The 144,179-nt window shown below is 41.5% G+C and overlaps 1 protein-coding gene across 1 annotated transcript; it reads right to left on the reverse strand.

The window, feature by feature from the left end:
* Positions 1 to 6,170: 6,170 nt before the first annotated feature.
* LOC126237315 (60S ribosomal export protein NMD3) lies at positions 6,171 to 89,014 on the reverse strand. Its single transcript, XM_049947280.1, has 11 exons — positions 88,857 to 89,014; positions 88,647 to 88,781; positions 70,417 to 70,567; positions 68,923 to 69,057; positions 53,912 to 54,020; positions 41,100 to 41,250; positions 38,577 to 38,719; positions 38,222 to 38,373; positions 14,337 to 14,452; positions 12,685 to 12,864; positions 6,171 to 6,524 (listed from the first exon to the last, which is right to left on the reverse strand). The coding sequence occupies exons 1-11, from the start codon at positions 88,904 to 88,906 to the stop codon at positions 6,329 to 6,331; spliced, it is 1,518 nt and encodes a 505-aa protein (XP_049803237.1). The 5' UTR covers positions 88,907 to 89,014; the 3' UTR covers positions 6,171 to 6,328.
* Positions 89,015 to 144,179: the final 55,165 nt, after the last annotated feature.

A 144,179-nucleotide genomic window follows, 5' to 3' on the forward strand; every position in this document is an offset into this window, starting at 1 on the left:
ACTGGTCAGGAGAGACTTGTTGAACAGGATGACAAGGGAAGACTGATTGTTGGTACCTGCAACAGACAGGATGATAAAGACATCCGCTCTCGTCTGGTGTGGGCACCACCAATCAGCCTTTCCTTCAGCAAGTTTCCTCCCACCGACCCAGGGGGCCTTTTCCATAATTCACTAATTCACATTTCCTTAACCTCACCAGTCGTCATCCTGCATCCCTCTTCCTTTCACTTTCACATACCTGGCTTCTCTTGTGGAAGAGCAATCAGTGAAAAAATATACAAGTTGCCATGGAACAACTGAAAGGTATCATGAAAACAATCAAAATAATAAAAATGAAATCCACTACTATAACGCGAGTGACTGTGGAAAAAATAGGTCAAAATCTCAAGTTCACCATTCATCCCACCAATGTCAATGTCAAAATTTTGTTCCTGAGAAACCTTGACTTTGATGTCCTGTTCCATTCTGTCAATGGCCTAAGTGATTGTGCCACTGGAAATGGGGGGGGGGGGGGGGGGGGCAATATGACTATCGTAGGTTTTCCCTCTTGGTGGAGTTGTGGAGAAGTGGTGGGGGGCAAAAATGTACCCGAAAAAGGGGTATTTTTCAGTTTTGTGATCATATCTTGTAAATGAATCACAATATCAAAAACATAGTGGGATTAAAAATTGTAGGGCATGAAATTCTGCATTGAATGAGACCATCCGCATATTTTTTGGACCACACGTTACCATACTAGTGCTCTTCAAAATTGGACCAATTTTACATGTTCATGAAAAAGCAAGAGCATCAAATATGCTGAGCGCCTCCGCCGAAGCAAAAGATGCACTTCTCCTGAGGTCATCTTTACTGAGTTAATGAAGGTGACTATGACTCAGGAGCAATTCCTTTCCAATGACAGAAATAAAGCACGTCTCATTAGCTTGCTTATTTCGAGGCTTGAAGATTAAGGCTTCTCAGTAAAGTAAGCTAATGAAGACGCAGACCACCTAATTGTTGCCACTGAGCTTGAGTTATCACGGGAACATGAGAAGGCTGTGGTTGTTGGTGAGGATACTGACCTTCTCATCATGCTCAATCCCCTAGCCACACCATCAGCAAATATATATTTCTTGAAACCTGGAAGACGATAGACGTCAAAAGTATTTGGTTCCAGCAGTTTCAAACTGGCAAACAACATTAGAAGGCCACTCATATTTCTCCACGCCATAATTGGATGCGACACAACTTCAGCACTTTTTGGTCAGGGCAAGGAGAAGGTGGTCAATCTACTGGTCAAAAATAAATGTCTTCTGGAAGATATCAAACCTTTCTTAGAGCATGACACTCAAGTTGAAGCTATTGTCGAAGATGGCCTCCGATTTTTAATAACCCTCTATGGAGGTACGGCAGGAGACACTTTAGACAAACTGAGATTCGACCTGTTTTCCAAAGTGATTGTGAAATCCAGATTCACCCTAGCATCCCTACCACCAACGTCTGAAGTAGCTCACCAGCATTGCTTGAGGACCTACTTATAAGTACAAATGTGGATAGGACACCAGATGGATCTCCTCCTCTGGGGATGGCAGGCTTCATAGTTTGGTCTTGGCCCCGTTCCTACCTCCAAAGAACCAGCTCCACAGTCTCTTCTCTCAACAATTTCCTGCAAATGGAACAAGGGCTGTGCAGGTAGTTGTGGGTGTCGGAAGGCTGGTATTAAGTGCTCATTAATTTGTGTCAACTCCAAGGGGAACTCAAGCACTAACTCCCTCCAAACAGATGAAACTGAAGAACCAGATGTTGCCGGAGACCTAGACTGTATATATGAGGTGGCGAAAATTACTGAGTTTTAGGAGCCGAGTGACGGGGCATCGGACTCTGAAATTACAGACTTTGAGGAGCCGAGTGGCGCAATGACAGTCAAAGGTCGACACGTGTGAAATTTGTGTACATACTTACTTTTACCCTTTTCATCTCATATATTTATGTAACATTTTGTAATTACAAAATATAATAACCACTACTTAATTTCAAGGAGTGTCTCTCTCTTCGTGCCTCCTTCATATTGGTTGAATGGGTATCACTATATTGTATCGAGGGTTAAGAACGGAGACCACATATCTGACAAAAGACAAATTTTACACGGGAGCTAAAAAACATAACTTTTTAATAACAATTGTGATTGCTTCGATTTTTTTTATTTAGAGCATAATCATTTATTACTCTCAGGTTGTGCATTGCCTTTTTTGTATCATTTTGTTATAACATATATTTTTTTCACTTATAAGTTCTTCTGAGCCAGGACTTTTTCTGACATTTGTCAGATACGAGGTCTCAGTTCCTAACCCTCGATATATGAAAAACATTTTTAATATTATTTTTCAAATGTTACAAAATTTTAATATTTTATTCTATTACTATATTAAATAAGTACAAGACAATGGGTTGCTATAGGTCTGTATTTAAAAGAGTGTACTGAAGAACCACATTTGAAACTGTCTTCATTGACGATGAGAAATGGCCAAACTTTAATGAGGAGCTCTACACATGTGTGGTCCAATAAATTCACTTTTGGTTTCATCGAATGCAGAATTTATCTCTCCATATCTTTTTTATGAACGACGTTATTGCTAGGTGGGTTAGTTTCAACAATATTACCAAAAAACAGAGGTTAAAATGAAAATTTTTCATGAACATGTAAAATTGGTCCACTTTTGAAGAGCACTAATATGGAAACAGGAGGTCCAAAAAATATGCGGATGGTCTCATTCAATGCAAATTTCATGCCCTATGCACTGTGTTTTCGATGTTGTGAGTCGTTTATGAGATATAATCACAAAACTGAAAACATACCCCTTTTCTTGGGTACATTTTTGCACCCCACCACTTTTCTACAACTCCGCTGAGGGGGGAAAACCTAGGATAGTGATACTGGGACACAAACGAAGCCATTAAAACAATAAAACCTTTTGTAGCAATTATTACCAATTTGAATGCTAGTTCTACTAGACTATCTGACAATGAGGACATTACAGAGGACATCAAACTCCGGGGGATGGGGAAGAAATTTACTCCTGTAGGAGGATGGGTAAGAAATTTATGTCATTTTTAAAGAAATGGAAACTAAGTCTGGATGCCCATACTGTGATTTGAACCATCATCCACCAAAATAAGAGTCCAGTACATTAACTTTGTTTGTTAATACTTCAGGAATAAAGGAGACCATTCACTGAATAGCAGAAGCATTAGAATCATCGACAGGTACACGAAATAGAAGGAAAACCTTGCTAACTTTTGGAAGAAATCCTTTAATGAGCTCATTTACCTAAAAAAGACAAGAAGAAAAACAAAGGGACAGATGATACAGGAGACAATGTGGATGTAAAGCAGCGTTCCACAGGCAGCAGAACGGTCTGGTATTCATGTTGGGAAAAAGCTGAGATAGTGTTTTTGTGTATGGTCAAACAGATGGAAATGGTCGAGAGCCAGCACGGCTATACAAAAACAAGTACCTTCACAGACACCAATCACATCACACAACATTTCAGTCCCTTTTTGGGTGTTTGTGAGATCAAGAGTCCTTTCAGGGAGATGGCGGACTGTGAGTACACCAGATTTGGAGGACTGGGTTCTACAGGATACCAAGACGAACCCTAGTTCAAGCTCCAGGCAAGTGGCCTGCCAACATGGTGTAAGCCAAAGTACAATTATGTGTATCCTGCATGACAATTGCTACTATCCCTATCACCTGAAACAAGAGAAAGGGTTATCAGAAGCAGATTTCCCTCTACAGGAAGGATTTTGTTGATGGTTTTTGCACCAGACCATCACAATTATGGGATTTATGTCATCAGTCCTCTTTAGACAAAGCAACCAGAACTGGCATCGTCAATCTGCATAATCATCATATGTGGGCTACAGACAAGCCTCAGGGAATGGTTGAGGAATCTCATCAGCATTGGTTCAGCATCAATGTGTGGACACGGATTCTTGGTGACCAAATGCTTGGACTGGTTATTATTACACATAGCCTCAATGGAGGAATATATCTGAGCTTCCTGCAGAATAATCTGCTTCAGCTGCTTGAGACTGTGCCTTTGGCAATAAGAGAGGTTACGTGGTTTCTACTTGACGGAGCACCATCCCACTTCTGCATTAAAGGTCACCGATATTTCAAGATAATCTTCCCCGGATTCTGGATAGGTTGCAGAGGCCTTGTAGCATGGCGTGCTAGATCAATGGACTTAAACCCCCTGGATGTTTACCTCTGCTGGCATCTGAAAAGCATTGAGTATGCTGAACTAGTTCCTGATGTGCAGACAACAGCGTGTTTATGATGCCCGTGATGCTATTCCGCGAGAGGCCGAATGTGCAAAAGAGTGCGGAAATCCATAATGCGAAGTGTGAAAGCCATGGAGGCCACTTTTAACATCTGTTGTGATGTGGATGCAATGCATCTCTGTAGTGTGTTCTGGGATGATATATTGTCATTGCACCCACACCGTCCTTTTCCGGACACATGTTTGTAGGACATTCTTTCTTCCACATCCAGTCAGGAATCCGTTTCTGCAGTTTGTTGGTTTTCTTAATGTTCACCCTGTGTAAGATAAGTCGCCTTGTTTGGTACACAAAAAAGTATCAATTAGTTTTAGTTGTCTTCTTAGGGAAAATCCACTTAATGTCATATTCACTGTTATAAAAGTGTTCCATTTTCCAAGTTGTTCTCCACGCTGTTGTCTAAGCAACATTCTGCTAGGATTTGCCGAGTAAAGGCTGAACAAAATACTGCTGGGGAATAATTAACAATTCTGTATCAAAATGATATGCTATAGTTTTGGCAGAAAAGGAGCATCTACTTACCAGTCATTGAAACATGAACAACTAAACCAGACTGACACAGGGACATAAAAATCCAACTGAACCATTAACTTCTATAATTTTCTGAAGTTCCTTCAGCAGAAGCAGAAGAAGTAACTTATTTTTATTTTCCTTGTATATTGCTAATGGAATTTTTAACTTTTCAAAACTTCATGATTCAAACGTATTTTAAAATTTGTCTGGCAGTTTCCCTTCAAATTACTGATACCATTCAAATAAGCTTTAATTTTGATTTGATATTCAAATATCACAACAGATTTCCAGATTGAAATTCCAAATTTCCCTGAATCAAGCTTTATTGTAAGTGAGACCAAGTTTTACTTTACCAATTTTCATGGCCATAAATGAAATTATTTGACTTGTCACATCACTTGTTAGTGAGTTCCGCTAGAAATTACAGTTTTAGCAACTATTCTGTGAGCCGTAAGCTTCTGCTGCCCCCAGGAAATTCATTTCTTACCAGTGTCCATCACCATTCTGCACCATGCTAATACTTTGTGTGACAATCTTAAGTAAATTATCACAGGTACACGCTTCAACCTGCTCTCACTTGTCTGTAATATCAAGATACTTTGTTAGGAATGATGCGTCACATTTCAAATTGGAAACACTTCACACTATGAGCATTGTAGACTTGAAGCTTGACACAGAGAGAAAATTGGCAAAGTATTACTTTGCATCAAAGATGGTTGTTGTTGTTGTTTCCCCATACCCCACAATGAAGTTTGAATATTCAATGCCAACATTTTTTTTAAATTAAAAACCTGCCTTTGCTTGTGTGTGAATAGTGAATTCTTAATTAGATGAGACATTTTAACATACATGTTACAATCCACTGCAATTGTAAATTGACATGGAGCCTGAGAACCAATAGACAATAACAAAGAAACTCAAAGTTGGCAAGCATTCTGGAGGTACCCGTGATCGAGCAACGAACTTTACAATAACTCACTGTTGTGAACTCTGAACATTTCTTTGCATAATTGAACAGCTGAACTCCCTCCTCAGTGTCCCCTCCTTTTGTCTTTCACAATTTTCCAGACAAGTCACCACCTTGGTCAAACACCCTGCTGTGTGAATTGTAACTAGAAATAACAGCCTTCGCGGCTCATCAACTGACAGCTGAGAATAAGTGAAGTTTCCTTTTATTCAAAAAAGAGAATAGCAGTTTGGAATCAATAAATACTAAATAATGTTGCATCAGCTACATCTACCTTGTTTAATGTTTTGAGACATTCTTATGTTGGGTACTGTGCAAAAAAAAATCCATAAAGTGAGTTCTGCACCATTATAAAGAGCAATGAGCAGTATTTAACTCAACAGTCTTTTATTGTCAAATTTCCATATGAAAATATGCACTTTTTTATGACAATATACAACAAAATAATGTTCAGGCGAATTAACAAGTATATTTTTTTTTTTTTTTTTTTGGCTCTTGGTGACAGCATACATATACAAACTAAGGAAATTAGGATGCATCAGCCATTTCTTCATCCATAATTTGTAAATCATCCAGCATTTCATCTAGTGTTATACGAGGCATAGTTAAGTCCTCAATATCATCAACATCAACTGGAATGTCTTTAGACGGATCACGGAAAATATTCACATTCTGTCTGTATGCTGGGTCTTCTTCCAAATCATCCAAGAATTCATGATAATCACTGAAAAATAATTGAATTGAATTTAGCATAATCATGTTTTATTTTGTGAGGACTGAATCTAGAATGTCACTTAACTCAATGAAAGACATAAAGAGCAACCTACAATGGAATACTGTCTCAATTCATTTGCCATAATACATGACGTGATAAAATATTTGTGGATTTTTGAATTTTATTCATAAGAATGACAAATTTAAATCAGGACAGGTAAGGCAAGGATTTAAAATATCTCCACTGCACTGTAATTCCTATGAAACTTTCCACTTATTTTCTAAATTTTGTCAGATGCTAGTGTAACTGATATTATATATTACAACTGCTTATAGTTGTAGTATGAGCACACTACTGAAGTTAGTCTAGGTAAACAGGAAGTCAGCTTTGAAATAATTTGTTACAAGTAAAGTGCTTTCAGAACAGATTACTTCAACGCACAATGGTAGAATAAGTCGAAATAGTATTTTCGGCTGTAGCTGAAACAAACATTGAAATGTTGTTGTTGGTTTGATTTATAATGACAATGTTCCAAGTTTTCAAACACTGATTCTGGAAACGTCCTCCAAAACTTTAAGCATCATCTAACCAACTCAAAGATTAGTACAATGTTTATAAATTTCTTATCTGTACAACCCACAGCCATTGCACAAGCTTTTTAAGATAATATATTCTAACAGAGATAATGAGCTTCGTTCAGAAGTAAATAAAAGTGTAATGTTTCACATTCAACAGCACAGTAGACAACATTGGTTACAATAGATCCGAACTCTGTTTCAGATCTATCCTACACTCTTTCAGAGAAACATTAATTACAATTCTTTATAATTCTTTATGTTTATCTTATTTATTTCTCCAGAAAATTTCTAAATTAATCCTTTTGTGTAATTATTTGTCACTTGTTTTTTATAAACTATGTGGTTTTTTAGGCTATGTACGTGTGATGTCTAATAATGACAAGCAAATGTTAGAAATTATGAACCATTTCTGTTACAGTCTGACATGCAAAACACGGTCTTATGTGCAACTTTCCGTATCACATGAAGTTACAAAAACCATTGAAAATATTGAACCCATGGCATCTGTACAAGTCACCAAGTCTGGATGGAATCCCAATCTCGCTTTACAGAGAGTACTCTACACCATTCACCCTTGACTTAGTTTCCATTTATCATCAATCTCTTGCCAAGAGCAAAGTCCCAAGTGACTGGAAACACTCTACTTTACAGGCCTTTATACAATGGAGAAGGGTGGAAGGTACTATACATGGGATCAAAACAGGAGTAAAAACACAGAGCTAAAAGAAAGGCACATGGAAATGTGACTGGCTGACCACTTCTGAAAGAAACACGGGTGAGTCAGTCACCCTATTACATATTCAGAACACATTCATAAAATTTTAGGAAACAAGTTGGCCATATCACAAAACTGTAAAACACTACCCACATTTGTTTTGACATCACCTAAAACAGAGGGTAGGTCTCCCAGCAAATCTGAAGCTGTCCTCTGGTCAGAAAATAAAACACAGTCGAATAAAATGTGGTGCACACTGATTTGTAAGTCACAAGACCACATATTGGAGGATCCTCTCGCCAGAGCAAGAAGGAATGCATCATAAGGCTGTGGTCTATGCGAAAACAAGTAAAGAAGACCTCATTCATACTTTGTGGCTGAAAGGAAGTACGCCACTGCTGCGTAATGGGTTTTACTAGATGCAACTCATTATCAGTCACTTCTGGATGCTCATCTCCGATCGACGCATGACTATGTCACTGTACCTCAACAGCGAGGTGACAGCATGCAGGAGGATAGCCCACTACACCGCTACACAACAGCTCCTCAGCTGCTACATCTGCCCTTTTGTTCCCTGCAATACCCATGTGCCCTGGTACCTAGCAGAAACACATTTCCTTCCTAGATGTTGCTGTTGGAGAAGGGTGCCCTAGATATTCTAGACTACTTTATCTGCTGGGTACAAATGTTGCTGGGAATGAAGGGCACTCAAGAGTCGAAATAGATAAGGAAGTTAGCACTATAAGAACATCTCATCTGCTCCAGTGCCTGCAAGATCACATACAGTTCTGCATCGAATACAGATAAGTTGTGAGGCAGTCGGACTTTGAGTACACGATCTGGGAAAACAACAGAGCAACCAATGGAGTCTCCCTGTTTTGACCCATCCACAGCTGTAGAATTGTGGTGTTCATTTAAAGTGGAAGATAAAAAGTATTAAAAACACATGCAGGAGTGTAATCTCTCCTGTACTGAACTAAATCTTAAATCACCCTGGGCCTCCGCTGCCACCACAGTAGCAGATGGTTAAAAACCTGGGTTCTGGGATGTACATGCTCCACACCAAGTGACTCCAGCCTATACATGCAGATCCAAAATGGCATTGTTGCCTGCGGATGATCGGAAAAAAAGCATTCCAGAGGTGGTTAACCAACAACATGGTATGCTGGTGAAGTTGGAGCTGCGAGGAACTAGAATGCCTGATGCACCATGAGGAGTTGCAGCTGGATGGTGAGTGGAGGTTCCCCAGCCTCAGCACAGAGACTGGGTTACCCGACCCTGCGGCATAGCTGTGTAATAGTGGCACGGAGAAATCGTCTTAGAAACGTACTGCACCAGAAGCCATTTCACGAACTCTCAAATGCGGCCTACCATAACAACAGTGGCAACTTGGCCTTTACAACCATAGCGACGAGACTATTATAAAACTGGCGATGAGGGTTTACAAACATCCCCACGTGGTGGGTAGTGTCAATAATATTCAGGTAAGATGGGCTTGCTGATCCATCGCTATGAAGCCACTGTCTAGCTGTGAATGCACAAAAGCCCAGTAAAACTGGAGCAGACACGCCATGTCTGTCCCCCGAGACCTGTGGCTAAGGCACTTGATAATATTCAGTGCCTTCAGAGATGTGGCTTTCAGGTCTCTCAGGTGTAGTAACCAAGACAGTTTAGAGTAAAAAATGAGACCCAGAAACCTCACTCAGTCTTTAAAATGTAGAATGATGTCCCTCATATGTAAGTCAGGTAAATTAAAAATATGACTAGAACAATTAAAATTAACACACACACACTTCTCTGCAGAAAGCCGAAAACCTGCCTTTGTAGCCCACTACTATAATCTCTGCATTGTAACTTACAGCTGATGGGTGCTATTTTAACACTGGAGGAGGAATGGAAAACAGCAAAATCAACACAAATAAGGAGCACTGAACCGGAGCCCTGACTGTAATCATGATACTGTTTATGGTTATGGCAAAGAGCGTAACACTTGAAGTGCTGCCCTGAGGAACACCATTTTCTTGCTCAAAATGATCTGACAGCACATCACCATCTTGGGACCTAAACTAGCGCGTAAACAGGAAGGATCATTTGAAGATGGGAAGGTGGCCATGAAAGCCCCATTGATTAAGTTGCTTGAGAATATTGTGTCTCCAGGTACTGCCATCAACTTGCTGATATCAAACAATATAGTGAGACAGTGATGTTTACACAGGAAAGTCTGCTGAATAGCCACCACTGATAGGGCCAGGTGGTCAACAGTGGACCGAAATCGCGAACCCACACTGAGAGCAGCTGAGTTGCCTGGTCTCTTAACAACCAGATGAGACAATGGTTAACAATTCACTCCTGAGCCTTCCCTACACAGTTCATTATGGCAATGTTCCGGAGCTACTGGGACATGTGCAGTCTTTTCCTGGTTTGAGGAGAGGTCTCAGAATTGCCACTCTCCACAAGTAGGGAAGTTACCTGTAGACTATGTAAGATTGAAACATTCGAGGAGGATTTTCTTTGACACTCCTGACAAATGTTCAAGCAAGCAGTACCGGATCTGAATGTGATCAGGTGCAGCATTGTACTTCTCAGACAGTGCTGATTCCAGCTTCCACATGGAGATACGGCAGTTGTAGGGCTCAGAATTCTGGGATCTGAAGTTAACTTGCCCCTCTCTGCAGTTGCATAGTACCAGCAAAATGCTGAATGCTGCCTGGCACTTGCAGTAGCATTTGCAAAATGCGCTGCCAGCATCTGTGCGATGTAGTCTCTGGGCAGTGTTTGGAGAAACACCCATTTTAGCACTGCTGCTATTGGCGAATGATTGTGTTTAACAGAAATTCTCCTGATGGCTTCCCATACTATTGCTGAACTACTGGAACAGTTTAAGGTGTTAAGGAACACTTGCCATAACCTTTTGTTGATCTCCTTAACTATATGTCGAGCCTTGTCTCTTGTGACCCGAAATGCTGTGAGCTTCTCTACCGTTGGGTCCACTGACAAACCATATGCTTTGAGCTGGGTTGCTGAATCGCTCTAATTGGTCCATCAAGGAACAGATGAACTGAGAACTTTGAGATGGGTAAGTCAGAAGCATGATGAATCATGGGTGTGATGTGGTATACCCATTCCTGGATGCTGTGTGCTGTGTTCAAACACAGCCAGCCGTCTGGAAAGTGTCCAGTTAGCCCTGCTGACCATCCTTTGTGGTGGCTTCTCTTCAGGTAATGCTCCATCTAGTAGGTGAATGTGGAGGGGGTAGTGGTCACTGGAATAAAAGTCCTCACTGACTTCCCACTGAACAGATGGGGAGTGGAAACGGAGAGGACCAGGGAAGAGGAAACCTCTTTGTGTGCCACTCTCTGCCAATGTACCCACCCATACTTTCCCCTTCCCTGCTCTCTCCTTTTCTGTTCTCACTCCCCCTCTCCCCCAACCCACCTCGCTACATTGCACCTACCCCCATCCCACTCCAGATTGCTATTCACATGACAGTCACATTCTGATCAGAGCTGTCAGTGGTAGCGGTTGTGTGTGTTTTGAGGTGTACTTGCTTTGTGTGTGTGTGTGTGTGTGTGTGTGTGTGTGTGTGCGCGCGCGCGCGCTTTCTTTTCCAAAGAAGATTTTTGCTGAAGGCTAACGTGTAACAGTTTTTTTGAAGTGCCTGTCTGCAACTCAACACATCATCTTTACTGTGTGTAGCAATCTATCCTTTTTCTAATACTGTTAAACCTACACATAGGAATGAATTACACTAGTTCTGGAAGTATAGTGCCATCTATGATACCATTTGTAAGATCCTCAGCATATTCAACAAGAAATTGCTTGTCGCTACAGATAAACTGATCAGCTGCTATTTCATTAGGAGGAGGACATGCACAATGTAGTAACCATAAAGTTATATTAATGAGGTTATGGTAAAATGCTGTATTAATTTTCCCATCTTTCTAAATAAACATATATATTGGTGAAAATATTCAATGCTTGACAATATAATATGGATAGATCAAAAATTTACTCATCAGGCGGTGGCAGAAAAAAATAAAAGGTGTGGAAATGCACAAGCTTGGAGCCATTGGCTCCTCCTCTTGGCTGAATTCCTTCTCAACCATCTGATAAGTATCTCATGAACAAGGATTCTAGGTGACTTTTCTGTTTCCAAAATCCCACCAGTCCTTTTCCTTCATCCTCCTTCCCTTCCATTTCACCCTTCTGTCAGAAGGAGCCACTGGCTCAGAAAGCTTGTGCATTTCCACACCTTTTATGTGTCATCCATGCCATTGCTTGGTAAGTACTACTACTTCTTCTTCTTTTTTAAATCTATGCATATTATAAAGAAACACACAGATGATTAGCTCACTTAGGAGGTGAATTAGACATACTATTTTGATGTGAACCATAACTGTACAAGAAACTACTACTGTTGTGTACTGACAGTTGTCTACTGATGCCTAATGTCTATGTATAATACTCATGTTACTTCGATAATTGACAGAGGCAAATTCAGACAAGTGCATTATCTAATAGCAAATAAGTAATGTGCTATACCATACCATACTGTAACATGAATTCATACTTTAATATACTGATCAGTGACACACAACCCTAACACTGATGTACTCTTGGCAAATGATTTACACAAATAGGATAAATCAGTGGTAAAATATAGGTTTTTAGTGTCCCACACAAGGTCTATTATGAATAATGTTTTTACCACCAAACATGGGAAATCCATTACAATATAGGACAGTTAGCAACCCTGCTGTAAATGGAACACACATATGGCGAGTGTGAAACTTGTTTTGAGTAACAGTATATATGCACAAAATGTAACATTGCTTCCAAAAATAGTCCAAAAAAATTCTAAATTTAGAATACTCACTTGGCTTCAGTGTTGATATGAGTGCTTTCTTCAGCAAGATGTTTAAGTTTCCAGTTACGCAAACGTTTGCGACTACTCCTATCACCGTAATGTTTTTTCACCAGAATGATATCTGGTATCTTTGTAGCATCCAATTTCTCTAAATTTGGATCATTTACATTACTGTCTGCAAGTGTGTACCTGGAAACGCAATGCAAAAAAATGCAAGGAATAAATTGATGAGAGTTTATGAACGAGGAAATGTCTAAACCCAGTTCATACACTTTGCAACATAAGAAATAAATTTTAGAAATTTTCTGAGACAGAATCACTGGCCATACTAACTCACTATTTTGCCTTGCAGAACGTTTTTAATTCCAGGAATGTCAGTACGAATACAAAAATCAAAATATACATGACCATATTGAGACCTATAGTAATATATGGATCAGAAGGCTGGGTATTGACATTAAAAGAAGGAGGAGAACTGGTTATTGAGATGGGAAAGAAAGATACTGAGAAGGATTTTTGGAGCAGTGAGAGAGGAAGATGGCTGGAGAGTAAGAACAAATGTATAACTACAAACACTTTTTGGGCAGATGGATATTGTTGTTAAAATTAGGCAGGGCAGGACATGCACAGAGAATGCCAGAAACTCGGAGTGTCAAGAACGTTTTTATGGGAAAACCTGACGGGAGAAGGAGATGAGGTAGACTCAGAGTGGCTGGACGATATGGAAGAACATCTAAAGGAGATGGGAATAAGAAATTGGAGAAGGAACGCGATGGACAGAGAAGAATGGAGGCAGGTGATACAGGAGGCCAAGGTTTTTAAAGGACTGTAGAGCCAACCAAGAAGAAGAAGAAGAAGAAGAAGATTAACTTTCTGGAGGAATGTGCATCATCTTTTCAAAACTTTCAATGACTCTTATACATTTAAAAAACTTTGGAAGCTATAACAATTGATCAGGTTACCTGCCATTATGAATGTGGGTCCATTCAACAACTGTTTTATGACTTTCAAATGATAGAGCACTGCAATCAGTCATCCTTTTCTTGGAAGTTTTATTCGGCAAATCTAGATTTCAGCTAATGCATAGCCATTATCAGCGCACCATTTCATAGTATCAATGCTTGTTCAAGTATGTCAGTCCCCTGTTGGTCAGACTTCTGTCACAGTTTTTTCACGACTACTGTATGATGAAGGTAGGCTCTGCGAAGAACACATCGATAACGAAACCTACCTTCATTATACAGTAGTCTCGAAGTTACTGTGACAGAAGCTCGAAAAACAGGGGACTGACATACTAGAACATACACTGATACTATGAAATGGTACACTGATAATGGCTAGGCACCAGCCAAAATCTAGATTTGCTGAATAAAACCTGTAAGAAAAGGACAACTGATTGCTGTACTATAATACTTCATTTCAAAAATATTAGTTGCAATTAACATTCTATATCTGGTTTCAGTTCTTGCCAAATTCATGAAGTATATTACACAAGGATGATTTATCATGGATGTGAAAGGCCTCACAAATTGGCTAGGAATTATTTTCAGAAATGAGGAGAAAATAAATGCAACTAAAACTAGGATTCAAAGTATTCCATTTAAATAGCTGAAATACAAAAAATTTTTTATATAAAATAATTTGTGTAAATTAATAAGTACCCAAGAACAGAATCTCCAGGCTTCAATATGTGGCCAAGATGAGTCCGAGTGTGGATTGTGTTTTCTGTCATTCCCAATTCTGATGCTCTTACCAACCACACATCAGCTACTGTATGCTGGGAAAAAAAAAAAAAAATAAAAATTAACTGATTTAAAACATTAAAGCATATACTATATTCACCAAAAGATTATGGTGACGCAACTCACAAAAAAGCTAACACAGCAGATTCAGCAAACACGAATAAGAAAAACAAGTGGAATGATAGTAAACAGTAATTACGTATATTTTATCAAAGATAATTATGAATTTTTTAGCAAAACAACAGGCTCTACAGACATGATAAAATTTTTTGGAATATTTCTGGCTGTCTAGTTTTTCTTTGAAATAAAAACTACTATCACACACTGCAATCTGAATTGTCTCTAATACTTCACGATACTAAATGATTGAGAATACTGATCAGTGGGCCAAAGATAGACAGTTTTCATTATCTAAACTGTAAACAAATCTTAAGAAGTCCCAGCCCTGTTAGTTCAGCAAGTCAGTAACATCATAACAAACTGTTTTATAAAAATATTTTTTTCTGTTGTGGTCCAAGAAAGAACGGTGTAAAGGAACAATGCAGACAAGGGGCTCTCACATCAGAGTGACATTTAAAGAAGCTCTTGGTAAATTATGAAATAGATAAATAGATGCAAATTGTACTTTAGGTATCTCAAATCCACCTTTCGAAGTTGCAGTATTACCACTGTAAGAAACAAACTATGGAAAATCCAGGAACGAATGTGAAATATTATGAAAAGGAAAGTTGTTACTCACCATATAGCAGAGATGGTGAGTCGCAGATAGGCACAACAAAAAGACTGTTACAAATAAAGCTTTCAGCCCGTAAGGATATCATCAAAAATAAACGACGGGCAGGCAGGCAGGCATGCATGCAAGCATGTGTGTGCGCACACACACACACACACACACACACACACACACACACACACACACACACACACTTGCCTGAGTCTGCAGTCATGTGTGTGTGTGTGTGTGTGTGTGTGTGTGTGTGTGTGTGTGTGTGTTTTTTTTGACAATGCCTTACGGGCCAAAAGCTTTGTTTGTAACAGTCTTTTTGTTGTGTCTATCTGTGACTATAACAAGCAGATGTTCCAAAAACCTGTGATCATGTGGAATCTTTGGAAATGTAGCACCACCCAAAAGCTGGTTTGACCACAATAGTATTTTATTAGCTGTGATCCTATTGAATGCAGAATGCTTTTCAGGTTCAGACTGACTATCCTAGCTAGTTATAGGGGGACCTATTGTTTAATGTTGACTTCTAACTGTGGTGCATGTTTTTTTTTTTTCACACAACAGAAAACAGTTAACAGTCACTTTCAAGCTCTTGCTCTTTTTCTAATAGGAATACACACATATCATTTGGGTGTCTGTGTGAATGTGTGTACTCCCAATAGAAAAAAAACAAGAGCTTGAAAGCTAGGGTTAACTGTTCTGTTCCTGTGTGCCATGCATCAATTTGCTGCATGCTAGTGGCTGCCCTTCCCTTATTTTATGTATTTTCTATCCAGGTATTTCCAATGTTGTTGTTTCAAGATTTTTAACATATAACTTATCAGAGGCAGCTCCTGCATAGGTTTGCAGGTTTGTGCTACCCCCACGAATAACTGTTAAGTTGTGTTTGCTTTTTCAATTTTATACGTAAGTGAAAAAGTTGCGTGCCATTAACCTCTTTGAAATGCTCGGTCTCCAAGTACCAAAAGTAGCTGAATAGGACAAAAATGTATCGACAGCAACTTAGGTTGCACTGGGCCTGTAAATGGCGACCTGGGTGTCTTGGTTGTGTGGGAGCAAGGTTTATCAAGACAGTTCTGAGATACAGGCCTTGTGCATATAAACACCCCAAGCAAGCCAACTAGGAATAGAGGAGGAAGGTGGGAGAGCACTGAGCAGCATTCGCCCCCGACACACGGACGAGACAACGCCTCCTGGCCGTGCAGCGAGGATGACGGGGCATGCGGACGCGAGATGCAAAGGCACATCCAGAGCTGGTACCTACTAGCATGGTGCGACTGATGGAGCAGTTTGCGACTGCAATGTGTGACACAGAGGCAGCAAGCAACGGCGGCGGCTCCAATAGAGGTCTTTCGAGGTTTCCCTTAGTCGTAAGGAGAATACCGAGGCTGTTCCCTTTAACCCCTCAAAATAAATTCTTAATTATAAGATATAAAATAAACCTCCCTCCTTTTAGCATAACAAATAAAGAAAGACCGCCAAAACTTTGTAACGTAGCCGGTATCTGAGGCCCAATAGAGCGGACGCTATTAGTGGCCCACCATCCACCTTCCTTCTGAAGAGAACTGAAGATTTCACATCTTTGAACAAAACAGGACTCTTGCACCTCGTTATGAGTTCACATGTAACTGCGAGCGAAATAACTCTCTCCTGTTCCGTGTGTTCATTATTTTAGTGTGGCTATGGGGAATTTTGAGACAAGAAGTGAATATATGAAACAGTGAAACACAATTTCCTTGCTCTCTGAACCCATCAATTTACACAATTTTAAAGAAAGATTAGAAATGAAGAGGCTAGCTACTTAAACAATTTCGCACACATTTGAAATGAAAAGTTGCAAATTGGGTAGAGAGTTTAACTCCAAAATGTGCAATAAGCAAGAATGCCTGTGTGGTTGTGATTTGGAAAATAACTTATTTTGTTTTTCTTGTTTATTACTAGGGGAACTTTTGACTAAACATGGAGTCTGTGACATTCAACACCTCTGTGACAAAATTAGGAAACATGAACTTTCTTCAATCCACATGAATAACATTTTGAATGTCTAGGAAATTTAAACAGGCTACTCAATTAGGCAATGGGTACAGAAAGTCCATTCCATTAAATAACCAAAAAGTCACCCATAACAGGTAAATACTAAATCTAATTATGAACTGTATTCGTTTCTTTGGTGTGTTGGAACTTGCCCTCAGATGACACAATGAGACGGAATCATGTTCCCATCCCAACACTTTTCATGCCTTGATTAATTCTACTGTAGAATTAGACTTTGTAATAAAATCACATTTAGAAAAAGCAACAGTTTCCAAAGCAACCTCTAAAGCAACCCAGAATGACCTCCTTCAATGGGTGTGAAGTCTACCCAGAAGAAATTAGAAAGTAAATACTGGTGCAGAGTTTTTGTTAATAATAGCTGACGAAACCAGTGATGTTGCCTGCATTTTATAGGTGGTTATAGTATATAGGTACATCATTAATGGAATACCTGTTAAAAGATTTTGGGGTATCACAGCATCAGAAAAGTTGGTTGGTTGGTTGGTTGGTTTGGGGGATCAAAGGGACCAGACTGCTACGGTCATCGGTCCCTTTTTCCAAATACAAAGAACACCCACAGAGAATAAAAACGAGGAACAGAATAGATCACAGACGATACAGAACAAGAGAAACTGAGACAAAGACAAGACACAACGAACTAAAACCACACAGAGTGTGACGGTGGTTGGCCGACCATAGAAATAAAAAGGGAAAAGCCAACCACTTACAAACACATTAAAAAATCAGTTTAAAATCATAGGCCAAAGGCCAGAATCAACACAAAACAATAAAATAAAACAGAAACACTCAGATTAAATGATAAAATCCCCTGCCCGAATAAAACGTAAAACTAAGTCAGCCATAGCGGAGTCATCTGTTAAAAGGGCAGGGAGCGTATCAGGCAGCGCAAATGTCTGCCTGACCACAGCTAAAAGGGGGCAGGCCATCAAAATGTGGGCCACCGTCAAAGCCGCCCCACAGCGACATAGAGGAGGGTCCTCCCGGCGCAGTAAATAACTGTGTGTCAGCCGGGAGTTGCCAATGCAGAGCCGGCAAAGAACTACTGAGTCCCTGCGAGTGGCTCGCAGGGATGACCGCCACACAGCCGTCGTCTCCTTGACAGCACGGAGTTTATTGCGCATTGTCAGTTCGCGCCATTCATCTTCCCATAGCGCCAAAATTTTGCGGCGGAAGACTGCCCGCAAATCAGTCTCTGGGAGGCCAACGTCCAGAGATGGCTTACTGATGGCCTCTTTCGCCAGGCGGTCAACATGTTCATTACCCGGGATACCGACATGACCGGGGGTCCACACAAAGACCACAGAGCGGCCGCAACGGGCAAGACGAGAACGAGGGAAACATTGGTCGAGAGCTCGTAAACCGCTGAGGGAATCGCTACAGATAACGAAGGACTCACCTGAGCAGGAGCGGATATACTCTAGGGCACGAAAGATGGCGACCAGCTCAGCAGTGTAAACGCTGCAGCCATCCTGCAAGGAACATTGTTCGGAACGGTCCCCTAGAGTGAGCGCATACCCGACACGACCAGCAACCATCGAACCGTCAGTGTAAACAATGCCAGAGCCCTGATACGTGGCCAGGATGGAATAAAAGCGGCGGCGGAAGGCCTCTGGAGGGACTGAGTCCTTCGGGCCCTGTGCCAAGTCGAGCTGAAGGCAAGGGCGAGGAACACACCACGGGGGTGTATGCAAAGTGGCCCGGAAAGGAGGTGGAAGAGTGAAAACCCTAAGCCCGGAGAGAAGCTCTTTGACGCGGACCGCGATGGTACTACCAGACCGGGGCCGACGTTCTGGCAGAGGGACGACCGGTCGCGGGAACAGAAGAAGATAGTTCGGATACCCGGGCAAGCTTAAAACATGGGCAGCATAAGCGGCTAGCAAACGTTGGCGCCGTAACCGCAGGGGAGGGACACCTGCCTCCACTAGCATGCTGTCCACAGGGCTGGTGCGGAAAGCACCAGTGGCAAGCCGTATGTCGCTGTGTAGGATTGGGTCCAGTACCCGCAGCACAGATGGGGATGCTGAGCCATAAGCCAGGCTCCCATAATCCAGATGGGACTGGATTAACGCCTGGTAGAGCCGTAGGAGAGTAGAGCGGTCGGCGCCCCACCTGGTGTGGCTAAGGCATCGCAGAGCATTTAGATGCCGCCAACATGCCTGTTTAAGCTGTCGAATATGAGGCAGCCAAGTCAGCCGGGCATCAAAAACTACACCCAAAAACCTGTGAGTCTCCACCACAGCAAGGAGTTCGTCGGCAAGATAAAGCCGCGGCTCAGGATGGACCGTTCGGCGCCGGCAGAAATGCCTAACGCGGGTCTTGGTAGCCGAAAACTGAAACCCATGCGCTACAGCCCAAGACTGCGCCTTACGGATAGCGCCCTGTAGCTGACGTTCAACAGCTGCAATGCCAGTAGAGCTGTAGTAAAGGCAGAAGTCGTCAGCATACAGGGAAGCGGAGACAGAATTTCCCACTGCCGCAGCAAGCCCGTTAATGGCTATTAAAAACAGACAGACACTTAAAACAGAACCCTGTGGCACACCGTTCTCCTGGACGTGGGAGGAACTATACGAGGCTGCGACTTGCACGCGGAAGGTACGATACGACAGGAAATTGCGGATAAAAATCGGCAGAGGGCCCTGAAGACCCCATCCATGAAGCGTAGAAAGGATGAGATGACGCCATGTCGTATCGTACGCCTTCCGCATGTCGAAAAAGACAGCGACCAGGTGCTGACGGCGGGCAAAGGCAGTACGGATGGCCGACTCCAGGCTCACCAGATTGTCGGCGGCAGAGCGGTCTTTACAGAACCCACCCTGAGACGGAGCCAGAAGGCCCCAAGACTCCAGTACCCAATTCAAGCGCCGGCTCACCATCCGTTCGAGAAGCTTGCAAAGAACGTTGGTGAGGCTAATGGGGCGGTAGCTGTCCACCTCCAAAGGGCTCTTGCCCGGTTTCAAAACGGGGATGACAATGCCCTCCCGCCATTGCGACGGAAACTCACCCTCGACCCAGAGACGGTTGTAAAGGTCGAGGAGGCGTCGCTTGCAGTCCACTGAAAGGTGTTTCAGCATCTGACAGTGGATTCGATCGGGCCCGGGTGCGGTATCAGGGCAAGCAGCAAGGGCACTGTGAAATTCCCACTCACTGAATGGAGCATTGTAGGATGCAGAAGTGTTTGTGCGAAAAGAAAGGCTCCGACGTTCCATCCGCTCTTTAATGGAGCGGAAGGCCTGGGGGTAATTCGCAGAAGCGGAACTCATAGCAAAATGCTCTGCTAAGCGATGTGCAATGACGTCGGAGTCAGTACAAACTGCTCCATTCAGTGAGAGCGCAGGGACGCTGGCAGGGGTCCGATAGCCGTAGACGCGTCGAATCTTGGCCCAGACCTGCGATGGAGTGGCATGGTTGCCAATGGTGGACACATACCGCTCCCAGCACTCCTCCTTGCCTTGGCGGATAAGGAGGCGGGCCCGCGCATGCAGCCGTTTGAAGGCGATAAGGTGGTCTATGGAGGGATGTCACTTGTGACGCTGGAGCGCCCGCCGGCAATCTTCAATCGCTTCAGCGATCTCAGGTGACCACCAAGGCACAGCCTTCCGCCGAGGGGACCCAGAAGAACGGGGAATGGCAGATTCGGCGGCAGTAACGATGCCGGTGGTGACCGATTGAACCACCGCATCAATGTCATCAGTAGAAAGAGGCTCAATAGCGGCAGTGGAGGAGAACAAGTCCCAGTCAGCCTTATTCATAGCCCATCTGCTAGGGCGCCCAGAAGAGTGACGCTGTGGTAGTGACAAAAAGAGCGGAAAGTGGTCACTACCACACAGGTCGTCATGCACACTCCATTGGACAGACGGTAAGAGGCTATGGCTACAGATTGAAAGGTCAATGGCGGAGTATGTGCCATGTGCCACACTGAAGTGTGTGAAGGCACCATCATTTAACAGCGAGAGATCGAGCTGCGACAATAAATGCTCAACGATGGCGCCTCGACCTGTTGCCACTGACCCACCCCACAGAGGGTTATGGGCGTTGAAGTCGCCCAATAGCAAGAAAGGTGGCGGCAATTGGGCTACCAGTGCAGCCAGGACATGCTGCGAGACCTCACCATCCGGTGGAAGGTAAAGACTGCAAACGGTAACAGCCTGTGGCGTCCACACCCGAACAGCGACAGCCTCTAAAGGTGTTTGGAGAGGGATAGACTCGCTGTGCAGAGTGTGAAGGACATATATGCAGACGCCACCAGACATCCTTTCATAAGCTGCCCGGTTCTTATAATAACCCCGATAGCCACGGAGGGCGGGGGTTCGCATTGCCGGAAACCAAGTTTCCTGCAGAGCAATGCAAAGGAAAGGATGAAGGCTGATAAGCTGGCGGAGCTCAGCTAGATGGTGGAAGAAACCGCTGCAGTTCCACTGGAGGATGGTATTGTCCATGGCGGAGAAAGGCGTGACGGGACTGGGAAGGCAGATTACGCCGCTGGGTCACCTGCTGCCTCCGATTGAGCACCTGTGCTAGTGCTATCCATGGCGTCTGAGGGACCGGCGAGATCGAGGTCCTCAGCAGACGCCAGGATCTCCACCTCGTCCCCAGACGCAGAGCTGGAAGGTGGCGGTGGGGTGGCTGCCACCGCGAATTCCTTGGGCTTAGAGCTCTTCTTCTTGGATTTCTCACGCTGCTCCTTGGGTTTAACTGGCTGGGAGGGCTTCACCGATTCAGTCTCCGGGACTGAGGAGGATCGTGAAGCCCTTCGACCAGCTGATTGCGGGCACTTACGCCACTGTCGGTCGTCAGCCTTCCCACTGGTGGAAACCTGGGAAGGGAGGGACCCAAGGGACCCCTTGCGAGCGTGAGAAGCCGAAGAAGTTGGACACTTCTCCGGCTTAGAAGCAGGGACGGATGTCCCTGATGGGGGGGGATGGTGTTGCCCCTGAGGTAGGTGGCGCAGGAGCAACCCGGTGGGTAGAGCCCCCCCTCTGGCAAGGGGGCAGGACGAGTTGTACCACTCAGCGATCTGGCCGGAAGTCGCGAAACTGATGGGGCGAGCACAGGTGTTGTAGCAGCGGCGTAGGATGATGTCATTCTCACGGGATGTAATCGGTCGTATTTCCTTTTGGCCTCATTATAAGTCAGTCGGTCCAGGGTCTTATATTCCATGATTTTGCGTTCTTTCTGGAAGATTCTGCATTCTGGCGAGCAAGGTGAATGGTGCTCCCCGCAGTTGACACAGATGGGAGGCGGGGCACATGGAGTATTGGGATGAGACGGGCATCCGCAATCTCGACATGTGAGGCTGGAAAAGCAGCGGGAAGACATATGGCCGAACTTCCAGCACTTGAAGCACCGCATCGGGGGAGGAATATAGGGCCTGACGTCACATCGGTAGACCATCACCTTGACCTTTTCCGGCAACGTATCACCCTCGAAGGCCAAGATGAAGGCACTGGTAGCTATCTGATTTTCCTTCAGACCCCGATGAACGCGGCGGACGAAATGTACACCTCTGTGCTCTAAGTTGGCGCGCAGCTCGTCATCAGACTGCAAAAGAAGGTCCTTATGGTAAATAACTCCCTGGACCATATTTAAACTCTTATGCAGTGTGATCGTAACAGCAACATCCCCCAACTTGTCACAAGCAAGTAACCGCCGTGACTGGGCAGAGGATGCCGTTTGTATCAGGACCGATCCAGAGCGCATTTTTGACAAGCCCTCCACCTCCCCAAACTTGTCCTCTAAATGCTTGACGAAGAACTGAGGCTTTGTGGAGAGAAAAGACTCCCCATCAGCTCTCATACAAACTAAGAATTGGGGCGAATAACTGCTACTGCCATCCTGAGATTTACGTTCCTCCCACGGTGAGGCCAGGGAGGGGAACGTTTTCGGATCGTACTTCTGAGCGTTAAATTGAGCCCGAGAACGCTTAGAGACTGCTGGCGGCTGGCCACCAGCGAGAGACGATGTACCACGCTTCATTGCGGGTCATCCGCCCTGATGCCACCTTCTCCGACCAAGGGCCCTCCCCACGGGTGCCACCCAGCCACAGCAAAGGCCACCTGGCAGGATGGCCATTGCCGGGAGTCCCGATACCCCAGGAGGATAGGCATCTACTCCTTGGCATACATGGGGAGTTAACGGCGCAGGCATCAGCAGAGTGATCCCTGTGTTGTCAGGGGGCTACAACCAAGAGGGTACATGGCGGCCCCACCACAACGGACTGGCTACCGTGCTGGATGTTAGGTGACATGTGGTCCATGGTCGCCGTCAGTGCAGAAAGTGGCCCTGCACATTGCTTGGCAGAAAGGGCACGCAGGAGCATAGCCATGCCCAAAAGATGTAGAGCGGGCAGGACTGCAACGCAACGACGAATAAGCAGGCGAAAGTTCTCAACGCAAGATGGACACAATGCACCAAGTAAGGCGCCCTTCCCCAATCGGCTCGCTCTTCAGAAAAATTTTGAGATATGGAGGTCCTACCCGACAGGGGACCATCACGTAAGGCCGAAACGTTTGAGACTCCTTTTAGTCGCCTCTTACGACAGGCAGGAATACCGCGGGCCTATTATAACCCCCGAACCCACAGGGGGGCATCAGAAAAGTATGATGCCCAATATTTGGCAATGTACATCACAGAACAGATAAATCACCATTTAAAGAGAATTGTCCATACAAAATAATAACACAAACATACGATGATGCAGCAATCATGAGCGATTTGTCACACAGGGCACAGGCTCTTGCTAAGGAAACATTTTACAATGTTTCATATGTTCATTATTAGTCATCAGATGAATCTGATTTTTCACCTAATTCCAGGGACTTTTCAGCTCCTTTTCAGCATTTCCACACAGAACAAGAGTCCTTAATGAAATAGTGTGAAAATGTCCACCACATTTAGTGCCTACTTATTGGAGTTTCCAGTCAAGGAGTGTCAGTACTGTTTTTGAATATTGCGAAAGTATTTTCGAGGACTTGAATAATATGACCAACAGTGTAAAACTGTGTAATGAAAATACACTCCTATAAGCCTGCAGCTTAGTTACGATTTTGAAGGATAAAAGGTCCATTTTCTGTCTCTCATTTTTTCATAACATTATGATATATGTGGATATTTTGTTCACACAGCTACAGAAACATGACATTGACTCACCTTATGCACAACATCAGCTGACAGCTTTTGAGCATGAAATTACAAATATTACGGAAGGCACAGTTGAAAATACAATAGATTTGGATGAATATCATAAAAGAGGAAGAATTGAAAATGGAGGAGTAATGTGTAATCTGCTGTGGAATGCAAAAGTAGTATGTGATGTTAGTTAAAAGGTGAACAAAAGATTCAAATTCACTGGACAACTAGTTGCAGCCCCTCTCTTTCTACCAGAGAAATCCACTAGTCTTCCAGTTTTCCAGAAACTTCTTTAGAGCTGCTGTTGAATGCTATTCTTTTTTGGAAGCTAACGAACTTTGAACAGAACTCTTTGTTATTTATGGAAGAGAGGAGTACAAATTTATGTGTGGAGCTTTGAGCTTGCCGGATTACTTGCCGGATTACTTAAAGCGATAACTACAATTAAAATGACCACATCAGAAGCAGAATATTGTTTTCCATCACTGAAACGTATCAAAAGCTTCTTAAGGAATGCTATGGAACAAAGAACAATATCAGCACTTGCAGTGCTCCCTATCGAATGAGATTTCATTTTAGGAATTCCTTACATCAGTCAAAGAGTGACTGAAAACTTTGCAAACATGAAGAAAATAAAAATGAAATTCATGTGCAAATGATAGAAAACCACATCGAATGACAGGGATGCAATCGAAAGAGATTTACATCGCTGCTGCTGAAAAAGGTTAATAAGGGAGGCCTACTACTTTTTGCGTGAATAGAATTGCAATTCATCTTAATTTCATTTATTCTGCAAAGTAATACTTCATTTGGGGTACATGTTTTGGTGTTATTACTAGCATATGCTGCAGTAATATGAATGAGCACCCTGTTTATATCTAGCATATGCTGCAGTAATATGAACGAACACCCTGTTTATATCAAGGATTACAAAAACATGAGCAATGCACTGATTTTCTATCTGCTGTTAATGTTTTTCTTGGCGAGCAAAGTGCACCATCTTGTTCGGTCACAAACCACCACTGCAACTTATGCACAAGTGCAAGAAACTCAAATTAACAACTAAAAATCAAGTAATGGAAAATCCAGGATGGAATAACTGCAGTATTAAGTAGGATAGATTACTACTTACCACATATAGGAGGCACTGAGTGGCAGACAGGTACAGTTAAAGTACATTTAAAAGTAGACAAAGCCTTTCCTCAGCCATAGAAACACACACACACACACACACACACACACACACACACACACGCTGCTATTGTCTCTGGTCATAAAAGCCCAACTGCAGTATCTTGGCTATGATGGATAGTGCGGGTACAGAAGGAGCCTGGGGCAGGAGGAGGATTGATAGAAGGGTAAGGGTGGGGGAACATGGTGGTGGTGTGGCTGTGAGAGTGCAGGGATGTGGTGAGGACTGGGTGGTAGGCTGCTAAGTGTAGCATCAGGAAGCTGTGCGCATTGGGCTGGTGGGCGTGCGGGTGAGAGGGGAGGGGGAGATAGCAGGCATGTATGAGGCTGGAATGGGCACCGGGAAAGGTGGAATGAATGATACAGTGTAGTAAGAGTTTCTATTTGCTTAATTCAGAAAAGCTGGTGTTCATGGCAAGAATCCAGATTACACAGGCTTTGAAACAGTCAACCACACTGTGTTTGGTGGTATGCTCATCACCTGCGAGTTCATCTCTCACTTGGTCATAGTTTAGCTGTGTCCAACAGCTAATGAGCTGTCTGTCCACATGAATGGCCACTGTAAAACTAACAAACAAGTGAGGGACGGGAGGCGCTGCATCTTCTGAACCAATAACAGCACCGAACGAAAGCCGGTTAGGGCATCGATGCTACGACATTGCCGGCTTCAGTGTAAACATTATATGTTAGAGCGCGAATGCCTGCTGTTGTGTTGTGTTACTGCCTCGACTACAGTTTTTGTTTGTTAAACAATGTCGTTCACCAAGTGACAATCCGTTGAGCCGTGGAGTGCCATTAAATAGTCAGGCTTTGCAATTGTTAATTTCAGTCTTGACGTTGCCACAGGGAGTACTGGAAGTGGATGGTTTACTCTCGCTATCGTCTGATGTGAGAATGCCTCTCTACCTGGTTTGGAATCTTTAGCCGACCGGGATGTCATCGCTTACAAGACCTGGCATTGTGGAACAGATGCTAAGACCCACGTGAGATTTACAAGCAAGAAAAAGAATTTGTGTCTGTTCATGTGCACGCGTCGATTCCTGCTGATAAAGTTTTAGAGCGTATCTCGAAAACTCTAGGACTCAGTGAAAGAACAGTTATAAGGAATGGGCTGCTACTTCAAGATTTACAAGACAGTGAAGTAACAGTGTGGATGAAAGGCCCTGTGGGAGAAACTGTGTGTTTTTAAGTAATCTGGGCAAGTAAAAAAGCAGCCTCGTCCTGTTACAGATATTTATTCTTTCCAATTCGATGCAATTCGTCAACACATATACAGATACTATAAAAGGAAAGAATACCCCACAATAGCGAAGTTGCTAATTTCTTTAAAAAAAGTGAACTTTTCTCAGGAGGGGTGGGGGGTGGGAAATGTCACTTAAGATGATATTGAAAAGTATGGGCTTCCGTTTTAAAAAGTTAGATGGATGAAAACTGTTACTTGAAAAAGCTCATGTCGTTGCAGCTCGTGCCATTTTCTTACACAAAATTGTAAGTGTGTGTGTGTGTGTGTTTGAGGTTTTCGGGCGCTAAACAGCGTGGTCATCAGCACCCAAACGCATAGAAACAGGAACACATGCAGTGAAGGGACGAAGACGGACAGCGAACAAGGAGAACGGCTAAAAGACACAGACCAGACGCAGTTACAAATCCTCGCATACAGAGGTAAAACAAGAGGAGAAGAAATGCACTAAAAAAGGAAAGGAAACACAAGGAAAAGAGAACAGAAATCGAAGTGAAACAAGTAGGTAATCGTGACTGGCGGACCTCTTACCTAAAGCCTGGGTGAGCCAGTCACCCAGCAGCACATTAAAATCCCCTCCCTAAAATCCGAGGCAACAAATTGGACAGGACACAAAACCGTAAGACCTTAACCACAGTCGTTGCGTCGTCTTGCAAAATAGAGGGCAAATCCGGTGGCAAGGAAACCACCGCCCTCTGGTCAGAGAATAAAGGACACTCAAGTAAAATGTGGCGGACAGTTATCTGGACGCCACAAGCACTGCAGATTGGCGGGTCCTCCCGCCGGAGTAAAAAACCGTGCGTTAAGGGACTGTGCCCGATGCGGAGGCGAGTGAGGAGAACCTCATCCCGCCTGCATGACTGGTAGGACGTACGCCATGGCCGCGTGGTGGCCTTGACCAAATGCAGCTTATTTTCACCGACTGTCAGCCACTCCTCTTCCCATTGACGCATAACACGAAAACGCAAAAGGGAGGTAACAGCATGGAGGGGGACGGCACATTCAACAACGTGAGGGAGGGAACATGCATCTTTGGCAGCCACATCCGCCAGTTCGTTTCCCCTAATACCCACGTGCCCCGGCACGCAGCAGAAAGAAACCTCCTTCCCCTGCCGTTGCAGCTGGAGTAAGACATCATGGATGTTCTGGACGACCGTATCTGCTGGGTACAAGTGTTGCATGGTCTGAAGGGCACTCAGGGAGTCAGAACAGATGAGAAACTTAAGACTGGGAACACATCACATCTGCTCCAATGCCCGCAAGATCGCAAACAATTCGGCATCAAAGATGGTAAACGCTGCAGGAAGCCGTAACTTGATGACTCGATCAGGGAAAACAACAGCACAACCAACAGAGTCCCCCTGTTTAGAGCCATCCGTAAATACTGGTACATGGTCGGCATGCTGGTTTAAAATATCGTAAAATAAGGTGGTAAAAACAAACGCAGGAGTGCAGCTCCTCCGGTACTCTGCCAAGTCTAAAAGGACGCTGGGCCTCTGGAGCAACCAGGGAGGCAGGCGGGTAAAACCCTGGAGTTGGGGTGCCACACGCTCCACACCAAGGGACTCAAGCAAATGCTTGGCACGAATCCCAAATGGTCTCGTGGCCCTGGGACGACTGGAAAAGAGATGCTCCATAGGCGGTCGGGCAACAGTAGGGTATGCAGGGGAGGTAGGACAGGCAAGGAATTGTGACACACCCGTCGCACCATGAGGAGTTTCCGCCGGATGGCGAGCGGCGGTTCCCCTGCCTCAGCACACAGGCTGGGGATGGGACTGGTACGGAAGGCACCAGTAGCCAGCCTGATACCCTCATGGTGTACTGCGTCAAGAATCTTCAGATATGAAGGCCTCGCTGACCCATACACAGTGCATCCATAGTCAAGACGCGACCGGACGAAAGCCCTATAAAATTGCAGCAGACGTGCCCGGTCTGCTCCCCAGGACCGATGGCTCAGACACTTCAAAATATTCAGCGCCTTCAGGGCCCGCACCTTGAGGTCTTTAAGGTGCGGCAACCACGACAACTTGGAATCAAAAGTGAGGCCGAGGAACCTCACAGTGTCTCTAAAAGGAAGAATGGTGTCCCTCAGACGCAATTCAGGGGAGGTAAAGGCACGTCGAGAACGATTAAAATGAACACACACACATTTGTCTGCAGAAAAGGTAAAACCCGTCTTCGCAGTCCATGCCTCTAATTGCTTTATTGTAAGCTGCAGCTGCCGACTAGCAATGACAACAGAAAACAGCAAAATCGTCCACAAACAAGGAGCACTGGGCAGGACTCCGGATAGTGGACGTGATGCTGTTAATGGCGATGGCAAAGAGGGTGACACTTAAAACGCTTCCCTGAGGAACACCATTCTCCTGCACGTACAAATCAGATAGCACATTACCAACCCGATATCGAAAGAGGAGGCGGGAAAGAAAGGACCGAATGAAGATGGGGAGATGGCCACGAAAGCCCCACTGATGGAGTTGATTGAGGATAAGGTGGCGCCAAGTAGTGTCATACGCCTTATTAATGTCAAAGAATACACCTAGACAATGCTGGTTACGTAGGAAGGCCTGCTGGATGGCCGCCTCAAGCAGGGTCAAGTTGTCTATAGTTGAACGACATCTCCGAAAGCCACACTGAGAGTGGCTAAGGAGCTGCCTGGTCTCGAGCAGCCAAACCGGGCGACGGTTGACCATGCGTTCCAATGTCTTCCCGACACAGCTCGTCAAAGCAATACTCCAATAACTACTGGGATGCATTCGGTCTTTTCCCGGTTTGAGGAGGGGAACCAAAATCGTCTCCCTCCACGAGTCAGGGAACGTGCCGGATGACCATATCATATTAAAACAATTCAGGAGAACTTCCTTGGATGGCAGCAACAAGTGCTGCAGCATGCTGTACAGGATTTGATCATCACCTGGCGCAGTATCATGAGCCACAGACAGCGCCGAATCCAGTTCCCACATTGTGAAGGGGCAGTTGTAGGGTTCAGAATTTGGAGACCGGAAGTCCAAGTGATCCCTCTCGATGGCAGTGTGGTAGCGGCAGAAATCTGGATCACAGTTAATAGTGGCAGTAGATTCCGCAAAATGCATGGCCAGTGTCTGGGCAATGTCTCTCGGCGCCGTGAGTAGACAACCCTGATGCAGCAATGCCGTGACAGGTAGTTGGCTGCGTTTCCCGGAAATCCTCCTGATGGCTTCCCATACTTTTGTAGAACTAGTGGAGCGGGAGATGGAGTTCAGGAACGATTGCCATGACCATCGTTTGCTCTCTTTAATCACTCGCTGCGCCTTGGCCCTTGCCACCCGAAAGGCCGCAAGATTGTCAGCTGAGGGACGGCACTTGAAGCGGCGCAGAGCTGCACGGCGGGCTCAGATGGCTGAGCGGCACTCAGTGGTCCACCAAGGGACAGGGCGCCTCTTGGGATGACTTGAGGACCGTGGGATCGACAATTCAGCAGCATGGGAGATCACAGCTGTAACATGGTCGACCCATTCGTGGACGCTGGCACAGTGTTCCAAAACAGCTAAATTGCTGAAAAGTGTCCAGTCAGCTCTGCAGAGGTGCCACTTGGCCGGCACTGGTAATGCCACAGTCTCATCCAGGAGGCGAATCCAAAGGGGGAAGTGGTCACTAGAATGGAGGTCAGCGGCAACCTCCCACAGAGCAGAATCCGCAAGTGCTGGAGAGCAAAAGGAAAGGTCAATAGCTGACGACGACCCAGAAGCAGTACAGAAATGAGTGGGAGCACCAGAGTTGAGGATGCACAGTTCTTCGGATGCCATGAGGCTTTCCAGAATGCGACCCCTGGGGCAAGTAGTTGTAGAGCCCCATAAGACATTATGAGCATTGAAGTCCCCCAGAAGGAGAAATGGGCGGGGGAGTTGGCTAATAAGGTCTGTGAGAGCCTCAGAGTCTATTGCATCCTGAGGAGGTAAGTAAACGGAACAAATTGTGAGCCTCTGCCCCACAAGAAGGTCAACTGCAACTGCTTGCAAGTCCGTAACGAGACGGAGCTCAGATGAGTGGTGCATGTCACGGACAAAAACCGCAACATCACCCTTTGCCCTTTCCCCCATCAGATCATCTTTTCGATACACGGTATAGGCCCGTAAAGAAGGAGCATCAGTGGCCCGGAAATGTGTCTCTTGGAGACATAAGCACAAAGGGTGCTCTCGTACAAGGAGTTGTAATTCGGCCACATGCTTCCTGAACCCATTCAGGTTCCACTGTAATATGGGAGCCAGTGATCAGGGTGGCTGAATTTTCACCCTGCCCCTGTGCTTTGGAGGAGAACCCATACTGGCCGGAGATTTATTCCTGGGGCGAGAAGATCGCCCCCGGTCGACATCAATGTCCATCAGCTCCGATGGCGACCCAAGGGAGATGTCAGATAGTACGATGGCATCGTCATCGGACTGACCCTGACTAGTCTCCTCAGGTGGCAAAACCTTCACCTTCGGCGTCTTCGTCTTGGGGGGCTTAGAATGCAGAACCTTGTCAACAGTTGGAGCTTTACTCGCCTGAGCAGAAGGTGCTATATGGGGAGGGGCAGGAAGTACCCCACTGTCAGCAACCACGGCCTTGTCCGATGTTGTGGGGAGAGCTGCAGGTTGCAAAACAACCGCAGCAGCACAAGTGCACTGGCAAACGCAGGTGTTAGTGCTGACACTAGCAACCTCCGTTTGTGTAGCAACAGTGGCCAACTGTACCGGTTTCTGCAGAGTGGAAGCGAAAGTTGTTGTAAACACAGGAGGCTGCATGGCCTTAAAGAGCTTCTTGGCCTCACCATAGAGGATGCGCTTAGATGTTTTGATCTCCTGTATCTTCCGTTCCTCGAGATAGATGGGGCAGACCCGGCTCCAGACAGGGTGACTCCCAGAGCAATTCACGCACTTCACAGGCGATGAACAATCGGCTCCTTCATGGGCAGGCTGACCACATTTACCACAAGTGGCTATCCCATTGCACCCCAACGTAGTATGCCCAAAGCGCTGACATTTAAAACAGCGCATTGGGTTGGGGAAATATGGCCGTACTGGCAAACGTAAGAAACCCGCTTTAACATGCTCTGGGAGTCTTGGGCAATTGAACGTGAGAATAAACGAGTCGGATTTGACTAGGTCACCATCAACTCGTTTCATAATATGCTGCACGTCTACAATACCTTCGTCAGCCCACTCAGATTTCAACTCGTCCTTGGGGATATCCACCAAGTCCCTACATGTCACAACACCCTTACTATAGTTCAAAGTGGAGTGGAGCTCGGTCTCAATAGCGTACTCTCCGAGACAGGTTGCTTTCCTAAGAGAAGCGACTTGACGGGAACTAGAAGTTTCAACTAACAGAGTCCCATTGCGCAGTCGCTTCACAGATTTCAGTGTTCCTGCAATTCCCTCAAGACCCTTGTGGATGTAAAAGGGTGAAACTCTCTCAAAGCTACCTTCCTTCCGTTTGACAATCAAAAACACATTCTGGATATCAGCATGTGCTCTGTTACGACAGTCTGATAAATCTCTAGTAACACCAGGCGCTGGAGGACTCCCAGCACGAAGTCGCTTTTTCGATTGGGTGTGTTTTCCTACCAGTGGCCCACCCAATCCACTGGTAGGGGGAAACGTAGCGGTCGAAGGGTCCATTGTGGTCCCACGAGCAGCTAGGGAACTAAAGGTCCGCTCAGACAGAGCCCCGCGTGCCTGAGTAAGCCTTATACAACTGGGGTGCGGCAGGTGCCCCAGAGGTTGCCCGCTTGCGACTGTTCCACCCCAACAGCCATGCATCTCATAGGCGCGGAGCACACCGGAAGATTGAGGGATTTTTATAGAGGTTGTCCTTCCTCGCAATCCAGGCGGTCAAGCCAAGATTACCATTCCCCGCAGCACACAACATTCCACCGCCGCGCCATACGGTGGTCGCTGAAGCATGTCCGGGGGTTACGGTGGCAGGAGACTGGCGGCGCTGACCAGTCCCCAGCTCAGGACCCCGGGGTCGCCAAGCCCGTACTCAGCAAATGAATGCTGAGCCCCTGGGGGGAAAATTGTAAGAAAGGACACACACAGTCATATGTTTTTCCTCCAGTTTAGTGTTCCAACAGTGTTTCTGATGGACAACGAATCGTACCATTCCATGATTTAAGACAAAACTCCCACCACTAGTGACCGTAAAGTAACTATAGTGCAGTGGTTGCAGGCGGGAGGCACTGCTGCGGACATGAGCATGACAAAGCTGCTGTTATCCTCGCTCGTGAAACAAAATAAGCCTGTGACGCCTAAATACGTTGTAGGTGAAATTGCAAGCGAACAGGGTCACTTGGTAATTAGGCTACCACCTTATCACTGCCATTTTAATCCAAGTGAATTGGTTTGGAGTGAAGTCAAGGCATACATTAGAAGTAACTTTTACTACAACAGAAGTGGAAAGACTGCTACGGGAAGGTCTTGCTACTGTAGATGCTACCTCATGGAGGAAAAAAGTAGACAATGTTGCAAAACTGATAAGAGAAGGAAGACTGTAGATGGCATAATAAATGGAAACAAGCAATTAACGATTTCTCTTGACGATGATGATGAAAACAACAGTTTTGGCACAGATTCTGATGACAGTGAGGGAGAAATGGATGGAACTGCGCCATTGACATTGTAAGTTGGTGAATGTAAATGTATACAGGATTAATTCTTTCTCTCTGCAATCGGATAGGCTACGCATGTTTTGCTTTATTTCTTTCTATGAGTGTGGATAGTGTATGATTTGGTATGCTGAGGTTTAGATTATTATACGACGTTTTACATGCAGCTATTACGGTAACAATTTGGAACGACTTTTCATAGATATTGTCATTAACTTCGGCTGTTTCTATTTCCCGGTTTCATATACTATCAAACGCTTAGTCTCCATTGTCGTTCTCTCCATTGTTAGAAAAACATACTATGTTGCACATACGTATAAATGTTGACTGTAGCTTACATTTACAAAACATACTTCGGAGTTGTGGGTGTGTGCGGTGGCAGCTATTGCAACCTCCCAATCACAGTATAGCCAACCACACGCAAGCTGTCAAGTGACGTCTCACCAGCCCTGGTATAGAACGTATTGTTTGTTCCAGTAACTGCCCTCATCCTGGACTCAAACTACTGTCAGTCCCTGTTTGTAGCTGCCCGTTGCCTACCTAGCATAATCCTTACCCCTTATTCTGCCCCCTCCTCCTCCCACAGCCTCATAATGCTGCACATAAGAGGCTACTATCCAATTCTCACCACACCCCTGGACTCTCCCATAAGCAGCAAAACAGCACTTACCATGTACCCCCCCCCCCCCCCAACCTCTTCTACTTTCACTACCTGCCCCACCCAAGATCACTGCTCACCACAGTCAGGCATTTGTGACTGTGACAGTGGCCTAGTGCGTAAGAACTGTGCCTCTCCCTCTCTATCTCTGTGTTTATGTATGTATTTGTGTGTGTGTGTGTGTGTGTGTGTGTGTGTGTGTGTGTGTGTGTGTGTGGCTCTACACCTTCTCCATGTAGTGGGTAACAATATATCTTACTTTGTATCACCACATTTAACCACAATAGTAAATATTTGGAGCAACCAATATTTACTGACGGACTCTCTGGTGCATGCTTAACTATATTGTGCTCCCTCATCATTATTTTGCAAGTATTTATACATGATGGAAATAGTCATAGGCTTGTAAGCCGTGTTCAGAAGTAAAAGAAAGAAAGAACGAAAAACAGAAATCGATTCACTGCGCTATTTCCAAGTTAATTAGCACTGAAGTTAGCCAACCAGGGCCTCGCACATGCAAATTAGTGAGACCCACCCATGACAGAGTTATCAAATATGTTTTTCATTTTGCTTCCTAAAACTGAACAAGAGAGTGACACAAAAACTGAACATGGGATGGTAGTAAGGATTGAACCAAAGCCAGGGGCTGAGCAGTCTTGTGCAATGTCATCTACGCTATGAGAAAAACTGACTGACTGTATCTGGCAGGCTGCTTGAATTTGCACGCCCAATGGCCTAATTGGCTAATTTCAATGCAAATAAACTCAGAAATGGTGCAACATATGGAATTCTTTTCTTAACAATTATTTCTTGGCACAGCTCACCATTAAACAGCCTTACAAGTTTTTGAGACTGTTTCTGTCCACTCTTTATATTCAACTACTAAATTACAAATTATATGGAAAGAAATTCATACAAGCCATGGTAGAAAACTTGTATGTAAACTGTACACAGTTCATTTAACCTGATTTGTAACACAGCATGCAACAAAAGTGTCATGCTAAGTTACTCTGTCAGTGTGTTTGCCAACTGCCGTTGCTATTATTTACTTCTGGATAACCTTCAAAGTGAGCTGAAAAGTGATTTCTGACCTGTAATATGGAGACAGTAATTTTGTAAAATGTCCCTTCACATATATACTCTTTCAGTTGAATCTCTGTGTATCCTGACAGTGTCATTTAATTTCCTAACATATTGCTTCTAATTCTATTACAGTGACTCTGTGCAGCTTTTAAGAGTTCCAATTTGTTTTCATTGTTGTTGCTTGAATGAATTTTCACTTCAAAATCAACCTGAAAGCAAATAATGCTGCATCTTATTCACTAACAAAAAAAATCATCTACATTCTTTTCATTAACATCAGTTGTCCTAAATGCTATTGTCTCCTATCTTAAATGGCATATTAAGAAAATTTTAGAACCCCAGGGGTTAAGAAATTCTACCATTCCTCTTTGTCACTCAAAAACTCATCAAACTTCCCTGTCTTTTGCAATACTGTTGAAGTTTTTCTTTCATGATTCACTAATTTTGTGAAATCAAATCCACCGCAATTGTTTCCTAATATTTGTGATAATACTGACTGCATACCACAAGACGATTTAAACAAATGGTATTCACAGAATTTCCCATGTTGCTGAAATATTGTGCCACCAGTCTCAGTGAATAAATGGCACTTGGATATGCACACCAGAGTTCTAGTTCCTTCTGAGAACTTACAAATGGAATCACACTGACACTATCACTTCACAGAAAGGTACAGGGAGACCTTATCCAAAATAAGATTGTTTCACACTATGTAAAACATCAGCATATCAATATCACAAAGTGCTAATGTTACATGTAAATGTTCTCCCCCCCCCACTCTCCCATATCTGTTAATTGGCTCGGCGACTCAGTGGTATGATTTTTATCTGTCATTTACCACGCCATTCACCTCTGACAAGGTTTTTAATGAGAAAGTTGCTCAGTTGCATGGTGGTTCAGAATCCACATTAAACTATACGCCCCCTATAACTGGCTGAATGGGTTAGTTCAAAGGCTATAGGAAGGCAATGTGAACCAAGTCCTTTAGGACTACACCTAGCAAAGTACTGTAGAGTTCAAACCAACCTTCGTGTTGATGGCAACTTATTTAATTTGCCACCTACAGGATTATATCATTCCAGGGCAGAGTGCATGATGCCTGTCACTAAATAGGACTGACCAGGCATGAAACCTTTGGATCCATAGTCTGGAACTTTACAACTGAGCCACTAAGCCAATTAACAATTGTGAAAAGAATAAGTAAATTCATAAGTAACATTAGCATAGAGTGAATTGAGAAAAGCTGCAATCTTAAACATGCTCAAATAATGCCTCCTGTAAAAACTTGTACAAAACCCCTATTATGCTCTACCTCATTTCCATCCAGGTCCTGAGGGACTTCCGTATCTTACCTACTCCCCGTTTCCTCTGTACCTTTCCAATCCACTACTGCTGTGTGTTGGAAACCAAGTCATACAGTTTTTCTGTATGCCTATCAAGTCTTCTACTGTTTAGTAAGCAGACTTGGTTTCATTGTATATTATATAATACAGTGTTGTATTAGCTGTAGAATTGGGCATTGTTTCCCATTAACAAAGGCTTTAAGAATTATTGCCCTCCCCTCCCCCCAATATACTTGAGGTAAAACAAAAACAAACCATAATCCATCAACAATTCTGTAATTTAACTTCATGTCTTTTCAGCTTCCTTATAGAAATCACCTCCTTTTATGTAACCCCAGATTCACTTTCCTTAACACTGAACTATGACACTACTCTCCAATACACACAACTGAAGCACAGCATGGAGCAGCCTTGAAATACAGTCAGAAAATACAATTACTTCTTAGTTACCTCTCTGCCTTAAGAGCCCAATTTTCTCAAGTTATGGTCAACCATACAACTAAAATAAAAGTCACATCTCCACTCAGTCAGTATTCAATTGTAATAGAAAATAAAATGGCAACATATGAGATTTAAATTTCAGAACACTGACTAACTCTTATATAAAACCTGTCTACACAATAAGTTTCCTCACTTTTTGCCCTTTTAAGTGTAGGACAAATCTATCTAATTTAATGACAGTCAAGTCAACACCAGTTTCCCCAGATTGTGGTACCCTATTCACAGACAGGTTATGTTGTGGAAACATTTTCCCAACCAATGAATGGCTGTAAACTTACAAGCTACAAGGTGCATTCAAGTTGTAACACCTACAACTTCTTTTCTCAGGACTGCAAGCAGATAGAAATGTGTGGTTTATTTCAAAATATCTGTGCACTTGTCGTGAATGTGTAACAGAGATGGCAGCATTGTTCGGCAAACAAGCTACAACAGTAATGGCAAGAGTGAAGACTGTTCTTGATATTGAAAATGGCGATGTTTTAATTGCAAGAACGATGAGTAATCATTCGCTTTCTCCATGTGCATGGTGTGCCACCAAATGAAATTTTCCCCCAGCTGAGTGAGATGTGTGGTGATAGTGTCATGGATGTGTGTAATTTGCATTCATGGGTGCAACAGTTCAAAGGAGGCAGAACGTCATGTGACAATAAAGCAAGAAAATCTCAGCTTTGCACTTGCTGGTCTGAGGAAATGATCAAGTGAGTGCAAAAAGCTGTTTTGGAGAACCACAGAATGAGAGTGGAACACATCACATCCAAAATTGGCATTTCCATAGTGTGTGTGTGCACCATAATCCCGCATGAAAGTCTGAAAATGCAAAAAGTGTCTAGCACTTGGGTGCCATGTTTGCTGACAATCATGCATGTTGCCAGGCAATGTTTATGGCTTGAATGGGACTTTCTTTTCATAGAGTGTGATAATGTTTGAGACATAGATGCCATTTTTCAGTCTTGAAACAAAGAACCAGTCATCTTAATGGAAGCACACATACTCATTGCCAGTGGTCAAACAAGACTTTGTAAAGAAGCATTCACAGCAGCTGTGCAATCAAGGTGTCGATGTTGTGAGATTACTTCAAGAAGTGACAAGTTTCACTGTTTTCGTGTGAATCGTCTGTGAGGAAAAGAAAATGCAGGTTTTTTCCCTCTTAAAAAAAATAAAAATAAATAAATAAAATAAAATAAATAAAAAAATAAAAAATCTAGCAACAAAATGGATAAATTCCACAACTTTTTGATTTCCCCTTTTAATAGGCTTACCTTGTTTGATATAGCTCCTTGCCCTGGGAAAGCTTTCCGGTCTTTGTCTCTTATTATATCCACATCCATGACGATATATTCTGCAAGTTGTTTTGGATTGCAGATACTGTTAAATGGGTGTCGCCAAAAGTTTGTACTACTCAATTCAGCAACTAAAATATAATAATAATCATCATTTTTGCAAACCACACTGTAAGGAGCCATTTTAGAAAAAATAAAGGTCTGGTAAAACCAAACTGAGAATTATGATATTAATGGAAAATGCATTATTTTTTCAATCTAGAGATATCTAAATCCTTACTAAACGACAATGTATGGGACATTCACTCAAAGATGACAGACATCAAAAACTTACTCTGTGCAGTAGAAGGATCAATAATGTGGACGGAGTTAGTCACTCGGTATACGAGGCAAATAGGGCTAATGCCTCCTAACTGATGGGTCAACTTTTTTGGCAAGCACACCACACTGTCCTTTGATAGAGGTACTATTTCCACACTAAAATAAAAAGAAATCAGTTTGAAAATATGTTCCACTTTGTCTTATACTGAAAACTTACAAGCAAAACATCAAGGACCGATTGTATAAACACTTCTGACTGGAAGTACATTTTGACTTTAGTTCCGAAATTGAACTCTGTTCAGGACCCCATTCTACTGTGTAACACTAAACTTGGATACATCGAAGGAGGTACGGTGTTTGTTTAAATTAGCATGAAACACGCTTGGCTATACCGGTACAATCAGCTATCAACAAGATTACTGTGCTTCAACTGCAGATAGTAATACTGGAGACAGTAATCATACATTGCAGATACAATGTACTTATTATTGGAGGCGTTGTTTTCTAAAGATGGAGGAAAGTAGGCAGAAAAGCTGCAATCTTCAAACTTCTCACCAGCTGGAAAAGATTTTTCGCTGGAAATCATATTGGATTTGCATAAAGACATAACAGAAACAAAAATCTGATAAAGTTAATACGGCCAACAAAGAAAAGGTGACAAATCATGGCTGGAAATATTTGAAAATATGTTACATCACTATTAAGAAAATGACAAGAATGCATTTGTGCAAGGCTTTAAAGATGCACTTTGCAATTACTACATTTCATCCCTATGTAATTACAGTACACATGTTGTGTGAACTGGACTGAAAATAGTGTCAAAACTTTTCAAGGTTGAATGTATAAAACTGGAAGTGGTAATTTTTTCTGGTCTACTATTATGAAAAATGGGCAAAATCTAATTGCAGGTCAAAAGCCAAAATTTATTCCTATTTCCAACTTATATGATGACAATGTAGGTTTTCATCCTGAATGTATATGCACAGGTCTGTATACATTTTAAAACAGTTGAGTAAACTGAAACGAATTTGCTTTGTAAAATATAGTTTACAATATTATTCATAACATTCTTAAACAATGAAAACACCAGGTAGGAATATCAACAATGTAGGAAATGACAGATTGCTACCTACCATAAAGAAGACACACTAAGTTACAGACAGGCCCAATTAAAGACACTCAAAGTTTTCGGCCACACCCTTTATCAGTAAAACACACACACACACACACACACACACACAAAAGACCGCCAACTCCAGCATCTCGGGCCAGAATGCAACATTGCTCAGGATGCAAGCAACAATCTGGAGGGGGTGGAGAAGGGGAAGGAACAGTAGTGTATGGGTGGGGAGAGACACAAACACTGTCTGTGCCGCACGAAGAATCCGACAGCATTCATTCCTCTCCCCAACCATAACTACTATCCCTTCCCCTGCTCCACCTCCTCCAGACTGCTGCTTGCATCCCACATGATGTTGCATTCCGGCCCAAGATGCTGGAGTTGGCAGTCATGTGTGTGCGAGGTGTGCTTGATTATCTCTCTCTCTCTCTCTCTCTCTCTCTCTCTCTCTCTCTCTCTGTGTGTGTGTGTGTGTGTGTGTGTGTGTGTGTGTGTGTGTGTGTTTTAGTGAATAAGACTGTGGCCGAAAGCTTTATGGAGTGTCTTTTAATAGTGACTGACTGCAATTTGACATGTCTTCTTTAAGATAAGTATTAATCTGTCTTTTCCAAAGTTGTTCATTACATTCTTGTTCATTTACAGATTTTAATAAGTGAAATGATGTAGCTATAATAACTGCTGCACAATTTAATTTACTCTGAGTCCCAAAACTTAAATAGCTCACCATTTTGCATATTGACATACATTTCCACAGGTGAAAGGAGTGATATGTGGGGAACAAAATTCCAAGAACTGATGTGGGAACTCACCTGGTATCCTCTGCACTGAATTTCAGGACACAATCACAGAGCCATTGCCTTACATTTACAAATTGCATATGTTTACTACTAGTATTGCTTATCTACTTGCATGCAGTTTAAGCACTTTTTTTGCAGTTAAAAATTAAGTGAAATTATGCAGTCACTGCTATTTAAGATTATAAAACATTTTTGAAAGAGGTGTTCAATCAAATTGTTCATTTTCCATTGAAACTATCTCCATTTAAGTAACCATTCATAAGTGACATCTCACTATTAAAAATTATGTGTAATAATTTGCATGACTACAGAAAACGTAAAATCATGCCAAACTACGCTATCATTTCTTCTTCTTATATTAGGTCTCCAACCTTAGAAACAAATATATGTGCATTAAATGCATATACTGATAAATCAAAACTGATCATGAATGTACTACAAACTTTCCTTTTATAAACAAGCCACTATATTTTCAACTACCGGAGTTGCAATGCACTTAGAATACTTTTTCTTAGTGAATATGAATTGTATATGCAACACCAAGTTGTCAAAATGACACTGAATAGCTTAATTAATACTTGTTAATTTTATAACGCAAAGATGATAATAGCAAACTAACCTGTAGGTGAATTTGTAGTTGTAGATATTACTGTGTATATCATGAGAAATCAGTTTCTTAGAGTGTTGATACCTGCAGGGAAGCACAGTTGTTAAGAAATCAATCATTTTTCGGGCATGTCCTTCAGTTGTGTAGAAGAAGTCAAGCCCCTCTACGAAAGAGGAAAACAATTAATTAAACATTAATATTTCACTGAACCGCTACAGAATAAAAAATAGGTAAATCACACAAAGTCAATTACAAGACACTAATTTCACAAGTAACTGATCCTTAAACAAGAAGAGTTCACATGTAGAAGGTAGTCTTTCCCTTGAGTAATTACTGGGTACAAATGTAAATCATATATGGTAGATGATAACTGTGCATCACACAGTAAATATCAACTTAAAATTTTTTATTACCTGGAATGGAATCTATAACAAATAGCTGAACAAATTTGGCATATAATTACACACTGATCAATGCATTCTCTAACAGCCTTCCCTCCAGTTGTACATCAATCTCAGATGAGCCGTACTGACAGTGGGAAGTCAGAGGGATGATGGATAAAATTTATGATAATAGCTACGAGATTTCTGATGTGTGCTCAGATGCTTGCATGGCAGAACACTGCCAATAAAACTTGACTCCTGGTGCCAGATAATGTACAGATTTATATGAAAGCATACTATGCTATTGGATGAGAGTACTTATTGGGTTGGGGACACCTACTTTGTAGTGACGGATAAGCTCTCCTTTCAGTTACCACTCACAGGAAAAATAACAAAGTAGTTTTCTTCCTTCCAACAGTAATATTTTTATTTGATGACATATTCTGTGCCAATGGAAAAATTCAATTAAAAAGCTGCAAGAATACAGCTACTTTGTCTCCCTGTAATGAAATATTTTGTGCTTCACTTGTCTATTTACATACATGAGGTTTGTATTGCTATAGATTGCATGTAGCTTCTTCATATATCTTGGGGGCTAACTATTGGTCTATATATTCAAAGGTCCAAGGTTTAATCTTCTGCAGGTCTTAATACTACTACTTTTGTTACTTCATCTGCCTCTGTCAATGATTAATAATTTGATTGCACAATGGTTCAGAGATTTACATAAAACTATAGGTTCCCTTAAAACTGGCAAGGTTGGAGCAAGAGCATAGTACCTCTAATAGGACCAAGCCTAGTACAGCACTGTGACTTTTACACTGACATTTGGGTTGATGACAAGTTTACCTTCCTAAATCTTTTTCAATTTAAGCTTCTGCACAGACTATATACACTTTCTCTATTCAAGCAACTGCTTATGATTATCTCCAAAGGGGCTACCGAATAAGACACATGTGTGATTTTGTAAATTTTCCTGGTAAAATAACTTTTGATTCTCTTCTCAGGGTTTGTAGCCAGATCTTCAAGTCAAGTTGAGACAATATTTCGATGGTGAAACTGGCCATCATCTTCAGGTGAGATGTTGTTGGTGCTAAACATCATTGAAATGATGCTCCAGTGAAGCCAGCGTCTCATTATAGCTGAGCAGAGGATCATGGTAGTGAAGTTTGATAAACTTCTGAAGAAGAGAAAACAGAAGCGTGCCTCGATTTTCTTCCCAGGGTGCTATAATGAAGGTATTATTGCACAATTTGTTTATTTTATTAATAATAGGAGTGTCAATGCTATCAAGATGAATGCTGGTGCTGGTAAGGAAGTAAATTTGTTTCACTCAGACAACTGGAAATCATTTCTAAAGATTTATTTTTCTTGCATTTGGAAATTTAAGCACTGCTTTCAATGGCTTCTTAGGAATAGATGGATGGTGCCAGATAGATTGTGTCAGACTGGGTGCATAAGAGTGCCATCACTAGACAACCCTCAAAATTTGAGCAGCTTCTTTCATGTTCCACAATATTAGATGATTTTCATTGACAGACTATGATTAATCTTATGTGTATGGGACTGGATGGTATCACTGTGGCCATGATGGAAAAAGGCCTAAATTGTTCTCCCACTATGAAGAGAATACCCATCAAGGAATTTATCTGTTCTGTAGAACAAGTAGTATTTAGTTCCTCAGGGAATTGAATTGAATGGAAGAAGAAATCAGGCTTGAGTTACACGTTATGCCAGGCTGCTGCCGAAGAATAATATCAATTCTGCAGAAAGCGCAGTTACTCATTCTATTAGAGTGAATAAAGATATAGTAGTTTCACTAGCAGACAAAGGAATTACATAGTCATCACCACTTGGTGAACTGTGCAAGTAAAATGGATTACTTACTTAGTGATCCAATTTACTGAAAAGCGAAGAATGGCACTAATGAAATGACAGAATTGCACTCCTGAAAAAGGAGTTGGATGTCCAAAGATGATATTAAAAACTTGTGGCCCAGTGCTGCCAATTCGCTGAGATGATATGGTTTACCCAAAATCCACAAGGAAGAGGTGCCATTTTGCTCCATTGTTATAGTTCAATTCTTTTATCTCGGTGGCTCGCGCATGCCCGCCCAGACGCAGGAGATTGCTGTGTTGCCAGTTGCAAACGACGCATGCGCCAAGAGAAATAGTGCCATAGTATAGTTCGCAAACTTACGTTTAGGGGGGAGTGCGCAGTTTATGACGTAAAGCCACCATGGCCACATTAACCCTTTCGCTGCTACAGAGACGTGCTGCCTGCATTCCGCGTGATTTTGTCATCACTGCACTGCTCGCCTGTGCAGACACATGGTGTTCCGACTGCTTTGACACACTTGTCATTCGATTTCACAAAAACTATTTGGCCCAAAAATTTGATTTTTGCACATCTTCTTGACTGATACCTTCTCCCCCATAAATGACTTAATTTTGTTTCAATGTTCAATGCAGTTATTGTGCAGTATTAAACATAGTAAACCATTGCATGAAATTTTGAAGAGTTTGCAGAGGTAAAAGTCCATAGCATATACCTAAATTTAATATAAAATTTACCATATAACAATATCTCATTTAATTTAAGTACCGGAAAGGTGTTGCATGTAATATTGAGAAATATTCCGTCTTTTGTGACTGTAATAAAAGTTTCATTTACACCAGGTGTGTATGGCTTTATTTTAAAGCACTTCAATCAAAAGGAAGTAGACAAAATACATTAAACCAAACTGTGGGACGTCCAATGATACCAAATCTGACGAATTTGTGGTCAAATTTGTTATAATTTGATGAACTAATTTTCATTAGGATTTCTTTTGGCTCTGTGTGTCGTTTTCAAGAGATTACAATGTCCCCAGTTAAAATGAACACCCTTTATAACAAACAGTGTTTATAAATTGGGAAATATTCCATCTTTAGCGACTGTAATAAAACTTTTATTTATACCAGAGTCATTTCACTTTTTTCTAAAACGTTCTGATTAAAACAAAGTTGGCGAAGTACACAAAATTGAACTGTGGACGTAATAAAACATAGAAACTAAAATGTATTGTCAGTGAGGCGCAGTGTGCAAACAATTTGTGTTTGTCATAACGGACAGCAAATACTTGCCAAAACATTGACTATGATGTTGCCAAAGCAGCGAAGCAAAGAATTACATCAGACAATCAAGTAGCTCGGCAACGTATGAGCTGAAATTCTGCTCTAAATATTACTTTTAATATTGTCGCAAAAGAATATAAATATGAATAGTAAAACAGCGACTGCGGAAGAGAAGATATACAAACAAAACAGATACCATGAATATTGTATGTGTGCCTTTTCACTGTTTTTAATTGCTGTGAAAAGAAATATTGGAGGACAAAATTAGAAAAACCGGAAACTTATTATGATTATAATGAAGGGACAAAGCACTAGAAATTTCAAAAAATTACATTCAAACGAATAAAATTCATGAAGTATGACACTTCGATATTGTTTTTAAATAAAGAAAATATTCAGCACCGAACGAGGTTTGAACTCAGAACCTTACACTTTGCATTCAAACACCTTAACCATTACACTAACACAACTCGTCAATCAATAAGACTCCTGGAGGACACTAAAACATCATGCAAAATACCGACAAACACTGTTGGTATGACTATGAATTACACACGTTTCGTCGAAGTGAAATAGGAAATAAACAATTACCGCTGTTCTTTATTGTGAAAAAGCGGTTAGTGAGAATGATACAAACACCTTTTCTTGCTATCGCCTGAATTAGGAGGCTTATTGCTTGTTTGGTTTAATTAATTAATAGAATATGAAGCAATTGGTATAAAGAATGTGTTTTCCAAACTTTCTATAAAAGAAAGTCTACTATCAAGACATTGCCTTTGTTCAATTACTTTATTTATGACTGAACGTTTTCAAAACTGAAGACACTCGTCCGTGCTCTGCACTGCAGTCGAGCTCTGGCAACGTCGTTCTCTGTTCATTGGCTGACTGTGTTTTGTGACGTCAGATGCGCAGAATGAACATAAACTCGGCCGCCGTTGTAAATGACAAGCACTATAGTAATTTGGGTCTGTCCACCTATAACATGGCAAAGCATTTATGGGAGTGAGGATTTGGGGGAGGGGGGGGGGGGTTCTTCATCTCTTCATCAGCAAGTGTGGACATTACACCCCAACTAACTGGAATTTATTCAGCATATAAATACATTACAGGTGGGCTCCTCAGACCTACTTGTAAGCTTTGATGTCTCCCTGTGTATGCATGTTCTATTTGAAAAATCATTCAGTTTAATCAATTAAATGTTGGAAATTTGTTTTAATGTACTTATTTCAACTTACATTTTATTTTATGTCAAGATTTACGAATAAATTGACACTGGCTGTCGATAAACCCTTATCAGCCACAACTGCTGATATGGCTTTGAAAAAAGCACTGAAGACAGCAATTTTAAAACAAACATGTTTCTGGATATATGCTGATATCTCTTTAATTTGGCCACATGGAGCTGATACTCTTAATTTGAATCCCCTTCACCCCAGCATTAAGTTTACAACTGAAGTGTGGACAGATGGAAAGCTCCCATTTTTTATGTTCTCATTTCTTAGCAGAATGGTGGCATTGTTATGTGTAGCATTTACTGGATACCTACACGTATTGACCAGCACCTGCAAGTGACTAGCTGTCACCAAGCAAACCAACTCAATGGGGTCCTTAGGATGCTGGTCTGAAGAGAATGTGCCACACCTAATGCAGTGGCTATGAAGCAGCTCACCTAGATCTGGCAGAGCAGGGCAATAACAAATAGCACAATGATCTGGCTAGTTGAAACAGTCATGTTTTCTGTCTTCTTTTATGGTTGCGAAACATGGACACTCAAGGGAAGAGACAAACAGCGAATTGATGCGTTTGAGCTTTGGTGCTAGCGTAGGATGCTACGCGTAAAATGGACCAAAAGAAGAACAAATGTGTCCATTATTGAGCCATACGATATCTCCAGATGCCTTTCTTTTCGAGTCACCGAAAAAATTCTCCAGTTCTTTGGCCATATTGTGAGAAGAGTTGGAGAAAATCCAGAAAAAATTATCTTGCGAGGAAAGATTGAGGGCACGAGACAAAGCAGGCACTAAGAGAACCTGGCAATCGTCTGGGATGGAAATACTTTGTTCATGGGGTCATGACACTCAGCAATGAGCACAACAACTTTGCTCATCACAGGAAACTGAACACCAAAAGTTTGCACTTAAATGGAATGAATTCTCTGAGTAACAGATCCATCGAGCCTTGGAGTTAAGATCATCACCAAATGTATACCATGATGAATCTGAATCGGATTCTTTCCTACCATATACTGGGTGATTATAATCTAAACTAGGGAAAATTTTTAAGAAATTTTAACATCAAAACTGTGTTTATCCTGTCAGCCAAGATTAGCGACATTTTGGGTTCTGTTAAAGATGATCTGGGGCTAAGGAAGCCCAGTGTTCATAAGGGTAAAGCATGTATTGGTCAAATTATTCACACCACCCACCTCAATTACCAAAAGGTTAGCATCTCTGCCTTTGGTGTAGAAGGGCCTGGTTCGATCCCTGGTACATCTTTGGATTTTTCTGAGGTAGGCAGGTCTGGAAAGTGGTCCACTCAGCCTCTGCGGCCAAAAGCAGAGCTGCTTGAAGAAAGAAGCAGCATTGTCATCTGGATTCAGCTATTGACAATAATGACTGGTAGGATCAATGACAGACAGATCACATGTCCCACGATCATAGACTGCTCCTCATATTGCCCTGTAGGCAGTAGCTGGACAGGTGTAACTGGCCTAAGGCCTAATATGTGGGTGGTGTTTACATTTACTATTCATACTTTTAGGACAGGTGTGTGGAACTTCGTTGCCACACAACCAGGGCTGGTTTGAGAACATTTTTTTGCACTAGCGACATATCATTATCATACATTAATTGTCACTGTTTGGCCTCTTGGTAATAACTTTAAATATAAATCAAAATTTAGTAAGTGTAGAAATGAGTAGTTTTTGCTACTACTTATGGTACAGCCTGTGTACAAATCTTGCACTAGATGTGGCCCCCAGGCAGCTGCTTATGTCACTTGGGTCGTAGACTGGCCCTGGGCACAAGGTTATAACGATCTGAAAAATCACCATTAACAAAGCTGTGCTTAGCTGAGGAACACACAATTAAATATAATGAGAATTGGGTGTCTCATTACTGGCATTTTGCTTGAAGGAATCAGCTGAAACTGGGATGGTTGATAACCTTATTAAAGGGTAACTGCTATTCCCTGAACAAGTTGTGGAATACACACAAATCTGCATTAAAACACAATTTCTCATTTGGAAGAGGAATTTGACAATTAATTTCAGCAGGGATAGTTCACTTTTGTCTGTCTTCACCACCAGTGGCACTGCTCACATCCTCTGTAGCGCTAACAGTGCTTGGTGCATGTGCAGAGTACTCTCTGTTGGCCTATAAAGTGTGCCAGCTTCAGCAAAGCATCAGTTCGACAACAATCAGCAACAGTAGTATCTTACCCGAAGATGACAGCCAGCTAGACTGTTGAAATATTCTATCAATCTGACTTGAATATCTGGTTGCAACATGAGAAGATTATCACAAGCAATGCAGGCGTTTGCCGTACACAGCTAGAAGTTACTTACCACTGTATAGTGATTGATCAATACATTTTGTAGTACATACATTAATGATGAAAAACTTTGTTAAATAGCACAGTAATTTCCTTAAAACTGCATAAACACTAATTCATTTTGCTCGCAATTCTGTATCATTTGCTCTTCATTCTGAACTGGGGAAGTGGCATAAGTAATTGTTGTTTACAGTGAATATTGGAGGAAATTATTCCATTTGGGGGTGGGGGGTGGGGGGTGGGGGGGAGGAGGATGCAATACGGAGACCACTGACAAATTCAGTGAGACCTCCTGGGGCTACGGAGTGTGAAGAGGAACAGTTAGATAAAGAAAGCATGGCAAGAACCAGATGAAACAGATAACAGAGAGTAGGAAAGTGTGGAAACTGGCATCTAGTGGAAAGGTTGGGAGAAAGGAGATATGTCAAGAAAGATTTATAGCGCGCACCCACACACAGTATTCTGAATTAAGTGAACATCAGGCTCAAATATGAGTAAAATTAAGACAAACACAGGAGACACCAGATGTGTTTAGGAAGAGTGGGAGTGGGAAGAAGTTAGAAAGAAGAAGTACTGCTGCTATCTGGTAGCCGCAGGTAAATGTTAGCCCTCCGTTGAGGGGGAAATGATAGGGACCAATAGAAGACACCTAGCATTTTTATACCAACCGCAGGTCTAAATCGTGTGATAACATGACAACTTTCAGGCATGCCTGAAAGGTTTTTGGTAAGGAGGGTAGAGGGTAGAGATGAAACTGATGGCAGTTGACTTGTGATATATGGCACTGGTGCCTACTGGAATTTTTGAAACAGAAGCTGGTTATTGAGGGGTTGAGCTTAGTTCACCACTTAGCCGTACACACCTTCAGGTAAGTATTCTTCTGTTGTGCACTTGCCACTTGCTTCAGTGAAAGACGTTCCCTAGGAAGACTGTGTGAGGGGAGTGAGACAGTTTCCAGTGCAATGAAACTATTCCAGCATCTGCCATAATAAGTTTAGGGAAACTACAGAAAGCATAACTCTGGATGCCTGGAAAGGGATTTGAATCATTGCACTCCAGAATGTTAGTCTAGTATTTTAGTCATGTGTCAACTTCCTCAGTTTCCTCAACAGGAGCACAGCTGGCAACAGTGATATTATGCGACTTTTGTTGATGAACTAGTTACGGGAAAAGGATATAGCAAAATCAAGCATCCTCTATACCACACTAATTTCAATCTGAGCTGAGCTGAAGTGCAAAATAACATGGAAAGGAAGCATTACAGTTTATTCTCAGTGATGTGGAAATGCTAACAAAATAAGATGTTGTGAATGTTTCCCCACAGGACTGGTCTTGAGCTGTGAACTATACCTGGAAGTTAATCAGGAGAAGTTGGATCTTTGATGGATTGCTAGGAGGAAAGATCAAAGAGATGGTCATTTCCGTCACTCCAGCATCAGTTCCAAGCTGAGGACAGTGATGATTGTTTACTTGGATGTGACGCACTTTGAGCAAGATGCTAACAATGCTCCCTTCCATATGCTTCAAGCAAAACTGTCAACTGTCTGAAAGACCAAAAAATTAAACACCCATAAGAGACACCACACTAATATGGTTTTACACCATCTCTAACCTTGATAATTGCCTCAGCTTGCTGAGGAAGAGAGTCCGCAAGTTTTGTCATGTATGCCATATCTAGCTGAACCCACTCCTTCTTTGATGATTAGGTCCTGCAGAACTACCAAACTACGAGGATGTTTAATTGCTACACTTCATCCCCTGCTCCAAATTGTCCCAGGCACTATCTATGGGACTGAGATTGCATGACTCAATGGGACAGTCAAGAGGTTTGAGGAGTGTTTGCCAAAGCAAGAACATATACATGCAACCCTGTGAGCAAAGCTGTTGTCATCTTACAAGATGGGAAACCAATAATGAAGATGTAGAGGACAGTGCAGCACTTCATCACCATTAATGATTCAAGATGTAGTACTTCATGTCGTCCTTAATACTATGACATATATGAGTGCATTCTTGTGTTTACAATTCTCACATGTTGAGCAGATAATATTATTATTAAAGATTTTATTGTCTTTAGGCCATTACAGCAATTGACAACGTCAAATGAAGATACAATTTATAATACAGTGTGATAAGGTATTGACTACTGAAATATTTTAGCTTATATTACAATAAATGTACAGTGGGTCATCTGTTGGATTACTGCATTGTACAGTTGAAGAATTCATTGATATCATAGAACGGGTGGGCAATAAACCATTCATGCAGTCTTTCTTTGAATGTATGTTCACGAAGATCCTGTATAGCATGTGGCAGCTTATTAAATAGTTTGTGCCCTGTGACTTCATAGCTATTTATTGATTTTGATAATCTGTGGTAAGGAGTGTATACGTGTTTGATGCTTCTTGTGTTTTAACAATGTACATTTTCTTTCCGTTTCACATCTTGTAGGTTCTTCTTCGTAAAGATTAAGACATTATATATATAGAGGTTTATTACTGTCATAGTTTTTTGTTTAGTAAATAAGGGTTCGCAGTGAGCCTTATGTGAAGAATTTGTAATTATTCTAATGGCTTTCTTCTGCAATAATAGGATGTCATGTATATGACTACAGTTACCCCACAAAATAATGCCACAGGATATTTTACTTTGGAAAAATGCAAAATAAGATGATCTGATGTATGTTTCAGGTACACAATTTCTGAGTTGTCTTAATAAATAAATTACTCTAGATAGCTTACTACTAATATAGTTTACATGTTGGCCCAAGGATAACTAAATAAACTCCCAGGTATTTAACAGAACTGGGGTCATCAGATAGTAGCTTGTCTCTTAGAGTGAAGATTATCTGCTGAGTTTTATTTTCATTTAGCAGGAAACCATTTGCTCTGAACCAATATGTTGCATGAGTGAGTGTATTGGTCTTTAAATATGTCTGCTTGTGTCTGTATATGTGTGGATGGATATGTGTGTGTGTGTGTGCGCGTGAGTGTATAACCGTCCTTTTTTCCCCCTAAGGTAAGTCTTTCCGCTCCCGGGATTGGAATGACTCCTTACCCTCTCCCTTAAAACCCACATCCTTTCGTCTTTCCCTCTTTCCTGATGAGGCAACAGTTTGTTGCGAAAGCTTGAATTCTGTGTGTATGTTTGTGTTTGTTTGTGTGTCTGTCGACCTGCCAGCACTTTCATTTGTTAAGTCACATCATCTTTGTTTTTAGATATATTTTTCCTACGTGGAATGTTTCCCTCTATTACAACCATAACATTGAATTATTCTTTACATTTGGGAAGAGATCAATCGAACAGGTTAGCTGACGGCACTAATGCGCTGCTTCCTGGACTTGGGTACATGAGCTGGCCCCGGATCGAATCCGCCTGGCAGATGAACGGTGAGCGCCAGTGTTCTGGCCAGCCTGGATGTGGTTTTTAGGCTGTTTTCCACATCTCACTAGGTGAATACCAGGCTGGTCCCCACATCCCCCCTCAGTTACATGCCTCGCAAACATTTGAAAACGTTCACACTATTTCATGGCTTACACTAGACGCAGACAGCTGGGGTACACTAATTCCGTCCTGGGGGAGGGGTGTGGGGGGAGGGAGGGTGGGGGGGTTGGTGACAGGAAAGGCATCTGGCCACCCTAGACACTAACATCACCAAATCCATAGTAACAAGGCCGACCCCACATTGAAGTGGGACAAAGGCCCTAGAAAATGATGACGATTTGGGAAGAGATCTGTGTCTTTAACGCGAAGAAAATTTACTGTATGTGACACACTCAGTCCTGGTTGCACTTGCAGACAATAAAACCAGAATGACACATTCATAACACCCATTATATCTTAAACTGTTGAGGATATCAACACAAGGTTTCGGAACATGATAGCACACAAAGAGGACAGTATTTTGCCATATGGTTACTATGTGAAATTTTCTTATCTACCACATATGCAAATAACTACATATTTTTTCAATGGAATGATGTGATTTTTAAGGTCCATCAATAGTTTGTGAAATAAGAATTACTCTGCATTTTGCAGTTACATAAATGAAGAAATTACATGTTTATTATTGTACCAAGAATACGCTTTTCTGTAGACAACTGACACGTCTCGCCTCAGTTGCTGTTTTAATAACACACTGTTTTAGAGTTCTGTTACAGTTTCAAATGATATTAAAACGTTAGCGAAATGTATCTTTGTCAACTCAGCTGTGTTTTGGTAAAAGAACCAAATTTTAACATGGCAACAACTGAAGTTAGGTATTACTTAAAACTTGTTGCTGATGACACTTCTCTGAAGTGACTTGAATATTGTGTTACATAAAGTTTCGCACAGTAACCAGATGGCAAAACACTCCACTCTCTTTGTGCTACCATGTGTCAAAATATCATTTTGATACCTAAAACCGCTTACGAGATACAAGGGATGTTATGAATACTTCTTTCTGGCTTCATCTTCCGGATACACAAGCAGAATTGAGAGCTCTACATGCTATCCATTTTCTCTAGACTGGAGACAGATGTGGATCTTCTCCCAAGTTTAAAGACTAATTCAGTTTATTAGCTACATTCCATACACAACAGTGTATATCCTTACATGCACTAAAGGCAAACTCATAGCAACTCTATTTTTCATTGCAAACTAGTCAAATTTTGTGCATTAGCTTATTTAAAGATCACAATAACTATGACAATATAATGTAAATGGGTAGATAAAAAGTCTACTCAACAAGCAGTGGCAGGACAATACACCACAAAAAGGTTTAACTTTCACAGTTTTTCGGAGATGTGGGTCCTTCTTCTGGCAGAAGAGTTGAAGAGGAAGTAAGAGGGGTGAAGGAAAAGGACTGGAGACGTTAGGGAAGTTCAGAAAGGCACCCAGAGCCCTGGGTCAGGGGAGACTTACTGGACAGGGTGAGTAGAAAGTAATGAAATGATAGGTAGTTTGTTATGAAGGTAATGACTGGCACTATGAGATGCGAGAGATTACAGTTTTTTTTAATGACTATTTTCTTTAAAAGCCTTTGGGAAAGATTGCAGATCAGCTATCTTGCACTTGTTGCTGTCCATGTAGACTAGAGAGCCTGCTACTGCTGAGCCAAATATTACACTGTATGAGAGCTTCGGCGTGAGAGCTTCACATCTCCAGTCCTTGCTAAGCCAAAGTGAACAGGCCACCTAGCAAACTTATGGTGAACCACGTTCCGTTTGAGACAAGCTTTAGGGAGTGATGTTCACTTTGCTACCCACAGCATACCATGTTACTTCACCACAAGTCAGTTTATCTGATATATACCATGGTTTACCACCTCTGGATACATCCAAATAAGTTACATCTTTGCTCTATAAACTGTTATGATTTCAAAAACAGACACAACCCTGTTGTTATGTTACAACACTTATTTCTTGTTGCCTTCCTGAGTAGGCATCTCATTCATTATGGAGGGATTCTTAGTGAGTTTTTCATTCATACAGAAATGTTTGTGTTGCTTCTCTACAACATTTTCAGGTTCACCAGAAAAATGGCCTAATGTAAAGACCCACACTGTTCATTGACTTAAAAACATTCTCATTACCACTGGAGCAGAACATGGAGAAGCTAAAAATTCAAATGACTAATCTCGTTACAACATTGTGTGTAATGCCTGTTAATAGCATGGAACAGATGTAAATGAAAAAGATTTTTATTCAGCTTGCCTTATCTGAAAAGCAATGCAACATGAAAACACAGAATGATGAAATAGTTTTTTACTTCCGACTAACTACAAACTTACCGTGTATTGGTTTAATTCCTAAGGTGTGTTCATGGGCCTTGTGCTTCAAGATTAACTGTTCCAAGTAGTAGAAAGTCTTCTTATTTTCACATTTCTGCCTTACTTGAACCTGCATCAGCAACAGAAGAAAGAAACTAAGGATGAGTTGTCTACAAGTAAGAATCAGGATCAACAAACCATGTTGTTGGCACATAAGATATAAACACTTTTCATAACATTTTAAAATCATTAACTTATAGATATAATACACTATTTGAAATGTCGACACACACACTGTTAGAGTATCTTCAACAAGAATTGGTGGAAATAAAAATAAAAGCTTTAAGTGCCAATTGTTGCAACGAAAGGCTTAATTTATATTTGATTGTATCTTTTTCCCACATTTTTTCACGTATGTGGACAGTGAACTGCACCAGAGCATTTATACTGCAGGGGCAGCAATGCAAATGTACCTATTGTCCTGTTGGAAGATAGGAAGTGCAAGAAGCCACTGCACAAATAGCAGGCACAGAGTGCAGTGGCCTGACTCTGTGTAGTTGCATTCCATACGCTGCACCCAGACAATATACAACAATTTGTTATGCTCTGATAGGCAGGGGGCATTTAGCACTTCATCAACAAATGGTGCTTGGTGTTTAATCCACAAATTGTGGACGGTAGAAGCTTCCAGTATAAACTGGGTGTTCGCACAGATCACAATACAGCAGTAGCTCTGTTTGGCAACTAGGAGTCAGAGTGGTCACTATTCCTGGGCATTGTGCATCTGGCAGGACATACAAATTACACATATAGAAGCTATATGAACACTGTAATGGAGGACACAAGTGTAAGGAAATTTTTCTGAGCTAATTTCATCTCATGTTGCTGGTTTATGCTTAACCTAATGTCTTCTCTCATGGGGCATTATCACTATACTATACCCATTTAATTGTAAAACTTTGCTTGTTGTTTGGGTCCATTTACGAAGTAATGATTGTACATTAGGCTGATGTGTTGTTCTTAGTCCTCAGTATCAGAATCTACCTTTGTCATTGACTTCTTTGATTCAAAAGTATGCAACCAGCAGATCTCATTGTCTTAGCTGGTTGGATATTGAAATTACTATCTGCAACATCTGTACAAGTTTCTGCACACAACAACATTCCTTGTGCTCCAGTTTCTGTCTGCTTATCTAAATGAGTAGAAAGAAGCCACATGGGTCAGCACTGTCATTGGTTGCTATGGCTCATTAGTTGCTGGAGCAGGTGGGCTGTTTTTGTTTTTGCCTACAAAGTATCAAAATACTGCACTAGCTTTTATGCTACAGACTCTTGCTGATGGGAACCAATTTTGGGCAGAGAATATGGACATGTTCAACACTTAAGTGCTTGGTCCCTGCACTCTATTTTAACTAATTACATCCTTCCTTATACCAGTCAAGCATAACTTAGTTGTCTAAGTTTTTGATTGAGCTTTATTGCTTCTTGTGCACTTAAAACTAAAGTGGAATAATGTTAAACCTAGTGTCAACATAAAAATAAGCTCACAAACAACTCACTATTATATACAGTTATTGTGAGTAGTAAAAGAAGGGCCACAAGTATACATCCAAGATTCAAGACAGGCAGACTGATCTCTACTTGACTTTTCCATGGGAGATGCATGATGTCCTTAGTTTATACTTTGTCATTCAGCAGGGCATAGGAACTCATTCACTGTATCCCAACTATTAGAATGGTGCATAAGTTCAACAAATTTTTGTTTTTCATGTTGGCGTTCCACTTGCTACGGGTTTATTTATTGATTGTTTTATTTGTAGTTCACTGTCGCTATTTGAGTCTACATATTGTCATTTTGTCACTTGGAGACAGTGATTGAAGCTGTGGATGCTAGAAAATGGAATGCCAAGTGGAGAAATCTGAACATTTCCAACATATTCTTCTGTTTGAGTTCGATAGAGGGGTGACAGTAGTGGAGGTGGTCAGAAACATTTGAGCCGTGTATGGGGATAAAGCCATTGAACAGAGCATGGCTAGAAAATGGTTTTCTTATTTTAGGGAGGATCGTTTTGACATTAGTGACTCTCCACATTCAGGAAGACTCTTGGGGTTTGATGATGACTGTTTAAACATATTAATCCACAATGATCCACTTCAGTATACCCGAGAACTGGCAAATGTGGTGAACTGTGATCTTTCTACCATTGTGCGACATTTACAAGAAATGAGGAAGTTTCAAAAATCAGATGTATGCGTACCACATGCTCTAAGCCAAAATCACTAGCATCTGCAGGTGGCCGTTTGTGTACCTCTGCTTGCTTGTCATCAATTGGCGCGTGAATAACACCAACTATTCCTATCCTGTATTACTGCTTGTAATGAAAAATAGTGTTTCTATGCCAACAAAAGGAAAGGACTGATTGGGTCCAAACAAAGTCGCAACTCCTTGTACAATGATCTGTGTGAATCCACAGAAGATAATGTTATGCATATGGTGGAACAGTGATGGTGTGGTGTACTACAAATTGCTTCCCCGAGGTGTAGCTATCACGGCTGAAGTTTATTTTCAACAACTGAGATGCCTTGCACACACAGTCCATGAACAACAAACAGGAAGATGGTGTGAAGTGATGCTACTCCACAATAATGCCCGCCTGCATTCTGCTAGACTGACACAAAACACTATACATGAGGTGAGTGGGGAAGTTGTTCCACACTGACCTTATTCACACTAAAAACTCTCCAATGAACTTCCTTTCTGGACAAAAATGTGCTCCAAAGATGGCTTGAAAAGTTATTCGCCTCAAAAACCATCTAATTTCTCCAATCACAGAATTGAAAAGTTACCCCGACATTTGCAGACTGTTGTAAATAGTGAAGGAGGATATATTATTGATGACTAACGTCTCTGTTATGTGTATCTGTTGTGTTTATTAAAATTATGGAAAAATGCTACGAACTTGTGCATCAACCCAATACGTAGAAGGTATGATCAAAAAGTAATGGGAAATTTTGTTTTTTAAATAATCTTTAGTTATTCATCAACATCAACTTTGTGCCCTTCAAAGTAAGCCCCCTCAGATACAACACACTTGTGCCAGGACTTTTTCCAGTCCTGGGAGCACTTCTGGAACTCACTTTTCATTACAGTGTTCAGTTCTTCTGCGATTCTGTTTTGATATCATCAATGGCGGCAAAACAATGCCCTTTCATGGTTCTCTTCAGTTTCGGGAATAGAAAGAAGTTGCAGGGGGCCACATACTGCTGATACGGTGGCTGAGGCAACATAACTGTTTTGTTTTTAGCCAGCAAGTCACAAACAAGCACTGAGATGCGAGCGCGAGCACTGTCATCATGCAATTTCCATGAATGGTTTTGCCACAATTCTGGTCATTTTCTTTGGACTGCTTCACACAAATGGTGTGTAATTTCCAGGTAGTATTCCATATCAATTGTACAACCATAAGGCAGCAACTCATTATGCACTATCCCACTGTACTCGAAGAGGACGGTGAGAATAACCTTCACTTGTGACCGAACTTGTCAACTTTTTTCAGTCTTGGCTCTTCAGATGGTTTCCATTGGGACAATTGAGACTTGGTTTGAAGTCATATCCATGTTTCATCACCTGTTATAACCTTCTTTAGAGGTTCTGGACCACTGTAGACTTCATTTGGCAATTCCTGAGTGATATCTATGCAGCAGTGTTTTTGATCGAAATTCAACAATTTTGGAATAATCTTTGCTGCTACACTTTTCATGCTCAAAACAACCAAAAAATTCCTTGAACAGTCCATGGGTGTACTGCCGGCAGTACACCTGTGGACTGTTCGAGCAAGAAATATGCTGGGAGAAACTGAAGAATCAGAAAAAAAAGATTGCTTGGCATGAGATAAAGGATATGCCAACATCATCAGCAATCTCTCTGATGGAGATTTAGTGATTTCCTAGAACCATTTTCTTTACTTCTTCCACACTGTCGTCAGTAATTGATGTGCTAGGGCATCCAGGGTGACTGTCATCTTCAAAATTTTCTCAACCCTCTCTGAAATGTTTGCACCACTTTTATACTCTTGTCTTACTCATAACAGATTTGTCAAAAGCTACATTCAACATTTCGAATGTATTGCAGCACTTTATTCCACTTTTCAGGCAAAATTTAATGCAAATTCTTTAATACATCTTTTTCCAAAGTAAAAATTCGCAGAGCACTCGAAAACACACAACCTTTTCAACTGTCAACAATAAACCAAATATTCAAAACATCTGAAAATGCAAACATATATCAAGAACATGTATACCAACAAGTTAAAAGAAATTAAAAATTAAGTGTATAAAGCCGGCAAAATTTCAAAGGAAAAAATCCCATTACTTTTTGATCAAAACTTGTGTATGAGCCTTAGAAAACAATTTATTATTATGTTCAAGTCTCAGTGATTAAGTGGTAAAATGCCAGATATAATGCACAGCCAAAGATCTTTGATTTAATCACTGGTTGACCCAGATCTTTATCTGTCACTTATCACTTGTTTCACAGATGGCAACATTTGTTAATCTGAGAAATGCTGAGTTGCATAGTGGTTCAGAGGCCAAGTTAAACTGTATGTCCCCCCTATGACAGGCTGAATCAGAACTGAAGAGCAAGTAGCTGATTCCTCACTATATACAGCTACATCACTAGGGACATCTACAGGCTGTTCCACAAAGTTACACAGACTCTTCCACAGCAAATGAGTGGCAACGCACTGAGCAGACAAGCCTAAGGAGGACTTATTTTCCATATGTAGGTTAATACTACATGAAACAGAGAAATTAGTAACTAATATATCTAACACCTGTAATGCACATGAACACAGTTTACATAAATCACAGCATTCTGCACTCCACTGGTAGACAGGAAACTACTGCTATGTGTTCCTGCATGGCAGTTGCATGGCGTTCTGGGAAAGGCCACTTTCCTCACCATGGGTGCTGTTCGTTCTTCAGTTTACAGACAGCCTACATTTATGCTTATTTTGTGCACATATGACTAATGTGAATCACTTACTCATTTTGGTATCCCACCAGACAAAAAGTGCTTATCACACATGTCTACAATAAGGATGACAGAAGTAATCTACAAAATCACTGCCCAGTCTCACTGATGTCCACCTATTGTACATTTCTAAAAACATATTTTTTGCTTGAACATAACGAGGTCTCTCGATCGGAATGATCACCTTGATGCTGACTAGCATGTATTCCAAAAACACCCATTACATGATACCCAACTTAAGCTTTTCTCATATGACCTACTGAAAGCCACTGATTAAGTCAAGCAGATGAGTACATTATTTCTTGACTTCCAAAAAGCTTTTGACTCTGTGCTACAAAAATATTTAGTAAAAAAAGATTCTATGGGGGTATCAAACAAAATCTGTGACTGTGTTGACGATTTCTCGATAGGGAGGACATAGCATGTGACATCGGATGGAGAGGGATTGACAGAATTGGAAATGACTATAGGCCTGGCCCACAGAAATGCATTGGAAACCTTATTGTTCATTTTGTATATTAATGACCTGGCAGGGAATATTAATATCAACCTCAGACTTTTTGCAGGTGATCAGTTACCTACAATGAAGTGCTGCCTGAGAAAAGCTATAGAATTATTGATTAAGATCCTGATACGATTTCAAAGTGGTGCAAAGATTGACAACTTGCTTTAAACATATTTTACAAAGGCGGAATGAAACATAGTGGCCTGTAACTACAATAACAATGATTTACATTTAGAATCAGTCAACTCATACTTTACAGAATGTACTCTACAGCACTGACCCTTAGCTTGAATTTATTGCAAATCTCTTGCCCAGTGCAAAGTCCCATCTGACTGGAATGAAAATGCAGATTACTCCTGTGCATAATAAGGGTAAAAGAACAGACTTGCAAAATTACAGACCAATACCCGTAACATTGGTTTGTTGCAGAATATTTGAATATATTCTGAGTTTCAATACAATAAATTTGATATGGAAAAGTTTCCACCCACAAATAAGTACAGAATTAGAAAGCACTGCTCATATAGAACTCAACATGCCCTTTCCTCACACAGCATCCTACAAATCAAGGATGAAGAGCAACAGGCAGATTCAATATTCTTACATTCCCAGAAAGCGTTCGCCACTGCAGACTTAATGAAGGTCCAACAGAATGTATATATGGACAAGTAAAAGAAATTCTCGGATTCCTCTCAGATTTCCTGGTTAAAAGAACACTTTCTGGGTGAAAATACACTTTTTATGTGTTTAAGTGACAGTAAACTTTCCCTTGGAACTGTAAAACTTATCAATCCTTTGAATGTTTATGGTTTTATACACTGGCGTAGAACTTCTAGGCACTTAAGAAAACGAATATCCCCCCCCCCCCCCCGAAAAGAAAATAAACCATGCATTTTGGAAGATCTTCAATGTGCAGAAACATGTACGGTGCATATTTTCGTATTACGAAAGTATATATTCGAGTTACACCAAACACAGCGAGTTAGTTTCTCAAGCATTGAAATTGAGATTGTGATGCACTTTTGTAAGCCAGTCACAGCTCATGTCACATGATCTCGACAGCCAATAACAGATCTTCAGAGCATAGGACATGTGATGTAGTCAGCCAATAGCAACATTACTGTTAAGAAGCACGAACACACAAATAAGAAAAGTTAAAGGTTTAAACTAATATACATAGAGTAGCTACAAGAAAAGCTAAGCTTTCACATATAATATTGGTACTTTTTTGCATGTGTTACACTTTTAAGATACATCATGCAAATGTGCCAGTAAAATTTTAAATAACGACATAAATGTCTTGTCTTCTGGGGTTGAGATTCTTCTAAGTGTCTGGCCTTCAAAGTTTAAACTTTAAATGAGAGTCACACACACTGTGATTTAAGAAATTCAAAGGACATTGTCGCATGTAACACAAGTTGTGTTAATTAAAATGAAATTTACTTTGAAAGTAATGCTTTTCAAACCACCATTCACAATATTTTCCTGCGACCTGTTAGAATTTGTTTCAGCAATTGTCAGAATACCAGAAAACAGAAGTAACAGAGCGTGTGCAACTACAATGACGTAGGAACAAGACATCAGATGACACTCCGTGAACATTGGAATTTCGTAAATCATACTAAAATGCATAATTTGGCTTAATGTGCACATTTGTATGTCCAGATTCACAAAGATGTAGGCCCCAACATATTAAGTTTTCCAGTGTGGTTTTCAGGACGCAAATTCTCTTGGAGTACTAGTACTGTATTATCTCATATTTGGTTCTTTATTATAGCGTAACACCATACATGTCAGAAGATGGATACAAGCATTTGAAATTCAGCACACATTTGAAACTGCCAATGGTGTGGAATGAAACACTTCGTTTCATATAAATTAACTGGCTCTGCGGAAAAGACCAATAAAAGGCAAATTTCTTTGGCAAATCTACAAAAATAACTTCACTGTTCCGCAAGGCGGTTAATGCTTGACTGCCAAACACGTGGAAATAAAATCAGAAAAATGAAACTAATAACATATTTTAGCCTTCCGCAATTACGTGAATGTATTTTAATTCACTTGATAGCTCTGGGCCACAAAATTCTATTTTGTTTTCATTTGACGTGACGGCTGTAAATGAGGAAGAAACAGCAAAATCACTAAAATTAAAAACTTGTCACGTGGAAACTACTCCCCCTCCTCACTAGAACTCACACTGCTCTGCGCATGTGGGAATCTGGCAGCTTCGGCACGCCAGAAATTTTTTTTTTTTCGGTTAGCTTCTGGCAGCTTGTACTGCTGATACAGCTAACAGCCACACTTCACACTTTACGCAGCCATAAGTGGGAGAAGATACTGCTCATACACGTCTGAAATGCGCATGCACGTCAGTCTGCTGGTGACTGTTCAAAAAAACCTAAAATGGCGCATATCTCTCATTTGTTTTATGGCCGTGGTATCGTTCTGCAGTGGCGGGATACAGTAAAGTTCTTTGTCAGAGTGTTAGTTCTTACCGGTCAAAATTACAAAAATTTAACTGAAAACCAAAACATTGAAAAATTTCCAGAATTCTAAAAAAATTCCCAGGTTTTTCCCAGTTTTCTCCCATGTGAAAAGGTTCCAGGGTTTTTCCCAGTTGTCTCTGGGCGTATACACCCTGTCCAAGCATACAGAATAGGTTCCCAGATACGCAAGTTGCTCAACAGCTTCTTATGTAATAGAACTTGGCACATTGTCCTCAACAGTGAAGTGTTCATCAGACACAAGGATATCATAAGGAGTGCCCAAGGGAAGTATTATGGGTTCACTATTGTTCTCTATACACACAAACAATCTGCCGACAGGATGAGGAACAATCTGCAGCTGTTTGCTGATGCTGTAGCATACAGAAACGTGCCGTCATTGAGTGACTAGGAGCACACGAATGACAGACAAAATTTCTACTTGGTGTGATGAATGCCAGCTTGCTCTAAATGTAGAAACATGTAAGGGAGTGCAGATCAACTGGTAAAACATTTCCATAATACTCTAACACAGCACTGGTAGTGTGCTGCTTGAAATAGTCATGTTGATTAAACAAATAGTCAATGTTGCGAAGCAACATGAAATGGGATGAGCAGGTAACATCAAAGGAGACTGTGTATAAAACACTTGTGTGAGCTATTCTTGAGAATTGCTTGAGTGATTTGGATTCCCGCCAGGTTGCATTAAAGGAAGACATTGAAGCAATTCAGAGATGAGAGATCAGATTAGTTACTGTTCAGTTCCATTACTATGTGAGTATTATGGAGCTGATTTGTGATCTTAAATGGTGATCCCTGGAGGGAAGAAGACATTCTTTTCACGAAATACTATTGAGCAAACTGGCATTTGGAGTTGACTGCAGAACGATTCTATTGCTGCCAAAGTAAATTTCGCATATGGACCATGGATAAACAAGAAATTATGGCTCGTGCAGAGGCACATAGACAGTTGTTTTTTCATTACTCTATTTGCAAGAGAAATAGGAAAGGAAACGACTAGTAGCGGTACAAGGTACTCTCCGCCATGCATCATACAGAGGCTTGCGGAGTATGTATGTAGATAAAATATATCTGGTTTATCAATTGTTGGAATATAAAATGGAACCATCACTTAGGTTCACTCACTGGTAAGGCAAACTGAGAACTTAGGTCATTGGCAAGATACAGGAGAAATGCAGTCAACCTACACAGGAGATTGTTTTAAAATCACTTGAACATCCCATTTTAGAATATTCGTCTAGTATTTGGGACCCATACAATACAGGACCAACAGAGGACACTGAATGTATAAACATCCCAGTATGAATGGTCACAGGTTTCTTTGACTTGAGAGTGTGTTATGGAGATGCAGAAATGTTGAAAACAGACTATTGAAAGTAGACACAAATTATCCTGAGAGAGTGAACTTGCAAAAATTGAAGAACCTGTATTAAATGAAAAATCTAAAGATATTCTTCAGCCCCCTATGTGTCATTCCTGTAGAGACTATGAAGAGAAAATTAGATTAATTACACAGGTCTGCAAAAAAATATTTTTTGAAAGTTGTTTCAAATTTGATAACTGACTTATGTACTTTTCAGTGCTGATTTCAAAAATGCAATCCATTTTTTTCTATCACATCAGATTTTCTCACACAACAAGGGAGTATTTTTGGGTATAATAAGGCCTAGGTCTCAAATTGTGAGAATGGAATGGGATCGGTTGTACCACGATTGTAGCAATATCTGTCTTCTTCACTATCACCTAGCTGAGCCACTGGCTCATGATCATCTATATCATCCAAAGAATCTGGAGGAGAGGGTATTGTTACTTCAGGTCCATGAGGAACAGGGCAAATGGCTGATTGAATGTTAGGGTAAGAAATATCCTCTTGTTTTTCAAATTGAAACCTCGTATGTTGCAAGAATAAAAATAGCAGTCATCACTATGATTTTTGGGCTCTCTGGAAACCATCAGTATTCCAAAACATAAGGACTGCTTTTTATGTTGAAATCATTGCCTCAGTTCTTCAACACACACTAAACAAACTTTGTGTGGGGCCCAACGCTTATCTTGATCGCCTAACTTTAAACCGAAATAGGTGAAATATAGTTTTTCAACAAAATCTGAAATGTTTATCTGTATTTTTTAACGGTATAGTTACCACAAATGTAGCAGAAGCAATCTGGCGAGTTTATACATCCTCTGGTAGCCATTGTTCATAAAACAACTTCACAACACAAGAAAACAGTCACTACTTTAAAGCACTAGTAACAACAACACGTGGCCAGCACCGAGTGAAGGGGTACTGTGAACTGAAGGACAGTAGTAGCAGCTCACTGCTTGGTGAAGGCGGGGGAAGGGGCAGTGCGACAGACAGGCACTGACATGAAAATACTGCTAGTTTCTCCTAATTACTCTTTATTTTACATATATCTAGTATAAAAATGGCTAGATAACAGTTTATGGAGATCCTAAAAACCAAAATTCAAACTCACTGGAGTGATGACTAGCGAAAAAAGCTAAAACTAGACAAGCAGTTTGTGAAATAACTGTACATGATGGAATTTTTCCACCATTTTTCCTGAAATCAGATTGAAAACACTATAAAAATCACTTAATAAATTTGAAACAATTTTTATATCACAGACCCGTGTTATAGCATGGACAGAGAAATTTAAACAGACTTTTTTTCCACACTTCATTTGCAAACCACTGAAGTGCATGACTAAGAGTATTTCTCACTCTACTAATTACAATGAACAACAAATTTGAAGCGAAAGTGTGTAAATTGCATGATTTTGAGTTAGTTATGTTTATTTCAGTACAAAATGACATAAAATCATCATCTTCGTAACTATTTGGCTATAGTTTTTTTTAAAAAGTAATCTACATTTTTACATAAATAACTCACTAAATAAATATGGTTATAGTAGAGGGAAACATTCCACGTAGGAAAAATATATCTAAAAACAAAGATGATGTGACTTACCAAATGAAAGTCCTAGCAGGTCGACAGACACACAAACAAACACAAACATACACACAAAATCCAAGCTTTCGCAACAAACTGTTGCCTCATCAGGAAAGAGGGAAGGAGAGGGAAAGACGAAAGGATGTGGGTTTTAAGGGAGAGGGTAAGGAGTCATTCCAATCCCGGGAGCGGAAAGACTTACCTTAGGGGGAAAAAAGGATGGGTATACACTCGCGCGAACACACACACACACACATATCCATCCACACATATACAGACAAATGGTGTCTGCTTGTGTCTGTATATGTGTGGATGGATATGTGTGGATGGATATGTGTGGATGGATATGTGTGTGTGTGCGAGTGTATACCCGTCCTTTTTTCCCCCCTAAGGTAAGTCTTTCCGCTCCCGGGATTGGAATGACTCCTTACCCTCTCCCTTAAAACCCACATCCTTTCGTCTTTCCCTCTCCTTCCCTCTTTCCTGATGAGGCAACAGTTTGCTGCGAAAGCTTGAATTTTGTGTGTATGTTTGTGTTTGTTTGTGTGTCTGTCGACCTGCCAGGACTTTCATTTGGTAAGTCACATCATCTTTGTTTTTAGATATATCACTAAATAAATATGCATTCATGTTCCAAGATTCAGCGTAACAAATTTTAAGTGAATAATTACTTGAATTATATTATGTATTATGCATTGATAAATTTCAGTGCCATTCTAGAAGCACAAAAGTAAAATATTAAGAAAAAATGAAGATAATATTACATGAACACAAATACTTTGTAAGTCTACTTTGTACCAGAACTATGTACAGCACAAAAGAAAATATATAAATTAAATGGTCACAGATGTATATAAAGGATTACAAATGTTAAATGTCCTTATATACAGTATATACAATTACATATTTTGTTCAGAGATAAATTCAGAAGATGACCGTTTTCTCTTGGCTTGACATTTAAAAACATAATTGGGAACATCCCTTATGACAGTCCAGCAGTAATCTGCTAAACTAGTAGGCTCCACTTTCCGGTATAAGTCTTCTCAAATATGGCAATATCTTAATGAAATCGCTTCCCATGTTCATCATTTACTGCACCACAATCTTTGGGGAAGAAGTCAAGATGATCATGTAAGAAATGCATTTTCAATGACATGTTGCAACCAAGTTTTTTATAAGATGACAACATGTTATCTATAACCTCCTTGTAGTTTGTTGCTCATTGTTCCCTAAGAACTGTAAACAGACTGTCTTAAAACATTGCCAAGCATGCTTCACATCACCTTGTATGATTCCATCAAAAGTATGGTCTCCAAAAAGCTCTCGATTCTGTGGGCCTACAAAAATGCCCTCCTTTACTTTGGCATCACTAAGTAAGGGAATTTTTGCCTTAAGTACTTAAACGCGTCGCCTTCTTTGTTCTTTCCTTTAACGAAGTTTTTCATGAGACCCAACTTGATGTGCAAGGGTGGGAGCAGAATCTTTTTAGGGTCTACTAGAGGTTCACTCTTAATATTCTTTATACCTGGTTGAAGAGATTTTATGGTGGGCCATTCATGTTTACTGTAATGCGACGCACGAGCTCATCTATCCCATTCACAGAGAAAGCAGCAATATTTAGTATACATACAAATGTGCAAAAATTATTACATGCATTAATAAAGTCACTGAAGTTGAAGAGGAGGGAGACAAAAAGATCACTACAATTGGTATCAAAATGTTTACATCCAAAATATTCCACACAAGTAAGACCAGGGGCAATAATATAAACCACTGGTACTAGTTGTTATGACTTTGACAAACCATTATAATATTTGATTTTAAATGTAACATAAAAATCCATGTATAATTGTCTCAAAGTAATAAAACAGCGTAAAATGAAAACTAGAGCTAATTTTGAATTGTCTTTGTGATATTCGTGATCAGCACATTGTAACTGATAGGAATTGGCTATATTCATTCAATTTTCATTGTTGCACAGTGTTATTACAGCTTCTTCCCATTCCATTCACATATGGAGCGTGGGAAAAATGATTGCTTAAATCCTCTATCTAGTCTAATCTTATATTTGTGATCCTCGCAGAAGCAACATGTAGTGTGTTCTAGTATATTCCTGGATTACTAAAAGTTGATTGTTGAAAGTTTCCAAGTAAGCTTTTATGGAATAGTTTGTGTCTGTCACTGTTTATCACTACAGTTTTTCAACATGTCCCAGTGAGTCAAACAAACATGTGACCTACAAATTAAAACTGTGTGCTGGACCGGGGCTCTAACCTGGCTTGCTTTTGCCCACGAAAGGCCCACGAAAGGCCCACGAAAGGTAAAAGTCCAGGATTTGAGTCCCAGTCTGGCACACAGTTTTAATCTGACAGGAAGCTTCATATAAAAACATACTTTGCTGTAGAGTGACCATTTGTGCTGGTCTTCTTTGTATACATTCAATATTCATGTTAATCTATTTGGTATAGGTCATACACAGTTTAGTAATATTCTAGAACGTGGTTCCTGACTGTTTTGTAAGCAGTACTTTACAAACTGGCTGCATTTCCCTAGTATTACAAAGACTGAGTCTATGGAATTGATCATATCCTTAGAAATTGTTACTCCCAGTATTTGTATGAGTAGGCCGACTCAAACTGACTCATTGATACTGCACCTTTTTTAATTTTGTGAAGTGCAGAATTCTGTGGAGTTTGGGCTATACGAGTGTGTGTTTTTTTTTTTTTTTTGGCTTAATTTCAGCAAGTAAAACAATTCATGACCAAATTTTCATCAGCATATTTTGTGTCTAAGAAGAATGCAAATAATTAAACATAAAATTTTAAGACATGCAGTATGAATCAAATGATTAAGCATTGTGGTATGTCTGATTCTTTGTGAACATGTCAACTGATTTACTGAGCTGTTCAAATGAACCTCCCACTGAAAGACTCAGTATTACCATGAATTCACAATATTGCTGGAGAATATATTTCATCCATCACTGAAACTCAAGAGAAAATACTATAACTGACAGAAGGGATCTATAATCAAGAGTTAATACACATTACACTGTGTAAACTATAATGATACATATATTTAACATAGAAGAATAAATTCTCACTACTCTATCCTAATAATATGGAGTAAAACTATCATTAATCCGATGATTGTTTCCATGCCACAGTGCTTTACTAAGCGTGTTCCTGTTGGACATGGTATGCAGTTTCCTTCCTTAAATCTCTGAACTTATTTACCTGACTAGTTGTAGGAGGACCTACAGTTTAGCGTGAATTCCAAACCATGGTGCTGCTCAGCCTTTTTCACATCAACAGACATTTCCAGAGGGGAAAGAAATGATAAATGACAGATAAAATTCCTTAGATCTTTGTATTTGTAGTCTGGCACTTTACAACTGAGCCATCAAGCTACATTACTTAACTGCATTTAGAGTAGCACATATAGCTTATCTGTGTACTGTAATTTTTTAAAAATGCATGCAATTTTCTTCTTAAGTAATGAAAAGCCAAAAGGAATCATACACAACACAGCTCCATTTGTATCCGTTTTTCAATAGAATTTATTGACTTTTTTTACATTAGTTAACAACACTGATCTCCCAGGGATCTATTCAGTGATTGAAAAAGAGTACATGGGCTGTATTTTGGCACAGAGAAGATCCCAAATACAATGTTCATTTTTGCAAACAGATGCTGTGCCAGGAATATGAGTTCTGTCACGGAATAATATAACTTGTGGCTTCTCTATTAAGGCAGCAGACATGAAAGGGATGAACCAATTCTTCCTCTTGTAGCTTTTAAGTTCCCAACAGGCAGTATCATACTAGAATTTTTTTTAACTCATTGTATCTCTCAGGTTTTATATGGTGGCTAATTACTGAATACTATTTCCGTCATAGGAAATATCTTATATATTTTTCTAATTCATATTAGTGAATGCCATGCTAAACGACTCTTAAGATAATGAACTGCATGGGAGCACAATTTATAATGAAACTAATATGAATGATAAATTTAATATGTATTAAAATACTCACAAGTGCGCGCCAATAATCTTGAGCTTCTGATCTATGACAATCATCACACATCTGATTATTTACGATATATTCAACCACAAATACTTGCTGCAGCATTGTTCCACCCAGCACCTCACCATGGACAGTTAATTTTACCTAGGAACAACAGAATCCAAACAATATTGGTCAAAAATATGATACTGTACGAGAGGGATATTATGTTGTTTGTACAAGAATAAAAACATAGATTTAGTGGAAAGAGAGCATTTATTTCCTGTAAAAAATTAACACTGATGGTATCTCTTATCAATATTTTTGGACTAAAATCCCTACCCCCACCATGTTCTGATATACATTAGTAAAAAAAAAAAATATGCAGTGTGTTCTGTAACCCTTCCTCCACCAGAACAACAACAATATTCAATTTTCACAATGCATTACTGTGTTATAACTAACCCAAAAAATGGTCATGTAAGAGTAATGAGTGTGGATAGTAAAGAAAAATGTGATTACAAAATGACAGACCAATAGTGTGAGCAGGTACCAAGAAAGTATGGAGGAAAGGTGCAGAGTGGGTAATAAAACCAGTTTGCCTTTCTCCTTCACAGCAGTTCTCCATTCACTATTATGTAACAATGATCTCATTCCCATATACTATTCTTCTTTGCGATTTATCCACTCTAAACATTACCTCATACTCTTGGGGCAAACCAAGCATATTATCATAATATTTCAACAATTTAAAATTCAGGATAGAATAACAGCAATATGGAAAGGCTAGATTGTTACTTACCACATACAGGAGGCACTGAGTTGCAGAGTTGTACACAAAGTCCTTCTTGCATATAAGACATATTGACACAAGCACAACTCTCACAAACATGGTCACAGTCTCCATGTTTTAGAGCATGACTCAAAGCCATTAGGGCCATAATGCCCAGAGACTGTGTGTGTGTGTGTGTGTGTGTGTGTGTGTGTGTGTGTGTGTGTGTGTGTGTGTGTGTGTGTGTTGATTGAAAGCTTAAATATTTCTAGCATTATTTTTCATCGTGCCTGCCCATAACTTAATAGCTCCTCTATGTGGTAAGTAGCAAGCTAACCTATCCGTATCATCATTCTCCTTCACATAGTCATAGACATTATGTACACACATTTTTTTCAATTTGGAAATGATGGATGCCTTCCGATCTGAGAGTATGATTCAAGATAAATCACAATCAAAGGTCATAACAATATTTCTGCTGTGAAAAGCTTAAGAGTTTCAAAGAAACAACAAACAGTATAAATCATAGTGACAGCAGTATTTTATTACCCTAATATATCAGCTGGTTGTGTAAATTATGTGGAAAGCGAATGATGAGTAGAAATAAATTATAATCACAATATTCTCCTCATGCAAGTTTGCTTCAAACATCTGACTGATTAGTCAACCACCATCTTAACAAAGGTTTTATTTATGTATGTACAATAAAATTTTCAATCCAAATCAATGAGGAACAATCAATTATTTTTTACCTTTATTCTTTTTGAATGTGGCTCTGTCCATACAAAACCAGCATCTACCAGTTTAACTCTGTTTAGACCTTTCAGTTTTTTTAGGCATAATGAAAGTAGTTCACGTGATTCAAGTGCACAGGTTATCCATTCTCCTGGTGGCTGAAGGTACCTGGAAAAATTTTAACCGTTTTTCTATCAATTTATGTAGATACACAAATAGGCATGACTAACTTATATATGCATTAAGGCACTGAAAACTACACAAATTGCTCACTTCCCTTATATAAGTATGTGCTAAGTCTAGTTGCAGAGGGCATATGGATAAATTATGGCTACCACCTCACATATGTATCCTATTAATATTTCAACCTGCCAGTCTTAAAGTGAAGTCTCACTATCTTTTGGACAAAGTTAATATGGAAGTCTACTTCTTCATATGAAATGTGTAGCAGTTGTTCAAATGAATGCAAACAGCAAAATTTCATTGCATTACACTTGAAAGACACTTTCCCTTTCATTCCAATTCTCTTTAGGTTAGCAGTGTAGCTTAGTGGTAGCCTTTAGATGGCACCATTCTCTTCATTTATGGCAGTTTCAGCATTGTCACACAACTTACGGAGTAAACATGGCTGTACCACTCTCCATTTGTACTAATGTAGAAAATCATTCACTACTTCATTTTTTGTGGCTTGAAGGTGTACCAGGAGCTGAAATCCAGAGGAGATATTCAGCACAGAACGAGGGCAATGTTTTACCATGGCAAAATGTTTGCCAGTGGACTGAACAATTCAGAAGTCACCAACCAAATGTAAAGGATCAGGAAACAACAGGACATCCACTACTGATGCCAACAAAGATCACGTCTGTGACCTGATTTTTAATACAGTTAATTTCTGACTTTTGTATGTTGGCTGAAATTAATTTCAATTACAGTTTTTCCTTGGCTTCCCAATCATAAGACTTACTATTCTGTACACAATCCTTACTGTACTAACTCAAAAAATGAATATATCTACAGCTACATTATCAGCACAATGTAGTCATCAGCTGGAACAATGTAACCAGAGATAGATAGATAGAGAGATAGAGAGAGAGAGAGAGAGAGAGAGAGAGTTGTAATGATAGTTTCGTGTCTTATCCTGCATACATCAGTAATTATGATAAAAATCAAGAAAATGTTATCTCTGAATTTTTGTTAAGTTATTCATCACTTATTTTGATACACACTTTTTTCCTTCTGCTTCAGCTAGCCTACTCTCTACTGCCTACGCCATTGCTTATGTACCCATTTGTAATTCTTAGTTAATAATAATGGCAATAATAGGAAGTGGCGTAAGTGTGTTTCTTTTAAGAGCAATACTACCATTTTCACAGTTAGCAAACCCTGTAAGTACTTTTAACACTTTCCAGAATGCTGACAAATAATTGTTGTTGTTGTTGTTGTTGTTGTGTTCTTCAGTCTGAAGACTAGTTTGATGCAGCTCTCCATGCTACTCTATCCTGTGCATGCCTCTTTAGCTCTGAATAACTACTGCAGCCTATGTCCTCCTCAAACCGCTTACTGTATTCACCTCTTTGTCTTCCTCTACAATTTTTATACCCCAAGCTACCCTTCAATACTAAATTGGAGACCCCTTTGATGTCTCAGAATGTGTTCTATCAACTGATCCCTTCTTTTGGTCAAAAGTTACTTGATCTACCCATCTAATTTTCAACATTCTTCTGCACAACACATTTCAAAAGCTTCTATTCTCTTTTTGTCTAAACTGTCTATCGTCCATGTTTCACTTCCATACATTGCTACACTCCAGAAAAATACTTTCAGAAATGACTTCCTAACACTTTCATCTATATTTGATACTAATAAATTTCTCTTCTTCAGAAATGCTATTCTTCACACTGACAGTCAACATTTTATATCCTCTCTGCTTTGGCAATCCACAGTAATTTTGCTGCCCAAACAGCAACACTGATCTACCACTTTAAGTGCCTCATTTCCTAATCTAATGCCCTTAGCATCACCTGATTTGACTACATTCCATTATCTTTGTTTTGCTTTTGTTGACGTTCATCTTACATCCTTTCCAGACACAATGTACATCCCGTTCAACTGATTTCCAAGTCCTTTGCTGTCTCTGACAAAATTACAATGTCACTGGCAAACCTCAAAGTCTTTTATTTCTTTTCCCTGAACTACTCTCAAATTTTGTTTGGTTTCCTTTAACGCTTGTTGAATGTACAGATTGAAAAACATTGGGTTAGGCTGCAACCCTATCTCACTCCCTTCTCAACCACTGCTTCCCTTTCATTTCCCTTGACTCTTATTACTGCCATCTGGTTTCTGTACAAGTTGTAAATAGCCTTTCGCTCCCAGGATATTCCAGTCAATATCGCCAAAAGCTTTCTCTATGCCTATAAATGCTATAAATGTAGGTTTGGCTTCCTTCTAAGATAAGTCATGGGGTCAGTACTGCCTTGCTTTCCTACATCACTATGTAAATGTAAATGTCATGTGACTAGGGCCTCCCATTGGGTAGACCATTCGCCGGGTGCAAGTCTTTTGATTTGACGCCACTTCAGCGACTTGTGCGTCAATGGGGATGAAATGAAGATGATTAGAACAACACAACACCCAGTCCCTGAGTGGAGAAAACCTCCGACTCATCTGAAAATCGAACCTGGACCCTTAGGATTGACATTCTGTCGCGCTGACCATTCAGCTACCAGGGACGGACCCTACATTGCTATGAAATCCAAATTGATCTTCTCCGAGGATGGCTTCTACCAGTTTTTCCATTCTTCTGTGCAGAATTCGTGCCAGCATTTTGCAACCATGACTGATACTTCGGTAATTTTCACATCTGTCAGCACCTGCTTTCTTTGGCATACGGATTATTACATTCTTCTAGCACACCAGATGGAGGAGTTTTGTCATGGCTGGTTCTTCTGGATATTGTCTATTGACAGGATATCGTCTACTCCTGGGACATTGTTTCAAATTACGTCTTTCAGTGCTCTGTCAAATTCTTCTCACAGTATCAAATCTCCCATCTCATCGTCATCTATGTCCACTTCCCTTTTGCACAATATTGCCTTCAAGATCATCTCCCTTGCACAAACCGTCTATATACTCCTTCCACTTTTCAGCTTTCCCTTCTTTGCTTAGGATTGATTTTTCATCTGAGCTCTTGATATTTGTTACAGCTGCTTCTCTTTTCCCCAAAAGTCTCTTTAATTTCCCTGTAAGTGGTATCTATCTTTCCCCTAATAAAATTTGCTTTAAAATGTTACATTTGTCCTCTAACCATTCCTGCTTAGCCGTTATGCACCTCCTGTCAATCTGATTTCTTAAACATTTGCATCACCTTTCACCTGGTTCATTTGCTGCATTTTTATATTCTCTTTTCATCAGTTAAATTCAATACCTCCTGTGTTATCCAAAGATTTCTAATAGGCCCTTTTTTTACCTATTTGATCTCTGATGCCTACACTATTGCATCTCTTAAGCCTACCCAGTCATCTTCTGCTGTATTCTTTTTCCCTGTTCTATTCAACTATTGTCTTAGGCTCCCTCTGAAATTGTCAGCAACCTCTGGTTCTTTCAACTTATCCAGATCCCATCTCCTTAATGTCCAACATTTTCCAATTTCTTCAGTTTTAATCTACGGTTCTTAACCAATAAATTGTGGTCAAATCCACATCTGCCCACGGAAATGTTTTACAGTTTAAAACCTGGTCCTTAAGTCTCTGTCTTACCATGATATGACCAATATGAAACCTCCTGGTACCTCCAGGTCTCTTCCACACAGACAACCTTCTTTTATGACTCTCGAAACCAAGTGTACGTAATGATTAAATTATGCTCTGTGCAAAAACTACCAGGCAGCTTCCTCTTTCATTCCTTTCCCCCAGCCCATATTCATCAACTATTTTTCCTTCTCTTCCTTTTCCTACTACTGAATTCCAGTACCCCATCACTATTAAATTTTTGTCTCCCTTAACTATCTAAATAATTTCTCTTATCTCAGCATGTATTTCTTCAATCTCTTCACCTCCTGTGGAATTTGTTGGCTTATAAACTTGTACCACTGTGGTGGGTGTGAGCTACGTGTCTATCTTGGCTGCAGTAATACGTTCACTATGCTGTTCACAGCAGCTTACCTGCACTCCTATTTTCTTATTCATTATTAAAACCACTCCCGCATCACCTCTATTTGACTTTGTATTTATAACTTTGTATTCAGCTGACCAGAAGTCCTGTTCCTCCTGCCACAGAACTTCACTAACTCCCTCTACATATAACTTCAACAGACCCACTTCCCTTTTTAAATTTTCTACCCAACCTGTCCAATTAAGTGCTCTAACATTTCATACTCCAATCTGTAGAATGCAAGTTTTGTTTCTCTTGATATAACATCATCCTGAGTAATCCCAACCTGGAGATCTGAATGGGGGACTATTTTACCTCAGGAATATTTTACGCAAAAGGACATAGTCATTTAACCATACAGTAAAGCTGCATGCTCTTGGGAAATATTACGGCCATGGTTTCCCCTTGCTCTCAGTCGTTCACAGTACCATCACAGCAAGGCCATTTTGGTTGATGGTACAAGACCAGAAAAGTCAATCACCCAGACTGTTGCCGCTGCAGCTACTGAAAAGGTTGTTGCCCTCTTCAGGAATCAAAGCACATGTTTATATAGCCTCTCACATAAGCCTCCGTTGTGATTGCACCTATGATATGGCTGGCTATCTGTATTGCCGAGGCATGCAAGCCTCCCCATCAATGGCAAGGTCCATGGTTCATCACAATAATTATCAATCATTTTCTACATCTCATGCAGATCACTATTACCAGTAGCAAACTTTTTTGGAGCCTGCAGTTATTAATTCGCCTCAAAGTCTGATGTCCAAGCACAAATAACATGGGCATGCCTGTAATAATTAAAATTAATGAGGCTGTGAATTAGAAATTGTGAGCAGTAAAGTATGAGTCTACATAAGAATTCGATTGAAAGATAGCAAAGTTATCAGGCTTTTTAGGTGCCTTGTGACAACTCAGTGTCTCTACAATTTGGTGAGTTCTTACACTGAATCCTTACACCTTGCAGTACCAAGGGGGGCGGGGGGCAGCACTCCTTTAGGAGATATTCAGTAATCTAGTAGCGTACTTTATATTTTAAAATTCTGAAAAAATAACATTTGTTTTTAATGATTTTTATATACCAGATCCCATAATTGTTTTAAGTTTTTCAGTAAACCTAAACCCAAAAATTTAAGGCTTAGTAATGAATGTGACTCTCACAACTAAAATTACATATTCAGGTTCAAAACCCTTCTTACACATTTATATAATGTTAAAAGCTATTTTGTGAAAAAATGTTAACAACAGAAACAAAACTTGTATTTTTAAAAAAATTTTGGGGGTGATCATAAAATACCCTCTAATTAGTGTGCACATTACGCAAAATGCATCGGTAGAGCTAAGATTGTGATAAAAGATATTTTCTGGTTCTGGACCCTGCTTATATGTCAATATCTATTTGAAAAGTTGTTGTTTGTTGTTGTTGTGGTCTTCAGTCCTGAGACTGGTTTGATGCAGCTCTCCATGCTACTCTATCCTGTGCAAGCTTCTTCATCTCCCAGTACCTACTGCAACCTACATCCTTCTGAATCTGCTTAGTGTATTGATCTCTTGGTCTCCCTCTACGATTTTTACCCTCCACGCTGCCCTCCAATGCTAAATTTGTGATCCCTTGATGCCTCAAAACATGTCCTACCAACCGATCCCTTCTTCTAGTCAAGTTGTGCCACAAACTTCTCTTCTCTCCAATCCTATTCAATACCTCCTCATTAGTTACGTGATCTACCCACCTTATCTTCAGCATTCTTCTGTAGCACCACATTTCGAAAGCTTCTATTCTCTTCTTGTCCAAACTAGTTATCGTCCATGTCTCACTTCCATACATGGCTACACTCCATACAAATACTTTCAGAAACGACTTCCTGACACCTAAATCTATACTCGATGTTAACAAATTTCTCTTCTTGAGAAACGCTTTCCTTGCCATTGCCAGTCTACATTTTATATCCTCTCTACTTCGACCATCATCGGTTATTTTACTCCCTAAATAGCAAAACTCCTTTACTACTTTAAGTGTCTCATTTCCTAATCTAATTCCCTCAGCATCACCCGACTTAATTTGACTACATTCCATTATCCTCGTTTTGCTTTTGTTGATGTTCATCTTATATCCTCCTTTCAAGACACTGTCCATTCCGTTCAACTGCTCTTCCAAGTCCTTTGCTGTCTCTGACAGAATTACAATGTCATCGGCGAACCTCAAAGTTTTTACTTCTTCTCCATGAATTTTAATACCTACTCCGAATTTTTCTTTTGTTTCCTTTACTGCTTGCTCAATATACAGATTGAATAACATCGGGGAGAGGCTACAACCCTGTCTCACTCCTTTCCCAACCACTGCTTCCCTTTCATGCCCCTCGACTCTTATAACTGCCATCTGGTTTCTGTACAAATTGTAAATAGCCTTTCGCTCCCTGTATTTTACCCCTAACACCTTCAGAATTTGAAAGAGAGTATTCCAGTCAACATTGTCAAAAGCTTTCTCTAAGTCTACAAATGCTAGAAACGTAGGTTTGCCTTTTCTTAATCTTTCTTCCAAGATAAGTCGTAAGGTCAGTATTGCCTCACGTGTTCCAACATTTCTACGGAATCCAAACTGATCTTCCCCGAGGTCAGCTTCTACCAGTTTTTCCATTCGTCTGTAAAGAATTCGCGTTAGTATTTTGCAGCTGTGACTTATTAAACTGATAGTTCGGTAATTTTCACATCTGTCAACACCTGCTTTCTTTGGGATTGGAATTATTATATTCTTCTTGAAGTCTGAGGGTATTTCGCCTGTCTCATACATCGTGCTCACCAGATGGTAGAGTTTTGTCATGACTGGCTCTCCCGAGGCCATCAGTAGTTCTAGTGGAATGTTGTCTACTCCCGGGGCCTTGTTTCGACTCAGGTCTTTCAGTGCTCTGTCAAACTCTTCACGCAGTATCTTATCTCCCATTTCGTCTTCATCTACATCCTCTTCCATTTCCATAATATTGTCCTCAAGTACATCTCCCTTGTATAAACCCTCTATATACTCCTTCCACCTTTCTACCTTCCCTTCTTTGCTTAGAACTGGGTTTCCATCTGAGCTCTTGATATTCATACAAGTGGTTCTCTTCTCTCCAAAGGTCTCTTTAATTTTCCTGTAGGCAGTATCTATCTTACCCCTAGTGAGACAAGCCTCTACATCCTTACATTTGTACTCTAGCCATCCCTGCTTAGCCATTTTGCACTTCCTGTCGATCTCATTTTTGAGACGTTTGTATTCCTTTTTGCCTGCTTCATTTACTGCATTTTTATATTTTCTCCTTTCATCAATTAAATTCAATATTTCTTCTGTTACCCAAGGATTTCTATTAGCCCTCGTCTTTTTACCTACTTGATCGTCTGCTGCCTTCACTACTTCATCCCTCAGAGCTACCCATTCTTCTTCTACTGTATTTCTTTCCCCCATTCCTGTCAATTGTTCCCTTATGCTCTCCCTGAAACTCTGTACAACCTCTGGTTCTTTCAGTTTATCCAGGTCCCATCTCCTTAAATTCCCACCTTTTTGCAGTTTCTTCAGTTTCAATCTGCAGTTCATAACCAATAGATTGTGGTCAGAATCCACATCTGCCCCAGGAAATGTCTTACAATTTAAAACCTGGTTCCTAAATCTCTGTCTTACCATTATATAATCTATCTGAAACCTGTCAGTATCTCCTGGCTTCTTCCATGTATAGAGCCTCCTTTCATGATTCTTGAACCAAGTGTTAGCTATGATTAAGTTATGCTCTGTGCAAAATTCTACAAGGCGGCTTCCTCTTTCATTCCTTCCCCCCAATCCATATTCACCTACTATGTTTCCTTCTCTCCCTTTTCCTACTGACGAATTCCAGTCACCCATGACTATTAAATTTTCGTCTCCCTTCACTACCTGAATAGTTTCTTTTATCTCGTCATACATTTCATCTATTTCTTCATCATCTGCAGAGCTAGTTGGCATATAAACTTGTACTACTGTAGTAGGCATGGGCTTTGTGTCTATCTTGGCCACAATAATGCGTTCACTATGCTGTTTGTAGTAGCTAACCCGCACTCCTATTTTTTTATTCATTATTAAACCTACTCCTGCATTACCCCTATTTGATTTTGTATTTATAACCCTGTAATCACCTGACCAAAAGTCTTGTTCCTCCTGCCACCGAACTTCACTAATTCCCACTATATCTAACTTTAACCTATCCATTTCCCTTTTTAAATTTTCTAACCTACCTGCCCGATTAAGTGATCTGACATTCCACGCTCCGATCCGTAGAACGCCAGTTTTCTTTCTCCTGATAACGACGTCCTCTTGAGTAGTCCCCGCCCGGAGATCCGAATGGGGGACTATTTTACCTCCGGAATATTTTACCCAAGAGGACGCCATCATCATTTAATCATACAGTAGAGCTGCATGTCCTCGGGAAAAATTACGGCTGTAGTTTCCCCTTGCTTTCAGCCGTTCGCAGTACCAGCACAGCAAGGCCGTTTTGGTTAATGTTACAAGGCCAGATCAGTCAATCATCCAGACTGTTGCCCCTGCAACTACTGAAAAGGCTGCTGCCCCTCTTCAGGAACCACATGTTTGTCTGGCCTCTCAACAGATACCCCTCCGTTGTGGTTGCACCTACGGTACGGCCATCTGTATCGCTGAGGCACGCAAGCCTCCCCACCAACGGCAAGGTCCATGGTTCATGGGGGGAATTTGAAAAGTATGTTGTTAATAAAAATAATTAACGAATTTTTTGTAGTGGTCATAATATGCCCATGGGAAATGCATTGGTATTGCTAGGGTTAATTAATTACATACAACATACAAGGTATACTGTTTGCCTATGATATTATTCTAGCTCATCACCATTCATTATGAACTACTGTAATAACTTTTTAGTCCCATTTTTGTTGAATGTTTCTTGAGACCCGTTTGATAGCTTCAAATGTATGCTGGGATCCTTATACTGAAGCAGGCTGTGAGTTTTATCACAAAACATATTGATTAGCAATCAATGCAATTATGCCACAGCTTCTGTTATGTTTAGTAGGAACAACAATCAGTTTATTAAGGTCTGACTAAGATATTACACATTTAAAATAATTGACTGACTGCAACTGAGTGTGCTGGCTTGCACCTTAGTGGATAAAGAGGGGTCCAGAAAAATGTAGATACTCTTTGATAGTTAACGTCTTTTGAACAAAATGACATCACTGCAATTTTGCACGGTGGTATAGTCCATTGTTTTCTCAACAGATCTTGGTGCGTGTTTTCCAGTAAATGACAGTGCACCAAAGAATGAAGTAAGATTGTCGTTTCGGAACACAAGGCTGTATTGAAGAGGTACTGGAGGTACAAAATCACGATGGAGGTAAAATAGCAATGGTGTAATGTATACAGAACTCTGCCACCAACACACACAACAATTTATTGTACTCAGGATAAATTTGAAGCTGACAGTACTGTTCAGGATACGCATACAGAAAGGTTTGGCCAACCAAAAATATCAAGTCCAGCTTCCAGCATTGCTGTGTTTCAGCATTTTACTAGGTCACCTCAAAAATCTGTGAAGCAGGGTACTTGTGAAAGCAAGGTAAGCTGATGAAACATATGATGAATTCAGAAGGCTGCAAAGCGGAAAGTGTACATTCCAAGATTGCTGCATGCTATGAATGGTGGGATGACCTGGATTGAAGGATGAGTACTGTGAGTGGTTTGAAGGCATGCTTTGCATGAACGTTTGGCAGGGATGGTTATCTAGTCTACGAGGTGCAATTCAAACTGAATGGTACTGTAAACCACTACAATAGTGTATTCTGGATTCCTGAAAATCCTCACATTTCCGCATGAACAAACATTTTCATCTACCAGGTGTTATTGTGTGGTCTGTCATCATGTGGTTTGATTGGCCCATTCTTCTTACAAAAGAAACTCCCCGTCACACCCCTCTCAGATTTTGTGGTTACAGGGCCAAGTGGACGGCCCGTCAAAACCTGAACATAGATCAGGCATGAAAACAGGAAGATGATGTACTAAACTGTGAAAGAAACGCAAAATAGAAACACTGAACGGTCCAAAGATAAGAGGTGCAATATAGAGCAACGTGAAAGAGATATTGCATCATGGTTATCTGGCCACAGTGTTGAACTGCCACGCAGGCGAGCCGTGTTCGAACCTCCCTTCTGCCAATTTTTCTTTTATCTTCCTTTCTTTTTTTTGCTGCATCAAATTTGTGTGTGTGTGTCATAGTGTAATGTCCATTTGCAACAGCAACATGTACCAGTTGATTCTGCACAACTACTCTATTAGCTGCCGAGAGGAAGTGGCTTTCGAATGGGAACCTCAAACATTTGATGACAAGTCATCCAAACCCTCCACCGGAAAACACATTTGGTGTGTCATACATGGCATTAGTGACAGTATGTGTGTCATATGATAGGAATCTCTTACCGACCCACCTAATTTGTATGCCTCCCTGCCCAATTCAGGTGTTCACATGAATGTGATCACTCCCAAGGAAATGGTGAAAAATAACAGTTTGTCACAAAAGCTGCAACAAATAGATGCGGCAGTTTCACAATCACACAGTTTCTCTATGCTCTGTTAAAACATATGTTTTTAACACTTTTGAAGTTGCATTCCATTCTGGAATCTTTAAATCTAGAATTCCTTTGTTATAACATACACTCCTGGAAATGGAAAAAAGAACACATTGACACCGGTGTGTCAGACCCACCATACTTGCTCCGGACACTGCGAGAGGGCTGTACAAGCAATGATCACACGCACGGCACAGCGGACACACCAGGAACCGCGGTGTTGGCCGTCGAATGGCGCTAGCTGCGCAGCATTTGTGCACCGCCGCCGTCAGTGTCAGCCAGTTTGCCGTGGCATACGGAGCTCCATCGCAGTCTTTAACACTGGTAGCATGCCGCGACAGCGTGGACGTGAACCGTATGTGCAGTTGACGGACTTTGAGCGAGGGCGTATAGTGGGCATGCGGGAGGCCGGGTGGACGTACCGCCGAATTGCTCAACACGTGGGGCGTGAGGTCTCCACAGTACATCGATGTTGTCGCCAGTGGTCGGCGGAAGGTGCACGTGCCCTTCGACCTGGGACCGGACCGCAGCGACGCACGGATGCACGCCAAGACCGTAGGATCCTACGCAGTGCCATAGGGGACCGCACCGCCACTTCCCAGCAAATTAGGGACACTGTTGCTCCTGGGGTATCGGCGAGGACCATTCGCAACCGTCTCCATGAAGCTGGGCTACGGTCCCGCACACCGTTAGGCCGTCTTCCGCTCACGCCCCAACATCGTGCAGCCCGCCTCCAGTGGTGTCGCGACAGGCGTGAATGGAGGGACGAATGGAGACGTGTCGTCTTGAGCGATGAGAGTCGCTTCTGCCTTGGTGGCAATGATGGTCGTATGCGTGTTTGGCGCCGTGCAGGTGAGCGCCACAATCAGGACTGCATACGACCGAGGCACACAGGGCCAACACCCGGCATCATGGTGTGGGGAGCGATCTCCTACACTGGCCGTACACCACTGGTGATCGTCGAGGGGACACTGAATAGTGCACGGTACATCCAAACCGTCATCGAACCCATCGTTCTACCATTCCTAGACCGGCAAGGGAACTTGCTGTTCCAACAGGACAATGCACGTCCGCATGTATCCCGTGCCACCCAACGTGCTCTAGAAGGTGTAAGTCAACTACCCTGGCCAGCAAGATCTCCGGATCTGTCCCCCATTGAGCATGTTTGGGACTGGATGAAGCGTCGTCTCACGCGGTCTGCACGTCCAGCACGAACGCTGGTCCAACTGAGGCGCCAGGTGGAAATGGCATGGCAAGCCGTTCCACAGGACTACATCCAGCATCTCTACGATCGTCTCCATGGGAGAATAGCAGCCTGCATTGCTGCGAAAGGTGGATATACACTGTACTAGTGCCGACATTGTGCATGCTCTGTTGCCTGTGTCTATGTGCCTGTGGTTCTGTCAATGTGATCATGTGATGTATGTGACCCCAGGAATGTGTCAATAAAGTTTCCCCTTCCTGGGACAATGAATTCACGGTGTTCTTATTTCAATTTCCAGGAGTGTAGTTCACACCCATTTATTTGCTGTTTTAATTTTTGTGACGCGTCAATGTGGTGTCTCGCCTGCTCTCACTACTCTCACATTTACTTGCGGTGGTAACATATACTTACGACGACTCATATTCTATAACCAATATATAGTATGACAACTGCCAAGACTACATAAAGGACAATTTCAGTGACCGGACGGGCAGTTCTTCTCCCGGTCCCTATAGTGGAAATACTTTTTCGCCACCAACTCTACCAATCTGACTCAACCAAAGACCAATACTGAACCCTGCCTAACTCAGTTCACTCCCCCATCCAACTGTGATCCACCCTCACAGCCCCCAAATCACATTGTTTACTTTCCAGAATTTCTTAACCTCGAACCTTGCCTCTTCATCATTCCCCAAATCCCTCAACATGCAAACTAACCTTACATCCACAGAAAGAACTGCAGTCCACCATCTAAAAACTGATCCCGACCTTATAATCATACCTGAGGACAAAGGCTCCACCACTGTTGTTTTGAAGTGCAAGGATTACCTGGCGGAAGTACTCTGCCAACTGTCAGATACTTCCACCTACGAACCTTGCCACAGTGACCCCATTCCAGTAATCCAGCAGAATCTCCAGTTCCTACTCCAATCCTTAGGCCCATCCTAGAACCTCTCCCCAGAGTCCATCTCTCTACTCACGCCTACCACTCCCCGAACTCCTACCTTGTAAATGCTTCCTAAAGTCCATAAAGCTAACCACTCAGGATGCCACAATGTGGCTGGTTACTGTGCCCCCACTGAGAGAATCTCTGCTCTCGTAGACCAACACCTTCAACCTATTACCCAGAACCTACCCTTCTATACAAAATATACCGTCCATTTACCCCCACTGACTCTCCTCACCTGGTTCAGATTCACTGATGACATCTTTGCGATCTGAAGTGAAGGTGAGGACACCTTATCCACATTCCTCCAGAACCTCAACAACTTCTCCCCCATTTGCTTCACCTGGTCCTACACAACACAACAAGCCACCTTCCAAGATGTTGTCTTCCACCTCAAAAATGGCTACACCAGTACATCCATCCATATCAAACCTACCAACCACTAGTAATACTTCCACTTCGACAGCTGCCACCTGTTTCATACCATGAAGCCCCTTCCGTACAGGTTACACCTGTCATCGTCGCATCTGCAGTGGCAAGTGCTCCCTCTCGAAATATACCACAGGTCTCACTGAAGCCTTCACAGACTGTAATTATCCTCCCAACCTTGCACAAAAACAAATCTTCCATGCCTTATCTTTCCAGTTTCTCACCACCTCCCAAAGTCCCACCATCTGGCCACAGAGGAGCATTCCCCACATAACTCAGTACCACCCAGGACTGGAGCAACTGAATTACGTTCTCTGCCAGGGTTTCGACTACCTTCCACTGGGCCCTGAAATGAGAAATGTCCTGCCCACTATCCTTCCCACCCCTCCCACAGTGGTATTCTGCCATCCACTGAACCTACACAATATACTTGTCCATCCCTATACAACCCCTGTTCTGAACCCCTTGCCCCATGGCTCATACCCCTGTAATAGACCTAGATGCAAGACCTGCATCCTCCCACCGCCACCTACTCCAGTCCAGTCACGAACTTCACTTATCCCATCAAAGGCGGGGTTGCCTGTGAAAACAAGGTAAGCTGCAACCACTGTGTTGCATTCTATGTGAGCATGACAACCAAAAAGCTTTCTGTCCGCATGAATGGCCACCGACAAACTGTGGCCCAGAAACAAGTGGACCACCCTGTTGCTGAACATACTGCCAAACTTAACATCCTTCATTTCAATGACTGCTTCAAAGCATGTGTCTTATGGGTCCTTTCCACAAACACCAGCTTTTCTGAATTGTACAGGTGGGAACTTTCCCTGCAATACACCTTACGTTACCATAATGCTCCTGGCCTCAACCTTCGTTAGCCACTGTCCTCACCCATCCAGCCCCCTCGCTATTCCCATTCCAGCACTACAGAGCCCTCATTCCACCATCACACCCAATATTTTTACTTCTATACTTTTCTGCTACCCCTCCCATTAGCAAATTAAAAAGAAAAATCAAGAAACTGGCATATAATGCAGAGTGGAGAAAAGCAAGACTAGGGAAGTAACTAGAAAGGACAGAAGGGAAAGGGCAACCTAATATTAAAGGACAGGATATTGTAATAGGGGACAACTTTAAATATTCAGGTAGTGTGAAAATGCTGACTGCAAGGCTGGAGACAAAAATTAGTGCAGGCAGATACAACAGAGCAATACATTTTACCAGTGTGTGTGTGTGTGTGTGAGGCTCTTAGTTTGGTGAAGGGAGGTGCCAATGAAGTGTAACGAAGTGTCGTACAAGGCATACTTGACACCCATATTGGCGTATGCATTGTAGACATGGTTGACGAGAAGAGTGGAGAGTAGAATCCAAGCCAGTGAAAGGAAATTCCTGAAGTATGTTACAGAAAACAAGGAGAGAGAGAGAGAGAGAGAGAGAGAGAGTGAGAAATGAAGATGTTACGACGGAAATCATTCCCATTCATGTCATATCACCATCACTTGACACAGTTTCAAGACATGTGTCTTTTAGTTTTCCGATATCACACTTCTGCAGATAGGAAGCATGGAGCTCTTATTATGCCTGTCCATGAGTCCAACTGTATCACTTAGGTTGTCAACAAGGTAGTAAAAGATTTACTTTGAAAAGAGTTTTCTGCTTCATCATCAATAGGATCATTGCTAGACCCACAGGCAAATTACTTTTTCACTTCTCGGATGAATTTTGTTTCTTTTTTTAAAGTCAATCCACCTTGTTAAGGGTCTTCCTCTTGCTCTAAAAACATGGCATCCATCTTTCTTTTTGGTATTCTTCCATCTTCTAGTTGGTGTGATAATGACAGCTGGCTCTAATTGTACAAAAGTTAATGAAAATGAATGATTGAAAGGATTAAGTCAAGATCTCAGTGTCATTTCTTCTTGCTGGAAGTTCTCTATGCAGCCATTAACTTAAATACAAAAGAAAATTTGTTGTATTCTTCCCCACTATTTTTGTAAGTTTATGAATCCTTATGACTACCCGATTGTGTGGACTATCAACTAAAATCACTGAACTATACCTTCAAGCCAATGTATCCAGACTATTTTCAAAGATTTTTAAAGTCTAGAAAAATTTCAGCATGCCTATAATGTTTCTATACACGTAAAAAATTATCAGTAGGCAGGGTTGCCACATGTTTCCCTAGGCGAAATTCCCTGATTTCCAGAAAGTTTTAGCATTTTTCCCTGACAAATTCTGAAATCTCAAGGGTAAGTTAAGATGTAAGTTGACAATCTGCCTTTGCAGCTACGGTACAAGAAACAATAGTACAAACGAGGAAATATCTAAAACTCACAAGCAGATGGTGTTTCCTGGTTTGAGCAAAAATCTTAAGTACTAACATCTTTTGTAATGAACTGTTTTTAGGTGGAAAAAGCAAGTGAAATTGCATATGTGTTTCATTAAGACCACAGAAGTTATTTTATTTCAATAAACCGAAACACATTTGGTGACAAAAATATGCATTTCCTTGGAGTCGCAAATATACCTTTACTGATTTCAAAAATTTACCTCAGAAAAAAGTGTATAAGGTGGGAAAGAATTGTGTAAACCTGGCACTGTAGGTGACCACCAATAAAATGTTGGTTCTGCTACATTTGTTATTGTCAGTTATTACCCACTATGCTATATTTATTATTTTACAGGTATTGTGTGATTTTTCTTTTGAGAAAAAAATGGGTACATAGTGTACAAACCGCCAGCGATTGACACAATTTTCTCCTCCTTATGGTCCATACTTTCTAACACAAACTACTTTTTAAGTGCCAAAATGTACGAAAGAAAATAAAATGTCTATAAAACACATCACTGCACAACATGCTTGCAGTGAGACAGTCGCAATTCCTGAAATCCATCACCCATGGTGTCTGGCCTGCTGAGGAGCACCACAGTCCTGTGTCCACGGATAAACCATGAAAATCCGCTGCATTATACCACACACAAACAGAACCGACCTGCCAGCAGATTGGTGAGACTAGATCCAATGGACAGAGCCTGCACATAAGTGGGAACCGAATGGCTTCGGATCGCCACGTCCGATCCATTACAGACACCCACAGAAACGGCCTCTGGTTTTGGCCCGCCATGGAAATCCATTCGTGTGGCCAGCTATTCGAGACACAGACACTTATTATGATGAAATGAGACCAATATGATCAACCTATGCAACAGATAACTTGTTCAAATACTCTGAGAATCAATAGTAACGAGGATAGGTAGTGACTCACCCTAAAGATGATTGCAGAGTCGCAGACAGGCATGTAGAAAAGACAATCATACTCTCAACTAAATTTTCAACACACACACACACACACACACACACACACACACACACACACACACACACAACCGCCATTTCCAGTCGCTGCGTCCACAGTCTCTGAGAACCAGATCCAAACAAACCACTCCTCATGCCTCCTTGGCTCTCATCAGCAGCTGTTAGTCTAGCGACAAGAAGTGGCGGCAGCACTGGTTGCAAGCTGGTATGAAGGGGAGTAGTAGTAGGAATGAGGGGGAAGGGAAGCAGCACACGTACTCAGCCGCATCCATCCAGAGATGATGCACAAAACCTCAGTAAACAAACCATTTCATCAACTGCGACAGAAATGAGATTTTTCCAATGTTTTCTTCAGATTTCCCCAATTTCCCTGATGTTTTTGAAATTCCCTGATTTCCAGAACCTGCGGCAACCTTGGTAGGCCTATATATACCAAACAACAGTAGGAATTGTACAAGACTTTCGAATATTTCTCTTTAGTATCACAAATTTGTGTTTTCTTTTACAATAGCATACATAAAAATTTTGACCATGTTATCAAGTTTAAATTACCTTAAATGGAAATGAACTGTTTTTGTTTTTTCTTTTAATGTTTAACACTGGAATAGAATTCAGAAATTTATTTCTGTTACAGAGAAGTATCTAAGTAGGCCTAGTACTTATTATAAAGGAAAAAGTCCACACTCCATAGATTTAGATTTATTTTTAAAAGTCTTACCAAAAATCCCAAGAAAAGGCACTGTCAGAGTGAGAAGGGGCACCAAATGGTATGTTCTTTTTGTGAATAAACGTACTTGAACTAGCCCTGCCAAGGTGATAATTTTGAACTAAGGTCAAATTATCAAATGCATTTGTTAATGGATGCAAATCTGTGTTTTGCCCTGGTGTATGACTGGGTTTTCCCAAGTATTTAAGATTCTGACAAACTATAAACTATGTTATTAGAAGAGTATACGGATATAACATACCAGCTCATGTACATGGCTTAGGGGCTACTTCAGGATCCTAGTCCTGAATATTTCAACTTTGTTAGTACTATCAACTCTTAAAATGAATGGTATGGATTGCAACAACATGTTAGTAAAATTTACATCATTCGGCCCAAAGAGCATCAACCACAAGTTACACAATCGGTACTGTCTCTGCAGTATAATGTACCTCAATATGTCTCATTAACTGTTTTCCTGCAGCTCACACATTTTCTGTGCTTCTGTACGACAATCAAGCACAAGCATTCAGCACCCTACACAAGAAGGTTCATGCAGAAAAAGTGTCACTTCACGATGGATTTATTTATATACTATGGCAACCAAGTTTAACATCATTACTTGGGGCGAAGTTCAATGTTAAGTACACACACAATAACATTTCGACGACGTGCTGCCAGAGTAATAAAATACTATAAAACGTTTTACACGTGAAAGTAGGAGAAAGATACCTTATTGCAGCATTACGATAGTTATTGTATACGAGTCTATCTGCACAAGATTCGTGTTACTCACACCAACTTTATACACAGTGACGTACTGTGCGAAGTAAATGCAGTAAACACGGGGTCATAACATGCGAAATTCATTCTTACAACTACTTTCGTCCGACAACATATTCGTGCAGAAGTTACCTCTCACATCCTTTGCAGAAATACAGAGTAGCTTGTTTAGGAATCCCTTCCGTTATGTCAACTTGCGTCCTCAAACACGAAACGCACATATTTGCTGGATTTGGATCAATGACAGCCCCGCATTGACAACATAATCTGGAAAGAAAACATTGCACAATGCAGCGTGTGTAGGTTAAATTCACTATAGTTAACTTTGTTGGAGATATTTACATTTTTGGCGCTGTTGTATCCAGAACCCCAGCTTCGGTAATGTACTCCATCGTTTTTCCTTCTGTCAACTTCAGATGTGTAACAAACAACGTACAGTAACAACAACCTCTCTCTCCACCACCATGCGCAAAAGCAAAGATTAAAGAATCATTGGGAAGATATGATCAAAATAATGAGGCTCTTTCGCTTGATAGGCTCTGGGGGAAACGTCAAACGACATCCGATTCAGGCTGGGCATCAACGGAACAAAACGGCAGACGATGTCATCGACAAATTCTGGCGTGGTAAAACTACATGGGACGTCAACAGAACGCTATTTCCATGAATAGCCCAGCGCCGGGCATTGAAAGTGAGTTGCCATCCATCAAAAGGACGATTCGCACTAGACGACAGCGGAACGGAACAGCAGGCAACATCAAATCAAAATAAGCAGAACCTCAACTTAAGGTCACTTTGTTAAGCCCACTCCCGAACAGTGAAACTGACTTGATGAGGTACCTTCCGGCTTTGACCACAGGACATAGATGACATCATCTGTGATACAGTAACTCGGAAAATACTACCAGAAGCAAGGAACCAGCAAGGAAAAATGTCGCTTCGTAATTGTATTGGACGGGGCGGAACAGATCGTCAAAACATCCCACAATACATTTCAAATGGTGGCATTCACACAAGCCGTTAACAGAACGGAAAGAAACGGATCGGGAGGTAAAGTAGAAGTTATCGAGAAGAAAGTTTTGACCTCGACGTTTGTGGGGGGAACGGTATTGACAGCGGCCAACATTGAAAGTTAAACTAGTAAGGTTTAGTAGTGGATTCATGCTTTTGCAGCTTTCTCGTCTTTCTTTTATTATTTGTTTTATTTTCGTGACGCAAAGCAAATGTTGCTTGAAAACTGGTTGTCGGTTATAGCACAACTTTCGGCTGGCCGACTTTCGCATACCGTAGGCGTATTCTTAATGTTTAGTAAACAGACGTCACAATGGAGAGAGCAGATTTCTTAGGCTCGGAATTATCTTTGCCTTGGAGTTATTTTATAATACTGTTCTGTTTTCTCATTACAGCAAATAATTCAGCATTCCAAAAAAACGTGGACAACCTAAGACAGTAACCAGTTTAGAAATGAATAGGTAGGAAAAAGTAACTACATAGAGTGATAGGGTGTGCATATCAAAGGGAGAAATGTTTTAAACAGAGAGTACCAGTGATTGCACTGAGAAATAAACACAGCGCCCCTGACGGTTGGACGCGAAACTGTTTGACAGCCGTGATGCACCTGTTACAACACTCGATACTTAATCATAACGTTATACGATCGTGTAGTGAAACCACTGTCTGCGATGACCCCAGACGAAATTGAGTCAAACGCTGTACCAGCCCCTATGGCGGAAGCAGATCGTCGGTGTCGAGGAAGTGAGTGGGGAAATGTATCCTGAATGAGTCGTTTGTGTCGTTGGTTATGAGGTGTAAGGCCAGAGCTGCACTTGTGGCAATGGGTGGGTTGCAGGTTCTGGGGGAAATGACTGTCCCTGATTGGATGTGTATGGTGGTGCTTCCTGGAACATGTATGCAGGCTTGACTCCACTGATGGGGACGACTCCTTCCCGTTCCATAAAATGTTCACAGTCCACACACCTCGTCATAACACGCAGTACAAGCCAGTGTATGGTGGCTGTAAATGTGGCTTCACTCCCTCAGCATGGAGCACATCTATAAATCATGTTGCACATAATACTAGGGCATACCATGACAAGAAGCTTTTAATGGGTTGATTTGAGCAAAGTGTTCACATAACCGCTGTAAGAACTGTGGTTGATCTTCCAGGGCTTTAAACATCGTGTTTGCGTCGACGAACTTGCATGGAAGACGTAATATCTCTTTGTAAACTATTTCTGCGGTGGAGGAATCGATGTCTTGGTTATACGCTGTCCTCAGGCCAATAAGTACTATTGGCAAGGCAGTCGATCAAATGATGACATGGCACACGAGTGCTGCTTCCAGTGAATGGTGCCAGTGTCCCAAAGTGCCATTACTGGCCAAGTAGTAACCCATTGTCTTATGGTGTTTATAGCCACAGAACTTAGCGAGCTATCTGAACAATTCTAATTCAGATTGTCGCCTGCTATCAGTGGTGATATACTGGGGACAATCTAACCTCGGTAGACAAATTGATGTGAATGCAGAGGCTAGTGTTTCGGCTGTAATGTTATCCAGTGGCACAGCCTCCGGCCAGTGGGTGAACCGATCGATCACAGTAAACAAATAGCAGTTACTGTTTGAAATCAGCAGCAGTCCTAAGACGCCCAGGTTCACAAGGGCGAAACGCGACGTCACGTCTGGAAAATACCATATTGGAACATAAACGTGACAGGATACCTTGTTCCTTTGACATTGTAGGCAGGCTCTTGTCCACTACTGGAAGTCTCTCTCCACCCTGGGCCATAGGTAACGTTTTGACAAGACTTGAAAGGTAGGGCGTACCCATGGGTGAAACATTGTGAATGCTGTCAAACACTTGCTTGCAGAATGTCAATGGGAGAAAAAGGTGGGGTCTTCATCTGGAGACGTCGCAATACAGTCCTGAATCTGCTCTGGGAATGTCGACAAGTTGCATTGTAAATGAATGTGTGGAGTTCGTCATCCTCCTGCTGTGCTTGCGCTAGTGCCGCAAAATCGATCGGATGCACGAAAGACATTCTGCTATGACATTATCAGTACCAGCAATATGTTCAATGTCTCTACTGAATTCAGCCACTAACTCAAGTTGATTGAACTGGTGCAGAGAGCAGTTAGTGCTGTTCCGCTTAAACGCGTAAATTGAAGGCTTATGGTCTGAAAATATCGTGAAGACAGGAACCTCGATCTGTGGACGAAAAGATTTAACGGTCTCATATACTGCCAATAGCTCACGGTCGTAACCGCTTCGCTTCCTCCGTGATTGCCACATTTTACTGGAAAAAAAAGAAAGAACTCTAGCGGCTGCCATGCTGCTTTTACTCTTTGTTGTGGCGTCAGCAACCAAAGCTAAAGGTGCATTTAGTTCAGGGTGAGTGTTGCATTAGCCACACTCTGTTTAACGTTGTCGAACGCAGTACACATTGTTTCTGTCCACTGTACTGGGGAACTGCCTTTGGTCCTGCAAGAGCAGCTTTCTATGGTTCCTGTATTTCAACAGTGTGTGGTAAACGTCAGCCATAAAAGTTGAGCATATCTAAGAGTACCCGCAATATCCTGACTGTGGTGGGCTCAGATATGGACATAATTTCCTAACTTTTTCTGTCAGGGGTAATGAACCATCTGAGGAGACCATGTGTTGCAACACAGGTGTCTTCAGACTGTCCAAAAACGCATTTAGAACGGCTCGATAATGTTCTAGGCTAGTAAATGCCCATGCAGGTGTTGGTAATGCTGTTCCTTGTCAGTTGAGAACAGGAGCACATCACTCAATTATGCGAAGGAGAACGAAGACACTGGAGGATGGAATCGACAAACCTCTGCCAAGTCTGTGCTGCATTCTTCATCTTGAATGTCATAGATATACTTTCAAAAAGTCTGAAAAGTCTTATGATTGCTGTCTTCGGAATATCGTCCTTATTCATATACAGGGTGATTTTTTCCTCCATGTACGAACTCTTATGATTGATTGATGAGAGGATATGGGATAAAATAGGTCTAATGAACTTATGTCTGGAAAGGAATGGTTTCCATGCTAGAGACCATTTATGTAACCATATTTTGTTACAGAGACTGCAGAATGATAGGTGTTGTGCCACACAACCACTTACAGTATGCATGGTTTCCTCCTAGATGGTGGTACTGTTCCTCACATGTCTTGCCCTAGCCCCCTCTCCTGCCATAGTAATTGGTAATGTTGTGTCTCATTCATTTCTCTCGTTACTCACCTTGTAGTGGATGTGATACAGCGTTGTACGCAATGGTTCTGTATTCAAATCGAGAACTTGCCAATATGGTGTTTACTTATGGAAAGGCAAATGGCAATGGGCGGCAGGAAACAAGGTTGTATCAGGAGACCTATCCCCACCAACAACCATCACAACATTCAATGTTTGCAACAGCGTTTCACCGGTTGTCTGAGATAGGGCCGTTTCAGGAAGCAGGAAATCACGAAGGACACACCCGAAATGTTGACACCAGATTTGGAGGAAAATGTGATTAACACTGTGCAAGGCAACTGCCGTGTCAGTACCAAGCAGTTGGCCCGCCAGTACAGGGTAAGCCAGACGATTGTGTGGAACATTCTCCATGACAATTGTTACTACTCTTATCACTTACAGCGTGTGCTACGCTTACTAGCGACAGACTTTACACATTATGAGCAGTTTGTCACTGGTTTCTTCACCAGGCAACCACAATTCCAGGATTTGGGTCATTCATCGTATTCACAGATGAGGCCACCTTTATGTGGTGTGGTATCTTCAACTTCCATAACAGTCATCTGTTGGGTAGTATGCAGAACCCCCATGGTATGGTGACAACGGATCATCAGCATCGGTGCAGCCAGAATGTGTGGGCCGGAATAATTGGAGACCATATTTTGGAACCAGTCTTCCTTCCATGTCGCCTAACAGGCTGGAACTATCGATGTTTCTTGTCGGTGACTTTGCCTCCCATGCTGGAAAAGTGTCATTGATGATTCATAGGGTTATGTGGCTGCTACGTGATGGTGCTCCAGCTCTCTTCACAGTCAACATCTGGAGGCACCTCAATTGTGTCTTTCTTGGTCAGTGGATTGGACAAGGGGATCCAGTTGCATGGCTTGCTCGTTCACTGTATCTCAACCCACGTGATTTCTGATCATGGGGCCATCTCCAAAGTGTCATCTACGCAGAGCCCATATCAGTTGTGGAGACACTGGAGCAGCATATTCATGCTGCATTTGACACTGTTTAGATGCCAATGTGAAAATGTGAGACAGAGCATGCTATGGCGTGTACATGCATGACTTGAGGCACATGGAAACCACTTTCAACACATACTGTAACTGTGGCTGTGTGGTACAGCAGATATTAGACTGCAGTCTCTGTAACATTGTATATATGAATAAATGGTCTCTAGCACAGAAACCATGCATTTCCGGGCATAAGTTCATTGTACCTTTTTTTGTTCTGTATCCTCTCATCGATCAATCCCTAGAGTTTGTGAACCATGTAAAAAATCAGCTTTTATACAAATCGCAGCGCCTCTAGTGGCTGCCGCGAAATGTTTCACGCCACAGCTTTGTGAACATACACAGCACATGTGATACAACACTGTGTGACTGCACGAAGTCGCCACATCAGCCTCTGTGGTGGAAGTGGGGTGTTATTCTAAATAGTGTGCTGGAAAGTGGACACGGCGACCATATCTTGAGGCACGTGTTTGGTAGGTCCACTGATGTTGTATCTGCGGCAGTGGCTGTAGAGTAGATATGAGGTAGTTCTGAGAGAGGTCTTATTTTTGAAAGCTCTGGCATTGTTGCTTTTTGGAAGACATAAGCCGGTTTAACCCTACCTTTAGAAACAGTGGTTGCCTTTCCATTAGTTGAAATGTCAGTTGTCTTGTCTCCCCGTGCGACTACACAGTAGGGTCCTGAGTATGGCGCTGCAACAACCGTTTGATGCCTTCTGTGTGTAACATGACATGCGAACAGATGTCCAAGTCTTGATGCACGAAGGGGATCATGGAATTGATCATGACAACTTTTCTGGTTATGGATGCTAAAATTTAAATACATCTTATATTTTTAGCTGGATGTGTACATGTTGTGGAAAACTGTGGTTTTAACGGGTTATTAGCTAATGGTAGCATGCAATACCTTGATACTCTACTTAAAAGAAAAGACAGTTAGGACCTATAGCAGTTTACAAAAGAATGTGCTGTGCTTCTATAGTTTTAACGCGGAAATCGATTACACAAAATAGCTATAATGGCAGCCAAACTAATGTTGGAATTCAAAGTTACTCTACTAGGTGACTGAAAATCATTTCGTCTGATCCGTTACTTTCTATAGTCCCAAGACTGGGAAACATGCTTTATTATGTCTTCACAGCTGTGGATGGCAGAACCATCATCTCTACAGATGTGTTGCTGTGATCCGATCGTGTCCTTTCAATAGTTATCTGAACTCTAGGTCACTTATGTGACGATCATTCGATCATAAGATATCCTCCTAACTTTCTTTTATAGCACAAACACACATATTCCTTATGGGATCATGTGTCACTTAGGAGACAGAGAGATAGGAACGAGTCTATCTGTATAAGATCTATTACGTTTCTGATTCGTCCAGAGAGAAAGGGCTGTTGTGAGAGATATGCTTGGCGCTTAAAATGTTAGCAACGTTTATACTTTAAAAAGTCCAGAGATTTCCTTTGGTGATTGTGTAGGTGTTAGCGGGTTATGTCTTGTTTGTCTACGTGTTCCATAGAGAAGTTATGGAGGAGAAGCGAGGGGAGTGCCTGACGTTTAAACTGTTAGCAATGTTTCTCTGCAAAGTCGTCAAGTTACGACAGGTTTTGCTGTGGCGGGGCGCTCTTTCCCTGGCGATTGAGCGTCGTGTTAGAAAGCTACTAGGTCGGAGGTGATTACCTAATTTCTCTACCAGATCTGGGGAGAAGGTCTGATGTAGTGTTAGACTGGCCTGTGGATCTCTTCCGTTCGTGATCTGGTACCATGATCATATGAGAAGTTCCAAACCGTATTCGCATTATCTGGCGAATAAGGGCGAGGGGTTCCTCGTAATCTAAGTGTGAACCAGTCTTTGATAATTCCACCTATACCTTAGGATCTGTTTGCCGTTATTACCGCGAGCGAGAGGTCTCTCAGCCAGAAATGATGCAGCAGCAACGTTAGACACCAACTACAACTTTCTCAGCAATTCCTGGACACTGTCTCTGCCATCTTGGATGTTCACGTCCAAACACCCACACAGTGGAGTGTGAGGGAGGTGATCTATGCTCCAGGAGGTGACATGATTTTCGTTGGGGTGGTCGCAGATACTGAACGAAACTGTCTAGAGGTGTGGTACAAATAAAGTATCTTTGGTTGGAGGCATAAGGATTTTACTGTGACGTCAAATTATCTAATAATGTAGTGTAGTCTTTCTTATACAACATCCTTGGCTTATAGAAATCTCCATGACACTATTATTTTTACCACGGTGTTGGTTTCCAACTCCATGACGTCGCACACTGGTAATGGAGTGGTGACTAAGCAATGATACATAAATTGGGACCATGCTGAGAGCATTATGACGTTGACACAATGCAATGCAATTCCGTCACGACACTGTTACGTGTGTCATGACGTGATGCGACGCGATGTTGACACATAACTCACGTAATTGGGTACAATCCGCAAAATTGTGGGAAATATGTAAAACTGAGAGTACTTAGATATCTGTCCAGGTGAGGCCTCTGCTGGTAGCTCGAAATGTTAAACAAACAGATCTCAAGTGACGTAATTTGTTATTAACAAACAGAATCGGCCTGTGCCTATAGTGCCCAATTCTAGCGAGTCCCATCTGTCAAAGACAGAGTGTGGAGGTATGCCTCAGTATCAATGATATGTAACTCTCCATTGTAATTGTCTGAGAGCATAATGAAATCGACACGATGTCGAGAGGAGTCTTACGTAATTGGACAAAATACGCAAAATCATTAAAAACCTGTTAAAAATTCGTAAAACTGAGGAATATACGTAAAAATACGTGAAACTGAGAATATTTACATATCTGCATAGTTGATGTCACTGCTGGTGCCATGTAGTAATAAATTATTATTAACAAATAGAACTCAAGTGGTGTAATTTGTAATAAACATATACACAATGCCTACAACCTCTCCCTATGCTCCAGAGTGCCTAAAGTTTTAAAATGGAGAAAATTGAGGAAAAAGGTGAAAAATACGTAAAATTTGGGAAACTAAGAAATATATGGAAAATTACGTAAAATCTGGGTGTGGTCTCTGCTGGTGTCACGCAGTATTGTTATTAACAAATAGAACCCAATGGCGTGACCTAATGCAATTTGTTATTAACAAATAGACACAGTTAGAACCACTCTCTATGCTGTCCAACTGCAGAAGAACCACTCCCGCTCAAGTGCTCCATTTGTAAAAGATGAAGGTTTGGAGGGAGTTAATGGTCCTCATTGGTCTATAGCGAAGGGGACGGGGTTGCCATCATTTTTAAGTCATGTGACTGGTTACATCATGACCTTCAATGTAAGTACCACAACTGCGTGGGTGACCAATTCCCAGTGGTTCCCAGCGACAGGAAATGGGGGAAGCTAGAAGCCCAAGTACGCTGATGAGCCAAAGAAACTGGTACACCTGTCTAATATCGTGTTGGCCCCAGTAAGCACGCAGAAGTGCACCGACACGACGTGACATGGACTCTACTAATATCTGAAGTAGTGCTGGAGGGAACTGACACCATGAATCCTGCAGGGCTGTCCATAAATCCGTAAGCGTACGAGGGGGTGGAGATCTGTTATAAACAGCACGTTGCAAAGCACCCTAGATATGCTCAATAATGTTCATTTCTGGGGAGCTTGGTGGCCAGCAAAAGTGTTAAACTCAGAAGAGTGTTCCTGGAGTCTCTCTGTAGGAATTCTGGACGTGTGGTGTGTTGCATTGTCCTGCTGGAATTGCCCAAGCCCGGCGGAACACACAATGGAAGTGAATGGATGCAGGTGATAAGACAGGATGCCTACACACGGGTCACCTTTCAGAGTCGTATCTAGACGTATCAGGGGTCCCATATCACTCCAACTGCACACGCCCCACACCATTACAGAGCCTTCACCAGATTGAACAGTACTCTGCTGGCATGCAGGGTCCATGGATTCATGAAGTTGTCTCCATACCTGTCATGTCCATCTGCCTCATACAATTTGAAACGAGACTCACACGACCAGGAACATATTTCCAGTCATCAACAGGCCAATGTCGGTGTTGATGGGTCCAGGCGAGACGTAAAGCTTTGTGTCATGCAGTCATCAAGGATAGACGAGTGAGCCTTCGGCTCCGAACGCCCTTATCTAAGGTGTTTCGTTGAATGGTTCGCACGCTGACACTTGTTGATGGTCCAGCATTAAAACTTGCAGCAATTTGCGGACGGGTTGAACTTCTGTCACGTTGAACGAGTCTTTTCAGTCATCGTTGGTCCCGTTCTTTTTCCGGCCGGAGAGATATCGGAGATTTGATGTTTTACCGTATTCCTGATATTCACTCTACACTCGTGAAATGGTCGTACGGGAAAAACCCCACTTCATCGCTACCTGGGAGATGTTGTGTCTCATCGCTCGTGCGCCGACTATAACACCATGTTCAAACTCACGTAAATCTATATAACCTGCCATTGTAGCAGCAGTAGTCGATCTAACAACTGAGCCAGATCTTGATATCCGATATAGGCATTGCAGACCGCAGCACCGTATTCTGCCTGTTTACTTACCCCTGTATTTGAATACACATGCATATACCAGTTTCTTCGGCGCTTCAGTGAAGGTAACGTGACACCGGATATGTAGTATGACATGAGATGCGGTAAGTTGTGTCGGCAGGAACCGGCCCTGTATACCTCCTTCCACTGATGCCGTCTCGCTTCCGCCTGACGGACATCTGCCAACAAGCCACCGCCTCGATGAGCGCTCGACGCCTCCTCTGTGTATCACCAGCGTCGCCATTCACATCACGCCACCACAACGCGCCGTGATGTCGACCTCACCGACACCACTGACACCACTGCATGCTGCGCTTCTGTAAGAGTGAAGTAAGTCTCGCCGGCCATGTGCGTCCTCATCAACTACTGCGCTGTCACGATCTCCCGCGGTGGGACGTAGTTAGAATATAATTTCCAGAATGAGATTTTCACTCGGCAGTGGAGTGTGCGTTGATATGAAACTTCCTGGCAGATTATAACTGTTTGCCGAACCGAGACTCGAACTCGGGACCTTTTCATTTCACGGGCAAGTGCTCTCCCAACTGAGCTACCCAAGCACGACCCACGACTCCTCCTCACAGCTCCAATTTTGCCAGTACCTCGTCTCCTACCTTCCAAAATTCACAGAAGCTCTTCTGCGAACATTTCAGATTCGCAGAAGAGCTTCTGTGAAGTTTGGAAGGTAGGAGACGAGGTACTGGGAGAAGCTGTGGGGAGGGGACGTGAGTCGTGCTTGGGTAGCTCAGTTGGTAGAGCACCTGCCCGCGAAAGGCAAAGGTCCCTATTTCGAGTCTCGGTCCGGCAAACAGTTTTAATCTGCCAGGAAGTTTCAGAATATAGTTTAACTGGAAATTGCTCTTTTTTTTTTTTTTAGTTATGAAGTAACCTATTTTGTAACCAAGCCTCCTGAAATTAGAAATAGAGCGCAAAGCGTGTCAGAGTGCCCACACTTTAATACTGACAGAGGCTTCCCAGAGGCAGGTAGAGTGACTCAGTAATATATATATATATATATATATATATATATATATATATATATATATATATATATATCAATCGATTATTAGAGGTCATGGGTGTTGTGTGCTGTCCTTAGGTTAGTTAGGTTTAAGTAGTTCTAAGTTCTAGGGGACTTATGACCACAGCAGTTGAGTCCCATAGTGCTCAGAGCCATTAGAGGTCAATAAGGAAATTACAAGCCAAAATAAGCGGCTGCATGTGTGAACCAAAGAGGTTGGATTGCAGACTGATCTAGAAGAGACTGAGTTTGCAATAAAGTGCAAAAAATTAAAGAGCCAGCTTGCGCAGTTGCAGCACAGGACCTTTCTCCATGGTGTGCTGAGTACGGAACCCAAGTAACCTGTGATGTTAGTGAAGTCACACCCCAGGACGATGTAGGGTTGACTACAGTTGGAGTGACGGACGACGACGGTCGAGTTTAGGCTTGTTCTACGCATCGCTCTGCTGTGAATGTTGTAGCCAATGCGAGCATTAAATGTTATCGTTTAAAAATGGTTCAAATGGCTCTGAGCACTATGGGACTTAACTTCTGAGGTCATCAGTCCCCTAGAACTTAGAACTACTTAAACCTAACTAACCTAAGGACATCACACACAACACCCAGCCATCACGAGGCAGAGAAAATCCCTGACCCCGCCGGGAATCGAACCCGGGAACCCGGGCGTGGGAAGCGAGAACGCTACCGCACGACCACGAGATGCGGGCCAAACGTTATAGTAGCCAGTTATTTAGCGATATTTTATTTCATTTGTGTGAGCTGTCACGGCTTATGGCGGTGGTAAGTGACAAATTCTGCATAAGTAAGTGACAGACATAAACTGCAGTATGCACCTATCGTCTGGTGCAGAACACCTGTATGCACTTACCGCAAACCGGCGGTTGGAACTGACAATGATGCAGTCCCCGCCTATGTCTTGAGCTGCATGAACCGCCATCGTTCGTGTATCGGACTATAATCCCCCTTCTGTCGACATGGTTTATGAGGCCGACAGTGAGCATAGGCAGTTTGCTAGATCTTGCAGCCGAATCACGGCCACCACAAAATTCCTGTATTTACCCCACCCTCCCTGCAGTCTCCATTGTTCCCAAACTTTTTGGTAAAGCTAGCGAGAACATCACCATCTTTTCTCAGAATATCCGAGAGGTAGGACGCACATGATGGTGGCCAGGTAGCTAATGAATGTAAAAAAAATTAAAACTGTCCAGTAATGCGCGCACCTATGTGGAATCAGTAGATACTTTGTGCGATAAACTGTCCAGTGATCATTTTGGGGCACAAGACCGTTAATCTGTTAATCGTTAATTAACGAACTTAACTTTTCAAGTGACAGATTAACTTCCATGTTAATTAAAAAAAAAACGATAACGGATTCTTTAACGTCTGTTAACTTTCTGTGGATCCGATAAGCATCATTTAGGTACCTAACATTTAAGACAAAATGGCGCCGCGCCGCCCGATGATATTATGTTGTAACGAGTTTGGGTCACTCCAGTTCGCATGCACGCCACACTCGAACTCTTACAGAAATCGGGGAAATGACATGTGTAATGAAGATAATGAGCAAGGGGCAGTTCATCTGTAGTGTGTAGATAAGTTGAGAATTTTTGTGTGACAGGAGGCGTGCTAGGGTAGTCTGTGCAGTTTCCATGACCACTGTGTCCGGATGGGGCAGTGGTCAGCGCATCTGCCTAGTAAGTAGGAGACCCAGGTTCGAATACCAGTCTGGCACAAATTTTCAACTTCCCCTTTGACTTATATCAATGCCCACTGGCAGCTAATGTCATTAATTCCTTTGTGTCTTGATTAGGGCATTTTTGTTGTCCACAGCAGCAGTGTCGACGTTGTGACAGTCGTGATATGTCCCCTACTGGCCAACAAAACCACGGTAGCCGGAGTCCTAAGAACACTCAGATGACCAACCCTTTCCGCACTTCACCCCAAAACTATCTGGGCCAAGGCAGAAGTTCTCCTCACAAGAACCATCATAGGACTGCCCGAAGGAAATGGAATGATCAGAAGAAGATCATACCTACACCACCAGATGGGTCCTCTAGGACCTACCCTAGGCAAAACAGCAAGGACAATGGTTCCCTACAACTTTTGGTGTTTTTTGAGCAGGGAAACGATCGAACAGGTAATTAGCCCCATTATGGTCCACTCCCTAAGCGAGGAGTAATGCGAATTGAGTAGGAAGAAGACGAAATAGTGAGCCTACATGAGAGAAAGTTTTCACAACAGGAAATAAGAGCTGTTTAGGAAAACGAAGACTTCAGTAGTTACCACGTACAAGCGGATGTTAACCTGTGTCTGCTCTTGCACTATGGATTTATATCAAATGGATAGTGGTGTTGTTACTACACATGAGATTATGATTCTGTTTCAGTGCCAATGTTCTTGTGACTGATGGTGACATTGGGTTTTGCATACTGTTTATAAAGAAAAAGTGCACTAGACTGGTAGATTAGTTCATGTAATAAAACCGTATTTAATTGGCGACCGAAATAAAATTTATCGATAATCCAGAAAGCCTCACCAGTACGGCAAAGTTCGTTCTGCCACATTTCCTTCTTGGGTGTTGCATACATTCAGGGGCAAGCATACATTCAGGGCACACATACATTCAGGGGCAAACCTATTGTTATGCTGATTCATTTATGACCTCCTGAGGTTTGATTTATGACCCTCTGAAGTTAATCTGTCCTTCTGAGAAGCCCCACATTTTAAGGTCCACTTCCTAAGCACCGTACCTAACACTTTGAGGTAGATCTGTTGTAGCTGGCAATACTGAGTTAATTTGAAAAAAAAAGAAAGATTCTTTTTGTTACATGAGCAAGAATGCAATGACTTCGATCAATATTGAAATTACGATGCATAATCATCCTGCAAAGAGTTCCGCTGCCTGCAACAGTGGACACAAGCTAAAATTTTTGTGGCCATCTGGCCACCATGTCACCCCATATCTGTGGCCCCTTTTTCGTAGTGGCGTCCTTTTCTGAGGAATTCCTATGTCAAGTGGCTACTTTCGGTTACAGCACCTCCACTTGAAACCAGCAGACCAAGATGTCTCAGAATACTGCACTACTGTTGGCTAATGCTGAGTCAGGTGTTCCAGAATACTGTGTTCCTATTGGCTGACACTGAATCAGTGAGGATATATGAAGCCCACAACCTCCATCCCCAGCCTCAGCACCAGCACAAGATCTAATACTTTTGGAGATTTTGGAACACGGCAGAATACTAGAGTCTGTCCTTACAAATTTTAATATTTGACAAGTTGACGATGAAGAGCCTATTTTTATAAACCACAGAGGTACAGCAATACCCGATTGTATTTTATACAGTAACAATATACATCGACATTTTACTGTGCAATGGATAGACAAAAGTATTGTTAGTGATCATCTACCACTATTAGTAAGAACTACAATGTACCATTCTATCAAAAGCCAACAAAGTACAAAAGTAATATACAATTTAAAAAACATGGATCAAGAAAAATATCAAACACTGCTTGATGAAAATATACCAGAAGTGACTGATATAACAGCAGCTGAAGAATTAAACCAATATAATGATGTCATTGTAGCAGCTTTAAAACAAGCAGAATATGAAAGTGCCCCATTAAAAAGAATAAAAGAGAATGTAGAAAGGATACCTAAAAATATTTTGGGAAATATAAAACAAAACCGCAGGATATATGGACAGTTAAACAGATTTCAATCTGAAGAACTGAGAATAGAATGGAACAGGTTGAATATGCGTGTTAAAAAACAATTAGCAGATTTTCGCTCACAAGGATGTGCAAAAATGTGTCTATTGTTACATCACAAACAATCAAACAAGTTCTGGAAGACTTTTAAACGTATTATAGGAGATAAAATAAACATTGATCCTCCACTACAATATAATGGGAACATAATAACAGATAGTCAAAAAAGCACAAATTTTTAGAGAAGTTTAATAGAAACTCATTAAATACCTAAGGATCCATTTTTTAATAATACACACAAACAAAAAGTTGAAGAAGAAATGTCAATGATTTTAACATCCATAGAAGTTTTAAATGAAGAACAATTAGCACTGATTCAAGAAATTACAGAAGAAGAAATAGACAAAGCAATAAATAATGGCAAAAACACTTCATGTGGAATGGATAGAATTAGCAGACTACATCTTAGAGCAGCACCATGGGAGAAAATAATTAGAACATTACACTGTCTGTACAATAATGTTTTAAAATTAGAACAAATACCGAAACAATGGAAAACAAACCATGGACCTTGCCATTGGTGGGGAGACTTGTATGCCTCAGCGATACAGATGGCCATACTGTAGGTGCAACCACAATGGAGGGGTATCTGTAGAGAGGCCAGACAAACATGTGGTTCCTGAAGAGGGGCAAGCAGCCTTTTCAGTAGTTGCAGGGGCAACAGTCTGGATGATTGACTGATCTGGCCTTGTAACACTAACCAAAACGGCCTTGCTGTGCTGGTACTGCGAATGGCTGAAAGCAAGGGGAAACTGCAACCGCAATTTTTCCCGAGAGCATGCAGCTTTACTGTATGGTTAAATGATGATGGCGTCCTCTTGTGTAAAATATTCCACAGGTAAAATAGTTCCCCATTCGGATCTCCGGGCGGGGACTACTAAGGAGGACGTTGTTATCAGGAGAAAGAAAATATAAGATGAACATCAACAAAAGCAAAACGAGCATAATGGAATGAAGTCACATTATGTCAGATGGTGCTGAGGGAATTAGATTAGGAAATGAGATACTTAAAGTACTAAAGGAGTTTTGCTATTTGGGGACCAAAATAACTGATGATGGTCGAAGTAGAGAAGATATAAAATGTAGACTGGCAATGGCAAGGAAAGCGTTTCTGAAGAAGAGAAATTTGTTAACATCGAGTATAGATTTAAGTGTCAGGAAGTCGATTCTGAAAGTATTATATGGAGTGTAGCCATGTATGGAAGTGAAACATGGACAATAAATAGATTGGACAAGAAAAGAATAGAAGCTTTCGAAATGTGGTGCTACAGAAGAATGCTGAAGATTAGATGCATAGATCATATAACTAATGAGGAGGTATTGAATAGGATTGGGGAGAAGAGGAGTTTGTGGCACAACTTGACAAGAAGAAGGGACCGGTTGGTAGGACATGTTCTGAGGCAGCAAGAGATCACAAATTTAGCATTGGAGGGCAGCATGGAGGGTAAAAATCGTAGAGGGAGACCAAGAGATGAATACACTAAGCAGATTCAGAAGGATGTAGGTTGCAGTAAGTACTGGGAGATGAAGAAGCTTGCACAGGACAGGGTAGCATGGAGAGCTGCATCAAACAAGTCTCAGGACTGAAGACCACAACAACAACAACAACATTTATGACACCAAAACCTGGAAAACCATTAAATAATCCAACATCCTATCACCCTATAACACTATTATCAACTATTAGAAAATCTTTGGAGTACATATTAAACAGATGATTACATAAATTTGCAGAAAACCAAAGGCTTATACCTGACATGCAAGCAGGTTTTAGAGAACAACATTCAACTATAGATCCGATTATTAGAATATGTGCTAGTATTACCAAGCCCTTAAATATCACAGATCGTGCATCAGCCTTATATTTGGATACAGAAAGAGCTTTTGATAGCGTATGGCGACCAAGATTATATTACGAGCTTATAAACTTTGGTATACCAATTCAGTGTATCTTACTCCTTTGTTCTATCATTGACAATAGACCTACATATGTATTGGTCAATAACAAACTCTCTAGTCCATTCATTCCAGAAGCCAGGGTGCCACAGGGTGCTATTCTGTCACCTTTGCTATATAGCTGATATTCCACAGCCTACACATTGGAATAAGGGGTTGGCACTTTACACAGATGATACAGTTAATTGGTGTCATGAGAGAACATCCAAAGAATTGAATAATAATATCAACATACAATACCTCACAAAATTAGAAAAATGGCTCAGCACCAGGCATATTAAACCTAATGTGCAGAAGAGTCAATTGGTGATATTTAGACACAGAAATTTTACTACTAATCAATTACAAACACTAGATAAAGTAAAGTTAAAACTCTGGGGAGAAGAAATCCTACCAAAAACAAAAGCAAATTATTTACGTCTTATAATGGACACAACACTGTCATGGAAGCCTCACTCAGATAATATCCTAGTAAAGGCAAGGAGAAGAACCGGTCTTCTACAGTTAATTAGAGGATGTATAAGAGGAGCACCAAATAATACATTAATTTATACTTATAAAACGTTTATAAGACCAGTACTGGAATATGGGGCACCAGTATGGATTGCAAGTAAACAGCAAACAGAAAGAATTTTAAGCACAGAAACAAGGATCCTACGAATTGATACTAGATCAAGTCTCTATACTACAAATCAAGACATATATAATTTAGTAAATATATTACCGCTACAGCGCCGACTTGTCAGCAATATAGGAATGAATAGACTTCACTCTGATACGTTAACAACTAAAACGTTAAAAAAAGAATTTATGAATTTTAATTTTCCACACTACCAGTATAAATATCCATCACACACTATAGCACAATGTATTATGGTGACTAATGAAAAATTTTATAGAGCAATTCCACTTGGACCTTCTAATAATATTAGCCATTTAGTTAATGAAAGCTGAGGTGTAAATGTCAGTTCTATAATAAAAATTAAATAAAGAATGTGAGATACTTGAGAATAAACACGATATAAAGTAAAACATTATATAAGATACATTATCCCAGGTGGGGTTTTTGAGGGGTTTTCCCTAACTATAAGGTGAATGCCGGGATATAACATCATTTCCCCTCAGGAACAAGCAGAAAGAGACGAAGAAGCAGATTAAGTAGGAAAAAGGAAGAAAGTAATAATGAATAGGAATAGAAGACATATGATGCGTTATTGAAGAATTATTGTTACTGAATTGGATAATCAATATTTCAAGTAAAACAGGAAATGTCAATTTTTTTTCCAAATAATATAAATAAATGGAGTTCCAGCAGTATGAAAGCACCTATGGCTGAAAAGAGCTAAGCTCTAGATGCAGCCCAACCTTGTGAGAGGGGGTGGAAGATGGAAAAAAAAATCATTCGCCGCAGTTGTGTGAGGTTGTTTGTCTTGTTCTCGCTCATGTGCATTAATTGTTAGTTTTGTTTGTATCTGATCTAACATGAAGCGACCAATGGCATCAAGCAGTAGTGGAGCCAGTGGTGGCAAGCAGCAGAGACCGTTAGAGGCGGATGGAGAATTACCTGGTAAGTACAAATTCAAATCGAAACCGCAACTTTTTTTTTCATTAAGAATTTCGTGGTATTGAATGCATGTCATCTTATTGTTTCAGTGTACATCCACCAAATTGCTGATGAACGAAGTGCTGAGATGCATAAGCGCCAAGAACAGCAGTGGCAGATGCATCTGCAGCAGCAGAAACAGCAGCATTATCGTCGTAAGTATATATTTTCTTCTTCCTGTTCGTACTGTACATAATAGGTTGCGACCAACGTGTCTGACGTTCTAGATGACTTCAAGACACCAAAATCGATAAATGTAGCTTTTCCACTAAGAATTTCTCAGTATTGAACACATGTCATCTCATTGTTTCACCATTTGTCCAGCAGACAACTAACCATCTGCATGGTGAGAAGCTACAACAGCAGCAGCATTGTCTTCATAAGTTTTTATATACATACACACACACAACACACAAACACACACACACACACACACACACACACACACACACATATATATATATATATATATCCTATAAATAATAGATAATATGTTGGACATACTTTGCTGTCATAGATGATTTTGAGGAACCAAAATAGATAACTGTAACTTTTTTACTAAGAATTTTGTAGTAGTAGTATTGAATACATATTGTCTTATTCTTTCAAAATTTGTCCATCACATAACTGACAAGATGGATGCTGAAAAGCAACAGCAGCAGCAGCTACATCGTCATATATATATATATATATATATATATATATATATATATATATATATATATATATATATTGTTCCTCTTCATAGTATTCATAAACTCTTTCTATGAAATTTCACTGTTACATAATATGTTGCACGTTCTGTGCTAATGTAGATAATTTTGGGGATCAAAACTGATAACTGTAGCTTTTTTCACTAAGAATTTCGTGTTACATACATTTAATCATATTGTTTCAGTATTTGTCCAGCGGGTAATTGAAAAGCAGCATCTGCAGCAGGAGAGACCATTGTAAGCATATATATATTTTATTCCTCATAGCACTGTGTATATATATTATGTTACTGTTTGACATATTATTATAATATCTCATAGCATAAATAATATGTTGCATATTCTTTGTTGTGGATGATTTCCTGGAAGAAGAATACCACTCTGGCTTAATGGCACCTACCTCATGTCATCTAGAATCTCCTGAAGGCGATACAGCTCCCTCTCCATCTCCTCCACCCACTCTGGCATTCCATACAAGCTTGAAATGGTGTGGAGCCCCCAATCTATCTCACTGATACTACCTGCAACAGCAAAATATTGATTTAATAAAAAACGTACAGACACAAAAGTAAGAATTTTTTTTAGAATCTACACTTACATCAGACATGCGATGGCTCCTGCTTATCCTCAGCACATATCTCCCCCCTCTTCTTCCTCTTCTTCTTCTTCGAGTGGGGAGATATGTGCTGAGGATAAGCAGGAGCCATCGCAGGTCTCATGTAAGTGTAGATTCTAAAAAAAAATTCTTACTTTTGTGTGTGTACGTTTTTTATTAAATCAATATTTTGCTGTTGCAGGTAGTATCAGTGAGATAGATCGGGGGCTCCACACCATTTCAAGCTTGTATGGAATGCCAGAGTGGGTGGAGGAGATGGAGAGGGAGCTGTATCGCCTTCAGGAGATTCTAGATGACATGAGGTAGATGCCATTAAGTCAGAGTGGTATAGATAATTTATATACATATGCACTCATTCTTTACATATAACCAGTATTCTTTCTTTCCTTGCAGGTGATGTCTGCAACACGGTACTTAATTGTGTTCATTATTCTCTCTCTTCTACAGTGACAATATCTGGGGAGCAATCCTGACAATACACTATGGCATGGGTACAGGGAGTGGTGAAGAAGCAACTGTCTAGATGAGTTCTCACATGGCATGTTCCACAGTGTAAGATGAACCTTGACGCTGCGAGGGAAGCCCCTGCTCAAGCAGCTGCAGCCGTAGATGCCCCTGCCGTTGACGCCAGTAGTGGAAAAAAGCCGTTTGTGGCGCATTTTGTTAGTGTGAGTTACCTACATCAGGGGCAGGTATGCACTCACGTGCAAACCTATTGTTCTCCTTTGATTGACAGGTACTTAAACAAGTTCTTCTTTGACTAACAGGTCCTTAGCCTGTTGTTCTGCTAAAAGGATCGTTCCTTTTGATTGACATGAACTTAAACTATTGTTCACTCTCCCCCTCTTCCTACCCCACCACCTCTCAGGAATCCACATCTTTTGATGCTAAAGGTACACTTTCGGGTCTGAGTTACTGGGATAGCCCCTCTCACTCTTATCAATTTGATTGACTACTTCATGAAATTGATCAATTCATTAACCACTCCCCCTCCCCTCCCTCCCAGAAAATGGCGGAAAGTTCAAATTTCATCAGGACAATGCAACACACCACAGCTACCTCCACTAACCTAAAAAAATGGTGGGAAAATAGCTCACTTGGACTACCTCCACTAACCTAAGTCATTAGATGGCAACCTCTCCCTGGAATTGGCGGGAAAAGGACTCAGCCTGTGCTGGATAGGATGGATGTAAATCTTTATTTAAACAGTCTTTATTTAAACAGAGGCAATAGCTCCATCCAGTGTGTTCACCATGAGGTCTGGACTGCAACTGACCTAGTGCACAGTACTACCACCAGGGGGCACTGTCATTTCTCCTGTGATGTAATCCAAGATGGCGGTTTGGGGAGAAAAATGGCCGGAAAGTGACCGCCTGTGCTGGGATGCTGGAGAGAGGAAGGAGTGTACTTTATTTATTTTTGGAACAATTTATTTAGGGACTGGTTTCATGTAGTTTATTTATTACACTGATACAAAACACACGCTCTGATATGCTTTGGGACGCAATTCACAGCCTACAGACCTGCAGACTACTCGTAAATCATCGAAATAATGCAGTACACTCATCTGAAGACATGCAAACAATTCGTAAATTACCGAAATAATGCAGTGCACAGCATATAGACCTGGAAACTACTTGTAAATCACTGAAATAATGCAGTACACTGAAGAGCAGACACAAAAACAACTCGTAAATTATCAAAATAACGGATGTAAAACGCTCTGCAGACACACTCCCTACTCGTAAACTGTCCAAATAATGCATAGCAGAGCTTACAGGCCTGCTCGAAAAATAATGCAACAGACATGCAAACAAATCGTAAAAAATGCTCCAACAGGTTCACATGTTGATGCCACCGCCGGATAGATGAACGCATTGGATGCTGACCATTGCTCTCCCACCGCTGTCGATGGTAGGCAGCAGGTGAAAGTCCTGTCTACAATTAGATTTCTTCGAGTGTTATACTGACGTCACAGAACTTCAAGGCGCGCTCAAGCCAGTTCCATACGTGAAACGCCTCTGGTCAGCACGTGTGTTTACCATTGCTGACATGGTACCTGTGGATACAGATGTCACAGGTCAGCTATAGAAATCTGTTCCAATGCTTCCCAGAATAGCACAGGTGCATTGTTCCTAGCGACCCTAACAGGACATGCGAGCTGTGTCTAGCCATGAACGCGTGCCCAGTGTGGCTGATGCATCGCAGTGAAATGTTCGTCCTACTGTCAATATATGTCTCAAAAGCATTAAACGTTCTCACTGCTAAAAGCCTTCATCATGTCTGTGCATGCTCGTGAATATATCGTTAATCATAAAAGTATTCTTGTTGTTTGGAAATAGAGCACTGTGTAAATGCAGACTGGGGGAAATCAGAACAAATACACAAACTGAATTCGAAGCACTGTCATACAGAAGAGAAAAATGGCGGTAATTTTCGGTATCCTACAGCTACAGGTCTGGAGATGACCAAATGCCACAGTGGCGGATGAGTGATGGCATCCCCGCCAGAAATGGATGGTCTGCTTCAACTTGTCTTTGAAGACTTGCTTTCTCATAACTTTCTGTAGATACCTTGCCTCCATCTTGTTTGAATCAGTTTGTAGACACTCCCACATCCCAGCACAAATGATATCATGGGAATGAAGGGAGCAATATGATTGGCTCTTATTCAGTTTACCCGACAAATTGCTGATAACGCTGGTGTGGAAGCACTGTCCACCTTTTTTTCTTTCTGCAGAAGAGACTTTTCAGTGGCAAAAAACTATTTTTGTACAAATCACCATATTGCTCCGACAATTGAACCCTACAAAATGGCCTAGAGATCGTCAAATACAGAGAGACTCTTACTCAATTACACTCCTCTGCCACTGAGGACGGGAGATTGAATATTAGAGTGCAAAACCGATCTCCAACCCAGCAATATATCACCGTGTACCATGTCGATGTAGTAAACATACAATTCGTATCCTGCGCCATACAAAATCGCCCCTTTTACACCAATCGTATAGCTATAGGCCGCCAGACACTCGCACATTTGCCGCGAAGACAGACAGCATAAGCACAGACACCATAGGTATACTCCTCGCTGCACTAGATATTTCCCGCGAGGTCGGGCGGTCATCCACTCCCGACGCATGACCAGAGCGTCCTCAGTGGACCAAAGCCACTCTCAGAACTGTTGTACAAAGGCTGGGTAGGTTCCCCTCGGCACAAAGACGTTACTGTTTCTGGTAACGACCTGCTTGCTTGCTTGCTTTTCTACACCCACCTCCAGACTCTGGGATTACAAGAACATGTGTAATTTCACATGGTTAGGCAGAATATCATACCGTTCTCGCGATACTTCTCGATATCAAACACACAGCAATACCGCTTGCGTAGCAGTATTATTCGCGCAAGATAATTTCGAAGATATGTACTGGAAATTATTTCTCTAGAAACTCGAACTTTAGCGAGGTGGAGTGTGCTGTAAGCCACTGAATAAATAGAAACTTATCCCATCTGTGAAGACGTTTACATGAAACTCGAAAGAAAATAGAGGTAACCGATATTTCCACTCGCGAATACTGATGTCGGTGATATAACAGATTCCAAATCATCCCTATAATTTACAAAGGCAATTAAGGTGTTTCTCATGTCTAGAGAACTAGCAAATGTGTCTTACATCTGTCTTTCACCTAGTAGATGCACACACCACAATCGATGTTCCTTCAACTAAATAAACGCGCGAAATGTGCATAAGCAGTCAACCAGACAATTTACATGGGAGGGAATAATGGTCCAGCGCTGACACACGTCCATACTGAATCTTCTCAAATTTCCACGCGATCACGAAAGCTGCCCAATACATACTAAGTATTAGATCGCTATTCGGACGTCTAGAGGACGCCACGGTTACGTCAGCTACTTTCCTCTCTCCATTCAGACAGTTCCTACCAATAGCTGGAAACGTGAATCATTGCCGCCACAGGTCACGGGCGCTGATGCCAAGCACGCATAGACAGGATCGTCCTAGGAAAAACCGCCTACATATATATTTCATCCCTGTACTTAAAATTAAATATTTCGATCATGGTCTCAATTGGACGACATTCGACAGTGAGTAATGTATCGGAAACACACCCTGCTGTCGGTCGTGGCTCTGGAAATAGAAATATCTGTACCATTCTTATGACTTGACATACTCTTCCCTTTGTTGCCACAGTATTCAACGTCAAATCCATACCTTCCTTACGACTGGACATTGTCATTTCCTTTGCACATGTCTGAACACACATACTTTACAAGCCTGATGCTCAAGGCGAACCTGTCCCGCATCGCCTACTACTAAGTATAATAATCTACCACTAACTGATTGCTGACGATACGAAATAATTGGGATCCTTTCGTTCTTATTTAGCTCACCTGACGATGTTTTAATGGAGTGAGACCGGTTGTGACAATAAAGAAATCATGAAATACAGCTGTCTTGTGATTCCTTTTACTTCCATTCGTTGCCGGCCGGGGTGGCCGAGCGGTTCTAGGTGCTACAGTCTGGAACCGCGCAACCGCTACGGTCGCAGGTTCGAATCCTGCCTTGGGCATTGATGTGTGTGATGTCCTTAGGTTAGTTAGGTTTAAGTAGTTCTAAGTTCTTAGAAGTCAAGTCCCATAGTGCTCAGAGCCATTTGAACCATTTTGAACTTCCATTCGTTATGAAGTTTCACAGTTGTGGCTGCCTGCTTTACAAAGTTCTGTTCTACAAGGTAGAACTGACAGACATCTGACTAGGGAGATTAAAATAACAGAACAATTTAGCTCACAGTTGTGTGGTGGTGTTATATTAAGTCCCCTATGTCAGTTTACACAAGGGAGCAATCCATGTGCATTTGTGTTTTCCAACATGCACTAACAATAGCCAGCAGTTGGGTCACCGGTTTCCTCCACAAAGCTATAATCTATGGCAGATGCATTATGTGATCATACCTGCTTAAGCAGTGCACACTAAGAACAGTCCCAGTTAGACCCAGCTCACTCCGTTACACACATAGTAGACATTGGTACACCCAGTTTCTTTCCCTAACAGACAGAGGTACTAACCTTTACATACTTTTGAATATTGGTCATGACTTGATGCATTTCTGACACTGGACATCTTTGAGATCTTTGTTAGGTTTTGGTTTCTAACGAATAACTGATCACAATATCTAATAATGGCACAGCACGCTAGATACATTACTACACCCAATTTACACAATGAATACCCCCCCCCCCCTCTTGTACACCGTCCCCTGAAGAGTTACCAAGTAGATTGCTGCCTTGTCCACTCATATTTATCGAACATGAGTTCTGGAAGATGAGATGTAATGGGATTTGCTGAAGTTTTCGTGGACAATTATTTTGTGGTTTTGCTTTTTAGGGAATTGCATGCGCTGCATTGTGTGTGTAAGTGCACGGTGCTGTATTGTAAATTGTGTAGAAAGTTGCATGAATTCTTTCTATGCTGTAGGGCGCAATAATACCTTACAATTTCTAATACAGGACGGGGTAAATAAAAGTGGCCCGTACGTTTGGCGCGTTACATTGCCAACATTTTGAAACCATTTGTGGCAGAATTAACGAAGCAGGAAAAGACCTACAGTTACTTCCAACAGGATGGAGCAGCTGCCCATACAGCTGGCCGAACCTTGAAGCACATATACACAATCTTCCCGCCTTACAGAGTTGTTAGCAGAGGTCAGTCTGGTCGAGGCCCTATCTGGCCACCCACGCCACTGATCTGTCAGAATGCGATTACTTTATGTGGGAAGCCCTCAGGTCTAAGGCGTATCGCAACAACTGTCATAGTCTTGAAGAACTTCAGCAGAACATTTCAGATAAGACTGCAGCAATTCCAGCAGTCCAGCTTCGATCCACCTGCAGCAACTTGCTGACTAGGGCCCAAAACTGCCAAGGGATGAATGATTGTCATTTTCAAAATGTGCTATAGCCCAGTTAGTACTGTATTTCCTTTCCTCTGTTGTGTTTCTTTGTACCCTGGAACTCTGTTCTCTTGGCCACTTTTATTTGCCCCATCTTGTATTAAGGCTGTAGTAACAAGAGCAGTGGTCAGTGAGGATATACGAGGTGCGGCTAGAAAAAAACCGGACTGATGCTGGAAAAAACATTTATTTACAATTATTTACAATTTCATGTTATCTCCTTCAATGTACTCTCCTCCTCGGTCTCTACACCGCTCGATACGAATTTTCCACTGTTCATAGCAATGCTGCAGATCATTTTCGGTAAGTCCATACATTACTTCCGTCGCTTTTTCTTTTACTGCTTCAACAGTCTCAAATCTAGTTCCTTTCAAAGCTGACTTGACTTTAGGGAAAAGAAAAAAGTCACAGGGGGCCAAATCAGGTGTGTAGGGTGGATGATCTAAGATGGGAATGTTGTGTTTTGCCAAAAACGTCTTCACTGACAACGCACTGTGAGCTGGGGCATTGTCTTGGTGAAGGATCCATGACTTTTTTCTCCACAAATCGTTCCGTTTTCTCCGTACTCGCTCACGTAGGGTAGCCAGGACGCTAATGTAGTAATGCTGATTCACTGTTTGTCCCTCTGGTACCCAATCAATGTGCACAATCCCTTTGATGTCAAAAAAAAAAAAAAAAAACAATCATCATTGCCTTGAATTTCGATTTTGACATTCGTGCTTTTTTTGTCGTGGAGAACCAGGAGTTTTCCAATGCATCGATTGGCGTTTAGTTTCGGGATCGTAAGTAAAAAACCACGATTCATCGCAAGTAATAACATTTTGTAAGAAGGTGGGATCACTTTCAATGTTTTCCAGGATGTCAGAACAAATCATTCTTCGGCGTTCCTTCTGTTCAATGTGTGAGACACTTTGGAACCATTTTTGAACACACTTTGTTCATGTTGAAACTTTCATGAAGAATCTGCCTAACACTTTCCTTGTCAACTCCTGTTAACTCAGACACTGCTCTGATTGTTAAACGGCGATCTTGTCGAACAAGTTTACCGATTTTTTCAATGTTTGCATCCGTTTTTGCTGACAATGGTCTGCCAGTGCGAGTGTCATCACTGGTGTCTTCGCGGCCATCTTTAAATCGTTTAAACCACTCAAACACTTGTGTTCGCGATAAACAATCATCGCCGTACACTTGTTGTAACATTACAAACGTTTCACTTGCAGATTTTCCTAGTCTGAAACAAAATTTGATGTTAACACGCTGTTCTTTCTGTACACTCAACATTTTCCGACGCACAGACAAAACGTCAACTACTCAAAACAGACGCCACGGGCAGACCGAGTGCAGGAGGCAGATGAAACTCGAGCAGTAGGCGGAGCGAGAGTCACGTGACAGGCCACGCGACTTTCAGCCTTATTGCATTCGTTTTATTGTTTCACCAGTACTAGTCCGGTTTTTTTCTAGCCACACCTCGTACACTGAAGCGCCAAAGAAACTGATACAGGCATGCGTATTCAAATACAGTGATATGTAAACCGGCAGAATACGGTGCTGTGGGCGGCAACGCCTATATAAGACAACAAGTGTCTGGCGCAGTTGACAGATCGGTTACTGTTGCTACAATGGCAGGTTATCAAGATTTAAGTGAGTTTGAACGTGGTGTTGTAGTCGACGCACGAGCTATGGGACACAGCATCTCCGAGGTAGCGATGAAGCGCGGATCTACCCGTGCGACCATTTCACGAGCATACCGTGAATATCAGAATACGGTAAAACATCAAATCTCCGACATTGCTGAGGCCGGAAAAAGATTCTGCAAGAACGGGACCCATGACGACTGAAGAGAATCGTTCAACGTGACAGAAGTGCAACCCGTCCGCAAATTGCTGCAGGTTTCAATGCTGGACCATCAACAAGTGTCAGGGTGCGAACCATTCAACGAAATATCATCAATGTGGGCGTTCGGAGCCGAAGGACCACTCGTGTACCCTTGAAGACTGCACAACACAAAGCTTTACGCGTCGCCTGGGCCCGTCAACACCGTCATTGGACTGTTGATGACTGGAAACATGTTGCCTGATCGGACGAGTCTCGTTTCAATTTGTATCGAACAAATGGACGTGTACGGGTATGGAGACAACCTCATGTATCCATCGACCCTGCATGTCAGCAGGGGACTGTTCAAGCCGGTGGAGGCTCTGTAATGGTGTGGGCCGTGTGTAGTTGGATTATATGGGGCAGCTGATACGTCCAGATACGACTCTGAGAGATGACACATACGTAAGCGTCCTGTCTTATCACCTGCATCCATTCATGTCCATCGTGCATTTCGACGGAGTTGGACAATTCCAGCAGGACTATGCGACACCCCACACGTCCAGAATTACTACGGAGTGGCTCCAGGATCACTCTTCTGAGTTTGAACACTTTCGCTGGTCACTAAACACCCCAGGCATGAACATTATTGAGCATATCTGGGACGCCTTGCAACGTAATGTTCAGAAGAGATTTCCACCCCTCGTACCATTACGGATTTGTGGACAGCTCTGCAAGGTGTCAGTTCCCTCCAACACTAATTCAGACATTAGTCGGGTTCATGCCACGTGCGGCACTTGCGCGTGCGTTACTAGGCAGGTGTACCACTTTCTTTGGGTCTTCAGTGTGAAATGTTTATAAGAAGTGATTATCTACACGTGCGACTGCTACGGTCGCAGGTTCGAATCCTGCCTCGGGCATGGATGTGTGTGATGTCCTTAGGTTAGTTAGGTTTAAGTAGTTCTAAGTTCTAGGGGACTGATAACTACAGCAGTTGAGTCCCATAGTGCTCAGAGCCATTTGAACCATTTGATTATCTACATAAGAGACAGGGGTTTATATGAGTGTCATTCTAAAAATAAAGATGGTATGCTTCTCCAGACATTTTATACTAGATAATAAAATAAAACTTATTTTACATCATATTTTGACATTTTAGTTACTTTTCTAAGCGGTGGCCGTTCAAATTTAAACATTTTTCATAACGTTCACTGGTTTTCCTACGCCTTCTGTACACGCAGTTGCCGCCAAGTTGTTGAATCAGTCGCTTAGTTCGCAGTCATTTCCAAAATGCTTTCCGCACTATAATTTGGGAAAAAGATGGTAATCACTCGGGGCCAAGTCCAGGTTATAAGGCAGATGTTCAAAAACCTCCAACTTAAACTGCTGAAGCATATCATTCACAACGCACCAACTATTGTGAACAGGCGCAATGCCATTGTGCCGTAGGACAGAATATCACAGCGGTTGTTTTTAGCTCCATGGCATAGTCGGTGAAGGGTCTGCCAGCAGGCCACTAAGTTCATGGTCTCCTCTCTAGGCATAAAGTCGATGAGTAGGACACCATTTCGATCCCAAAACACTACAGCCATAATTTTCTTTATGTTCAGAACTCGTTTGGATTTTTTTTGTTTGGTGGGGAATCGCTAATGATTCCTTTACATTGACTGGCGCATTGCTTCTGTACTTCTGTGAGAAACCCAGATCTACTCATCAGTAACAGTGTGGTTCAGAAAATACTCTTCATATTTATTGTACCGAGTGAGAAAGTTCGGTGCAGCTCACGTTCAAAAATGATTCAAATGGCTCTGAGCACTATGAGACTTAACAGCTATGGTCATCAGTCCCCTTGAACTTAGAACTACTTAAACCTAACTAACCTAAGGACATCACACAACACCCAGTCATCACGAGGCAGAGAAAATCCCTGACCCCGCCGGGAATCGAACCCGGGAACCCGGGCGTGGGAAGCGAGAACGATACCGCAGCTCACGTTCGTTGCTTCTTGTGTTCATGTGTCAAAAGTTGAGGAACTCACACTTTTCTATAGCACAACTCACCATTAACACTTTGGCAAAGACTTTGTTGGGAGATTTTTGACATGCACAACCACAGTCCGTCTATATACAGTCTATACTGTAATTGTTTCCTCAGTCTATGGATTGAGTTAGTCTTTCACAACTGAAGGTTGACCTGATAGTTTTCATCATAAATGTTCTTACGTCCACCATTAAACATGTTGCACCATCTTTGAACTGAAGCTTCAACCATGAAATTTCTATAAACTTCGGTCATCTGCTTGTAAATTTCGACGAGGTGGGGGTGGGAGGAGATTTTTGGCATTTAGAAACAGTATTACACTACGAAATTCACACCTGCCATGATCGTTAATTTTGTCAAACATATTAAAATCACAAAAGTAAACAGTGAAAGACCGTTCTCACTCGCTGTTAGCGTCATATGAAACGGTGTTGATGGTGGGGGGAGAATTGCTTGAGTCGTCAGACTAAAATATTGTTTATTTTTAAAACGACTCTCATACAAACAAACAAATTAAACAATATTTAGAGGGTACTCAATGGCGTAGTTTGTACTCTATCTCTTGCATCTTTTTTCCTTCTACCCAAATAACATCGAAAATTATTTTACTCATTCAGTTTATGTGGCTTTTTCAGTGCTGAAAAAATTATCATTAAGAACATTTATCTGTTTATGTTTTTATATATATAAATGTAGTTTCCCTTCTGAAAGAAAACTAGCAAGACAATGCCAGTTTCTCGTGAAACCTTTGCAATTTGTCATGAGAACAACGCATGTAATAAGATAGATGTTAAGAAGAGATCAAATCACAAAATCCATTACTGTAACTTAGATAAGTATAGCGAGAATAGTTTAGCTATCGATGTTAGCAAATGTCCAATAAACTGGTTCTGCATGTGCGCAGTCTGGAGCATACCCAAGACTTTAGAACTCTACAATCAGGAAACTCACTTGATCAGTGACGCCAGTGATCCATTCACGACGAGGTTGATGGCTGATTTACGTGCCGGCGCATTACGCTCACCTACCACGAGCAGTCGATTTAGATCTGAATGTCGTTTGATAGCGAGGCAATGTGTGTCATTTGAATTCTGATTTCACAACGTGTTAGGGCAGGGGAGGCCAAGAATTTTATTCACTAGCCGTGTCCTGGCACGAGTGCTATAGAGCTCACCCTGGCTATACACTTCCCCCACCGTAACTGCACATGATCTGAGTGTGAGGAGGGGATAGAGGGGGAAACGCGAACGTGCCGGATTTTAATGACAAAGCAGTCGCACTGCATACGACTTGGTACTACATTTCACTTTTGTTGGCAACATAGTCGTAAGCAAAACAGATTTTCTCTATTATTTAATTATTTTTGGCGCACTGAAGACATCATTTTTATCAGATACATACCGTCGTCATACGGACAGGCGCTGATTTTTGCATTCAGGTTTCCATATAATCCTGACTTATTTAGTTTCACAATCGAATTTCAGAAAATAAAACAATGGAAAATCCAGGATGGAATGTAACAATATATGAGACTGGCTCCAACTGCCAGAGACTGTGGTCATGCGTGTGTGAGTTGCGTTTGCGTGAGTTTGTGCGTGTGTGTATGCTGCCTAGTTTTGACAAAGATCTTGTTGGTCGAAAGCTAACTTTCTGACAGTCTTTTTCTTGTGCCTTTCTGTGACTCAGCATCTCCGATAGATAGTGAGTAGTATCTATCCTTTTCAGAAAATTATGTTGATCGAAATATTCTATCACGTTTGCAGCCTCATTGTGGAGGCGTGGAAATTATTCCTGGAAGATTTTAACGTAAAAGAATTTGTCTTCTAAATGGAAATTACACTGCAGATCAGTGAGTTCCATCTACTCATAAACAGGGGTGCTTTCAACTGAAACAACCAACTGTCTCGAAAACATGAAAGACTGGCAGTGTCTTGAAATCGTTTAGAAAAGGAGGCACAAAGAATTCTTCAAGCCTCGTTTTCTTTAACGCCGGCGAGCTTAGGAAATAGGACTGTGTCGGAATTTGTCCCATCTACAATGCGATTTTCTTTTCAAATCCATCCCCATCAGATAAGAAATAAGTTATTTTTCAGCTTGCAATGTCTTGCTGTGGGCAGTGTGCTGTTGTCCACTTCAAATGCAAGATCTGCAGTCTATTCCGGATGTTCTAATTTTCCTTCCTGCTCTCCTTTTTCCTTCATAAATTAAACAGTAGCGGGTTTTTAACCGAAAAATCGTTCCAGGAATGCTCCTTGACCTAACCAACGTATTTTTCAGTAAAATATGACGTTCCCATACTCATCGTTCAGTTCCACCGAAACCTGTTGCAGCTGACATTGGAATAATACGTACTACTTTAGAAAATTGACTATTCATGCCACCAGTTTCATCATGTAGTCAGTGCCTGAATATTTAGCACAAAGTGCTTCTTGGTATGCAGAACAATGTGTTCCGTCTGACGGCAGTTGTAAATTTTTGCTCTTCTACCGTCTACTAAATCTTTAAATTCTTTCTTCAATGTATTGTAATGTCGTTCCACAGCAAATTTGCGGTACCCGTCGATTATGTGACTGTATATCCTGCAATAGATACTGAGAATTCTTATCCTTTTTGCCTGTGATTCCCGTTCATTTTAAAGGCTTATGACGATGGATCGCTAGATCTCTTTTTGTGCAATCAGCCAGTGGACCTGTGAACTCATACTCTCAATTCCAAAACCACTCCTCAGTGACAGAAATACCTGTCACATGAAAACGTGGTGCCGAAGCCATAGAACCTGGATTGCACACCAACCGAACAATAGTGGTCGGAGCAGTCTTGCTTCAGGCTGTTTCCAACTTGCTACCGAGTTTCCGTCCCAACAGTGAAACATGGCGGGGGTTCGGTGATGAGCAGCCATATCGTGGTATGCCATGGATCCCAAGGTTGCTCTGCAAGCTCGCTTTACTGTGGGTATTATGTGACCAGGTCCATCCCACGGTACAATCTTTGCTCCTCAACAGTGCTGGCGTGTTCCAAGGCGATAGGACCTCTGTTCACACAATTGGCATCGTCCGAGACTGTTTTTATAGAACAAGGATGAATTGTCGCATCTGACCAGGCCACCACAGTCCCACATATCAGTATTACTGAGCCTTCGTGATCTCGTTTGGAGAGAAGGGTGCGTGATAACGACCCACATCCATCGTCGTTATTTGAAATTGCCACTATTCTGCAGGAATCTCTTAAAAACTACGCAGGACTTGTATTTATCCATTCCGAGAGTACTGGAAGTCGTTTCGAATACCATCAATTTTCGTAAACTGTATTAGCCACCGCAATGTATCGTGTTTTTGATGTTTTCGTATATTTTTTCCAAACCCTGCAAGCAGGCCTATGTATTCAGGGAGGCGTAGGTTTTGGTTGGATTACGAAGGGTGACGGCCTTCGCAGTTCAATGCTTCATTCTCGCGCACACTTGTTTCGCAATTAACGATTTGCTGGGAGGAGGGGGTTCTACTAAGGCTAGTATCACAGTGGAGTTGACATCGGTGGATTCCGCCGACGACCTTCAGCGGCCGAAAAGAGCCCATCTTTTCAAATCGTACGCCGCTAAACGTGCTGTCACAATGCAACTGATAGCACTGCGCAAATGTACAGACTTCGGACTACAGATGGTGAAATTCAGATGATTTTGTTTCCTACGATTGAATCGTCCGACGTAGTCGACCACGAAATATAGACTGAGAGAATCTGATAAGTTTAGTCCAAGAAAGAAGAAATTTGTGACATCCTGAGAATGAAAACTATCATAATCGGGATATAGCTCGGAATCTATGGGCTGAAATCGGCAAAATCTACACTCCTGGAAATGGAAAAAAGAACACATTGACACCGGTGTGTCAGACCCACCATACTTGCTCCGGACACTGCGAGAGGACTGTACAAGCAATGATCACACGCACGGCACAGCGGACACACCAGGAACCGCGGTGTTGGCCGTCGAATGGCGCTAGCTGCGCAGCATTTGTGCACCGCCGCCGTCAGTGTCAGCAAGTTTGCCGTGGCATACGGAGCTCCATCGCAGTCTTTAACACTGGTAGCATGCCGCGACAGCGTGGACGTGAACCGTATGTGCAGTTGACGGACTTTGAGCGAGGAAGTATAGTGGGCATGCGGGAGGCCGGGTGGACGTACCGCCGAATTGCTCAACACGTGGGGCGTGAGGTCTCCACAGTACATCGATGTTGTCGCCAGTGGTCGGCGGAAGGTGCACGTGCCCGTCGACCTGGGACCGGACCGCAGCGACGCACGGATGCACGCCAAGACCGTAGGATCCTACGCAGTGCCGTAGGGGACCGCACGCCACTTCCCAGCAAATTAGGGACACTGTTGCTCCTGGGGTATCGGCGAGGACCATTCGCAACCGTCTCCATGAAGCTGGGCTACGGTCCCGCACACCGTTAGGCCGTCTTTCGCTCACGCCCCAACATCGTGCAGCCCGCCTCCAGTGGTGTCGCGACAGGCGTGAATGGAGGGACGAATGGAGACGTGTCGTCTTCAGCGATGAGAGTCGCTTCTGCCTTGGTGCCAATGATGGTCGTATGCGTGTTTGGCGCCGTGCAGGTGAGCGCCACAATCAGGACTGCATACGACCGAGGCACACAGGGCCAACACCCGGCATCATGGTGTGGGGAGCGATCTCCTACACTGGCCGTACACCACTGGTGATCGTCGAGGGGACACTGAATAGTGCACGGTACATCCAAACCGTCATCGAACCCATCGTTCTACCATTCCTAGACCGGCAAGGGAACTTGCTGTTCCAACAGTACAATGCACGTCCGCATGTATCCCGTGCCACCCAACGTGCTCTAGAAGGTGTAAGTCAACTACCCTGGCCAGCAAGATCTCCGGATCTGTCCCCCATTGAGCATGTTTGGGACTGGATGAAGCGTCGTCTCACGCGGTCTGCACGTCCAGCACGAACGCTGGTCCAACTGAGGCGCCAGGTGGAAATGGCATGGCAAGCCGTTCCACAGGACTACATCTAGCATCTCTACGATCGTCTCCATGGGAGAATAGCAGCCTGCATTGCTGCGAAAGGTGGATATACACTGTACTAGTGCCGACATTGTGCATGCTCTGTTGCCTGTGTCTATGTGCCTGTGGTTCTGTCAGTGTGATCATGTGATGTATCTGACCCCAGGAATGTGTCAATAAAGTTTCCCCTTCCTGGGACAATGAATTCACGGTGTTCTTATTTCAATTTCCAGGAGTGTATATCGGAAATTTTAGGTGTAAATTATAAACTTAAAAAAATCAATTGTTCAAATGAGAAGGATGGCTTACCTCATGCTTAAAGTTACTAGTGGATCTTTTTTGGATTGTGGTAGGTGGGCATTGTAGTAGTAGTAGTATGGTATTCTGCCTTAGAGCAGGTCTTGTCAGGGGTTCAAGCCGCAAGAAATATTTCTTGCGGCTGCACACCCGAAACTTAATGGAACAGTCTTTGCGCCGCCAAAACCTGAAGATTCACTCTTCCACTTTTGTCTGTCCATAGCCAGTCTTTTCATTTCTGTATATTTGTCTCCTTTAATATTCTCCAGCATTTGATATCTGTTTTTTCCTCTTCCCCTTTTTCTCTCCACCATTCCTTCTATTACTTCCTTCAATAAACAGTCCCTCCTCAAACACTGTCCAATCCAGTTCCGTTTTCTCCTTCTGATAACTTTCAGCATGTTTCTTTCTTCTCCAAAAAATGGTTCAAATGGCTCTGAGCACTATGGCACTCAACGTGTGCGGTCATAAGTCCCCTAGAACTTAGAACTACTTAAACCTAACCAACCTAACGACATCACACACATCCATGCCCGAGGCAGGATTCGAACCTGCGACCGTAGCAGTCGCGCGGTTCCTGACTGAGCGCCTAGAACCGCTAGACGACCGCGGCCGGCTCTTTCTTCTCCAACTCTTCTTAATACTTGCTTAATGGAGAGCTGATTGCGTAATAGGAGATGAACAACTTGGTTTCAGGCGAGGAGTGGGAACTAGAGATGCCATTGAGCTACTGAGAGTGATAGGGGAGAGGTACCGGTACATGGAAAAGAAAATGAATGTGTATGTTCTGTTCATTGATCTTGAAAAGGCTTTTGACTGTCAGATTGGACAAACTGATGGAAATCCTAAGGAAATATGGAGTTGACTGAAGGGATAGACAGCTAATTAGAAATTTATATTTGAACCAGAGAGCAATAGTAAGAATAGGAGGTATGATAAGTGAAGAATCAGAACTGGGAAGAGGTGTAAGACAAGGTTGTTGTTTATCACCAACACTGTTCAATATATATTTGGAGGAAATTATTAGTGAAAGTTTTGATAGAAGGAGAGGAGCTTGTATAGGGGTTCAGAGAGTGGAGTGTATAAGATTTGCAGACGACATGGTTGTGATGGCAGAGAGTGGAAGAGAGATGGAACAAATGTTAGATGATCTAAACACAAAATTAGAAGAATATGGAATGAAGATTAACAAGAAGAAAACGAAAAGCATGGAAATTGGAGGAAAGGGGAGAAAATGCTGTATGAGAATAGGGGGAGAGGAAAGAGAGCAAGTGAATAACTTCAGTTACTTGGGAAGTGTAATAATGGATGATATGTATTGCTTAACAGAAATTAGGAAAAAATTTCAATGTCAAAAGAAGGATACAGGAGGAAACAGAAATTACTTTGTGGACCACTAAACAAAGATCTGAGGAAAAGACTTGCCAACTGTTACATCTGGAGCGTTGCACTATATGGTGCGGAGACCTGGACATTGAGGAAGGAGGATGAAAGAAGATTGGAGGCACTAGAGATGTGGATATGGAGAAGAATGGAAAAAAGTGAAATGCGAAGATCGAGTAAGTAATAAGAAGTATTAAGTTGGGCATTAGCTGCGTGCTAAATGCCGAATCAGAGTCATTGAATGTCAGATGACATATACTTGTTTTGCTGAACTTGTTCGAAGTTGTACAGAGTGTAAGTAATATGTCATATATTCGTAATACTTATTCCAGTATCTGAGGAAAAGAGTGTACTGTATTTGTCACGTTCTTTTCGAGACAGATGCAGCTCATTCACGTGCATTCGGCGTCTTTTTAACAGCAAAATCTACAATTCAGCACTCGCCTCCAAGCACAAGGGCGTCATGGCTTCCATCCGTCTCATGGATGTTAAAATCTGAACTCCTTGGTAGAACGGATTCTAACCTCACCTCCATGTTCCCGCCAAAAACTGACGGAGGAGATCGGTCGCACTGTGAGAGGAGATCGGTCGCACTGTGACCAAGCTGCTGGCCGATGTTATCGGGTGATCTCTGACGACGGCGTCTGACACCCGTCGTCGGTGCCATTATGAACGAAACCTAAATTGAACTTGGTGAAGTGTGTTTCGTAAAAGATAGGCGTAGAGCTAGAAGGCCTCGGTAACTTTCCTACGTCGTGAAAGCCTCAGGATACTGCGTTTTGTTGCACGCCTTCCTAAAGAGGAAGTAGTGCAGTGGTGTGCAGCGCCAGAAGTCCCGACCCGCCCTTGGTGGCTTCGCTCAGGTGTGTCAGCTGCGACCTTGAACCAGTGGCCACGCCCAGGTCACGTGTCCAGTGTCAGCGAGCAACTGACGCGTTCACTACTGGCAATCTGTGCGCGCGTTTGCCATTCCCGTTGCAGCCAGCAATACCGTTATCACCCGTTGCAGCAAGCCTCCCATTACATTTACTTCTACATCTACATCAGTGCTCGTCAAACTTTTTTGCTCGAGAGCCGCGTATGTTACCGATCTTATTATTAATTGCTAACCAACAGAAATCATATTATGAACCGCCAGTAGACTAGCTACAGTAAAGGCGCAATAAGTTGGCCGCCGGTCCCGAGGTACAAATCGCTAGCAGTCGGCCCCATTCGGAAAACTTCGGGTCGACTATTTCCGTTTCAGAATGCTGCCACCCTCAACGACCCCAAGTTGTGTTGAAACCTATGTTTCTCCTGGTGTATACATTGTTCAAATAACAAAACATAGTTCAAATAACTTACGGGAATGCAGCGGGGCAACGTCGTCAACAGCCGTCGATATTTCGACAGGTCCACACTCATCATTTTCGAGACAAAATTGCAACAAGTAAACGATCCGTTTGCAGAGCAATTGCGTAAAGCTGACACACACACACACACACAACACATACGTTGTAAACAATAGCGCCATTATACAACCAAAGATGACCGACGTGAGAAGTTTATCGATACCGGTAGGGAAAAATTAATAAGCATCGCGTGTAACAATATTAAATGGAAAGTTGCTACTCACCATATAGCGGAGATGCTGAGTCGCAGATAGTCACGGCAAAAACACTGTCACAAATAAAGCTTTCGGCCAGTAAGGCCTTCGTCAAAAATAGACGACAGATACACACACTCAAGCTAACGCAACTCACTCGCAGACTTTTTGTTGTGCCTATCTGCGATTCAGCATCTCTGCTATATGGTGCGTAGCAACTTTCCTTTTCATATTGTTACATTCCATACAGGATTTTGAATTGTTTGATTTAAGCAACGCATGAGGTAGCATTAACTGAGTCCCTCTGTTTTTTGACTAGGATTCCACGCATAATGTAAACAAAAACCTCCAACTCTATTTAAAAGGCTACTGGCTAATCTGATTTCCGCTGCTTCCTTAATTACACAGTCCCAGTAGTGTATGCCAGTATCTCCGCGTTGTTATATTCCATAGGATGAGCGGTGCCAAAATAATGTTCTGCAATAGCAGATTTTTTTCGGTTATTGTAAGGATCTGTGATGCTTATGCTCTGTCAGTCTGACCAAATTACGACATTCCGCTATTGTGAGGACTACGATAGATATCCGCCTTACGCAAACCAAGATCATGTTTTGGGGAACGTAAAAGGACCCTAATATTACAAGGAACCGCTTGAGTGCGAGATCGCAAGTTCAATCTTTAATAAGGCTCATTTGAAAGTGTTAACAGTTATAACAGGAATAATACCAGCTGCTAGTGACTCACGATGTGCATCAGGAGGGCGACAGAAAATGAGCATTCGAGAGGTGCAGTGATCAGCCTTTCACGGGATGTATGTATTACACTTCGCAAAATGAACATAATCGACATTCAAGAAATGTTCAAAACTAAACATTAACTTGTTCCATGAACACTGAATGAAAAATGGCCCGCCACAGTGATCAAAAGGTTCCCTCCTTGGGAGTTACAAACCGTGCGGGACTTTCACCTAGGTATCTACTCTTAAAGAATACTTGTAGAACCATATTGGTGCAACAGTGTGACGAGAACTGATGGAATGTGATGGCATGCAACCGAATGCGAAACAAACAGTCATGGAGCTTATCGTGAAACTGGCTATACTTTAAGCGGTAGCTACAGATAGTGCGTTAATAAGTTTTGTAGGCACGAAAAAAAAAAAACATTCAGAGGCTGAAATTGTCCAGTGGTTTCAGGTGGTATGAACTGCAATGTCACGCACTTTCCAGGAGGGATCATTTGATCTAAAGGAGTATGATTTCATACTTAGACCAGGAATCAGGCAAAAGCAAGTTGTTTTGACCAGCTATTGGCCAAAAGCAATGCTCATACCGTAGTTGTAGTTCACTTACGCCCATTTCGAAACTCTTGCTTGCTGCGACTTAAATTTTCCTCCCCCCCCCTTGCAAGATCACGCATACGAGAACGAATCGTCAGATGACAGCACCGCCAATTTTTTTACACCACAGGAAATAAATTTCCAACCGATTTACCGTCCCCATTAACAGTCGACATAACTGTATGGAATGTGATGGCATGCAACCGAATGCGAAACAAACAGTCATGGAGCTTATCGTGAAACTGGCTATACTTTAAGCGGTAGCTACAGATAGTGCGTTAATAAGTTTTGCAGGCACGAAAAAAAAAAAAAACATTCAGAGGCTGAAATTGTCCAGTGGTTTCAGGTGGTATGAACTGCAATGTCACGCACTTTCCAGGAGGGATCATTTGATCTAAAGGAGTATGATTTCATACTTAGACCAGGAATCAGGCAAAAGCAAGTTGTTTTGACCAGCTATTGGCCAAAAGCAATGCTCATACCGTAGTTGTAGTTCACTTACGCCCATTTCGAAACTCTTGCTTGCTGCGACTTAAATTTTCCTCCCCCCCTTGCAAGATCACGCATACGAGAACGAATCGTCAGATGACAGCACCGCCAATTTTTTTACACCACAGGAAATAAATTTCCAACCGATTTACCGTCCCCATTAACAGTCGACATAACTATATACGAATGTGTTAAGGCATTGATACAACTCTCTTGGTACTTCTGATTTCCGGGGTTCCTTTATATGCATTTTCTCTTGAAATCCCAAATGATCAGAGTTCAAAACAAATTCCTCACTGAACGATGAGATAAGTTTTTCATCTCATCTACAAATTTTTTGGGCCGATTTCGGAGTGTGCTGCACACCGTCAGGTTGACGCTCCAGTCCGGAACCGCGCTGCTACTACGGTCGAAGGTTCGAATTCTGCCTTGGGCATGGATGTGTGTGATGTCCTTAGGTTAGTTAGGTTTAAGTAGTTCTAAGTCTAGGGGACTGATGACCTCAGATGTTAAGTCCCATAATGCTTAGAGCCATTTGAACCGACCTACTAGTGGACTCAACAGAGTGGGAAGGTGTTTTCGTACGGAGTATGCCTGGTCACCAATCTTCCTAACAATGGGCCTAAGAGGGAACCCTTCCTTGTGGACCTTCAGAAGACCACATAACCCAGGGGAAGCAGCACAATAAAAATTAAGACTCCTGCTAGTCTCGTACGAGGAGGAACTTTTCTTCAGGAGTCTGTTAGTATTTCTCTCAAAACTTTTTGTAGGGTGAGTACTGATCCTGCGATACGCTGAATAAGACGGTAAAAAATGCATCTTTTGAACGTAATCCTGCTTGTCGAAAAAAAATTTAGATCAAATCTAAGCGAACATCAGCCCTCTCAGCTGCTCTTACATTACGCTTGGTTGGACGTGTCCCAATCGAAACAGGAGATGTAATCTCTTACACTGTCTCGGCGACTTGTTGTCGTCTCGTTGAGACCAGGTGTTCTGCCGGTGGTCGTCGTCTTCATCAGGTGATCCCTGAGACAGTCTCAGCGAACATGGCGTCGAAATATCATGTCAAGGAAGACGGCGACCTCCGGCAGAACACCCGATATTGAAGAGATGACAACACAAGCCTTTCTTCCCTCCGAAACTCCCCTGCAACATCAGGAGACAGTTTAAAAACAGCCTACTCAACAGAATTGTTGTCTGTTTGAGCAGATTATTAATAGCAGTAATTGGACTTATATCGAAATGCATTATGCAATACGAGACACGATCAGAAACGTTTACTAAATGTTTTGAATGTCATTTTTCTGCTACACATTGTGTTGTATACAACAGCCTTAATACAACATCACATCCCTTGAAGGAAGTAAGTGCCACAGCATCTAATCGGTACGAGTCACACACGCCTCCGAGTTATCAGTATTGGAAGGCAAAAAGTAGAACATTCACCCTCTGACACCCTTTAACTCCTCAGTGGCTGCGCCCCTTAGCCTCTGCCTCTGAGGTAAGGTATCAACTTAGCTCACTGTCGAATTCACCAATGACAATTAAAATTAAGTACATTTTAGAATATCACTGCCTCTCTAATTACACTACTGGCCATTAAAATTGCTACACCACGAAGATGACGTGCTACAGACGCGAAATTTAACCGACAGGAAGAGGATGCTGTGATATGCAAATGATTAGCTTTTCAGAGCATTCACACAAGGTTGGCGCCGGTGGCGACACCTACAACGTGCTGAAATGAGGAAAGTTTCCAAAAGATTTCTCGTACACAAACAGCAGGTGACCGGCGTTGCCTGGTGAAACGTTGCTGTGATGCCTCATGTAAGGAGGAGAAATGCGTACCATCACGTTTCCGACTTTGATAAAGGTCGGATTGTAGCTTATCGCGATTTCGGTGTATCGTATCGCGACATTGCTGGTCGCGTTGGTCGAGATCCAATGACTGATATGGAATCGTTGGGTTCAGGAGGGTAATACGGAAGCTGTGCTGGATCCCAACGGCCTCGTATCACTAGCAGTCGAGATGACAGGCATCTTATCCGCATGGCTGTAACGGATCGTGCAGCCATGTCTCGATCCCTGAGTCAACAGATGGGGACGTTTGCAAGACAACAACCATCTGCACGAACAGTTCGACGACGTTTGCAGCAGCATGGACTATCAGCTCGGAGACCATGACTGCGGTTACCCTTGACGCTGCATCACAGACAGGAGCGCCTGCGGTGGTTTACGCAACGACGAACCTGGTTGCACGAATGGCGAAACGTCATTTTTTCGGATGAATCCAGGTTCTGTTTACAGCATCACGATGGTCGCATCCGTGTTTGGCGACATCGCGGTGAACGCACATTGGAAGCGTGTATTCGTCATCGCCATATTGGCGTATCATCCGGCGTGATGGTTACACGTCTCGGTCACCTCTTGTTCGCATTGACGGCACTTTGAACAGTGGACGTTACATTTCAGATGTGTTACGACCCGTGGCTCTACCCTTCATTCGATCCCTGCGAAACCCTACATTTCAGCAGGATAATGCACGACCGCATGTTGCAGTTCCTGTACGGGCCTTTCTGGATACAGAAAACGTTCGACTGCTGCCGTGGAAAGCACATTCTCTAGATATCTCACCAATTGAAAACGTCTGATCAATGGTGGCCGAGCAACTGGCTCGTCACAATACGCCAGTCACTACTCTTGATGAACTGTGGTATCGTGTTGAAGCTGCATGGGCAGCTGTACCTGTACACGCCATCCAAGCTGTGTTTGATTCAATGCCCAGGCGTATCAAGGCCGTCATTACGGCCAGAGGTGGTTGTTGTGGGTACTGATTTCTCAGGATCTATGCACCCAAATTGCGTGAAAATGTAATAACATGTCAGTTCTAGTATAATATATTTGTCCAATGAATACCCGTTTATCATCTGCATTTATTCTTGGTGTAGCAATTTTAATGGCCAGTAGTATATCTTTGTTTGTTACTGAACTGGAAAATTACACTCTTAAGAAGGCCTTAACGTTAGTTGAAATTTTTTGTTTCGAATGTTAGTTGTTAATACTGTACGGCTGAGATCCGCGAGGCGCACGAGTATTTGATTTGGGTCCCATACGACACGGGAATCGCTGTTTGACGACTACTGGTCTACATGTTTACTCTGTAATTCAGGTGGGAAAAAATGAACACCTAAATCTTCCCGTACGAGTGTGGTTGGCAGATGTCCGGACATGAGCGACTTTTTATAGTCATGTCCAGCGTATCTGGCTTTTGTTAGGCTTCTTAGTGATGAAGCTGCTGAAGTAAGCGCAAGAAATAATCACAAGAAGGAATAAGGAGATGTACCACAAGCATTTATACAAGGGCTGATCAATAAAGACTGAGACTGATGTTTTTTCACTTTGTTCCATTTCAATGCTTACGTGATCTTTCTCAAAATATCACCATTCTATTTGAACGTATTTTTATAGCGTCTCTGCCAGTCTTCGAACACATTGCGCAGGCCATTCTTTGTTAGGTCCTTGAGAGTTGCCACACTTTTCTTGAGCATTGTTTCAGAGTTTTCAAATCTAATGCCCTGAGGTTTTGCCTTTAGTGATAGGAATGAAAAAACAGTCACAGAAGTGGGGGGGTGGGGGGGAACTGCTTCCTGGTAAGTCATCCATGATAGTCAAAATATGTGATCGCTATCACTTTCCCTCCATATAGAGGAACTTCACCTGGCAGTTTCTACAATGTGCTGACTTGCTTTCCTTCAGGATCATAATGGTGCAACCATCACTAACCACCGGCGTTAATCGATTACAGAAACGCTTCCTATCCGTCAGCAAAGATGCAGAGCACTTCATGGCTTGTCTTCCATTTGCATAGCCTTTTATTCTGGATTCAACAGACATGGTACCCAACGGGCGCAAACATGCAGGTGTCACGCATAATCGTAAAGACACTGCCATATGAAATTCTGAACACTTCACTGTGGTTTCGTAATGTTATCCTCCGATCCTCAAGAACCATAACAGCAGCTGTGTTGATGTTGACTTCACCCACAGCAGAAGCCGAAACATCAGGCCCACCTTGCTTAACACAGAGAAATCGTCCTTCTCTGAACTTTTTGTACCACCTAAATACTGTTGCACGAGGTTGTGCATCTCCACCGTATGCTTGCTGCAGCATTTCACAAGTTTTAGTGGCTGCATACTTTACACGAACGCAGAATTTTATTGCGCAGTACTGCTCCTCTCTCGCTACCCTCTGTTGTTTGGTGTGCGAAATGCAAAGAGCGTCTAAGAAATAAAGCTTTACTACCAACCTATCGATACGAGGGTGCTATCGCCTATGGACATTATACAAAAAAACCCGCTCTTATCAAATATTCGCGGTACAGGCTGGGAACCATCAAGGAAGCTACAGGAAAAAATCAGTCTCAGTCTTTGTTGATCTGTCCTCGTATAAATGTGCTACTATTATGACTGTGTCCTTCGTTTCTCTTCGTACGCCGAACGAACCTAACACGCAATGTCACAACCGCGGCCGCGCGGGATTAGCCGAGCGGTCTATGGACATGGGTACGGGGAATGGTGGTGGGCTACGTGTATAACTAATCGGAAAAGGACAAAATTGATTTTTGGCATTTTCTCCTGGATGGACACACGAAGCTGCAACAGCTTAAGAGATATGGGCAAGACTTCGCTAATTACTTGCGACTTACATTTACCGACCCGCCGGCCAGATGGGGTGTGACGGGTGAGAGATGAGATAGACGGAGAAGCCGAGATAGACATCGATCACACTTACGGACCCTTAGTCAATTTCGAGAAGACGACCCAGTCTTACACCAACGTCAGGAGAACGAGTCGATAGATGGCTCTCTTGCTTATGTGGTAGTACAACAAGATGTATATCAGCAAAGGTGATAAGCCTGACATTGGAAGAAAAAAAAAAGAAAAAAAGAAAACAAAAAATGAGAAAAAGATGGTAGTAAAAAAAGATGGATAGAGCGTCTTCCATGTAAGCAGGAGATAAAAAAAACAAAAAAAAGTGGTAATCGTAAAAAAAAAGGCGCTGCAGTCATGGACTGTGCGGTTGGTCCCGGCGGAGGTTGCATGGGGGCTTAATTAAATGCAATGAAAATAATTTTTAAATTTTTGGTAGCTGTATGTCCGATTACGCTATGTATCGTAAACGGTTGGCCCTGACTAGTATTATTACGCAATCTGACTGCATAGAACAATAACAAAGAATGAAATGGAAATTTTCATTAACACAATTAATTAATTAAGTCCCCAGCAACTATAAAACCTACGAAACCAAAGCACAAGTATAACTGTTCTGTGTGTGGAAGTATGACTCAACGTACGCATCTGGCACGGTTCTTCTTCAACAACACAAGAAATTTTAAATATCATTTATACTGAATTAATTAAAGGAAATAGAAATACCATAATTACTCAAGAAAACCAGAATTACACTCTAATCCCAGAACACAAGCCAGATGCTTTGTTGACTGAACCTGTAATGAAGCATTATTTACGACATTAAATAATGAAAAATAAATCAAGTTTCGTTACCTTCATATATTGACCAAAATCACTCTAATCATTACAATATATCTCCACACCGACTCGCTATTACCACATCTCAACAAGAACTTTTCAGTATCACATCTCAGCAAGCACTCCCTACTAGCACATCTCAAAAAACACTGACTACCACGAGCTCTCCCCAAGCACTGCCCACTACGACATCTCAATAATCACTGCCAGTGGAGGCGGCGGAACAATGCTCTCTAGCGCGATCTCTGGCGCTGTGGCTCAGTGTAGCCACCTTTCATATGCCCTTCCTCCACGGCTAGAATTTGATGGTATTTTTGCCAGCATTGGTGGTGAAAATACCACCAAATTCGTCAAAAAAATACAGACAAAAATAAAAGATAATATTAATACGTAAATATCATATAACTAGATAAAATTTTGGCTTTGCACTGACCTTTCAATAACCTATTATATAGAATACAGTAAGCAATACAAATTCTTTCATACATGTGACTTTACATAACAGTTTACACAAGTATTATGTGGTTAAACAGTTCAATCAATAGCGTCAGCAATGACGAATATGTGCAGGTAAGAGTCTCATAACTTTTCACAAACAGTAATACACAAAAAATCAGTTTATACAAATATTCACATAAACGCTTTCCATAGCCCAAGAAACAAATAGTTGACAGTTCCAGCAGTAGCACCCAGCAATGGTCAACAGGTGCAAATACCAACAAGTAACATTATTTCAGTAGAAACAATCCATCAGTGGCACCCAGTAATGTTGAATAGGTGCAGACACCAACAAGTAACACCATTTCAGTATAAGCAGTTCCATTAGTGGCACCAGCAATGTTGAACAGGTGCAGACACCCACAAGTAACATCTTTTCAGTAGAAGCAGTCCATCAGTGGCACCCAGTAATGTTGAATAGGTGCAGACACCAACAAGTAACACCATTTCAGTATAAGCAGTTCCATTAGTGGCACCAGCAATGTTGAACAGGTGCAGACCGCAGTCCATAGTATTCACTTTCACTAATCACACTGTTCATCAGCAGAAATTAAACATGACTAAATGTCACACATCATGTTGAAAAGTGCAGCACCATCACTAATCAGACAGTTCAGGCATGAACAATAGTTTGAATACACATACAATGCTTTTACACTAAACATACAAATCGTAACAAACACACAAATGATATCAGATAATTGTCCTATTAACTATTACAATACACAAATAGCAGTAAACCTATAATATTTATGGGTGTCAGTGCAAGCCACAACAACAAGTAAAATAATATTTAGGAGATAGGTTGGGATCACTTCTCTGGGATTATAAAAGGAAAACACACAAAACACACTCACTCATCTTTCATCCACATTTAGTGCTACTGTGTAGTTGAATAGTGTTAACTGTGTAAATGCAATTCTGTCAAAATTTTATGTTCATCATGTGTATCAAGTAGTAGTGGCAGCAATGTATAACAGTCAATAATAGTTAGTCAACGTCATAGTCATCATGTCAAGACCAATGTTTGCCAAGCCAGATCAAAATGTACGGTTGCTGAACAACTGTCAGTGAGCCAAGATATGCAAATGCTTCCTCTCTCCAAAAAAAAGTATATACTGCTTATTGATTTAACAAAGTGTGTGTGTAGACAATCTTCTTTGTACTTGAGTGTTCTAGTCTGCCATCTTCATCCTCCTTGTTCCATATAGACCAACAAAAAAAATATGCTCCTCACTTACTTCACCTCTTATCCACCAAACTCCAATAATCATCAGGATTACATAATCTCAATACTTCAATAATACCTCATTTACCTTACCTCTTGTCCACGAAACTCCAATAATCATCAACTTCACATAATCTCAATACCTCAATAATACGTCGATACATATAAACCTCAGCACCAATATCATTTCACTTCCATAACAACTCTTTCCTCTAGTCAGTCTCCTCGAACAAGTACAGACAAAATCCTAGTGCAACTTCAATTCAGCATCCCATACAATCCGCAGACACAGTGTCCACACACAACCTCTGTGTAATCCATCTGACACAAATTTTCTACTCATTATAAATTATAAGATACATTTTGGTTCCTTGTCCATCATTAAATAAAAGAAATGCATACATCACCTCTAACAGCCTTTAGTTTGAATAACTTTCAGTAAGTAAGTACGATTACGAAGTGTTAATGATCATAATATTTCACAGTTGTACACCACTTCAAGAATTATGGCAAACAGAAGCAAACATGTGGAGTATTTCTTGTGTCAAGTGTCACTTCCTATTTCAATTACTCACGAAAAATGCAGTGTAATAACTGTCAATGGTCTAACCTAGTGTTGGTATGTCATGTCGTTAGCTTCCTTCCTATTAGCATAAATTTATACAGCTTCCATAAAACCTCCAGCTCATGTGACTTCTATGAAGTTTCTTGTACTAATGTCGTTCGTCGAATTATAGCAGTTCATTTTCTTATCTTAAAAATATCAGGCACTGAGCGTAAGCAAAACATGCAATAGCGCGACAATATACCAGTAGAGAACAGAATGTCAACAAGTGGATGCAGCACAATCCCTACAACGAGGCTCTGCCAAGCAAACAATCTATAATTAATACCACAGTGTAACCTAAACTCTATGTTCGTACACAGTATATCAGCATTTCTATACACCAAATTAAAGAGTAGCTGTGACGACAAAACAGAAATGTGTAAATATGCAATCCATACGCAAAGCAGCAAATATGTATCTTACATAATAAACAGGTCATTATCATCATATCAGCATAAGCAAATAAATGTTCATATGTAATCTTAATAAGTAAACATGAAGGTGCAAGTAGATAAATCAGAAAGTATAACTTACATACATAACCACAGTCAGCACAATTAATCAGGTGACAATTATAACTTAAATAAATAAGCACAAGAGGCACATAATAAAAAAAAAATGTGACATCAGTGAAAAGGCATAGCAGCCAAGCGATGCATAATATACATAAGTATCAACACTGTTCATTAATCAATACTTGTCAACATCAGTAAATGTACACAAGCACGTCGCTTCACAAGTAAATTCATGGAATATGAAATTTAGCACAAAGTCTGAATCACGTAATCGCGAGCAGCAAATTACGTCTAAAGTACGTACCTAGGTGGAATTATGTTACCTGAAAAATAAACTCAATTAACAGTTACCTTTTTTAGTTTATTACTTTTTTTTTCTTCGAAATTACATTCTTCCTGAAATTTTCTCCATAGCAAGTCGTCTTAACGCCGGACACGCACAGAATTTACCTGAAGGTCTTAAATATTTTACACAACCGTATCCTGAAAAATACTGAACGTTAATAACATAATTTATAAAGTCACCATAGCTTTATACAGAATTTATTCGGAGAATTTAGACTGTGTATTTGTTTACGGCTGTCAGTGCATTCGCACAAGGCGCTCGATCAGCTGTCGACGCGTGACGTAGAAAGTGATTGTTTGCGGTCAACGACAGCCTTGTGCGGCGCGCAGACTTCACTGTTGCTTTGAGTATCTGCCGCCGCCGGAACACGGCGCGGTATCCTTGTACTCTCCGCATGTCTACGTATAACTGTTGGTTTCTCAAAAGTATGTCATTCCACAAAAATTTTAACGTTAGATATGTGATGTATTCCCTTAGAGCGTCGAGATTTAAGAGTTTCTACTTCAACAGTGTTATCATGTATAATTTTGCGAATCCTATATGGACCGTTATAAAGCAGAAAAAATTTGCGACATAAGCCTTTTCCTTTATGAGACAAACGATGAGACTTAATTAAGACCTTTTGACCAACTGACAAGATTTTTAAACGACCAGGACGTTTAGCTGATTTCTCTCTTCTAGCAGCCGCAGATGCAATATTTTGCAGAGCCAGGTTCACAACTTCAGAATGCCACAGTTTCCGTGTAGGCGGAAAAGGAACGATTTCAGAAATGAGATTTAACGGTGCTTTGTTTTTTAATATCAGTATAGGCGGTAAAGAAGTTGAATCATTAGGGAGTTCGTTCAGAATGTTTTGAAAAATATGAAGATACTGATCCCAAGTTCTGTGATTCTGATGACAATAAAGACGACACAATTTATTAATTTCTTTCAGCCATCTTTCTGAAGCGTTAGACTGAGGGTGAAAAAGTGAAATGAAGATTGGTTTAATTTTACGACGCCGTAGAGTACGAAGCCAAATTTTAGAGCGAAACTGTGATCCATTATCTGATATAACCTTATCAACATGACCAACTTCTTTAAGAAAATGTTTGATGAAAGCATTAGATACTGAACGAGTTGTTGCCTTGCGTAAAGGTGTAAAACACACATATTTTGATGTCAATTCCACTGCTACGAAAATGTACGCAAAACCATTAGTAGAACGAACCACTGGACCGAACAAATCGACTGCAGCCATGTCCTTTAATTTCGCTGGAATGATAGGAAAAAACGGTGCTCTGTGAGAAACAGTTGGCGGCTTAGCCTTTTGACATAATTTGCATTTGGCAAGAACGGAACGAATTCGTTTTTCCATATTATTGAAGTAGCAATTCTCTCGTAATTTATGAAAGCATTTTCTGGGACCAAAGTGTGCATAACTGAAATGTGTAAACGAGGTGTGGCCAAATCATCCAATCTAACAAAGCGTCTAAGAAAATTACAGACACCAAGGAAACTACAAACATCACGTTTTGTGGAAGGAACAGCATAATTACGAATAGCATCTAGTTTCTCTGGATCAGGAAGAATACCTTCTGTAGAAATAATGTGACCGAGAAATTTCACCTGTGAACGACCAAATTCAGATTTTTCCAAGTTCACTGTAATGCCAACTCTTGCAAAAATACGTAATAATGAATCCAAAATTTTGTTGTGCTCGCTCCAAGAACGTTTAGCAATAAGAATATCGTCAACATATTGTCACGAAGATAAACAGGTAAAATTTCATTTAAACTACGAATGAATGCTGCAGAAGTCCAAACGGTAATTTCCGAAACTGGTAACAGTTACCAAAGGCTAAAAAGGCAGTATATTTTCTACAATCAGGGTGGAGTTCTATTTGCCAAAAACTTGCGCGCATATCAATCGTGGATAAAACTTTAATTCCATGGAAATGTTGAAGAATTTCATCTAAATTTTGTGGACGGTCAGTTTCAGGAAAAATAATATTATTTACCTGTCTGGAATCCAGAACCAAACGAATTGATCCATCCTTTTTAAGAACGACGTGTAATGGGCTGGTGTAAGGACTGACTGCTGGCTCAATAATGCCCTGATCTAACATGTATTGAAGTTCATTCTTAACCTTGTCTCTGTAAGCCAAAGGAGTAGCGTACGTTTTCCCGCGAAATGGTGTGTGTTCTTTTACTTTAAATAAATATTGTAAGTCTTGTATAGTTCCTGTGTGATGACTAAACACTGTAGCATGTGAAGTCAAAATGTGGTGCAGCTCTTCTCTTGCAACGTCATCTGGCACTTCAGCTTTCTTAACCTTTTCATTAATTAATTCTTCGCTACTAATTACATCCTCCATCGCGTCTCTGTATCTATTGTCATTGTCATGAATAAACACACTGTCGTCATAATGCTCAACGAAAACATCAGAAGTAAGAAACCTTAAACATTTTGTATCTGATTCAGATCTTGCTAAACACTCGAAAAATTTGAAACATTTCGGCATTCCGGCAACAGTCAAATTCACACTTCCTTCTTTAAAGTTCAAAATTGCCTTATGTGTGTTAAGAAACTCCATACCTAATATAATCTGTGTACTGAGTAATGGAACAATAATAAAATTAGCAGACAATTCGTATCCTTGACAAATGAAATTTAGGTTGGTCTGTTGTTTAACTTCCACACCTTTTCCAGAAATCGCTCCTCGAATTGTAGTTTTAGAAATAGGTAACACAGGACAGGCAATAGTTCTTTCACATATACGAAAAACTGATTCACTAATGACGTTCAATGGGCTCCCAGAATCTAAAACTGCAGTGAACTTATTCTTACCCACACATACTTCAATAACAGGATGTAAAAATGCGTCTACATTATTTTCCTTTTCGCCTAGCAAAATGTCTCTCATATCTTCCAGGCGTACGTAGTGTAAAGTTGTAGTGTCATTACTTTCTGAACCGTCTATATTGCTGCCAGAACCCGAAGCTGCAAGTCATGGTCGATTGTTTGCGTCACGTCTTTGATTATTCCCGTCATTTCGCGGATCAATTTCTACTATTTCCACTTGTCTCTCTGAATTTCTGTCACGCGGAGGATGCCAATTAGGTCCTTCCTGTCTGTTAGATGCAAATTCTTGGTTGTGTCTGTTATTAAAATTTCTGTTTTCCTGTCTGTCTGCATAACTACTTCTTGTATAATTTCGACTGTCACTTCTGAAATTACTGTTAGACCTACTACCCTGGTTATTTCTGTAGTAAGAATTTCTATTACTGTATGGATAATTTCTGTCTTGATGATACCGATTACTGTTTCCGTATGATTGATCATTCCGGTACGAATTACCGTTATTATAATTGTCTGTGTAATTTCTGTTAGAACGTCTGTTATTGTCATAAGGTTGGTATCTATTGTCCTGTCTGTTGCGTCTGTCATTCTCAAAATTACCCATATAACGCCCGTTCCGATCACTATCCCTTTTCTCTGACAATCTATTGTAATTACTGTTACTGAAAAAATTACAAGAAGTCCCGTCGTCGTTGTCTTACTCCAGTTCTTGTAACAAAGTCTTAAAAGTCTCAATGTCGTCTTTACATCTTCCTGCTAAAGCAATTTGTCTTATGGATTGTGGCAGCTTAGTTAAACAAATGCGAATTAATTCAGTCGGGCTATAAGGGTTGGACAGGAACTGATTCTTTCGAATCATGTCTTCAAAGTATTCTGCCGGCGTGCGGAACTCAGACTGTTTAAAATTACGCTGCATAATAAGACTGTGTTTGACTCTGTCTTGCGTGTTTTCGGACCAATATGCCGATAGAAATGCATGATAAAAATCATTCAGATTATTACAATCTCTAATGAGTGCGCGCATCCGCGTCGCCGGTTCATTTTCTAAATATCCACACATAAATTCCAGTTTGTGACTTAGTGGCCAATTTGGTGGAAGTGCGTACATAAACTGATCTAACCATGAACATGGATGTATGTCATTCTTAGAATTGCGGAAGATCTTAAATTTCCGAACAGTCAAAAAGTGTTTATAGTCAAAGTTTTCGCCTCGTGGCGACAAAGACCTACCGCGTCTGTCCCTGTCCCAATGTCGATTATTGTCAAGTTCGCGCGCCTGGCGCTCTCTTGTTGCATCCCGTAAATGAAACAAATTACTTTCTTCAAACCCCTCTGCTAACTGTGATTCCAAATTTCTTTTGCTGTCTTTCCCTACGATTTCGCCTTCAATTTGTTTGACTTGCTTCCGTAATGCCTCAACTTCCCTTTTAACGCGTTCATTAAATTTTCCCTGATTTTCAACATGCTTATTTATGTTCTGGTACTCTTCGGTTTCTGCAAATGGCAATGGTGCTGTATCATCTGAATCTCTGTCCCCATTTAAACTAAGATTTGTCAATTTGTCTGAAATCTCCTCAACTCTTTCCGATAAGTCACCTATTTTTTCTTTCTGTTTATTTACGTCTTCCGCAAGTGTCGCGACTCCGGTTTCAGTATTAACACATTTAGTAGTTAACTGTTCATATTGTTGTGTTAGATTATTTATTCTGTCATTTGGTACGGATTCCTCGATTCTCTCAAATATTTCTTCCTTATCGTGTGCACGTTGTAAATTTAACTCTGAAAATTTTTGTACTATCACACGATCTCTTTCTTCCTGTTCTCTATCTTGTTCCCTTTGTCTAATCTCTACTGCAATTAATCTATTATTGTGAGAATTCAAAATCGGTTGTACTTCTTCTCTGATTTCTTTCTTTAATTCATCTTTCATGTTTTTGAAACATGTCCCTATTCGTGAATCTAACCGTGTTTCCATTGTTTCCATCTCTGTTTTAATTGTTCCTATTTGTGATCCCAACTGTGATCCCAGTGAATCTAACCGTGTTTCCATTGTTCCCATCTCAGTTCTAATTGTTCCTATCTCAGTTTTAATTGTTCCTATTTGTGATCCCTATGAGTCTAACCGTGTTCCCATTGTTCCCATCTCAGTTTTAAATTCAGATCGAAAATTTAATATTACACTCATCAACTGCTCCATATTAACTTGTTCGAAATTCCTTTCGCTCGTAACATTTCCCGCGAAACCAGTTTCCTTCATCATAGCTGTAAAGCTATCTGAATTCGATACTATTCCAGAATCTTCTGTCGTTAATCTCGGATTCTGTGAATTTTCTGATTGAGAAAAATTTTGAAATGGTTCCGGACTATTTTCCCGACTTATTAAATTGTTTTCCACTTCATTATTCAACATATTGTTCTCTTGTGTTGGCGAGTTCGCCATGTCAACAATTTCGTCATTCTGACTATCCATCATTTTTGCCTTTTTCATCGATCGCGTAATCATTTACAAAACATACAAAATTCGTCACTATATGAAAATTGCACACAATGACACTTTATCTCCAACAATACCATTCACACGAAATGTTTCCTTCAAACACGATTAACGAACAATTGAAATCTTCCTAACTGCACAAAATTGTCAAACCCGTATACAAGATAACAAAATTAAATTTTGCAAAATAAAAATACCATTAGAAGAATGACAATTACCAAATCTATACATGCAAAATAGACTACAATTACTAACTACAAATTACTACAACAATCCTACTGTCTACTATTTTTACAATCAGAAGAATTCCAAGGGACGATCCGAAGCAGCGGTCGCCACGTGCATGGGGGCTTAATTAAATGCAATGAAAATAATTTTTAAATTTTTGGTAGCTGTATGTCCGATTACGCTATGTATCGTAAACGGTTGGCCCTGACTAGTATTATTACGCAATCTGACTGCATAGAACAATAACAAAGAATGAAATGGAAATTTTCATTAACACAATTAATTAATTAAGTCCCCAGCAACTATAAAACCTACGAAACCAAAGCACAAGTATAACTGTTCTGTGTGTGGAAGTATGACTCAACGTACGCATCTGGCACGGTTCTTCTTCAACAACACAAGAAATTTTAAATATCATTTATACGGAATTAATTAAAGGAAATAGAAATACCATAATTACTCAAGAAAACCAGAATTACACTCTAATCCCAGAACACAAGCCAGATGCTTTGTTGACTGAACCTGTAATGAAGCATTATTTACGACATTAAATAATGAAAAATAAATCAAGTTTCGTTACCTTCATATATTGACCAAAATCACTCTAATCATTACAATATATCTCCACACCGACTCGCTATTACCACATCTCAACAAGAACTTTTCAGTATCACATCTCAGCAAGCACTCCCTACTAGCACATCTCAAAAAACACTGACTACCACGAGCTCTCCCCAAGCACTGCCCACTACGACATCTCAATAATCACTGCCAGTGGAGGCGGCGGAACAATGCTCTCTAGCGCGATCTCTGGCGCTGTGGCTCAGTGTAGCCACCTTTCAAGGTTCGAGTCCTCCCTCGGGCATGGGTGTGTGTGTTTGTCCTTAGGATAATTTAGGTTAAGTAGTGTGTAAGCGTGGTGGTGGTTAGTGTTTAACGTCCCGTCGACAACGAGGTCATTAGAGACGGAGCTCATGCTCGGGTTAGGGAAGGATTGGGAAGGAAATCGGCCGTGCCCTTTCAAAGGAACCATCCCAGCATTTGCCTGAAGCGATTTAGGGAAATCACGGAAAACCTAAATCAGGATGGCTGGAGACGGGATTGAACCGTCGTCCTCCCGAATGCGAGTCCAGTGTGCTAACCACTGCGCCACCTCGCTCGGTAGTGTGTGTAAGCTTAAGGACTGATGACCTTAGCACTTAAGTCCCATAAGATTTCACACACATTTGAACATTTTTTTCACAACCGCGCTACGCGAGTGAGGCAAAGGAGAATGTGCCGATCAACCGATGCCAAACTAGGATGACAAATTTAGAGCAAACATGAAGAATCTGTACGTAGTTGTCAAAGAATGCTTATAATCCTGGGCGTGTAAATTCAGCATCCAGTTAAAGTACTTTCAGTGGATGAAATTAGCTTATGTGCCAACGTGGAAACAAGCAACAGATAACTATAGATTTTCGTCTAGAAAAAACGTGAAGTTGAATGACAGTAAATTCCCTGAACAGTGACAAAATTTCACGAAATTCATGCAACGGAAAAAGAGAATTATCCATAATGAGGTTGCAAACACGATATCGCTGTTTCGATCAACATATATGTGTGAGAGGCGTTTTTTGATTATAAAAGTAAGGAAATCACGATTACGTGGCAACCTGACTGACGAAACCTGCGAAACTGTCTGTGTGTATCCTTGTGCTAACAGTTTCTGGCAGGTATAAGTCGTGTTATGTCTTCATATGATTAAGTAAAATTAAAAATTTGTTTTGTTTGTGACCTATGTTGTTGGGAAATATGAAACAAAGGCGCATGCTGCATGTAACTCTTTAGCAGCCCCTCCCTCCTCCCCCCTCTTCTGGCTCAGACCGTGTGGCGTGGTGAAAGGGGAACTGTGCACTTGGGACAGAGATACCGGCACACATGCACGAACACTGCACACGAGCTGAGCCATTGGCCATACCTGATGTA

The sequence above is a fragment of the Schistocerca nitens genome, chromosome 2 (assembly GCF_023898315.1).
Source record: "Schistocerca nitens isolate TAMUIC-IGC-003100 chromosome 2, iqSchNite1.1, whole genome shotgun sequence".
In the NCBI taxonomy this organism is placed as follows: Eukaryota; Metazoa; Arthropoda; class Insecta; order Orthoptera; family Acrididae; genus Schistocerca; species Schistocerca nitens.

Excerpts from the sequence above, each read along its gene's own strand:
- LOC126237315 (XM_049947280.1), bottom strand. The coding sequence starts at position 88,906 with ATGGAGTACATTACCGAAGCTGGGGTTCTGGATACAACAGCGCCAAAA. Across the intron at positions 38,720-41,099 it reads AACTACAAATTCACCTACAG|TGTGGAAATAGTACCTCTAT; the intron begins GTTAGTTTGCTA and ends TTTTTATTTTAG. Across the intron at positions 14,453-38,221 it reads AAGGAGCTATATCAAACAAG|CATACAGTAGCTGATGTGTG; the intron begins GTAAGCCTATTA and ends TTTTTTTCCCAG.